The 122,883-nt window shown below is 38.6% G+C and overlaps 2 protein-coding genes and 1 pseudogene across 6 annotated transcripts in view; all 3 read right to left on the reverse strand.

Moving 5' to 3' along the window:
• The window catches only part of HDC (histidine decarboxylase), a 22,978-nt gene extending 16,370 nt beyond the window's left edge, over nt 1-6,608 (reverse strand). For both annotated transcript variants that reach the window (XM_060003589.1, XM_060003588.1), the window contains exons 1-3: nt 6,578-6,608; nt 3,910-4,082; nt 299-412 (exon numbers count right to left, since the gene is read on the reverse strand). In XM_060003589.1, the coding sequence (XP_059859572.1) occupies nt 299-412; nt 3,910-4,082; nt 6,578-6,608 (318 nt within the window). The remainder of the gene's footprint in view (nt 1-298; nt 413-3,909; nt 4,083-6,577) is intronic.
• A 15,840-nt stretch (nt 6,609-22,448) lies between these two features.
• On the reverse strand, nt 22,449-102,975 carry GABPB1 (GA binding protein transcription factor subunit beta 1). Of its 4 annotated transcripts, none has more exons than XM_060005226.1 (9): nt 102,267-102,975; nt 58,007-58,114; nt 51,892-52,059; nt 50,082-50,276; nt 48,732-48,843; nt 48,231-48,344; nt 32,307-32,489; nt 28,928-29,043; nt 22,449-23,955 (listed from the first exon to the last, which is right to left on the reverse strand). In XM_060005226.1, the coding sequence occupies exons 2-9, from the start codon at nt 58,112-58,114 to the stop codon at nt 23,803-23,805; spliced, it is 1,149 nt and encodes a 382-aa protein (XP_059861209.1). In that variant the 5' UTR covers nt 102,267-102,975; the 3' UTR covers nt 22,449-23,802. The 4 variants fall into 4 exon arrangements, with proteins under 4 accessions (XP_059861209.1, XP_059861208.1, XP_059861207.1 ...); XM_060005225.1 differs by having other exon boundaries at nt 32,307-32,492; XM_060005224.1 differs by having other exon boundaries at nt 48,696-48,843.
• Nucleotides 102,976-115,033: 12,058 nt separating this feature from the next.
• Nucleotides 115,034-116,150, reverse strand: LOC132420625 (peptidyl-prolyl cis-trans isomerase A pseudogene; annotated as a pseudogene).
• Between the last annotated feature and the right edge of the window lie 6,733 nt (nt 116,151-122,883).

Below are 122,883 nucleotides of genomic sequence, written 5' to 3' on the forward strand. Positions count from 1 at the left end.
GATCTTGGTCCAAATCTCATCTCTGTCTCATGAACTATGTGGTCTTGGAGAGATAAATTACTTAAGCCTTCATTTCTTAATTCGCCCCTACAAAATGGGGCCACTACTCATAATTTCACAGGGTTGAAGAATAAGATGAGATCATTTTTATAAAGCTTAAGCTCAAGTAATGTAGCCATTGTTAATATTTAACTTGAAACCCTGTTCAGAGATCCGGACAAAATATGTCTGCCCCAGGATTTCACTTCCTGCCATGTCCCCTTTTCCACTGGTTATAGCTGCAGCCATGGTTACTCACCCAGGTAAATCCCAAGCAGTTGATGGCATCAGCCAGCATGTCTCCCAGCAGTGATGGCCAAGAGGTGAGAGCTGGGTAGTAGGCGTGCATATGGGGGCTTTGCCAGTGTACCACCTGGAAGCAGAGCATGTACACAGGTGGCACCAGGGGCAGCTACCGGAGGCTTTCCTCTTCAAGAGACCCTCCCTGGCAAGGGGCAGCACCCACTCTAGAGACTGGCTGACACTTTTAAGACAACCAACAAGTGGCACAAATCCCTAAAAGTAAGGCATAGTCACAGTGTTCTTGCCACCCACGTTTCTCACATTCTGAACTAGTTCATCAGTGGAGCTTTGCACACACGCAGAGACCAGAAGGGAATATGCAAGATGAAAATTGCTATGGGAATTAGAGTTGTGGATTCTGGGTAGTGTTTGCATTAGTCTCCAAAGCTTACCCGCCGCACTGCTCCTACCCAGTAATAAGAGGAAGGGGAGACTGTGAGCTCTGGAAGAGCAGGTTGCTTGTCTCATCCAGTCTCTTGCAAAAAGTATCCAGAGTTCTTTGGGCATGCACTCTTGCAGAGGGACAGTGTGCCTGGGTTCAAAGCTGTCCTTAGCTTCCCAGTGGGGATGGGGAGAGGAGACTAGAAGACAGAAATACCAGCCCAAGGGCATGGGAAACTGCCTCCAGGTTAACCCTTGAGCCCACAGTTAGATTAACCGGATGAAAGGAGGGGCCCGTGGACAGGAAGGGCCTCCTACAACTGCTCTCAGAAACATTTTCGGTGGCTCATTGGCCTCACTGATTATCTAATCTGGCTTCATCTCACTGTTCTACAATCATACCCTGTTCGTATCTGTGTTCATGTCTTTGGGCAAAGCTGTGTCCCCTGACAGGAAGGCACTTCTCATACAGATGGGACCTTCCAAAATCTGCTAACTCTTAGAAAGCCACTAAATATTCATTTCCTCCATGAACCCTTCCCCAGGTCCCCATCTGCCTTTGATCCCTTCCCCCGAGCCCATGGAATGTTCTCATTCGAGATGTTTCACGCTACTGAGAACTCATGAGATAACATTTTAGTGTATGATCGAGTTATTTCGTGTACACAAATCCCTTTAACCCTTTAAGAGCAAGGACGGTGTCCTGGACAGTGTGTATGGTAGAAGGAGCATAAGATTTAAGCCCAAGGACACAGGTTCCAGTCCTACCCCTGCCGTAACCAGCTGTGTGACCCCGTAGACTTATTGTGAAGCTAATGAACTTATGCGTCAAGGTCCCATGTTTGCATCGGTCTCTTTCAAGATCCATTCTTAATTTTTTTTCTTAAGGGGGTGGGTCCCAAATTTTTCATCCAATCCCCACCTCATAAAACCAGGATCCTCTCCTGTACCTCTCTCAACCTCAGTTTCTCATCATAAAATAAATCCTGTCTCCTGGGGTTGTTGTGTGGATCAGCCTGGGAGGAAATTTGTAAAATGTAAAGCACTAATGTTAACGGTAAGCTAATCACATGGTGATGGACATATCACATATCCTGACTTGACTCTTAGATAATCAGACCTCGTCCTCCAACCTTCACCAGGCAGACGGCCTCATAGGTAATGACAATATCTTCCACTTTCTATGCTTTATCTTGTTTAATTCTCACAGCACTCCTATTAGGTAGGTTCTAACGTTATCCCTGTTTTACAGATAACAGTTGGGGCTGGTGGAGAGAGACAGCATCCCCATGATCACATATACCTCATAGGGACAGATGTCAGAAACCCAGGGCTGCCTGACTCTGCAGCCCAGCACCTAAGCAGGGTGGCACCCTGCCTTCTCCCCTTGCTCTACTCTCCCTCCCTCATTAAGAGTAGGTGGGGTTTCTCTAACCAGGGTTGGAATTAAAGCAAAAAGACAGTTTTTCTTCTCCTTGTGTCTAGGAGGTGGCATGGAGGGGAAAACTAATCCAGTTTTAAAGGAGGCGCTGACCCTAATGAGAAAGCAAAGGGCCAACGGCTTTCAGGCCAACTCTCAGAGGCTGTTGCAGCCTGAGAGATGAGATGAAAGATTGGGTCTTCATTACTGATGTGATTAGTGACAGTATTTTGGAAACCCCAGAGAAGGACTTCCACCTCCTGGTCCTATCAAGAGGCAATTGTCTGTTCTAATAAGATACATAAGATAAGATAAGCCAGAGGAATGCTTATCAAAACAGACAGACCTCCTGGTCCAGAAATGAGCCTCTTTAACTGCACCCCCAGCAACTGCTGGAATTTCTTTCAGTCAAATGAATCAGCTCATTTCCATCTCTTCTGACAGCTGCTTTCAGTCTCACTACCAAATTACGGTTGGCCCCTCCACAGATTACATTTTACAGAATGAAATCCATGAGATAATCTTATTGTGGAGCTAGCCTCCCTGGTAGAGTTTTACTGATACCGAAATTTTCAAAATATGCTTACAAAATAGGCTGAATGGTCAGAGAGATGAATATTTGGCTTTGTACAAACTTGCCATCACTTTCTGTCTGTGTTTGAAATAAAACAGAAATATCCCCCCCACCCCGGCCTCCAGGTGTATTTCTATCACATCTAAGTCCAAAGCTCTTTGGGGATGATGGGAGCAAATATCAAGTCATCCTGGGGAAGAGCTGCTGGACACACGTGGTTCATGACACCAGTGCCCCAAGCAGGGAGACCTGTGACTCTGGGAAGACAACTAACTTCTCTGAGCCTCAGTTTCTTCATAAAACATGGATCGTAAGGTCATTTGGGGATAAAACAAGCCAGTCCACCATGTGGCTAGTACAGTGCCTGGCACGTGGCATGGCGCACAATAAAAGGCAGCCCTTCCGTGAGAGGAGGATGGTGCACTTTCAGCAGGAGCGCCTGGCCCAGCTCCTGGTGGTCGGGGACATTGTCACAGCACACGGCAGCTTCAGCACAAGCCCCAGGCTTCAGCCAGCCTCTGTCTGTTCCCTGGCCCCACTAGCACTGTCACCAGGCTATGCCCCTTGTCACTGAGAGTATAGATGATTCAGGGAAAGCTCCTTCCTACTCCTGAAAAGCAGTTCAATCAGGAGACCTCCCTTGGTTAGGAAGGACAGGGTTCCCACTTCATGGAGGAGAAAGGAGGGGGCTGACCAGGACTCGCTCAGCTTCCCGGCCCACCCAACCTGACAACCGGGGTACCCTCGGAGAGGTGTGCTTTGGCTTCCCTCCTTCCCTTTGGCACATCTCAGGATTCTGTAGGAGAGTTCCTTGGCTCTGCCAACGGGGGCTTCAGGGACCATCTCCTACCTCCTCTCTCCATCTTGCTTCCCACATTCGTCCTTCCCCCTCGGGCCCAATCTTCACTACTCACCTCATCCCATCCGACTTCCACCCTTCTGTCAGACAGGCCCTGGGATGCAGTTCTTACTCCGTCTTGCTCCCTACCCAACTCTACAGGTCAGCCCTGGCACCAGAAACCTAACTTCAGTCAAAGTCCTGGCCCTCCATATGCCCAGAAGACAGTCTGGGATGTCGGTGGCCAAGGGGCTGAGGGCTTATCTTAGGGTTACCCAAGGCTTTCCAGGCCCATCGACCCCCCCCCACCTACACCCCGACATCCAGAATCACCCTGTGGTGACTGCATCTCACCCCGGGCATGATGATTCGCTCAATGTCCCCAAAGATGCTGTCCCAGCTGTCGGGCTCCTCAGGCGCACTCTCGGGCAGCTGGGCCCGCAGGTAGCCAGGCCTCACATCCGGAGTCACCCGCCGCTCCTGCACGCTGCTCAGGTACTGGCAGATGTAATCCACCATCTCCTTTCCTACAAGGGAGGCAGAGAAGCCAGGCTCATGTCCCCTGACTGGGCCTGGCCAATGTGTGCCCGTCGCCCTAGCATCGGGATCAGGAGACTGGGTGAAGAAGGAGAAGGATTCATGCGCTGAATGGTGGAGGGTCTGACCCCCAGCAGACAGCTTGTCTTCAATTAAAAAATTTAAAAGTGTGCAAAGGAGTGAATGAGTGATGGAGGGAGTGTGTGACTCTATATAAATGAATAAGAGGGAAAATCTCCAAGGCATCAAGCTCTAACAACAAAGTAAAGGATTTCTTTTTCCTCCCCTTCCGTTTGCCATATGAATCTTGATCAGCTCTCCCACCTTTCTTTTCTTCTCAAAAAACAGAGGGTCTATGCATTCATCACCTTACAGATTCAGTAGAAGCGCTGCGGCTCTTTCTATCCAGAAATTGCACACACACCCCCTATACTCCTTGTTGGCACAGATGGCAAGCTCCCACACTAGGTTCTGATAAAAGGTAAAAAATGTATTTGTTCACCATTCCCATTGGACCAGTAATTCCCCACATTTTTGGACCCATGAACTTCTTTGAGAATCTGACTAAAACGGTAGACTTGTATACACACAATTTTGTGTGTAATTTCTGAGGTTCATGGACTCCCCAAAGCACAACCACAGGCCCAGACTAAGAACCCTGCACTAGCCTGAAATCTTGGGGAAATGCAGGGCCATGTCTTAACCAATTTATCTCCCTCGCTCTGCCTCCACCAATACCTCAGTACCTAGAACAGTTTTCAGATGCTCAACAAATTTTATCAAATGAATGAATAAAAGAATAAGGAAGAAAGACAGCCAAGTCGAATACTTGAAGCCACTGCAAATTGTCTATTCTTTCTTCCCATTCATTTCTCCAGGAAAGGGTCTCTGTCTTCAGAGCCTCTGTCTCTTCATCTCTGTCTCTTTTTCTCTCTCTCTCATTGCTTCTCTTCCTCTCTGTGTCTGTGTCTGTGTGTTCATCTCCCCCTCTGTGTCTCTCTCAATATCTATCATTCCTCCCTAGTACTCACTAGCCTCCTTTTCCCCCTGCAAAAGAGCGAGAGAGACAAGGAAAGGGAAGCCGATGTCTTCCCAACTGCATCAGCTCATGCAAAATTCTTATAAGCAGGACCAGTCCCAGACAAAACTGTGAAAACTTCCAGCACCCTTCTCTCTTCTTTGTGCTCTCCTCCAACCCTCCAACGGCCCGATGCCTTTCATAACTGCAGCAGCATCCCTCCAGAGCTCTGAGAGCCCTGGACCTAGCCCTCCACTTACCCAGGGACCACATGGAATGTTTTTGTGTTCCACTCACAGGATAAACATCCACAGCCAATAAAACCAGCTCTCGGCTGAGTGCCTTTGGAAAGCAATGGAATAAGCTAATGTCCACTGAAGTGTAAAGACTGATAGTCATTCAGCCTGGATGGGAGGGGAGTTTGGGGGAGAATGGATACATGTATATGTATGGCTGAGTCACTTTGCTGTGCACCTGAAACTATCATAACATTGTTAGCCGGCTATACTCCAATATAAAATAAAAAGGTTTTTTTTTTTTTTTTAAAAAAGACTGATAGCCACTTAGTGAGTTATGTCTGGGTAGATGAAAGAGAGGAAAAGTTGGATTTTAACATGGGACCATGCCTTACAGCAAAGAAATTTTAGGCAAAATAACCTACTAGAGGGGATGAGGATATAAAACTTTATGGAGAGAGAAATTATAAGCAACTACTTACTTTCCCTCTTAGGACAGCCGTGCCTGAAGACAAGACAACCATTTGGTTTTGCTCATCACACAAGGCTTGAGACAGAGTAGGTGCTCTTTAAATATTTATGGAACGAATGACTAAATGAAAGAACTCTACAGACAGATTCACACATAGAGAAATGAAGAGGAAGGAAGATGAGATTTTGCATGACTGCAGAAGATTTAGGGAAATTCTTTTCTACTTCAGAACATGAATAATCCCCCTGTACCCATTTAGTATTTCAGAAACCCAAATCCCCTATTCCGTGGGAAAGAAGAAAGGAAAAGCCTGGCACAGTAGTGTGGACGCACATGAGAGTTGGTGTATGAGGGGGAGGATGAAAGAGAGGTTGAGAAAAGTTTTAAACTCTGATCCCACATTCCCTTCTCAGGAAAAATTTTGTGGAAGCCAACTCTCAGAAGGCAATTCTAACACTCCAGTCAAAAGGTACCCCAAAGGGCTTCCCTGGTGGCGCAGTGGTTGAGAGTCCGCCTGCCGATGCAGGGGACACAGGTTTGTGCCCCAGTCCGGGAGGATCCCACATGCCACGGAGCGGCTAGGCCCGTGAGCCATGGCCGCTGAGTCTGCGCGTCCAGAGCCTGTGCTCCGCAACGGGAGAGACCACAACAGTGAGAGGCCCGCGTACCGCAAAAAAAAAAAAAAGATACCCCAAAATCTAAGCAGCAGTTCCTACAAGAGTGGCAGCAGGGAAGAGGGCCAGGGATGCCCGTGCTCACCTCTCCTTCTGTACTCCTCAGGCTCCAACATCTCCCTGGGGCTTAGCTCCTTCTCACCGACAACACGGAGGAGGTGGAGGGTGTGCTCCTGGGCAGCCCATGTGCGCCCTTTATTTAAAGGGTTCTCCTCTCTTCCACCTTAGCTCCGCCCTTCAGTGGCCCTTCCTCTATGTTTAATTAATTCCACCCCTCCTCCCCCCAGTCCTTGCTGGGAACAGTGACCACAACTTTAGCTGGTCCAGAGATCTAGGATAAAAGGCACCTCTAAATTAAACAGTGCACTTAGCAGGCAGCCTCCAGGTGGATATGGTAAAGAGCCCTCATTTCTTTCTGGTCCCAGATTCATACAAGAGGTCCCGAGCCTCACACAAAGCTCCCAGCTCAGTAGCCCAGAACAAAGGCAAGGGTGTGCAGAATAAGTGGCAAGGATTATTATCATTCCTGCCACTGCGTCCCTGTCCATGGCAGGGAGGGAGAAACAGGCACTTACAGCGATGCTGCTTTTCTGGCCACGCTGTGCTCAGGAACAGACAGACGTTATCATCTAACACGATGGATTTTTGTTGTTGTTGTTACTACATAATACTTATTGCTGTAGAGAGATGAGAAGACGCAGATAAGCAAAAACCAAAAAAACAAAAATTGAAACATCACCCAGATTTAACACGGTTAGGACTTAAAAGGCTGTGTATGCGTGCTTGTAAAGGGATGTGCAGAAACTACTGTGGGGAAGGGAAACACTACTCTTGGAGCTTTATTTCTGAGTAAAAAGTGAGCGAATGCTTTCAGGTTGCCGAAGAGAACAGACTATTTGGTTTGTTTCCAATCTTCATCTTCCTTGTCCTCGGGGTGGAGTTTGGTGGTTACTCCTTCCAAGACATCGCCCCTCCTTCTCCTGCTGCCAGGTCTCTGGCTGTTTGTCTCCTCCATCTGGCCCTTAAATGTGGGCATGCTTCAGGGGATTGCCCTCCTCTCATCTTTCTTCCTCGGTGGCCATATCCATTTCTATGACTTTAAATGCTACCAGGTGATATTCTTATAAGTATAAACCCTGTGTCAAATTTATATCATGAGGCCCTGCCAGCCTTCTGAGCTCCAAAATCTTACATCCAACTGCCTACCTGACAAATAAGCTTGCATGGCTCTTAGGCACCTCAAACTTAACATGTTACAAAACCGAATTTTAGTCTTTCTCCAAAAATCTGCTTCCCGTTCAGTCTTCCCCATCTCAGTTTATTGTATCTCCATCCATCCAACCGTACAACAGAATATTATTCCATAATAAAAGGGAATGAAGTACTGACACAAGGTACAACATGGATAAACCTTGAAAACACTACGCTAAGTGAAAGAAGCCAGTCACAAAGGGCCACATATTATAGGATTCCATTTATATGAAATGCCCAGAATAGACAAATTTGTAGAGACAGAAGGTAGATTACTAGCTACCAGAGTTTGACAGCTAAGGGGAACAGGGTTTGGGTTTTTTTTGTTTTTTGTATGGGAGGAGGGGATGGTAGTGATTAAAATGTTTTAAAATTATTGTGATGGTTACCAACTATGAATATACTAAATGCATTGAATTGGACACTTTAAATGGTGGGATTTACTATGACAAAGGAGACAAGAATATACAAGGGAGAAAAGACAGCCTCTCCAATAACTGATCCTGGGAAAATTGGACAGCTACATGTAAAAGAATGAACTTAGAACATTCTCTTACACCATATATGAAAATAAACTCAGAATGCATTAAAGACCTACAAGACCAGAGACCATAAAACTCACAGAAGAAAACATAGGCAGGACACTCTCTGACATGAATTTTAGTCATATTTTTTTTGATCTGTCTCCTAAAGCAAAGGAAATAAAAGGAAAAATAAACAAATGGAACCTAATTAAACTTAAAAGCTTTTGCACAGTACAGGAAACCATCAACAACGTGAAAATACAACCTGATGAATGGGAGAAAATATTTGCAAATGATTTGACCAGTAATGGGTTAATATCCAAAATATATAAATCAACACCAAAAAAGCCAAAAAATGGGCAGAAGACCTGAATAGACATTTTTCAAAAGAAGATATACAGATGGCCAATAGGCACACGAAAAGATGTTCAACATCGTTAATTATCAGAGAAATGCAAATCAAAACCAAAATGCAATATCACCTCACACCAGTCAGAATGGCCATCATCAAAAAGTCTATAAGTTGGGCTTCCCTGGTGGCGCAGTGGTTAAGAATCTGCCTGTCAATGCAGGGAACATGGGTTCGAGCCCTGGTCCGAGAAGATCCCACGTGCCTCGGAGCAACTAAGCCCATGCGCCACACCTACTGAGCCTGCACTCTAGAGCCCATGCTCCACAACAAGAGGAGCCACTGCAATGAGAAGCCCACGCACAGCAAGGAAGAGTAGCCCCCGCTCGCCACAACTAGAGAAAGCCTGTGTGTGGAAACGAGGACCCAATGTAGCCAAAAATAAATAAAATTTTTAAAATAAAATAAAAAATAAAAGATTCAGATTTTTCTTAATAAAAAAAAAGTCTACAAATAATAAATGCTGGAGAAGGTGTGGAGAAAGGGAACCCTCCTGCACTATTGGTGGGAATGTAAATTGGTGCAGCCACTATGGAAAATCGTATGGAGGTTCCTTAAAAAACTAAAAGTAGAGCTACTGTATGATCCAGCAATCCCACTGCTGGGCATATATCCAGAAAAAAAGAAAACTCTAATTTAAAAAACTACATGTGCCCCAACGTTCATAGCAGCACTATTTGCAATAGCCAAGACATGGAAACAATCCAAAAGCCCATCAACAGATGACTGGTTTAAGAAAATGTGGTATATAGATACAATGGAATATTACTCAACCATAAAAAGAATGAAATATTGCCATTTGCAGCAACATGGATGGACCTAGAGAATATTATGCCTAGTGAAATAAGTCAGAGAAAGATAAATACTATATGACATCACTTACATGTAGAATCTAAAAAATAAAGCAAACTAGTAAATATAAAAAAAAGAAAAGAAATAAATGGGAGGGTTTAAAGTATGGCAATCTCAATAACGCTATTGACAAAGAAGGAGAAGAAGAAGGAGGAGGGGGGGAGGAGGGGGGAGGAGGGGGGAAGAAGGGGAGGAGGGGGAGGAGGAGGGGAGGAGGAGGGGGAGGAGGAAGGGAGGAGGGGGAGGGGGAGAAGGGGAGGGGGAGGGGAGGAGGGGGAGGGGAGGAGGGGGAGGGGGAGGGGGGGAGGGGGAGGGGGAGAAGGGGGAGGAGGAGGGGGAGGGGGAGGAGGAGGGGGTAGGGGGAGGAGGGGGTAGGGGGAGGAGGGGGTAGGGGGAGGAGGGGGTAGGGGGAGGAGAGGAATGCCCCTGGAACATAAGGTCTTTGGTGAAAAAATGTCCTAGTGGATTTGGACTCCACTGATATTGTCAATAGTATAAATCTTTCCTAGGAGCAAGAGTAGGAAAAATAGTAATATTGACAGTGATAATAGCTAACATTTATTGAGCACACGAAAACCAAGTTAGGAACTTTAGATGAAAAAGTATCAGTTATTTTCTCTTCAAGTGTTGCTTCTGCTCCATTTTCTCCCTTTTATTCTTCTGCAACTCCAATTATGCCTATGTTAAACTTTTTACCTTATCTCATATATATATATTATATTTCTGTATATATATTACATATTATATAATATGTTATATAAATTATATTTTTATATTCTTTTCTTTGATTTCCATCTTCTTTTCCCTCAGAGTTTCAGCTTGGAAATTATTCTCTGATGTATCTTTGATTTCTTTCTTCAGATGTTTCTAATATGATGATAAACCTGTTTATTGATTTCCTAATATCAGTTATATATTTTTCAGTTGTAGAATTTCCATTTGGTCTTTTTTTTTCACAATTCTTATCTTCAACAGAGGATACATCCAGATATATAAAGAACACCCATAAATCAATTTTAAAAGGCAGTATACCCAATAGAAAAATAGATAACAGATTTGAGTAGGTACTTCTTCAAAGAGGATATCTAAACAGTCAATAAATATGCAAAAGATGTTCAATCTCATTAGTCATCATGGATGCTACCACAAAACCCAGAATGGCTAAAATGAGAAAGACAGCAAATATCAAGAGCAATTGGCTCTCATACACTCTGGTGGGAGTATAAATTGAAATAACTATCCTGGAAAATATTATCTCGTATCTTCCAGAGCTGACCGTATTATATGTATATATATATATGCTATAACCCAGCAAGTTTACTTCTAGGTACTTAACCAACAAAAATACTTTTATATGATCAACATAAGACATGTAGAAGTATGCTCACAGAAGCAGTATTCCTAACAGGCAAACACTGGATTCAAATGTTCATCAATGCTATGGGTAAATACATCCAGAAAAAAAAAAAAAAGTTGCATCCAATCCTCATATGATGTACCCCGATAAATTAAAAAAAATTAGATTTAAATGTAAAAAATAAAAGCATAAAATTACATGAAACCATCACTATAATCATGGTAACAGACAGTTTCACAGGTGTATGCATATGTCCAAAGTCATCAAATATGCACATTTTTTGGTATATCAATTATACCTCAGTAAAGCTGTTTAAAAAATGACAATGAAAATTACATGAAGAAAACTTAGGTGCTTTTCTGGTTAACTTCAGAGTGAAGAACATCTTTCTAACTATGGCCCAAAAGCCAGAAACTATAAATTCAACCATATTTAAAAATAACCCAGGGACTTCCCTGGAGGTCCAGTGGTTAAGACTCCGCACTTCCAATGCAGGTGGCGCAGGTTCAATCCCTGGTCGGGGAACTAAGATCTTACATGCCGAGTGGCACAGCCAAAAAATTTTCAAAAAAAAAACATAAGGAAAGTCAAAAGACAATGACAAACTGAGGAAAAATATTTGCAAGTCACAGCACAAGGGCAAGAAGAAAAAGACCAGTACTCTGACATATAAAATGGGCGAAGAATGGTAAGAGAAATTAGCATAAAGGAAAACACAAAACCCATAACTAAGAAAATCAACTTAAATCTATACTCAACTACATATCAGAATAGCACACCCCCAGTTTGCTAATACAGCCTGTGGGCAAGGCTGTAGGGAAATGGGTGCTCACATGGAAAGAGAGGTGGCAGGGCAATCTGGAAATATCTACCAAAACTGCAAATGTATACTTGCCTTTGACCCAGCTATTCCACTTCAGGATATCCTTGTACATGTGCGAAATGACAAGCGTACGAGGTTATTCTTTGCAGCACAGTTTGTAGTAGCAAAAGATTGAAAACAACACAACTGTCCATGGCTAGGAAACTAATTAAACTAAGGCACATGCACACAGTGCAACTCTACAAAAAAAGGAGTCTGCTCCAAGGGATGAGGAAAACAGCACGGTGCAGAACACAGTGTACCACTTGTGAAAAATAAGCAGGGGAAAATGAGAATGCAGACTATATTTGCTTTTATGTGTCCCCACACCCCGTGCAAACAAACAAACAAACATTGGAATTATTAGTAAGCAAGTAATAACGGTAGTTACCTTGAACAGGAATTGAGCAGAGGGGCCCAGAGGTGGGAGGAGGACTTTTCACAGATGCCTTTTATAACTTTACTTTTTGCTGTATTTATTTATTTAATTTCTTATTTACTTACTCATTTAATGAGCATTTACTACCTATTAAAATTAAACTAATTTTTTTTAATTTATTTACCTTATTTATTTATTTTTGACTGCATTGGGTCTTCATTGCTGCGTGCAGGCTTTCTCTAGTTGTGGCGAGTGGGGGCTACTCTTCCTTGCAGTGCGTGGGTTTCTCATTGCGGTGGCTTCTCTTGTTGCGGAGCACGGGCTCCAGGCATGCGGGCTTCAGTAGTTGTAGCTCGCGGGCTCTAGAGCACAGGCTCAGTAGTTGTGGTGCACGGGCTTAGTTGCTCCGTGGCATGTGGGATCTTCCCGGACCAGGGCTTGAACCCGTGTCCCCTGCATTGGCAGACAGATTCTTAACCACTGCACCACCAGGGAAGCCCCAAACTAAATAATTTTTAAATAATGTAATTACAATAAAATTTAACCTTCTTAAAATGGCCTTCAAGACCTTGCATGACCTGCCTTTTTCCCCCGAGCTTCTCCCTCGTTCACACCCCCTACTCCCTTTTGCCACAGCCTCAGGATCTCCTTTTAGCTTCTCCAATAGCTCAATTTACTCTCAATTTATTTCCCACCTCATGGGCTGCTTGCCTAAAAGGTGCAACTCAAAATTCAGCTTAACAGCTCTCGTCAGAGGCAATAATGATGAGGCTGGGCACCAGGATCAGCTCTGTGGATCCCCCTGTGGGTTCCTTTTCTCAAAGAAAGAAGAAAACATTCCCAGAAGTTTGTTCAGAGGACACTTGGCAAAATCTGGAGACATTTATCATTTTTAAAGGGGAGGAGGGAGGTGTTATTGGCATCTACTGCGTAGAGGCCAGGGATGCTGCTAAACACCCTACAATGCACAGGACAGCCCACAACAAAGAACTACTCAGCCTAAAATGTCAATAGTGTCAAGGTTGAGAAACCCTTGTCTCTTTGGAAAAAAAAAGGAAAAGAGCTAGGGTTAATTTCTGACGCTCATTACTTGGGGAAGTTTTTTTATCTCCCTCATTTCCCTGTCCGTAATATAGGCACAATTAGCATTATTTCATTTTTTTTAAACTTCATCTAGAAAAATTAGGAGCTCTGATACACGAGGAGAATGTAAAACACCCCACCATCCAGAGAACCAGAGCTGATTCTCACCCATTCATTCAACAGGTATTTGTCAGGGACCTTCCTTGTGTCGGGCACTCTTGTGAATGCTGAGGACATCACGGTGAACTCCTCACGGAGCTTACAATCTGGTGGGACAGAGAGAAAATAAACAAAGGAAACACATAATATATCAGAAGTTATAAGTGCAGGGAGGAAAAAAAATAAAAAAGAAAGCCAGGGAAGGGGTAAAAACGGTGTAAGACAGGATAAGTCAGAAAAGATCTCCCAGAAAAGGAGACATTTGAGCAAAAGTCTGAAGGAGGTGAAAGAAGGGAACTTAGGTATATCTGGACAAAAAATGCTCTAGGTAGAGGGAATGGTACATGCAAGGTGGTATGATGAGAGTGAGCATCTTGTGTTTGAGGAACAGCTAGGAGGACACTTAGCTTGGAGTTCAGTGATGGAGCCAGAGACTGGGAGGAAATGGGGTCAGAAAAGTAATGGGAAGAGGTGGGTCAGATCAGGGAGGGCCTCTCTAGTCATTATAAGTACTTTACCGTTTACTTTGAGCAGGATAGGAAACCGTGAAAGTATCTGAGCAGAGGAGTGACATGAGCCAGCTTCATTCTTGAAAGAGTCACTGTGGCTGTTGTGTTGGGAGTTGATTTGGGGGAACAAGGAGTCAGGCAGACCAGATAGGAAGCGATTATAATTATCTAGAGAAGAGATGATGCTGGTACTAATGGACCAGTGTGACGTGATGTGACTCTAGATATATTTTGAAAGTAAGACAAACAAGATTTGCTAATGGTTTCACAGATGTGGGATATGAAAGAAAGAAAAGAGTCAAGGGTGACTTCAGTTTGGATCTGAGAAACTGGAAGGAGTAGAGAGGAGTTCAGTTTTGAGCACGTCAAGTTTGAGATGTGTATTAGAAGTGTCAGTGGGACTATCAAGGGAGTAGTTAGATGAGTCTGGAGTTCATGAAGAAAGCCTGGGCTGCAGATACAAATTTGGCAGTCATCAGCCTACAGATATTTAAAACCTTGAAACTGGATGAGATCATCAAGCAAGTGAATATTCAGATAGAAATACAAGGATGTTGTGTCACGTAGCCTTCCAAATACTTTTGTATTTAGAGTTCTCACACTTTATTCTCCACTCCTGCCCACTCATACTCCCAGTTTTCCTCCCCATCCCATCTCACCTGCCGTACAATACTCACATTGTACGCCTACTTGTAAGTCCCTCCTTGTAACTTGGTGTATAGACTCGTCACGCGTACACACCTCGCACTTAGACATGTAACATAAAATTTTTGAAAATTTAATCATACTGCATTCAAGGAAAAGAATCTGTTTAACAAGTTAATGGTTGTATAATATTCTATCATGTGTATATACTGCAATCTTCAACCAATCCTGTATTTGGACAATTAAGTTTTGGGGTTTTTGCTTGTTTGTTACTATTAATAAGAATGAGGTAGAACAATTTTGTCCCTTAGATATTTCCTTAAAATAAATTTCTAGAAGTAGAATTGCTGAGTAAAAGAGTTTTGGTCGGTTTTACAAAATGCCCTCCAGAAAGAGTAAGTGTATCAGTGTTTCCCCATCTCTCCACACGTAGGGACAGTGACTTCTGTTCTCTCTTTCTTTTAGATGTGAACAGATTATATAAAACTAAAAGTTGTAGTAACAATTCTTCTTTTATACAATTTGCTGTTTGGAATGTTTTATTAAATTCTGCTTAAGAGAGCTGAGATGTGAAGTCTTCCACATTTGGTCCATCCTTCCTGCTTATAGCTGAATTTAGCGAAAAAAAGACGTTAATAGCATGTGCCTTAAAGCCAGGCAACAACAGAAATAAAAGCCTGGAACTCCAACTTCACTGAGAAACTCCACAAAGAAGTATTATGCTTGTCTGATTAACGGGGGGAGTGTGAACTTAAATGAAGTGGTGCAACTGTCACTATTACTGGAAACAGAGGGATTACTAGGACTTAAGACAGGGAGCTGTGCTCTCCAAGGAACTGCTTAGAACTGAGGAATTGGTTTCATTTTCAACCATGTATTGAAAGGGGATTTTTGTGCCCATCGTAATGGTATTTTGCCCTCTGAAAAAGCACTGGGTACAGACGTGATACAGATGTAGGCTAGGGTTAGTCTACAAGAGGCTACATGATAGGAAGGAAAAGGAAGTCCAACTTCCTCCAGGGAGCAACCAGCTGTACAAAGAGCAATCAGGCTTAGCTGCTCACTTAGGAAGGTAGCATAAGGATGGAGTTGACAAATACTGCCTTAGGACAGCAGAAAATCACACCTTTTTGTCCAGAGGGAGAGGGTGGGGCTGGGATGATTGACAGTCCTTTATATACCTTCAATAGGTTCTATCTCTTCTACATATTTCTTCAAAATATACTTAGCAAATGTTTACTATGTACTGACCACTGTACCTTGCACTTTTAATACATATGATTAGATTCAATCTTCACAATCTAGTAAAAGCCATCTTCTGTCTCATTCTTGAGAAACTTAGTCTCAAGGAAATTGAAACAATTGGCTAAAATTACACAAAATAATAATTGAAGGGGCCAGGATTTGAACCCAGGATTATCTGATCCAATACCCATGTTCTTTACATCACACCAGGCTGCTTCCCTCAACTTTGGTATCTACAGACCTCTAGGATAAGGGGCTAGTGGAATTTTATTTTTTGGAGGCTCTGCTAAATGTTTCAGAACACTTTAGTGCACATCATGTGCAATAATCCAAACACTCATTGTCCTTTCAAATATAATTTAAAACACACAACTATAAATATCAAAAGAAAAACAGTGTAAAAATGGAAAAAAATTACATTAAGTAGTATATTACATCTTCTAAAAATGGTTTAAGTGTGAAAATTACATCTTTCCCTCACTAATTATCTGGAAAAGCATATATTATAAAAAGGAGACATTATTCAGCTAAAAGAGAAAAAGATTCAAGTTGTAAATTAAAATTCCATTCCACCTTTAATAGGCTCCTTGAGTATTAGACCGATATAACACTTGAAATTCTAACTCAGCCTGGTATTGAGAGTTGCACATAATAGATACTCAGTAAACATGTACTAACTAAGACAATTTAAAAAATTTTTAAGTCAGACAGTGGGAGAAGATATTTACAACTCATGCAACCAGCAAAAGATTAGTTTCCAGAAAAATATTAAACTTCAACAAATCAATAAGAAAAACTACCCAATAAAAAACAGGTCATGAACTAGCAATTCACAGAAGAATAAATGCTAACGGACCAGAAACAACAGGGAAAAAATGTTCAGCCTCACTAATAACAGGGAATTGCAAATAATGAGAACAATTTCATATCAATGGAGGCTGGCAAAAACAGTGTGACAATATCATGTGTTGGTGAGATGTGGGGAAATGAGAATTCTCATCACTATTCAGAGCCACTCTGGAAAGCAATTTGACAATGTCTATCTAGTAAAATTACCTAGCCTCAATCTAACAATTCCATTTTCTGGGGAAACCTAGCACATCCCTGCACATAAGAAGATAAACATACGAGGATGTTCATTACATCACTATTTATAATAGCCAAAAATAGGAAGTGACACATCTATACACAGAACAAAGGATAAATACATATGGTATATTTATTTAATTTTATAAGTCAAAATGAATGATTAGATACTCAGATATGAATGTCTAAAATATTGATGAACTGAAAAACTCAATATGCAGAATGACATATGTATAAAATGATAACTTTAACAAAGTTTAAGAACCACAGAAACCTTACCCTATATTTATGAAATTTGGTATGCAGAAAAAGCATGAAAATGTAGACAGAACAATACATTTCAACCTCAGGATAGTGGCTGTCTTTAGGAGAGAGGAATGAGATGAGAAAGGAGAAAAAAGGGACTTCAACTACATCTGTAACATTCAATTTCTTAACAGAAAAGATTTGAGGCAAAGAAGGTAATTTTAAGATTTATTAAATTTGTAGAACACTCCCTAACACCATACACAAAAATAAACTCAAAATGGATAAAAGACCTAAATGTATGGCCAGACACTATAAAACTCTTAGAGAAAACATAGGCAGAATACTCTATGACATCAATCACAGCAAGATTCTTTTTGACCCACCTCCTAGAGAAATGGAAATAAAAATGAAAATAAACAAATGGGACCTAATGAAACTTAAAAGCTTTTGCAAAGCAAAGGAAAACATAAACAAGATGAAAAGACAACCCTCAGAATGGGAGAAAATATTTGCAAATGAAGCAACTGACAAAGGATTAATCTCCAAAATTTACAAGCAGCTCATGCAGCTCAATATCAAAAAAACAAACAACCCAATCCAAAAATGGGCAGAAGACCTAAATAGACATTTCTCCAAAGAAGATAAACAGACTGCCAACAAACACATGAAAGGATGCTCAACATCACTAATCATTAGAGAAATGCAAATCAAAACTACAATAAAGGATCCTCACACCAGTCAGAATGGCCATCATCAAAAAATCTACAAACAATAAATGCTGGAGAGGGTGTGGAGAAAAGGGAACACTCTTGCACTGTTGGTGGGAATGTAAATTGATACTAAAAAACTAAAAATAGAACTACCATACGACCCAGCAATCCCACTACTGGGCATATACCCTGAGAAAACCATAATTCAAAAAGAGTCATGTACCACAATGTTCACTGCAGCTCTATCTACAACAGCCAGGACATGGAAGCAACCTAAGTGTCCATCGACAGATGAATGGATAAAGAAGATGTGGCACATATATACAATGGAATATTACTCAGCCATAAAAAGAAATGAAATTGAGTTATTTGTAGTGAGGTGGGTGGACCTAGGGTCTGTCATACAGAGTGAAGTATGTCAGAAAGAGAAAAACAAATACCGTATGCTAACACATATATATGGAATCTAAAAAAAAAAAAAAAAAGGTCATGAAGAACCTAGGGGCAAGACGGGAATAAAGACACAGACTTACTAGAGAATGGACTTGAGGACACGAGGAGGGGGAAAGGTAAGCTGGGACAAAGTGACTAGAGAATGGACTTGAGGACACGAGGAGGGGGAAGGGTAAGCTGGGACAAAGTGACAAATGTAAAACAGATAGCTAGTGGGAAGCAGCCGCATAGCGCAGGGAGATCAGCTCGGTGCTTTGTGACCACCTAGAGGGGTGGGGTACGGAGGGTGGGAGGGAGACACAAGAGGGAGGGGTTACGGGGATATGTGTATATGTATAGCTTCACTTTGTTATCAAGCAGAAACTAACACACCATTGTACAGCAATTATACTCCAATAAAGATGTTAAAAAATTTATTAAATTTGGGTGGTAGGTACATGGATGTTTGTTAAATTATTCTCTATGCCCTTCTATATGTTTTGAAGTTTTGATTAAAACAACTGAGTATTAAATCGTTTCTAACAAAAGTAGTAAACATTCTTAATTTGCTTCAGTGTTTGATGCTGAGAGTCTATTACTCTTCGCAGAAATGTTTGGAAGTAGAGTCAGTTCTCTGGCAGACCGATAGTTTTTTATAAAAAGAGACTACAGATTCATTTAAGTGTAAGCTTTCTTAATGTATGTTATTTTTGTATAGCAAAACATGCAAATGCAATTTAAACTTTAAATAATTCTTGAGAGTTATAAGGATGGCAGGCAAAGGATAATTATGAAAAATAGTAATACAAAAAATGAATGCTTTACTGACTTTTATCTGGCATGCAAGAAAAATATTTTCGGGCTTCTCTCGTGGCACAGTGGTTGAGAATCTGCCTGTTGATGCAGGGGACACGGGTTCGAGCCCTGGTCTGGGAAGATCCCACATGCCGCGGATCAACTAGGCCCGTGAGCCACAACTACTGAGCCTGCCCGTCTGGAGCCTGTGCTCCACAACAAGAGAGGCCGCGATAGTGAGAGGCCCGCGCACCGCGATGAAGAGTGGTCCCCGCTTGCCACAACTAGAGAAAGCCCTCGCACAGAAATGAAGACCCAACACAGCCATAAATAAATAAATAAATAAATAAATAAATAAGCCAAGCATTTGAAGCCCTTTAAAAAAAAATATTTTCTTACAGAAAAACCAAGGAGACATTAAAATAATTCATAAAATTCAAAATTATAATCCATGTAATTAATCAGTAGTAACACTGTAATTGCATATATTTATATATGTAGAAAACATTACGTATCAGCCATGCACATGAGATCTAAACTGTTCAAATGAAAATTTGAGTAAGCAATTAATAAAGTGCAGTGGATAGAATCACAGAGATCCGGTCAAAATTTTTCCAGGAAGAAAACAGTAGTTTTGGGGGGAATTACAATACTTATCTAAAAATGAAGAGCCCCAAGAACTATATCTAAATTATATTCACTACTTGATTATCATTAATGTGAAATATTTTTAAAGGATCTCAGGGTATCAAAATGATGTAAAAAACTATAAGACTATCTATATATTTGGAAAATACTTTTAATAAGTCACAAAAATAATGATATCAAAATTTTGACTTGGAACCAGAAGCGTATTTTCCATCACAAATTACACAAAGTAATCTGAGAATGAATTCAAAGAGCTTACGTCAAACTGAGTCCATGTGCATTGAGATGTTCTCACCTAACATAGAGAAAGCAAATAGCAAACATCATTCAAAACTACAAGAGACTAGTTATCTATAATGAAATCCAAGTACAGTAAATATGACTTAATAAAATAACAAATATATTAGTTAGTTCATTCCTAAGTTGATCTGACATGATGGAAGGAGATATTTACTCAATAGAAGCTAGGTGAATAGAATTTTTTTTTTTTCTATTTGCTATATAAGCCTGAGTCCTAATGCCTTGGGAACCCATCCATATGGATATAAAGGTTCCTACAATTGTTTTGTGATTTTATCTGAAAAGGGTCTTCTTCTTGATACATTTTGTCAGTTCTCAAGATCTTCCAGGTATTAAGACACAAAGAAACTTTATAGATTTCATCTGGAAGAAACTTTGTACAGAGTAAGACAAAAAATTAGTCATATCAGCATAAAGTATCCATGAATATCTATCAACTCATCAGTTCCTGTTATGGGCAAGGGTTTCTTCTGATTTTCAATAAATAGTATCATAAATGACCATGTTGAAGAAACATACTGGCATAGATTTTCATTAGCAATATGTTTTGGATAAACATTTTGTACACAGACCTTTTTGTTAAACACAAGTATAGTCCAAATTATATATTCACATTTATTTCCTTCTCTCCTTAGCTGTTATTTTGAACGTCACAGAAGAAAGCTCTCGAACTCCCAACCCTCCACCATCATAAACAAATAAAGCAATCCAGTGGTAGAGTGAAAGAAAAACTACCTGCTGTTGATATCAGGAAAGATTGACATAAAAAAGTAACTTCTAGGGCTTCCCTGGTGGTGCAGCGGTTGGGAGTCCGCCTGCCGATGCAGGGGACACGGGTTCGTGCCCCAGTCCGGGAGGATCCCACGTGCCGCGGAGTGGCTGGGCCCGTGAGCCATGGCCGCTGAGCCTGCGCGTCCGGAGCCTGTGCTCCGCAACGGGAGAGGCCACAGCAGTGAGAGGCCCGCGTACCGCCAAAAAAACAAAAACAAAACAAAACAAAAAAAATATAACTTCTAAAAGCCAGTAAAAATAAATGACAACACAAGCCCTTTGGGGAAGTAACTGAGACATAAATAAAGTAACAATAAATGAAAATTAGTTGAGAAGCACAGTCTCTGCAGATACCAGTTGTCAGATGAGGCTTTCTGAAATCATCACAGACCCAACCTAGAATTTGTAACCCCAGAGTTCTAGCGACTGTACACAGGGAAGTTTTAAAATCGTAAACGAGTAATTAGGCAATCAAGACATCTAGTGAACTCAGTGTCTAGAAAGTACATGACCAGTACTATTCCAGATGCACGGAACAGAAACTAATTCATTACAAGGAATTAATTCATTAGGCCCTAACATTTAGGGCATCAGAGCTTGATTCTCTCGCAGAACCCTGGTTGAGAAGGGCTGCTCAAGAAGGTGTTTGTTCATTTAAAATCAATATCTCATTCCCTTCATGAATATACAAAGAGAAACATCCTCAACCCATACGAAAATATCCCCATGCATTTTTGTTTACCACACAAATATTGAAATAAAGGAAACTGTGGACTGTTTTCTAAAAAAAATAAAATAAAGAAGGTGTTTGTTCACACATCAGTGGAAATAATTAGCCATCAATGTGGCAACCTGATGACCTTTAACTATGAATCCATCATTATGTACTGGAAACACATTAAGTGTGGATTTCTGAAAACTTTATTATTTTATTCTGTCAGTTCTCTTAATCTTCTGCTCATAACACCATTGAGAATAAGTAGAATGCAAAGCTTTCCCAGTCCACCTCAAAACGGGCTAAAAAGAAAAAGCAAATGCTTTTTTTAGTTATAAGTTCTTGTTTAAGTTCTGATTTCATAGTACAGTGAATCAGGTGTAGATGATTAAGTAATTACACAAGTCCAACATACAGACTCTGAAAAACATGGACTTCCCCCCAAGACATTTCAATGTCTACCTGATACTATCATACACTTATTCCTCTTAAGTATCAATTATTTTCTCCCATTTATGGCAAATGTTATTATAGATCAAAATTCTTTCGTGCACCAGGTAAAGTTTCTAGCAGAACAAAAGACTAGAAATCAAAGAAGGCATTAAATTCACTTTCAGAAGCTAGTTTCCAACACTTTCTCAAGGATCTTCAGGGCCAATCTGGTCTTGGAAGCAAAACTATACAGTGGGGTGAACACGCTGCCCCTGCTCTACTCTGACACTGCACACGTTAGGGTACCCTTCCTAACATAACAAATCCATAAATGCACTAACGTACTAAAAAACAGACACAGAAAAGCAGCTCCACGCAACTGAAAATATGACTTGGCATTTGTAAAACCCAGTTTTAGATACTTTTAAGACACAGTGTGAAGAATTTATAATATTTTCATACATGGAATATGGCCGTAATACACAGAACAAACTTTTTAATGTGTGAATAAAATGTGGTCAAAATATAAGTCTACACTGAACATATGTGGAAAAGATATTTAATTGTAAAATAGAAAAGTAGGGCAGAGTACAGTTTTAAGGGTAATTGCTTCTTTATACAGTATAGGTAATCTAGAAGGGTCTTAGGGTTAAACATTTTCATAAAGCAATAAAACATTTAAAAATGAAACAAGAAAAAGAACTTGAAGTTATGTTTACAAAAAAGAAAGAACACTATGTCAGAGTTTAATGTCCATACATTGTGGAATTGAACAATATTGTGATGAGAGCCAGTCACAGCACAGACATACAGCTTTCACAGGGAAAGTAAAAGTTATGTCAGACATATCTATAGCATCACCGTAGTATAAAAAGTTCCTGTTCTACCATACAAAAGCAATTTTTTTCATAAGAATAATTTCCTGGGGAGGAAATGAGTCCACGAAATATTTCAGAAAGCCATATGCTTTGAGTTTTCTGAAAACATTATATTAAAATCCAGTGCCTTAAAGTGCTTTCATGTGGAAATCATGATGGAAGGCACAGAATTGTTTCACATCCCCACTATGAAATTTTCAAAAAAGCATAGATGTTGCAGTTTGCAAATTCAAGGTATCTTGTAAGCTGCTCCTTCCAAGAACATTGTCATTCCAATAAAACCAGCTGCTAGCTTACTTAGTTTCAATGACCTATAGAATAAAAGGGTTTCTTTCTTTCCTAGTAACTTTCATCATCTTTGTGGGAAAAATACCTATGCAAGTGATGCATTTTGAAATTATAAAACATGCAGAATATGTACAAACAGAAAGTTTTAAAAATATCTGCTTCATATACATGTAAATCTACGTGGGTATAGCTGAAATTGAACAAATATAAAAATTTGCTTTCTAAAAAATGTTTTCAGAGAATCTGAGACAACTTAAAGCTGTACAAGATTTCCTGGGAGAAATCTTCTCTTCATATAGAAGTTTATACCTACAGGAGTAATTCCAGCATCAGTCCACCACATAATTATTACACAACATTTGGTCTAATCAACAACGATCACCCTTAAAACTGTTCTGTTTCTGAGAAATTAAGGTTTGTACTAAAATCAAAAAGAATTCACAAAAAACAGTGGCTTATTGTGTTTTGGGATCTCTTCAACAATCTTTATCAACACATTTGGAACTGTAAAAAAAAAAAAACTATTTACAGAATTCAGTTTTAAATACATTTCACAACTTCTAAAGTAAAGTTTTATGTTACAAGAATCCAGAGCTCATGGCTTAAGTCCAATTATCAAGCTGCAGTCTCTTTTATTATCCTGTCTTCCCATGACTGCACCTTACTGTGTACAGTTCAAGACTGTATTCTTTCTTGACCAAAAGTAAACTCAAACTATATGTTCATTTCAATTAAACAGCTTCTTTATTTGTCTGAAGACGAGTCATAGCTTCTAATTTCTGTCTGTAGGCCTCTGCTTCCTGTTCTTTCTTTAGAAGTTGCTGTCGATATTTTTGTGCTTCTCGATTAGCTTCATCCAGCTGTTTCTGAAGAGCTTCTCTCTCCTAATTTAAAAAAAAAGTTTTTTTTCAATTGTTGCACAAATACAATAACACATACAAGCATGCATCTTTCAAATAAAAAAATGTGGAGTTGCTAGAAGTAGCCATGTATTGGTATTTCTGAGACATCTTGCCTTTTTCACCAATTCCCTTATAATTAAAGCCCTAGTTTCGAGCTCCACACTACGAGATACAGATTAGTCTCTGACCTCAAGGAAATTATTTTCTAATTAGAAATAAGACTAACATAATGAACCCAAATTGGGTACCTGTATTTTTATACATACTACAAAAACTAGTGAACAACTTTAAGAGGGAAATATACCACCATACCTCTTCACATCTTTATCTGTGATGTTAAAAAGCTACTAATTATAAAAAACTTAATATTTAATGAGCACCCATTATATATATAAACAAGGTAATTTCCAATAACAAGTCTCTAAGACAGACATTATGCCCATTTTACAGATGAGGAAAATGATGCTCAGAGACAATGTAGCTTTCTCATGGTAACACAATAAGGAGTCAGGGTTATGAGGTTCTAATATTACTGCTTTTAAAACTATCTTTCCCGGGACTTCCGTGGTGGCACAGTGGTTAAGAATCCGCCTGCCAATGCAGAGGACACGGGTTCGAGCCCTGGTCCAGGAAGATCCCACATGCCGCGGAGCAACAAAGCCCGTGCACCACAACTACCGAGACTGCGCTCTAGAGCCCACGACCCACAACTACTGAGCCCTTGTGCCACAACGACTGAAGCCCGCGTGCCTAGAGCCTGTGCTCCACAACAAGAGAAGCCACCACAATGGGACGCCCGCGCACCGCACCGAGTAGCCCCCACTCGCCGCAACTAGAGAAAGCAGCCAACGCAGCCATAAATAAATAAATAAATTTTTATGAAAAAGTAAATAAATAAAACTATCTTTCCCTATGACAGCAAGCAAGATTCCTCATCTTTAAAATGAACAGTGCTGGTCTAGATTAGTGTTTCCTAAATTATACCATTTTACAAACCAATAAAATACTAATTTCTCTACTGTGATTCATTATATTATATGCTGTAAAATATATGTATCAAATTTCTGAACAAATTGAGAGGAAGAACACAAATCTGGTCCAATGTAAGTGGTATTCTTTCTCCTCTCCTCACTCTGTCCCTATACAGTTGCCTAAGGGAAAACACTTCAAAGATTCCTTTCCCATACCTCTAGTAAGCACATGGACAAAAACTCAACTTGCCCAGGTCCAAGCTCAACCTCATTACAGAAGCCCAGGCCTTCTGCTTGGGGTGGGGGCTGAGGGTAGGACTACTAATGGCAAAGAGAGGCCAGGTTCACACTGGACAAGACACTTAAAAGAGAGAACTGAAGGTAAAGGCGAGGGGTAAGAAGCTTGCTGGGAAAGAGGGCACTGTGGTCTCTTCCACTGCCTCCTAGACCCTTGTCCATTGTGAACACCGAAAGATTCCCTACCCTCCACTATTCACATGGTCCACAAGGAGGAACATGTAAAATACTCCTGCCTTCCTGTGATCCCACTGCCTTCTCCACACTGAGAATGAAGCTAGATCTAACATTTATTTTTCCCATGAGTCCACCAAATGTAAGAGTGATTGATTATATAAGTAGCCTCCAAATCTTCCAATTACACAAAATGTACAAGTAGAAGAAATGCCTACGCCCTACCCTGCTATCCTTTTCTCCTTACTTCAGGCAAGATGCCAGCCTCACGTAAGCAAATGACACCAGTCCCTGGCAGTGAACTATGCAGGAATTTGGGCACCAGTGGAAGGGTGGGAGTTAGACCCCTACCTCTGGCAGGAGTACAGCCTGTGAGTACAGCCATGCATAAGTGTTTTATACTTTTACATGTACTAAGAAATAAGATCCTTTGGCAGCCAAAGTTTTGAATATGGATAAAAACTTGCCCTGATTTGGTTGGAAATATTAGAAAAGATTAACTCTAAGGCATCTTCTAGTATTACCTATTTATTCACACTTAGAAACAGCAAGAGATTCACAATTATTTCAGGAGATGAAAGCAGTAAGGAAGATACCTTACACTTCAACGCCAAGCCCAAGCAATATATTATGATTACATTAGGCAACAGAATAATAGAACAAAGAAAGACTTCGAGTTTGCTTTTTAAATTCCAAACAAGATTCTTGAATTCTGCTTCAGCTATTAACAATTATCTTTTAATAGTTTATATGTAATTTTCTAATATTCAAATTTATTTTACTTTAGCTATTATAAAGCAAAAAAAAATCATTAAAGTGATTTATCTTCTACCATACCACAATATAAATTTTAGAAGATAATAATAATACAACTAACAGTTACTGAGCATTTACTATATGCTCACCACTGTACTAGTCCTTCACATGCATTCTCATTTAAACCTTACAACACTCTGATAATGTAGGTGCTATTATTTTCCCCTTTTTACTGATGGGGAAGCCAAGCCTTGAAAGGCTAAATAACTTGACCAATCACACTCAGAAAATTATCATTCAAACCTAAATCTGCTTCCAGACTCATATTCTTAACCATTAAATGTTTTTTTTAAAAAAGAGAGAAACTAGGCAGGGTGTATGAGCTCTCTCCTTGTCCATTGAGCTGGCCATTTTCTAACTGCCATGGGTCAAATATGATCCTGTTTTTATAAAGTTTTACTGAAATACAGCCATACCCACTCATTTCCAAATTGCCCGTGGCTGCTTTCCTACCACAACTGCAGAACTGAGCGGCAAAACACACATTGTAGGATGTGTGTAGTGTTTAGCAGCATCCCCAGCCTCTATCCACTAAATGTCAGTGGCATGTCCCTCATTGTGACAACCCGAAATGTATCCAGACATTGCCAAATGTCCCCTGGGGTCAAAATTGCTCCAGGTGAGAAGCACTGCTTTAGAGAAACTTTTTGGGTTAATGGCTAAGCAATCACTTAGAAAGGAATATAAAAGTATACCCCCAAGATAACTCTATTGGTCACCTCAGAAAATAAAATCAAAAGAACTCTTATGTACTATAAGGAAATGATTACCTGGTTTTAGAAAACATTGGAGGTCTCTCTTCATTCTGTATCCCCTGCCCACCTCTACCATCTCTTCTCACTGCATGCTTCAAAGTCTCTCTGTAATAGCTCTAACATCCTGCAACTTTGGCTTGAACATTTCCAGTGATGGAGAATAAGACTTCCATTACCAGAAAGCTCTAATTACTAAAATTAAGCTAAAACTAACTCGTGAAGTTCTTTATATCAAGCTAAAATTCCATCTCCCTGAAGTGCTAATCTCCTTGGTTCTAGTTAATTTATATACCTCAATTCACACTTTCTTGTTATTTGCGATTATTCTCCTTGGTCTCTGAAAGACTGTAAGAGTGGAATTAGGTTGATCTTTGATGAAAACAGAAATTCTCACTGGTTGTTAGGTAAATAAAAGTACAGCCTGCACATTCATTATTTTGAAAATGTTGAATTGACATAAATCTACTATACTTCAATTAAAAGAAATGTTGAATTGAGTCAGTTTATGTTCAATAAAAATTCAAGTAATTTAAAAATGTTTTATTAAATAGTTAAAGCAAAGTACATCACAAAATCTTTCTCACCTTATATGCCAGAAAACAAGATCAACTGATTTATCAGTAAAAGACATTAAAGATTTTAAAATAATAAGTATACTGATACCATTCAATGAAATAAATGGTTAGTTTATAAAAACTTCAGTGTACTGAATATCACTTTAAATTTTGAAGAAATGAAACAACTCACCCTCAATAATTAAAGTCACAAGTTTATCAAACATTCTGGTTAAACCATGAATCAAATTCTTCGTAACTCAATAATATGTCCTTTGAGATTGTGGCCAAAGATGTACCAGTCTTACATGTAAACGAATTTGGGCAAGGATATTTTCTAATTGTCCTCAGTCAGAATTATGTTGCCTTTAGATGGCATTTTTTTAAATCCTCTCTTTTCTATGATAACAAAGAATTCCTAAATAGTCACCAACATTTATTATTCACACATATTAGATATTATGAATGTGTATATAATGAGTATGCTGACTTTTTCAACTCTCATAGAAACCCCAAAATACAGATATTGTTATCTTAAATTCCAATTTGGGAGAAAATAAACAGGAACTCAGAAAGGTAAGATAACTTGCCTCAAAGCTAATAGGGAGGGGCAAGAGGTGGGATTCAAATCCAGCTCATGTAATTTCAAGTCCAATATTCTTTTCTTTACACTGCAGTTGCTCTTTCAAAGTTATTCAAGAATGATCTTATTTTCATTTGATATAAGTTAATATCAACTTTGGAAAACATAACTTTATTTACAGTCATGTGAGAAAAAAATCTGTGAGGTAATAACTATGGTTTGGTTACACTTACAAACTAGTTTACAATTACAAACTAGTTTGGCAGAGGGAAAAGAAGGTGAATCCTATCAACAGTCTAAATTTAATTTCCTTAAGGGACTTAATCGTGAAATAAACAGTTACCTATGGCTTTTTACAAAATAACTCAGCTGACAAACTTCAACATTCTTTAAGAGCATATTCCAGCCCAAATAGGCATTCGCCTTTCACTTTTGAAAGAAAAAAATTTTTTTAGTCAATATATAGTGACATTCCCTTTAGTGACTTGGGAGAATGATGTATGTAAATTTAATAGAAAATAAAGGATGCAGTACAAGAACAAAAGACATTCCAATGTTACCATGATGACAGACTTTGTTACAAACAAATTCTTTACTCATTCATTCATTCATTCAATATTTATTTATTGAAGGCTTGCTATATGGATAAGGCCAAAAAATTAGACAAAAAAGTACTCATGCTATATCAAAACAATACTGTCAGTAATAAATATAAAAGACAAAAAAAAAAAAGAAAGAAAGAAAAGCAAATGGAATTTATTTTGGATGACTGCAGCAAAACACACCGGGTAAAAGACTCCTTACTTCTATTTCTGCAGACTCCACCCGGTTTTCAATTATTTCAATACATTGTCTCTTGGCTGGTGGTTCTTCACTTATAACAGTTTCTTCAGCAATGTCTGTTGCTGGTACTGTTAATACTAAAATGAAAAAATGTACACATTACTTCATTTACAGATAGGTTTAGAAGAATTAAAACTAGTCTTGAGATTGTTGATGCAACTCATCTAAAATAAATATATTCCAAAAACAATAATTTCAAAACACTAATTTGCTGTTTATGAGAAATGTCCATATTTGTCTTCAACTTCTTGTCTATTTACTGAAAACTACTTACTGTTTAAGGTACCTACTTACGTTTTTTAATTTTATAGATAATATATTCATTGGCTCAAAATCAAAATAATACTTAACAAGCATATTTTGAGAGGTCTGACTTCACCCTTGCTAAAACAGATACTTTTACTGGTTGCTTATACATTGTTCTTGTGTTCATTTATGTAAAACCAAACATGAATATACATTCTCCTTTTTCTCTCTCTTACACGAAAGGTAGCATACATACAAAACATACATTCAAACATACATAAGATAGATATATCGTTCTGTGTCTGCTTTTTTCACTCCATATATCTAGGCTATCTTTCGCCAAGACACAGAGAGCTTTCTTTCATTTAGCTGCATTATATTCCACTGTGAGGATACACCATTATGAACAATGTCTGTTTATAAACTTTGCTTGTCTTTCCACTGGGTTGTTAGACTGTCCCAATTTTTAGTATCTCTTTACATAAATGTACATAAATATCTTTACATAAATATACAGAGAGCAAGAGGCTGTCCTTGCTTTGCATAACCAGTGTGGGAACATAAACATGACTGTGCAAGCTAAAACTATGCAAAACAATCTTAATCATCAATGGGAAAAATTACAACTGTCCTACAGCCTTTAAGGTTGTCAAAACATTAAAAACTCTCCTACTGTCATTTATAAATGTAAATAAATGAAAAAATAGTAAAACTATTATTTATTTAGTACAATGTAATTAAAACATTAGAAATATTGAGAATTAAAGTATTTCTTTTAACTCATACCATATTACATTACACTTATAAATTCACTCAAGAAGAACTGAGAATTATATCTGTTTCACTGGACTACCTACATAGTCTATATATTCATTTTCCAGTTATAATTTTTAAATTATGAAAGCTTTAAAAGTTTATTTTAATATTCAGTAGGCTCCTCTCATTGCTCTTCTTTTCTAGTTATCCTTATTCTTCTTCCCTCCTCCTCTATCAAAATAAACTTCAGAATCTGTTTGGCTAATTCCAGAAAAAGACCTATTGGTCTTTGTTATGGCTTGAATTGTGTCCCCCTCAAAATTCAAATGTTTTAAGTCCTAACCCCCAGTACCTCAAAATGTATTTGGAGATAGGGCCTTTAAAAAGGTTAAAAAGGTAAAATGAGATTTTGGTTTTATTTTTGGCTGCATTGGGTCTTCGTTGCTGTGCACAGACTTTCTCTAGCTGTGGCGAGCGGGGGCAACTGTTTGTTGCAGTGCACAGGCTTCTCATTGTGGTGGCTTCTCCTGCTGCAGAGCATGGGCTCTAGGCACGCAGGCTTTGGTAGTTGTGGCTCGCGGGCTCTAGAGCACGGGCTCGGTAGCTTTGGTGCACTGGCTTAGTTGCTCCGTGGCATGTGGGATCTTCCCCGACCAGGGCTCGAACCCACGTCCCCTGCATTGGCAAGCAGATTCTTAACCACTGCGCCACCAGAGAAGTCCAAAATGAAGTCATTTAAGTGGGTCCTAATCCAATATGACTGGTCTCCTTATAAGAGGTTAGGTCGCAGACAACACACACAGACTGAGGGCTGACTATATCAGGACACAGCAAGAAGGCAGCCATTTGCAAGCCAAGGAGAAAGGCCTCAGAAGAAACCAAACCTGCCAACACCTTGATCTTGGACTTCCACCTTCCAGCACTGTGAGAAGATAAACTTCTGTTAAGTCACCCAGTCTGTGGTAGTTTGTTATGGCAGCCCTAGCAAACTAATACAGTCTTTTTTTTCCTATCACATTACATTTATCAATTAACTCAGGAAGAATTGAGAGTTTTATAATAGTGAGTCATCCTATCCAAAAACATGAGTTTCTTTCCATTTGTTCATCAATGAGATTAGACTGTGTGTATAATGTCAGGTTTTGGAAACAATGTTATATCTGCTTAAAACAAATACTTTGAAAGTTTCTTCTTTTCTATATAATTAGAATTAGTTCTTTAAAGCTTTGTGAAAGTACCTGGGCTTGATCCAAATCTTGGACCACCAGCAGGAGATTTCTGCATAGCGGTGAGAAAAGCCTCCCAGGCTCCACAGGTCAAGGGTTTCCTCCTCCACTGCTATGGCAACAAAATCATTCCTTGAGACCTGGCCTCTCTGCAGGGCCATACCTCCACTATCACTCTAAACCAAACCTGGTTTAGGAGAACTTCTACCTCCAGCCCTTCCGTTCCCTAATTCCTTCACAGGCCATGAAGAGGCTTGGTCTCTGCAATCCTAGTCGTTTTCTAAAAGGTTATGTGTGCACATACTTTTTTTGGTGGGGGGTGGGGGAGTACAGAGTACTGGGTACTGGGATGCTTGTTCAGATAGGAACTTTCTGCACCTTCTCTTTCTGCTTCCTCCAGCTTTCATGCTCTAGTCTATCTTAATCCTACTTGCAGCACTTCCTACTCAGATTGGGCCCTGTCTTACTGGAAGTGTATATTTATTGCTGATTTCTGAGCTCAACCCCTTTTCTTGATGCACGACTGGGGGTTTCCCTGATACTGCCCTGGCTTAGATCTTAAGATGTTTTTGGCAAGCACTTAAAATATGGAATTTTGTGGTTTTCTCAGTCTTTTAGGTTCACTAAACATGAAACTGGGGCTTATGTTTCATCTATCTTATTACTACTCTCTTATTACTCAAAAGGAAAAAATTGGGACAATTATCAACAAAGCTGCTAAAAGTTGTCACTATGTTCCTACCATAACTCCTAAGTCCAACTTCTTTTTAAGTAGCTTTTTTTCACATGGTGTTTTTAAAAGCCCGTATGATATCTGAATTGCATTAAATGGCCTAGGAAAGTATTGTCCAATACTGATTTTGAATTATTTATTTAAGCTCATTTTCCAACCAGAATACTTTGGGGCCAATTCCTCTTTGTACCTAGTATACAACCAGAGAAAGCAAGCTAATTTTAACAGTAGCCTAAGCAAATAAAACTAGGCAATTAAGTCTGCTGCAAAAGGTTACAAAAACAAAATTTAAGGCAAAAATAAATGCTTTGAAAAACATGTCACAATTTCCTGAGGATTAAGAATAAATGCAAACTTTATGTAAATGCCTTCTACCAACCTTGTTGTCCATCTGGCATGGTCACAATGATGGGCTGACCTATTCCACTGGTTGGAATGGAGTGCAAATTTCCAAGCTGAATTCCATCTGTAACTATTGTGATGACTTGCTGACCCCCTGAACTAACTACTTGCTGAATTGCACCATCCACAGATTCTGCAGTAACTACTTCCTCCGTAGCCACTACTGGAAAAAAAAATATATATGTAAAGATCAGTGAACATATATAAAAGTATGAACAGAAGTTTATTTTTGCTCTGCTACCTTTGCTGTCCGTCCTTCTTTCTTACACAGAAAAGCTTTTACATGATTTTTAAATTCAGTCTCCATTGGTGTTGTAGATACCTATGTAAACAGTTGACTACAAGTCCCACAATTTACAATAAGTGAGTTCCAACTATCTATGCATGCACATGTTTAAATAAACTATCTTCATTTAGTTCTATGAGGTACGAAATTTAGAAGCTCTCCTAAGGTCACAGATATGACAAAGGTTATGCCAGCTTAATAAGATTCCACAATCCAAAAAATAAGATATTGTATGTGGTTATACTCCATTCAAATTTACATATATGAGTTGATATATATTTCCTATCCAACAAAACATGGAAATTTGTATTCTTCAAGCAGAGAGAATAAACAGTATTCCCTTTTTGGATTGTGTGAGCAAGGGTTGCCTTCATAATAAGTGGCAAATAGATCTGGTACTGTAGGCTATGAAAAAATATATTAACATTTACATAAATAAAATTCAAAACTATGTTCTCAATGTTTTATGAAAGGTTCAGAGAGGATTCTGGCAGCTGAACACAGCACTCCAGGTCTTGCCTAGGTAAAGAAATTGCCAAAATCCCTTCCCACAAGCTACGCCCAACTACTGATCCCAAAAGACTACACATAGCAGCTTTACTCATAATAGTCAAAAACTTGAAACAAATCAGATATCTGTCAAAAGTAGAATGAATAAACTGGTAGATTCATGCACTGGAATACTACACAGCAATTAAAGTGACTCCTGATGTGATGCAACAGGAGATTACAAAATATCCCTGTGTTCTTATTGGAAATGTTTGACCTGAATCTAATTATTAAGAAACAAATGAATCTAGAATGTGAGTGATCCTGCAGACAACTGGCTTAAACTCTACAAAGATTTCAGTGTCATAAAGAACAAGTGAGGCAGTAAGACTGTCCTAGATTGGGGGAGACTAAAGAGACATAATAATCGAATATAGTGTGTGAACTTTGATTGGATCCTGGGTGAAAACAAATAGTTATAAAGGACATTTTGGGGATAATTGAGGAAACTTGAATATGGACCATATGCCAGATAATATTACTAAATTAATATTGTTTTTAAGAAACATAATAGAACTGTGAATACATAGGAAGCTGTCCTTGTTCTTGGTAGATACATGCTGAAGAATTTAAGGATGAAGTGTCATGATGTCTTTAGCCTACTTTCAGATAATATGGCAAAATAAAAGCATGTGTCTGTGTTTGTGTGCGAACATGCAGGTGTGGCAAGATGTTAACAGGTGGTGAATACAGTTGCAAGGTATAAAGTTCATTCTCCAATTTTTCTATGGGTTTTAATAACTATCAACATTAAAAAACATTTTAATATAACTAATTCTGAAAAAAGAAATGACCAAAAAAACTATTTCTAAATGATATGGTTTTTTGAAATGTGTTATTTGAGGCAACACTTTACCAAAAGTGTAATGAAATAAAATCATTCTCTCCTGAAGTCACGCTACCCTTCAGATACACAGTTACTCTGAAACACGCCAAGTTGCTACCAAATTCCAGCAGAATGTCATGGATATTAACGACCAAGGGATTTACTAAATACAGAGATGCTCTAATTAAACAAACTTCTTTTTTAATAAAAGGCAAGATAAGTACTAGGACCCTAGTTTTCAAGGATGAACTCATGGTAACAGGCCTGGCTGCAACCCTGTTACTGTGTTATTTGGGTAATCAAGGGTCACAATGCAAACCACAGATGATATTCAAAATGCAAAAACCTTTATGTTTTGAGTTCTCTCATTTTTGTTTGTCTTAAACCATAATTAGGCTTTATCACCAAGCACTTAAGAAAATTTCAGGAAGATAATTATTAAAATGAAATGTAGGGCATAAAACAGTAATGTATTCAATAGAACAACTACTGAGGTTTTCAAAGACATTAACTATTGCTTTGATCTTGTAAAAAATATCCATATGAAAAACAAATGTTCACTATGGTTGAATGTTAACTATAAGTAGCAAGTATTTTTAAAAACATAATCATATGTAAGAAATTTCTGAGACCACATATGATCAAGGCACAACTCAAGAACTTTCATCTTTGCACTATTTGGAATGACTGTCATTAAGATAAGAGAGTTCTTGCCTTTCATCTAAAAAGCTTTCTTTTTAAGTTGTGCTATGGTAAGGAATTTAAGAAAAAATTATAAGGAAACCAATTATGTAAGAAAACAAAGAACCCCCTCAGTAATCCTAAAAACAACCCAGCAGTGAAATGTTGAAACATGTAAGAATAAAACAGAAAGCCTAAAAACTTTAAAAAGAATGTTATTTAAAAAAATATACACAGACAGATATATCCAAATATAAAACCCCCGGATAAAAAAATAACTAATAAATATTCATTGGTCTAATTTAAAAGTCAAGTTATAATATACAAAGACAGCCTAGATAATCTACAGCATCTCTGAAAATGTTTGAGACCTCTTGTTCAACATGACTTTTGAATTTTAATGCCATAAAAGTCAACTAAGACAAGGAAAAAACTGTCTTTCAGATGTTACTAGAAGATTGAAAATTCTATATGCATATAAATATTTCAATAAAATAGAAACTAGGCTTACTGAAGAAAAAAATAACATTTCAAAAGTAGGATTGCCTGCAATAGAACCTGACATTTTTTTTAAAAAGGCAAAAACAAGACAATCTTATGAAGCCCAGTAACATATACCTGAAAGCCAATTCACTTTTATTGATCTACTTTAGGAACAGACAAAAAAAAAACAACAACATGCAAAGGGGACCTGACTCAAATTTCACTATTAGGAGAAAGGAGGGAAACAGCCACCAGATGCATTATACCTTTGGAAAAAACCACCTTATTAACAATTAGCTTAAGTTGCTCTAAAGACAAAAAGAAGGGTAGTCACAGATGTCCATTTAATGGGATTATATAGCTGGGCCGCAAGAAAGAATAAGGCTAAGCAATGCAAAATCAATGTAAAACTGTAGGTTAGAGCCATAAAATATTGTTTTATAAGAGTTTCATAAGGACTAAACTACACTGCAGATGTAAGGCCTACATCCAACCAATTTTAACTTCTGATTCTACAACTAAATAACTCTCAAATCTATTCACTTCTTATCCCTTTGCCAAATCCTAATCCACGCTACCATTATTTCTTCCCCAGGTGACTGCATTAGACTCCTAACTAAACTCCCTTCCAGAGCCCACCAAAGAAATCATTTTAAAAGTCCTATATAATCTTACCTTCAATTACCATGACTTACTCTCCCACTTGCTGAGCTCAGCCACGCTGGTCTCTGAGTCCTCTGAAAGGACAAGCTTTCCTGCCTCAAAAGCTTCACATGTGTCCTCCTTCCTAAAATGTTCTTCCCCCAAGTTTTGCTCCACTAATTCCTATGTATATTTTTTAATATATGTAGGAATTAGTTTAAATGTAGTATAGTAAATATATATAGGAATTAGTTTAAATTTAGTTTAAATGTCTCTTCCTCTAGAAAGACTCACCAACTTGGTCAAAATCCTGTATTCTTTATATATACCACGAATCACAAGTATTTATCTGAGTGAATAACTTTAATATCTCATTCTACTGAAAGACTACGTGTTCCACAAAGGTTGGGACTGTATATGATTGTTTACCAGAACATAAGAGATATTCAACAACAATCTGTTCAATGAATGAATAAATATTTTTCTAATTGTAAATGAACAGCTATTTGTAAACCAATATATGGAAAACTTAGCTCAAGAACAGTTTTGAGTTATTCCTTTAACATAAGCATGATATATCCCTCCATGAATTTTTATTATTTGTACATTTTAATTTTGTCCTAAAGCAAGAAGTGAGAGTAAGGGTGAGAGCTTCCTGGAATTTTGATTTTCCAAATAGGAAACACCTGTAACAGACTGGTGTGTAAGCTTTGGTAGAAAAATAGGACAACATGATTGCCTCTGTTTAATAGTGTACCACCAGGGGTGGTTTTCTTATGAGGAAAAAGGCAGCTGCAATCCCCAAAAGAAAATATTTACTTTTTTGTATCTTCATTTTGGAATACATTCCAAAATGGAATAACTTGAAATGAGTTCTTATCTATCTAAATCCTTAAATCCCATTCATTCTTTAGGGTACAACTCAACCTCACCCCACTCCCCTAGCCCCATGCCCCAACTCCAGCTAAAAGTAATCTCTGTCCTCTGAAGAACTATAGTGCCGACCGGCACTCACCAGCCCGAGAGGCTTGTTTGCTCACACGCCGGGGCGGGCGGGACTGGGAGTTGAGCCTCGGGCTTCGGTCGGAGCGCAGGGAGAGGACCGGGGTTGGCGGCATGAACACAGCCTGCAGGGGTTTAGTGCGCCACGTATAGCCAGGAGGGAGTCCGGGGAAAAGTCTGGACCTGCCGAAGAGGCAAGAGACATTTTCTTCCCTCTTTGTTTCCTGGTGCGCCAGGAGAGGGGATTAAGAGCGCTGCTTAAAGGCGCTCCAGAGACGGGCGCGAGCCGCCGCTAAAAGCGCGGACCCCAGAGACGGGCATGAGACGCTAAGGCTGCTGCTGCTGCCGCCACCAAGAAGCCTGTGTGCGAGCACAGGTCACTATCCACAACCCCCTTCCGGGGAGCCTGTGCAGCCCGCCACTGCCGGGGTCCCGGGAACCAGGGACAACTCCCCCGGGAGAACGCACGGCGCGCCTCAGGCTGGTGCAACTTCATGCTGGCCACTGCCGCTGCAGGCTCGCCCCGCACTCCGTGCCCCTCCCTCCCCCTGGCCTGAGTGAGCCAGAGCCCCTGAATCAGCGGCTCCTTTATCCCTGTCCTGGCTGAGAGAAGAACAGACGCCCTCCAGCGACCTACACGCAGAGGTGGGGCCAAATCCAAAGCTGAGCCCCTGGGAGCTGTGAGAACAAAGAAGAGAAAGGGAAATCTCTCCCAGCAGCCTCAGAAGCAGTGGATTAAAGCTCCCCAATCAACTTGATGTACCCTGCATCTGTGGAATACATGAATAGATAACGAATCATCCCAAATTGAGGAGGTGGACTTTGAGAGCAAGATTTATGATTTGTTCCCCTTTTCCTCTTTTTGTGAAAAGTGTCTATGTGTATGCTTCTGTGTGAGATTTTGTCTGTATAGCTTTGCTTCCACCATTTGTCCTAGGGTTCTATAAGTCCGTTTTTTTTGTTTTTTTTTCTTTTTCTCTTAACAATTATTTTTTATTTTAATAACTTTATATTTTACCTTACTTTATTTTATTGTACTTTATCTTCTTTCTTTTTTTCCTTCCTTCCCTCCTTCCTCCCTCCCTCCCTCGCTCCTTCCTTTCTTTCTACTTCTACTAATTCTTTCTTTCTACTTTTTCTCCCTTTTATTCTGAGCCGTGTGGTTGAAAGGCTCTTGCTGCTGCAGCCAGGAGTCAGTGCTGTGCCTCTGAGGTGGGAGAGCCAACTTCAGGACACTGGTCCACAAGAGACCTCCCAGCTCCACATAATATCAAACGGCGAAAATCTCCCAGAGATCTCCATCTCAAAACCAGCACCCAGCTTCACTCAACGACCAGCAAGCTACAGTGCTGGATATCCTATGCCAAACAACTAGCAAGACAGGAACAAAACTCCACCCATTAGCAGAGAGGCTGCCTAAAATCATAATAAGTCCACAGACACCCACAAAACACACCACCAGACGTGGACCTGCCCACCAGAAAGACAAGATCCAGCCTCATCCACCAGAACACAGGCACTGGTCCCCTCCACCAGGAAGCCTACAAAACCCACTGAACCAACCTTAGTCACTGGGGATAGACACCAAAAACAACGGGAACTACGAAACTGCAGCCTGCAAAAAGGAGACCCCAAACACAGTAAGATAAGCAAAATGAGAAGACAGAAAAACACACCGCAGATGAAGGAGCAAGATAAAAACCCACCAGACCTAACAAATGAAGAGGAAATAGGCAGTCTACCTGAAAAAGCATTCAGAAAAATGATAGTAAAGATGATCCAAAATCTTGGAAATAGAATAGACAAAATGCAAGAAACATTTAACAAGGACCTAGAAGAACTAAAGATGAAACAAACAGCAATGAACAACACAATAAATGAAATGAAAAATACTCTAGATGGGATCAATAGCAGAAGAACGGATAAGTGACCTGGAAGATAAAATAGTGGAAATAACTACTGCAGAGCAGAATAAAGAAAATGAATGAAAAGAACTGAGGACAGTCTCAGAGACCTCTGGGACAACATTAAACGCACCAAGATTCGAATTATAGGGGTTCCAGAAGAAGAAGAGAAAAAGAAAGGGACTGAGAAAATATTTGAAGAGATTATAGTTGAAAACTTCCCAAACATGGGAAAGGAAATAGTTAATCAAGTCCAGGAAGCACAGAGAGTCCCATACAGGATAAATCCAAGGAGAAATACGCCAAGACACATATTAATCAAACTGTCAAAAATTAAATACAAAGAAGCATATTAAAAGCAGCAAGGGAAAAACAACAAATAACACACAAGGGAATCCCCATAAGGTTAACAGCTGATCTTTCAGCAGAAACCCTGCAAGCAAGAAGCCAGTGGCAAGACATATTTAAAGTGATGAAGGAGAAAAACCTGCAACCAAGATTACTCTACCCAGCAAGGATCTCATTCAGATTTGATGGAGAAATTAAAACCTTTACAGACAAGCAAAAGCTGAGAGAGTTCAGCACCACCAAACCAGCTTTACAACAAATGCTAAAGGAACTTCTCTAGGCAAGAAACACAAGAGAAGGAAAAGACCTACAATAACGAACCCAAAACAATTAAGAAAATGGGAATAGGAACATACATATCGATAATTACCTTAAATGTAAATGGACTAAATGCTCCCACCAAAAGACACAGATTGGCTGAATGGATACAAATACAAGACCCATATATATGCTGTCTACAAGAGACCCACTTCAGACCTAGAGAAACATACAGACTGAAAGTAAGGGGATGGAAAAAGATATTGCATGCAAATGGAAACCAAAAGAAAGCTGGAGTAGCAATTCTCATATCAGACAAAATAGACTTTAAAATAAAGACTATTAGAAGAGACAAAGAAGGACACTACATAATGATCAAGGGATCGATCCAAGAAGAAGATATAGCAATTGTAAATATTTATGCACCCAACATAGGAGCACCTCAATAAATAAGGCAAATACTAACAGCCATAAAAGGGGAAATCGACAGTAACACATTCATACTAGGGGACTTTAACACCCCACTTTCATCAATGGACAGATCATCCAAAATAAAAATAAATAAGGAAACACAAGCTTTAAATGATACATTAAAAAAGATGGGCTTAATTGATATTTATATGGCATTCCATCCAAAAACAACAGAATACACTTTCTTCTCAAGTGCTCATGGAACATTCTCCAGGATAGATCATATCTTGGGTCATAAAACAAGCCTTGGTAATTTTAAGAAAATTGTATCAAGTATCTTTTCCGACCACAATGCTATGAGACTAGATATCAATTACAGGAAAAGATCTGTAAAAAATACAAACACATGGAGGCTAAACAATATACTACTTAATAACGAAGTGATCACTGAAGAAATCAAAGAGGAAAGTAAAAAATACCTAGAAACAAATGACAATGGAGATACGACAACTCAAAGTCTATGGGATGCAGCAAAAGCAGTTCTAAGAGGGAAGTTTATAGCAATACAAGCCCACCTTAAGAAACAGGAAACATCTCGAATAAACAACCTAACCTTGCACCTAAAGCAATCAGAGAAGGAAGAAGAAAAAAACCCAAAGTTAGTAGAAGCAAAGAAATCATAAAGATCAGATCAGATATAAATGAAAAAGAAAGGAAGGAAATGATAGCAAAGATCAATAAAACTAGAACCTGGTTCTTTGAGAAGATAAAATTGATAAAGCATTAGCCAGACTCATCAAGAAAAAAAGGGAGAAGACTCAAATCAATAGAATTAGAAATGAAAAAAGGAGAAGTAACAACTGACACTGCAGAAATACAAAAGATCATGAGAGAATATTACAAGCAACTCTATGCCAATAAAATGGACAGTTTGGAAGAAATGGACAAATTCTTAGAAATGCACCACCTGCCAAGACTGAATCAGGAAGAAATAGAAAGTATGAGCAGACCAATCACAAGCACTGAAATTGAAACTGTGATTAAAAATCTTCCAACAAAGAAAAGCCCAGGACCAGATGGCCTCACAGGCAAATTCTATCAAACATTTAGAGAAGAGCTAACACCTATCCTTCTCAAACTCTTCCAAAACACAGCAGAGGGAGGAACACTTCCAAACTCATTCAACGAGGCCACCATCACCCTGAAACCAAAACCAAACAAGGATGTCACAAAGAAAGAAAACTACAGGCCAATATCACTGATGAACATAGATGCAAAAATCCTCAACAAAATACTAGCAAACAGAATCCAACAGCACATTAAAAGGATCATACGGGACTTCCCTGGTGGCGCAGAAGTTAAGAGTCCGCCTGCCGATGCAGGGGATACGGGTTCGAGCCCTGGTCCGAGAGGATCCCCCATGCCGCGGAGCAGCTGGGCCCGTGCGTCACAGCTACTGAGCCTGCGCTCTATAGCCAGTGCTCTACAGCAAGAGAAACCACTGCAATGGGGGGCCCGCACACCGCAAAAAAGAGTAGCCCCCACTCTGGCAACTAGAGAAAGCCCGCGTGCAGCAACGAAGACCCAACGCAGCCAAAAATAAAATAAATAAATTTAAAAAAAAAAAAAAAAAAAAGGATCATACACCATGATCAAGTTGGGTTTATTCCAGGAATGCAAGGATTCTTCAATATATGCAAATCAATGAACGTGACACAGCATATTAACAAATTGAAGGAGAAAAACCGTATGGTCATCTCAATAGATGCAGAGAAAGCTTTTGACAAAATTCAACACCCATTTATAATGAAAACCCTGCAGAAAGTAGGCATAGAGGGAACTTTCCTCAACATAATAAAGGCCATATGACAAACACACAGCCAATGGTGAAAAACTGAAAGCATTTCCACTAAGATCAGGAACAAGACAAGGTTGCCCACTCTCACCACTCTTACTCAACATAGTTTTGGAAGTTTTAGCCACAGCAATCAGAGAAGAAAAGGAAATAAAACGAATCCAAATCGGAAAGGAAGAAGTAAAGCTGTCACTGTTTGCAGATGACATGATACTATACATAGAGAATCCTAAAGATGCCACTAGAAAACTACTAGAGCTAATCAATGAATTTGGTAAAGTAGCAGGATACAAAATTAATGCACAGAAATCTCTGACATGCCTATACACTACTGATGAAAAATCTGAAAGTGAAATCAAGAAAACACTCCCATTTACCACTGCAACAAAAAGAATAAAATATCTAGGAATAAACCTACCTAAGGAGACAAAAGACCTGTATGCAGAAAATTATAAGACACTGATGAAAGAAACTAAAGATGATACATATAGATGGAGAGATATACCATGTTCTTGGATTGGAATAATCAACATTGTGAAAATGACTCTACTACCCAAAGCAATCTACAGATTCAATGCAATCCCTATCAAACTACCACTGGCATTTTTCACAGAACTGGAACAAAAAATTTCACAATTCGTATGGAAACACAAAAGACCCCGAATAGCCAAAGCAATCTTGAGAACGATAAACGGAGCTGGAGGAATCAGGCTCCCTGACTTCAGACTATACTACAAAGATACAGTAATCAAGACACTATGGTACTGGCACAAAAACAGAAAGACAGATCAATGGAACAGGATAGAAAGCGCAGAGATAAACCCACGCACATATGGTCACCTTATCTTTGATAAAGGAGGCAGGAATGTACAGTGGAGAAAGGACAGCCTCTGCAATAAGTGGTGCTGGGAAAACTGGACAGGTACATGTAAAAGTATGAGATTAGAGCACTCCCTAACACCATACACAAAAATAAGCTCAAAATGGATTAAAGACCTAAATGTAAGGCCAGAAACTATCAAACTCTTAGAGGAAAACATAGGCAGAATACTCTTTGACATAAATCACAGCAAGATCCTTTTTGACCCACCTCCTAGAGAAATGGAAATAAAAACAAAAATAAACAAATGGGACCTAATAAAACTTCAAAGCTTTTGAACAGCAAAGGAAACCATAAACAAGACCAAAAGACAACCCTCAGAATGGGAGAAAACATGTGCAAATGAAGCAACTGACAAAGGATTAATCTCCAAAATTTATAAGCAGCTCATGCAGCTCAATAACAAAAAAACAAACAACCTAATCCAAAAATGGGCAGAAGACCTAAATAGACATTTCTCCAAAGAAGATATACAGATGGTCAACAAACACATGAAAGAATGCTCAACATCCCTAATCATTAGAGAAATGCAAATCAAAACTACAATGAGATATCATCTCACAGCAGTCAGAATGGCCATCATCAAAAAATCTAGAAACAATAAATGCTGGAGAAGGTGTGGATAAAAGGGAAGACTCTTGCACTGTTGGTGGGAATGTAAATTGATACAACCACTGTGAAGAACAGTATGGAGGTTCCTTATAAAACTACAAATAGAACTACCATATGACCCAGCAATCCCACTACTGGGCATATACCCTGAGAAAACCATAATTCAAAAAGAGTCATGTACCAAAATGTTCATTGCAGCTCTATTTACAATAGCCTGGAGATGGAAACAACCTAAGTGTCCATCATCAGATGAATGGATAAAGAAGATGTGGCACATATATACAATGGACTATTACTCAGCCATAATAAGAAACAAAATTGAGCTATTTGTAATGAGGTGGATAGACCTAGAGTCTGTCATACAGAGTGAAGTAAGTCAGAAAGAGAAAGACAAATACCGTATGCTAACACATATATATGGAATTTAAGAAAAAAAAATGTCATGAAGAACCTAGGGGTAAGACAAGAATAAAGACACAGACCTACTGGAGAACGGACTTGAGGATATGGGGAGGGGGAAGGGTGAGCTGTGACAAAGCGAGAGAGAGGCATGGACATATATACACTACCAAACGTAAGGTAGATAGCTAGTGGGAAGCAGCCGCACAGCACAGGGAGATCAGCTTGGTGCTTTGTGACTGCCTGGAGGGGTGGGATAGGGAGGGTGGGAGGGAGGGAGACGGAAGAGGGAAGAGATATGGGAACATATGTATATGTATAACTGATTCACTTTGTTATAAAGCAGAAACTAACACACCATTGTAAAGCAATTATACTCCAATAAAGATGTAAAAATAAATTAATTAATTAAATAAAATAAAAAAAGAAAGCCATTCCTCTCTCCCACATCTTTTCCTTAGTAGAGATTCACCTATGCACCCCATAAACAGTTGAATAAATATTAAATTACACATAAAGATGAAATAAATAAGAAATATATATTATTCAAGCAAATCTTTGCTGTAGTACACTCACAATCTTTAGATATTTACTATACAGTCTATTAGTAGTAAGAAATAGAACTTTTAAAATTTGGGTCAAATTCTTAAATTTTGGTGTGCCATAGGATCACTTTTGAGAGCATGTTAAAAACATGGATGTCACGGTCCCACCCTAAAGTTACTGAATCAGAATCCACTAGGGTAGAATTGGGGCAAATGATTGTTGAGAAGGTGATTCTGATTCACACAAAATTTAAGAATGCTGCTCTTGTTGATATTACCATATTAATTCAAACTAACTGAGAGCAGTTCAAATTAGTAGAAAACTTGAATCACAGAATATTTAAAGTAACACAGCCTTCTAATCATTGGGTACATAAATTAACAAGATAATTTCCAACTATTTCCAAGCAAAAATTCTACTAGTTTGTTTGAAGAACCTAGGGGCAGGACAGGAATAAAGATGCAGACATAGAGAATGGACTTGAGGACATGGGGAGGGGGAAGGGTAAACTGGGACGAAGTGAGAGAGTGGCATGGACTTATATACACTACCAAATGTGAAATAGATAGCTAGTGGGAAGCAGTTGCATAGCACAGGGAGATCAGCTCCGTGCTTTGTGACCACCTACAGGGGTGGGATAGGGAGGGTAGGATAGGGAGGGTGGGAGGGAGGGAGACGCAAGAGGGAAGAGATATGGGAACATATGTATATGTATAATTGATTCACTTTGTTATAAAGCAGAAACTAACACACCACTGTAAAGCAATTATATTCCAATAAAGATGTTAAAAAATAATAATAATGTAAAAGAGGACAATTATTATATTAATGTTAGAGATGCCTGATACTTCTGAATTATTCCACTCCAAAATTATGAAGGATGTTTTAAACAAGTATCTTGAAAACTGTGTCTGCATACTTTTAAAGGCTGTAAATATTTTCACTGATTTGTTTCAAAATGAGTAAGGTAATTTCATGTATCAAAAGACAGTTGTATCCTCCCTTTAAAAGAAATTAAAAATAGATAACTTAGTATTTTGATTTATGTATCACTTTCTTATGAGTTTGCTGAGTGTGAGTAGTCCTTTATATTAACCCAGGATATATTAATAAAATATTTCTGAAACCTCAGAGCTGAAAACTAAACCTCAGTCAATGATCAATGATAATATCTTAATTCAGATGACTATTGCGAGATGAGATAGTACACGTAAAGCACTTAGCATAATAACAAGCTTATAGCAAGAACCCTATACATATTAATCATTATTTTTCTATATTTCATCATGCCAAGTTAAATTTATGACTTACATCAAGTGTTTCATCATGTTTTTCTGGCCTGGCCTGGACCTAGATAGACCTAATGATTATTTAATATAATTATGCACATTAGCATAGGCCTGTGGGCTCAGGAACTGAAATAAAAACTCCCAAAAAACCAATTTAATAAAAATGAACATTAGCAACAAACTCTTCAGGGTATACTGAGATTTATCAAATTTTTTTTTTGTACTTCTATCAAACAGACAAAGAATCATGAAAATTATGCATGAAGATTAAAAATTTAACAAGTTAAATGCTCAGAAAAATAAAGGTTTATGAGAAAAGAATAAAACTGGAAATATTTACATAAAAAATGCCAGTAAGGAAGCAATTCAATCATCAAACAGTGACAATCTGAAGTTATATTTGCTTGTAACATCAAGAAGACATTTCGTTTCACAATGAAAGCATTATACTAGACTGATTTCCTTTATGATGTTCCCATTGGACTAACATTAAGATTTGTTTTATATGTGAAAGATAGTCCTAATGTAAACATGAAAGAACTATTTAAAGCCATAGTTCAAATGAAACAGCATGGTATTCTAGACTATCATGAGTACCTCCCCTCTGTATATAGGACCATGTCAGCCAGCTAGCTTCCATTTCAAATGCAGTCCATTTGCTGCTACACTGGCTATTTATTATCAGAAGATGTATTTACTGTACTACTTAGCCTGTAAAAGAAAAGAATAAGAGCAGTACCAGTTAGTGTACTGATGGTTCTTATATTTTCTTTTCAATCATTTAAAAAGGGCAAACAGGAGAACATTTATTTCAAAAGACTGCTCCAAAAGATACACCTCAGAAGTAAAACTAGGAATAGCGATGCTTTTGTTTCATACAAGACAAAGTGATGATTACACAAATATTTATTCCTATCACAAACCAAATTATAAACATTCTAGAAGAGACTCGGCCACTGATCACCTGAAGAAACTGCGTAGAGGAAACAGTATATTTAGTGGTCACAGACACACAACTTGGGAATCAGTCAGACCTTGAGCACAAACTTCCTTTCACCACTTAATAGCCATGCTACATTAGACAAAACTATTTAACCTCCGCAAACCTCAATTTCATCATATATAAAATGGGAGTACTACTTCATTTCCCAGATCCTGAGATGTCCTTGAAAAAACATATAAACATTTCTAAATCAGGATGAGTCTGACAAATAATGTTAAAAGAAACTGGACGGCCAAGAGGCAGAGAAATAACTTGACTGAGCATGTGCAAACTGACCTGCGAGAAGATATTTCTTTATGTGATTACACAACTCAGCTGAGTTGTTTATACTGGCGGCAATGTACTCACCTGAATTTTAACTTAATTTAAGCTCTTAAAATACCTTCAGAAAGATTTCACTATGATGTAGTATTGAAATAAAAAAATTGTTGTGCTCACAGAAGACTGTAAGTCACATGCAATAAAAATCAACTAAAATTGTCAATTCTCTCACACTAGACCACACATAACATTTTCAAAGGTAGAAGTTAGAGAAGTTGGTATGACCAATTTGTGGAGTCAAACATCTAAATGTAAAAACTTCGAGCTGACTTTGAAGAAAAGATTAATTTTCAGAGATATGTACTTTAATAAAGGCAAAAATTTTACAAGTTTAATCAAATAGAAATCCACCAATGAAATTAATTTTCTTTGATATACTTATGCAATTACAAAGGTGCTGAAGAGATCCAGGCATAGGTCATAAAAGCAGCATGTCAATAGGATGATACACGTAGCTGTTAATGGCCAAAAGTGATTCAGAAAAATCTTAAGACTCCCAAATATAAAGGTTTAGATTCAAACATTGATTACAATGCTAAAGAAGCTGGAGAATGAATAAATGTTTACTATTACTAGTTGAGGGGCATAGGGGGAGAGAGGGGGGAGGGAGGGGGGAGGGGGGAGACGGAGGGAGAGAGGGAGAGAGAGAGGGGGAGAAAGGCGAGAGATAAGTAACCACCCCCCCACCACCAAAAAATACATCATCCAATCATCACCTTGAAGAGTCAAATCCAGTAATATCTACCTTCGATCTTTTTGGTGAGGATTAAATGAGACGTGTAAAACATCAGCCATAGTGCATAGCACACACAGTAAACATGCAGCGAACTGTTGCTGTTATTATTATTATTAGTCACAGTTTGAAAAAAAATTAAATAATGACAACAAATTATTCTTTACTTTCTTAAGCATTGGTCCAAATAAAATGGCTTAAACTACAGTAAGAAAAATAATTTTGTGGAGTCTTTTAAATTCCCTAATTAAAAAAATATTTTACTTACATAATTATAGCAAGAATTATTTTGGTTAAGTATAAAGGTAAACCTTATCAAACCAGCTATTAATACTGTTTGTAATCATTTAACCCCAAGTTATACTTTAATGGTGGTTGTTGGTGTGCTATTTCCTAGTTTTGTCAGTCACTAAGATTTTATGTCATTCTAATAGAGCTGCCAAAAATTAAAAGTTATGAAAAAGACAGCAGGTTCATATATACTTAGCTAATTTATTTATACAAAAAGTCAGAGTAGTAAAACAAAGCCAAATGGGGTACACAGACATGTTTTCTGTGAACCACACAAGTTTGTTTTTAATTTTAATTAATTTTCATCTTAATTTAATTTTAAATAATTGCCAAGATTTAATGTTCTTTTAAAATCCAGATTTTCAGCTTCCCTTGAAAAAGACAGAGTCTGGCAATACTAACTGAGCATTTTACTATAATCAGTTAGAGCTGAGTAGGAGATGCACCCTTGCCCCGCCCCACTCTCCTCAGATGGCCATAACCTCAACCCTGCCCCCTTTAGTCTTTTAAATTTCCTTCCTGGCCTGTGCAAATATTTGAATCTCCAACTTTCGATGTACACATTTGACTCGTTTTTCTAACCTGGAGTTTCTGAAGAATTGGACAATGGAGCAGATGCTTCAGCTAAGGCAGCTAATGTAGCTAATACTGATGTAGAGGAGTTTCCAAATTGAACAGCAGATACACCCGTTTCATCTACGATAAAGGAGAAAACATGTTTGAATTTTTAAGGAATTTAATCTAGTGAATTTTTCTGATCATCTGTTTTACTTTATTCAACTCTTAAATGAAGCTTAGATAATATTAGTTTTGTGAAAAACGAGCTTGGATAGCATTAACTTTTGAAAGGTAATACTGCAGTACATTTTGCAATATCACCTTTCTTTAGATTATTTTGCCTCATAAAAATTTTTTTGCCAATTATAACAAAGAAAACCAAGGTGGCTGATATAATCTTACCCTCATTCTCCAACAGTCCTTTCTTAAAAGGATGAATACCTACTAAAGCATAAAATCCCAACAGCTATCCTATATGCATCTCAATACCTGTTGCCTTGGATGAATTTTCTGAAGATACCAGACCTGTTAGGTTCACCACCCCTCCAGGTCCAATGATAAACTGTGGTGTTGCAGCGTGTATCGTCACAGTGTCGGGACTCTCTGGGTTTGTGTTGATTTGGTTCTGCATAGCAATCTAGAGGACAAATTACCACAGTGTTTTCAGAATTATAACCAGAACATATAGGACAGACTTTTAATGTAACATCCTGTAATCTAAGAATCATATAATACAAATGGAAATCTTTGTTTCTGGTCTACTGAAAGTATAGTGGTAAATCATAGATATGTATTTATATCCTGAGTTCCCCTATTAGGTAAAGCAGCAAAATCCCATGTGAGGTGAAGTAGGTATCTGAAAGGATTGTATAGAACTCAGTTGAGTGAATTCCCTGGTGGTCCAGCAGTTAGGACTCTGCGCTTTCACTGCCAAGGGCATAGGTTCAATCCCTGGTCAGGCAACTAAGATCCCGCGAGCCACGCGGTGGGGCCAAAAAAAAAAATCTGTGTTCTATATATAAATAGAACACAGTTGAAAGATATTCTGCTGCCCTGCAGCTACAGAAATTAAATTACTTAAATCAAATTATGTTCTCTACTATATTCAGCAATATATAACACTACCTATATAAAGCACATCCTTCTCAGTTAATTGTCCTCCATCCTCAACCCTAGGCTCCAAACTGCACCCTTGGGAGTAAAAGAATTGGAAGAAGCACAGCAAAATTTATTTTCCTGAACACATAACATCTTTTAAGTAACTAGATGAAGTTCAACAGACTCAGATAGTCTTAGAGAAGAGTTCTACTGGGAAGGAGAACAAGAAGATAGGCAAGAAGACGCAGTAAGTAAAGAAGAAAATTTACATCAATGTTGTCTAGCTAAAGAAAAGAGAAGTAATGTTGGTTAGTAGGAAAACTTGTCCAAAAACCATAAATAACTATGTTCACAAACAGATTTTTTTGAGGATGGTGAAAAAATAAAAGAAACCAATCAGAATGATGAAGACTGCATCACTCACTGAGGGGACATGATTATGATTCCTAAAAAAAAATGTTAGTGGAAGTATAACAGACTTGAAAAACCATAAGGTATCCAAACATGCATCAAAATAATTAATAGACTAAAATGTATAGAAGGGAATTCAGAACCTTACAAACACGGAAAGTAATCACTTTATCTAATCTTCTAATGTTACATGCAAAGACTGTGGTCTTACAATTAGGAAAATGAACAGCAATGAACAAAGAGGAAGTGAAAAAGGAATAGGACTGTCCAAAATAAGTCCAAAATGAAAAACTACAAGCTAAATAGTTCAAATCATCCATATGACAGAGATCCTTTTATTTTCTTAAATTAAAAGCCAAAAGTTACCTGTAGTATCTCTGCTAAATCTTCATTCCCATTGTCTATTGAAATATCAAACGCAGTTTTACAAAATTTACTTTGCGTGTGTACATCAGCACCATATTTGATTAAGAGTTCCACCACCTCTTGATGATTGTGTTCTGTGGCCCAGTGTAGAGCTGTCATCTTCAACATGTCCTTTGCATTGACATCAGCGCCATGCTATACAAATATTTCAAAATAAGAAATTTCTAAAATACGAAATATAAAGAAGTCCTGATATGAAAATACTAGCCACTGTGCTTTAAACCAAGACTTTGCTACTAATATGACCAACTCTTTATTTTTGTGTGTTGAATGATCTACATGTTCCAGGAATCACCACACATCTGTCACGTAATCAGTTTCCTATCATGTTGGCTTTCCTAACTGCATTCCTTCTAATTTCTTAGGCGTACAGCAATTATTTTTTCAGTCATCCAGCCATGAGTATGAAGGGCTAGAATGGCATAAGGTGCGAAAGAAAACTATGAACATTCCTCCAAAACCCTCCAGCTCCTTATTTACACAAAAATATCCCTTGCTTTCAAAACCAGTGCAATATAATGAATTAATAGGGAGCTATCAAGAGATACACTATCCATTACGGTTGTCACTAGACACGTGTAGCCGAATACAGTTATGCTGTGCATGTAAATACACACTGGAATTCAAAGACCTCACACCAAAAAAAGGATGTAAAACATCTCAATAATTTTTAAATTGATTTCATGTTGAAATTATAATATTTTATATATACCGAGTTAAATAAAATATAATATTAAAATTATTTTGTTTTTTCTTTTTTAATGTAGCTATACAAAATCTAGAATTACACATGACTTGTACTCGTGGCTTATATTGTATGTTTTTTGGATAAGTTGATCTAGAGGCCAGAATAAAAAGAATTAAGAATATCTAAATCTATCACTCTCTGTTTCAGAATTTTCTCTTTGGCATTTAGATGATTAAAGAAAAAGCCCTGCCTGTATTATTTGTTTGTTAATTATTCAAGCCTAACATTCCCTTCCATGTGCGTTTTAAATATGTTGAGTAAGACAAAGCTGTAGTCCCTCACCACAGCAAAGACCAAGATCTAAGAAGTCAATTGTCTGACTTAACTAAAAACATACAATGAGGAAGTTTTTCCCCCCACAAAATAACACTTTAAAATAATTTTCACTCAAATGAATGCTTACCCACAAAAAATGAGATAACATGGGGGAAAAAAGTAGACATTCAATAAAACAGAGACAGGCTCAGACCTGGGACCCTTTGCTGCAGTGCTTGCACCTGGACAAACATCTCCTCCAGCGACAGAATACAAAGAAACTAATATAAGGGACTAAAAATAACTGCGTGCATGTGCAGTTGGGGCAAATTATGAACAATTAAGATACAAAAGACCAAAAACCCAACTGCCACTTCTGCCAACTTCCAAACCCACTTGGGAGCAAAAGCAGGGCACTGCATACAGCACCACTAAGGGGGTGGGCAGACCACCCAAGCCACCCCTCCCATGTGACCCCTGGACTGGCCCCTACCCTCACTGCATTTAAGGGACCAGCTCCTCCCCTGTCAGGGAGCGAGCAAGGGAACCTGATACTTGTTTTCGCTCCCTAGTGCTACAGCACAAGTCCTAATAAAGCCTTGCCTGAATTACTTGTCTGGCCTTAAGGAGTCCAAGAACCCTGTCAGTAACAAAACTAGTTCCCTTCTCCCTCTTATAAAACCACTATGGTTTTATAGCCTTTGGGGTCTTACTTTCAAAAGCAAAGTGCAAAAAGAGAACACATACCTTAAGCAAAACCTCCACTATGCTGGCATGGCCCTCAGAAGCTGCCATATGCAGTGGCGTTCGGTCCACTTTGGTTCTGGCATCCCTACTTACACCGGCTCGGAGTAGTACTTCTGTGGTGGAATAATGTCCGTACTGTGCTGCCAGATGAAGTGGAGAAGTTCCAAGCTATACCACAAGAAAAAAAATCCACATCTATAGTCATTTTAAAATATACTTCTATCTTCTACTTTATATATTCTGTTTACAGAGCAAACAGATTCTCTTTATATCAAATGTTTACACAGTAACTCAAAACTGAAAAGGAATAATTTTTGCTGATCACAGTCTCTTCATAGGGGCCTTCAAGAATTCCCATTCATTTCTCAGTGAGGAAGAAATGACAATATTTCATTTAATTCAAACTTGCTTTATTTTGTTATCAGATAGTCTAAACAAAATTAATTTCATCAGGAATTAGATATAATTAGGGTCAGAAATTTTTGAGCATTAGAAAGTTTTCCTCACACCATTCACACAAAACTTTTCATCTATGAAATTCACATCAAATAATTGTAACAGTGTACATTTTTACATTAAACTGTTTCTAGGACTTAAAAATAAATTAATTAAAGCACCTCAGTGATCTTTTTAGAGGAGTTCACATAGTCATTTTTCAAGGAAAAAATCTGATGTGAGGTGCACTTGCCAAAGGTGAGTTAAGACGGAACCAAAACATGCAGCAGAAACTAACACAACATTGTAAATCAACTATTCTCCAATAAAAATTTTAAAAAAAGAATCAAAAGAGAGCCCAGTTCTCCTGAAATTGGTTCCACGTGGCCTAGTCATGCTACATTCAAAATATACAGAAGTACACACTAAAATGTGAAGAAGAGCCTTATCAGGGGTATAATTTTTTTGTGTGTGTGTGGTACGCGGGCCTCTCACTATTGTGGCCTCTCCTGTTGCGGAGCACAGGCTCCGGACACTCAGGCCCAGCGGCCATGGCTCACGGGCCCAGCCGCTCCGAGGCATGTGGGATCCTCCCGGACCGGGGCATGAACCCGTGTCCCCTGCATCGGCAGGCGGACTCCCAACCACTGCACCACCAGGGAAGCCCAGAGGTATAATTTTTAATAGGTGAAAACTAGAATTACATTATATCACATGCACTTAGAAGCACAAAAAGTCCCTACAACTCTCGGATTACCAAGGCACTCATGTTCTAAAGAACCAAGATAGTTCACTAGAACATGCAATTTGCTAAGACCACTGCTGTAATAATAGCAACTAAGGTTTTTATTTAAGCACTTTCCATAGCAAGCACTATTCTAAGACCTTTACACCTATTGTATCATTTAATCTCCTCAAAACACAGGTACTATTACTATCCTCATTTGGCACTAAAAGAAACTAAGGCATGACCAGGGGATAAGCGGGGGATAAACTGGGAGATTGGGATTGACATATACACACTACCATATATAAGACAGATAACTAATAAGAACCTGCTTTATAGCATAGGGAACTCTATTCAATAATCTGTAATGGCCTATATGGGAAGAGAATCTTAAAAAAAAAAAAAAGAGTGGATATATGTATAACTGATTAACTTTGCTGTTCACCTGAAACTAATACAGCAATGTAAATCAACTATAATAAAAAGTTTTAAAAATTTTAAGAAAATAAGTAAGGCACAAAGAGGTTACTAATTTGCCTGAAGTCACACAAGTAAGAGTCATAATACAAAGCTAGGTATGTGCTCTCAATATATGGTAAAAATGGAAATCATTTACCCTGGGAATAATTATTTTATTACTATTAAAAGCCTTGTATTTTTAAGGGAAGGTCATTCCTGCAGATTAAAGAAGATTTTTAAACAATCCTTTCTTCCTCCATGCTCTATCATACTTTTCTAAAACTGGCCCTTTCTATACTCTTAAATTCTAATATTTAATGAAATATCTCCATAGCCTATTTAGCAACCATGAGTTCTGCTCAGTGTGATAAAATGGTTTCTTTTGTAATTTTTTCTTCTCGAGACCTTACCTTTTTGGTTGATGATACAAAATATATATATACGTACATATACGTAGTTTGAAGGAGGAAAATAAGGTAAATACCATCACAGTCTATAAATAAAACATTAGCAGCAATTTAGAATCTTCCCACGTGCCACTCCCTAATAAGCCCCTCCCCCAACCCCTGAGGTAATTACTAGTCTGAATTTTGTAATAAAGATTGCTTTACTTTGCTTTTTTAAAAATTACTATGTATCCCTAAATAATATACTTTGGTTTTGCCTGCTCTGAACTTTATTTAAATAGAATCACATTGCATGTATTTCTCTGAGACTTGCTTTCTTTGGCTTAATATCATAAGATTCACCCACGTTGATGAATATAAGTATAGTTCACTAATTTTCTCTGCTCTATGATTTTCTACCAAATGAATAAGCCATAATCAATTTAACCAATCCACTGTTGAGCATTAAGGTTTCCAGTTTTTTATTATGAATAATGCTGCTACTAAAAACAGTCTTATACATGAATAAGAACTTCCCTTGGAAATATTCTTAGAAGTTCAATAGTTATGCCAGAGGGTATGTACACATTTAAATCTACTAGGTACTGCCAAACTGTTCTCCAAAATGTTTCTATCAATTTATGGATCTCCTCACCAACGGTTGGTGCTGAAAGACTTTTTTGTTTAGTTTTTGCTTATCTGATGGATAAGCAATAGTGTTTCATGATTTTACTTTGCATTTGCCCAATCATTAATGTAGCTGAGCATCTTTTCACGTTTATTGGTTATTCAAACATTCTCTTTAGTCAAGTACCATATCAAGTCATTTGCCCTATCTTCTTTGTCTTGTTTTTCATCACTGTCATGGGAATCCCTATGTATTATGGACACTAATCCTTCTTAAGATTTTTGTCTTTTTTTTTCAGGGTTTATAGATATTTTTTTAATTGAAGTATAACTGATTTACAATATTATATTAGTTTCAGGTGTACAGCATAGTGATTCAGTATTTTTATAGATTATACTCCATTAAAAGTCATTACAGGGGCTTCCCTGGTGGCGCAGTGGTTGAGAGTCAGCCTGCTGATGCAAGGGACACGGCTTCGTGCCCCGGTCCGGGAAGATCCCACATGCCGCGGAGCGGCTGGGCCCGTGAGCCATGGCCGCTGAGCCTGCGCGTCCGGAGCCTGTGCTCCACAACGGGAAAGGCTACAACATTGAGAGGCCCGCGTACCGCAAAAAAAAAAAACAAAAAACAAAAAACAGTCATTACAAGATAATGGCTACAATTCCCTGTGCTATACAATATATCCTTATTGCATATATATTTTATACATAGCAGTTTATATCTCTTAATCCTATACCCTATTTCGTCCTTCCCCACTTTACTCTCCCCACCAGTAACCACTAGTTTGTTTTCTGTATCTGTGAGTCCAGTTTGTTTTGCTATACACATTTGTTAATTTTTTAGATTCCACAAATAAATGGTATCATACAGTATTTGTCTTTCTCTGACTTATTTCATTAGGCATAATACTCTCCAGATCCATCCACATTGCTGCAAATGGCAGAATTTCTTTCTTTTTTATGGTTGAGTAATAGTCCACTGTATATGTACATACCACATCATCTTTATCCATTTGCCTGTTGATGGACACTTGGGTTGCTTTCATATCTTGACTATTGTAAACAGTACTTCTATGAACATTGGGGTGCACGTATCTCTTCGAATTAGAGTTTTCATTTTTTCCAGATATATACCCTGGAGTGGAATTGCTAGATCATATGGTAGTTCTATTTTTAGCTCTTTGTGGAACCTCCACACTGTTTTCCATAGGGGCTGCACCAATTTACATTCCCACCAACAGTGCACGAGGATTCCCTTTTCTCCATATCCTTGCCAACATTTATTTGTAGACCTTTTGATGATAGCCATTCTGACAGGTGTGACGTGATATCTCATTGGTATCTTGAAGGCTCTTTTTGTCTTGATGTACTACGGGATCACTATGATGTGTCTAGATATAGATTATTTTTATTGATTCTGCTGGAGATTTTCTGGGCTACTTGAATCTGTGAGCTGCCATCTTTCATCAGTCTTGGAAAAGCTAAACCATTATCTTTTAAAATTATTTCATCCCTATTTTCACTCTCCTTGTGGATTTATGATTAGATTTATGTTAGACTTTCTCATACACTAGCCTTCATGACTCCTGACATCTTTTATATTTTTTTGTTTTTCTCTGCACCGCATTCTGAATGATTTTTTTTTGTTTTTCAGTTTACTAATTTTCTCTTCAGCTATTCCTAATCTGCTATTAAAATCTTATCTAAAGTCCTTATAGGTCTGCTTATGTTGTCAGTTGTTCCAGTGGGTTATTGTCCAAGCTGCCTTGTGTCCTTGTGTGTTCAGTTTTTGTTGGGTTTTTTTTTTCGTTTGGCCACACGACGTGGCATGCGAGATCTTAATTACCCGACCACAGATCAAACCTGCACCCCCTGCAGTGGAAGCACGGAGTCTTAACCACTGGACTGCCAGGGAAGTCCCAGTGTTCAGTTATTTCTGACTGTTCATTTTCCTTGGAATTTCATTTGTAGATATGAAGCCTGGGAGGAAGGCAGCTTCCTCCAAAAAGGATATTCATTTGCTTGTGTCAAGAACCAAGGGTAACCTCTAGTCCAAAGATAATTTTAAATTCATTCTTCAGTTCAGAGTTTTGCAGAATACATAAGTATTTATGAGTTAAGGCCACAAATGTGTGCAAAGGATGGCTTTTGACTCCAAATTCTCATCAACAACATTTTTCCTCTCTCCATTTGGTACCTTAGTTCAAGCCAGTTCATTTGCAGGGGCAGGGGCAGGGGCAGGATCAAGTAGGAGGATGGAGGGGGTATTTCTGGTTTACCCTTACAACGAAGGTACATCTCTTTAGGATTCCAGTATTATGGGGAAAGGATCTCTAGGAGACTTCCCTCTATGAGCAGTCTCAGGTCTTTATCTTAAGTAACCTATGCCGGGGAGGTAGAACACCAACTGGCAAATTTACTGAGTTAGCAAATGTTCTAAGGGTGAAATTTCTCTGGGTTATGGTCTTTGCTTAGTTTTTCAGCTTGATAATCCCTTACTTTCTTTCTAACTCATCAGTGCCCTTAAGATTTTTTTTTTAATATACTCAGTCAAAAAATCTTTATCTTTTAAAGACAGATGCTGAAAGCTATGGATGAAACAAAATGGTTCCTGAAATTTACTTTAAAATAATACTAAACAAAGAAAGTAAATGGGGTTATAGAGGAAGTAAGATTCATTTGATTTGATAATTTTTGAAGGGTATACAGGGGTTGATTTATGTTTGAAATTTTCCATAATAAAAAAAATTGTTTTGAATGAAAAGTTAAAAAGAACATGGAACAAGTAAGCTAAAAACAACAAAATCAAAACTCTGGAGTTTTTAGTTGTTACCAGTGGGAGAGTTAATCCATATTCCTAACCCTCCACATTCCCAAGAATATCCCTTTTGATTTACCTGCAGAATTAAACAGAGTTATGGTTTCTGTCTTCTTCACAATTGCCTTCTGTAATTACTAAGAACTCCTTCTCATTCCTTTCTTCCTTCTGAGTGATGTTTGCAATAGTTTTACAAGTATCAATTGAAATGCACACATTTTTCCTTTTTTAGAATCAATTATAACATTAACACCAAATTTGCTTTTTCTGAATTGTAAATTCTACCTGTGCTATTTATAAGGCCTTTAAATTAAATCGCCAGCAGCTACATTTTACATTCATCCTACATTACTGAACTCCGTAATTTAAAGAAAAACCCATGTGTGGACAGAATATTTGGATAAGGTGGTCTATTATAAAAAAAAGTATATGAACCATTCTCTTTAAAAGCAAGCTATAATTCTAAAATTGCAAACAAATTTGCAAAAAAATTAAATTTTCACCACTTATAAACACAATACTGACTAAACTTTTAACTGGAAAAACTCAAAAATGAGAGGAAGAAGAAGAAGGAGAAGAAGGAGGAGGAGGAAGAGGAGGGGGAGGAGGAGGAGGAGAAAACAAAAAACAAAAAAACCCCACAACATTAAAACCATTCTTTACCCAGTCTGTAGTAAAAGGAGCTCCATTAGCCATCAAAATACGAACTTCATCATCTTGACCTGCTCGAGCCGCTTCTAAAAGCTTCTTTCCCAAATCTACCAGGGACATCTAAACAAAACATAGATGAATTTAACATCTCCATTTATACATTATGACATAATTTTTTTCCCTTCTATCTTCACTAATAAGTCAGTTCTCAATTAGACCTTCAAAAGGTTGTGATATAGTTCCTCTGAAACTACAGATCATATAAAAGCAATTTTTATTTGAATTTTGGGAACAGATTTTTCTTTCTTATCAAATTTTTAACTAGGATAATAAAATTAATTTGAATTCTCCGAACACAGCTGGTAAAAAATAGAAGAGGTAAGTGGCAAAGAAAGCTTGTCTAAAATTTAAAACTAGCAACAAACTGTTTTCACTGCAGGAGTTGCAGCAATAAAGTTTTCTCACAAATGTAAATAGAAATAAGGTAAATATATTATCCTCTTTAAGTGGTACAAAATTTAAAATAAATCTACCATAACTTTTTTTAGCAACAGTGAATGTGCTCAGAATTTGAAAATAAGTATTTTCAACCCTCATACAGGCAATGTGCATGTAAGTTCTTTCAGAAAAAGGCACAATTCAGGGCTTCCCTGGTGGTGCAGTGGTTAAGAATCCACCTGCCAATGCAGGGGACATGGGTTCGAGCCCTGGTCCAGGAAGACCCCACGTGCTACAGAGCAACTAAGCCCATGCACCACAAGTACTGAGCCTGCGCTCTAGAGCCCGCAAGCCACAACTACTGAGCCTGCGTGCTACAACTACTGAAGCCTCCGCAACAAGAGAAGCCACTGCAATGAGAAGCCCATGCACCGCAATGAAGACCCAATGCATGGGACTTCCCTGGCGGTGCAGTGGTTAAGAATCCGTTGCCAATGCAGGGAACACAGGTTCAAGCCCTGGCCCGGGAAGATCCCACATGCCGCGGAGCAACTAAGCCCGTGTGCCACAACTACTGAGCCTGCGCTCTGGAGCCTGTGAGCCACAACTACTGAAGCCCACGCACCGCAACAAAGAGTAGCCCCTGCTCACCGTAACTAGAGAAAGCTTGCACGCAGCAATGAAGACCCAATGCAGCCAAAAATAAGTAATAAATAAAATAAATAAATATAAAGAAAAAAAGACCCAATGCAGTCAAATAAATAAATAAAATTAATTTATTTTAAAAAAGGCACAATTCACATTCAATGAAAATAATGAAAAGAGAGTCTAACAGTATTATCAATAGAGTATGTGTCTCATTAAGAACCTATAAAGTAAGTATGCCCCACATCCTGAATACAAGATATCTGAAAATGTCACAGCCTAGGATGGGTGTGTGTGTGTGTGCATGTGTGTGTATGTGTGTTTGTGTCATCTTGAATAAGAAATATTGAAATATGTGTTAAGGAAAGATCATGTCAGGAGTACATAGGAGAAGAAAGATTTGAAAGTATCAGAAATGCTCAAATTCAAAAGATGACACTTCTAGAAGAAGAAAGTTCCCAAATCCAGAAAGACTATTCAATGATGTTATATGTATCTGGAAGAAAGGCAAACAAGTAGAATTTGAAGGTTGTGGGGATGGGAAGATATGGAACCCCTGAAATTTACACAAGAAAAAATGTGCCTCAGGTATGAATTTGTCTCAAAAAGTGAATACTCTTTGAGTTGAGGGGAAATAAATTATCAGAGAGGAATGTAAGGTTGATTAGTATATCCCAATCTGGTATGAACAGGAATTACTCAAGAAAAGAGGGGAAAGGAGTATGTGTGTGAGAAGAATGTTGACAGAGCTTGGAGAGGTTATTTATACCAGAAAGGAACAAAATGCATCACATAATTAGAGGTGTTAGGAAATCTAAAAGGGTTGATTAAAGGTTGATTAAAAAATGTCCCCAAAAGAACACAAGTTTGTGCTTAAATTATTGTATTTTTTAGTAGATTTCATAACATAGAAATAACCAAACACAAAAAGAGTGACCAGGAGCAGATGTTAATACTGGGAGGCTCACACAATGATTAGGTGAGATGTACACGTCCAAAACAGGCATTTGTCACCAAACAGGAAAGAATTTTTTATAGTTGTTCTCTTTGTAAGAATAGAAATAATTCATAATATATCCTATGGTGAAGAATAAGAAAAATAACCACATGCACTTGTGGGTTTTATGTGGGGGGTCTTTTATGCCTTTTTGTGACATTCACAACGTTTTCACCCTTGAATGTCTGATTTCCTTTCCTTTTTCCTCCCATTCTCTCATTCATACATTGGTGGAGTCACTGGAACCCAAAATATTCCTTAATCCCACTAAAAGCACTAAAATCAAGAGATTACTGTTCTTTAACGAAGGATTTTTCCTAGGGAATATGTACCAGCTGGATATAAATTAATAGCATGTTCAATAGGCAAAGAATCAGAAATAATAATGTCCTACTAAAGGCAGAATAAGGTAAAAAAAAACTGATCTCTCTTCTACAGAAATACAGTAAAATCTAAACTGGCCATACTAACAAAGACAGTGTTCTATAGTCTGGATGACCAAAATTTAATATTAACCTGGTTTTACAATGAAGTAAGTATTTCCCCCAAATACACATTTTTAAATATGTCTTACACAGTAATATAAAATCAATCTGCATTCATTCAGCATACATACTGCCAGATGGTTTAAATATCTGGATATCTTTTATGAAGTGGTGGTTTAGGGCTTTTCCTCATTCTTTAGAAATTGGATTGTCTGCCTTTTTCTTAATGATTTGTAAGCATTCTTATATACATTCTGGATATGAGTGCTTTGTCAGATATAATATGTATTATAAATATCTCCTTCCAGAACCCTGATTTCTTGACTCCACATCCCATGTTCTTTCCTTGATATCACATACTATCTTGTACAAGTAGATAACTGTCGTCTCATAAAAATACAAATAAAATAATCAAACTAAAATCAAAGATAGCATAAAAATGAATGTAAGAAACATTGAAATATTATTTAAAAGGTCTGATTCGAAAAGAGAAAACAAAAAAACAAAAAAAACCACCAAGCACCCAACAGATCAATAGTCAAAGGGCAGACCACACACTTTCTAAAAGAGAAAATAGAAATAATTCACTAAACATGTTCAGTATCACTGATGCTCAAAAAATGTGAAGTAAATAACTTTTAAAGTCAATTTGCAATTTTAAGAGAAGTTATAAAAAAATGTAACTTTTGTTAAATATTAGCCTAATCCTAATGACCTAATAAATGACCCCAGTTCTGAAGACCTATCCTAAAGGAAAAATGAAAATATACTGAAACAGATAAAAAATATATATGTTTTTATAATGTGAACAAACTAAAGGTAGGAAAATAGTTAAATTGTGGAACCTAACAGAATAGGATGCAGTAATTTAAAATAATATTTTTGAAGTTATATAATAATATTAAAAAGTTATGCCATGTTGAGTGAAAAGACACAAAACTAATTTTTGAATGTCAAAATATGCATATACAGAAAAAAATACTGAAAATATTAACAGTTGTTAGGGTGGTATGATTATGGGAAAATTTGCCTCCATTTCACAAAGTTTCTGTAATATCTTCCAAATTTAAACAATGGGGTTTTTTTAAGGGACAAATTGTGTGACTGTTAAATAAGTAAACAGTGACATTAAAGAAAGTTATATACTACTGACTTACTAAACAGAAAGAGTGGAAAAAATAAAGACTATGGAGGCTACTAGGGACCTAAAATAGCAAACATATTGATCTGCTTATAAGAACTGCAACAAAACAATGATGCATTTGAACAAATCAACTTCTTACATAATTCTGCAATTTTCTTAACTATTTAAAACATCATATTTAAGGACCTAGGATGCTTAAGTTACTTTGGTTTTGAAATTCCATGAGAAATACAGGTGTGTAGATTAATGTAGCTAGATACTTTTAAATTGGTGGTTCTCAATGTTAGCAGCACTGCCCCCTAGAGGATCCTCTGGATTTATATAAAGGCATTTTAGGGATTACTGGGAAGAGGGATGGGATGAATACTTTACCAGCAATTAAAAGGCAAGTGCCAGAGATACTAGAGGTCCAACAATGCAGGAAACAATCCGGTATGGCAAAGAATTGTCATATGTCTTGTTGACTTTCAAAGGTCCCACTGAATATATCTAAGACTAGAACTTAACTAATATGTAAACAAAATGAATTTTCCCACATATTAATGCACCCCAAATTTTCTAGACTGCAACAATGCATCTCTTTGTTTTATTCAGAACTTTACTAAGAGTTTTTCACCATTTTGGAAAATCATGTCACCAATGCCAATGCCACTTGGGTATCTGAATCACCAATAGGTATTATAATCAGCTTTCACAGCTATCCCATTCACAGTGATTCATAGTCATTCTATGTACAGGCGCAAGCATTTGACTACCTCTTGCTTCATCTAGTGTAGTCTGCTCCAGTACTTACATATTGAAATACACATTTTATTATAAATTGCTTTCCTTCTACTTCTCCTTTACATTAAAATTAGGGCATCATAATGATTTGTTGAAATTGTGCAGATAGATAATATTAACTATGATTTTCATTTCAAGTTAGTAAAATGGGCAATACAAAATATTTATTATAAAAGAGCAATAGAGGTAATAATATTGAAAATCAATGGAAGAAAATACATGTGAGATCAAGTAAGACCAAAATCAAAGATGTTCTAATTTTCTTGCCAAGAAATTTAGTGAAAGTTAAGATGACAAAAATACCAAACTGTAGCAATTTCACTCCTGATTCTCACTGGACAGGAACATGCACATCATAGTAGAATAATTCGGACCCTTAGAGGAACTCAATTGAGTTAGGACAACAAAATTGACCAAGGGGACCATAGTTCCATGTCGAGCCCTCAGTTTACTTAGTTTGTTACCTCTATATTAAATCCTCAGAGATAAAGTGTTGGATTTACATAAGATCAGTTAAAGGCTTAGCAGAAAAGGTTGCTTTTTTGGTGTGGCAAATAACTTTTCCACAAGCATATGGAGAAGTCTAATTAAATTCAATAAATTTTAATTAATGTTTAAAATACTTACTGAAAATATATTATGTGTATGGTACTGAATGTCATTTAGTTTAACACTCCGTTCTTCTTGAGAAGAAAACCAAAAAACTCCCACTAATAAATTCCACCTTGAATTTCTTTACTACTTCTAAAAAAGCTTATCATATAACCTGATATAAACCATTTTTAACTCCAATTAAAATGTCTTTTAATAAGATCTATAGAGGAAATTCAAACTGTCTATAAACTTGCTACTTTTGCTCAAAAGTACATGCTGAGAGGGCCATCTAGTGGTAACAGGAATTATTACCAATAATTACATTTGCAAAGTTTAAAGTCTATTTTCTTGTGATTTTCTATAATTCATAGTTCGAAGAGCTATTGTGAGAATTATAGCATCTATTGGACATGAAAAATCTCTCTAAGACTACAAAGTACTAGTTCTATGTGAATTGTTATTAGCACTCAAAAAAATAATATGAATAAAAACACTTAGAAAATTTAAGCCTACTATAACATTCTTAATGACAAACTTTGTCTCACTAAAAATTTTAGAATAGGACTTCCCTGGTGGCGCAGTGGTTAAGAATCGGCCTGCCGCAAAACCATAGAGGCGGACGAGGGGAAGATGGCGGAAGAGTAAGACGCAGAGATCACCTTCCTCCCCACAGATACACCAGAAGTACATCTACACGTGGAACAACTCCTACAGAACACCTACTGAACGCTAGCAGAAGACCTCAGACCTCCCAAAAGGCAAGAAACTCCCCACGTACCTGGGTAGGGCAAAAGAAAAAACAGAGAAAAAAGAATAGGGACCTGCACCAGTGGGAGGGAGCTGTGAAGGAGGCAAGGTTTCCACACACCAGGAAGCCCCTTCGCGGGCGGAGACTGCGAGTGGCGGAGGGGGGAGCTTCGGAGCCGCGGAAGAGAGCACAGCAACAGGGGTGCGGGGGGCAAAGCGGGGAGATTCCCGTACAGAGGATCGGTGCCGACCAGCACTCACCAGCCCGAGAGGCTTGTCTGCTCACACGCCGGGGCGGGCGGGGCTGCGAGCTGAGGCTCGGGCTTCAGTCAGAGCGCAGGGAGAGGACTGGGGTTGGCGGCATGAACACAGCCTGCAGGGGGTCAGTGCACCACAGCTAGCCGGGACGGAGTCCGGGGAAAAGTCTGGACCTGCCGAAGAGGCAAGAGACTTTTTCTTCCCTCTGTTTCCTGGTGCGCGAGGAGCGGGGATTAAGAGCGCTGCTTAAAGGAGCTCCAGAGACAGGCGCGAGCCGCGGCTAAAAGCGCGGACCCCAGAGACGGGCATGAGACGCTAAGGCTGCTGCTGCTGCCGCCACCAAGAAGCCTGTGTGCGAGCACAGGTCACTATCCACACCTACCTTCCGGGGAGCCTGTGCAGCCCACCGCTGCCAGGGTCCTGGGATCCAGGGACAACTTCCCCGAGAGAACGCACGGCGCGCCTCAGGCTGGTGCAAAGTCACGCCGGCCTCTGCCGCCGCAGGCCCGCCCCGCACGCAGTGCCCCTCCCTCCCCCCCGCCTGAGTGAGCCAGAGCCCCCAAATCAGCGGCTCCTTTAACCCCGTCCTGTCTGAGCGAGAAACAGACGCCCTCCGGCGACCTACACGCAGAGGCGGGGCCAAATCCAAAGCTGAACCCCCGGGAGCTGTGAGAACAAAGAAGAAAAACGGAAATCTCTCCCAGCAGCCTCAGAAGCAGTGGATTAAAGCTCCCCAATCAACTTGATGTACCCTGCATCTGTGGAATACATGAACAGACATCGAATCATCCCAAATTGAGGAGGTGGACTTTGAGAGCAAGATTTATGATTTTTTTCCCCTTTTCCTCTTTTTGTGAGAATGTGTATGCTTCTGTGTGAGATTTTGTCTGTATAGCTTTGCTTCCACCATTTGTCCAAGGGTTCTATCCGTCCGTTTTTTTTAAAATTTTTTTCTTACTAATTAATTTTAATAACTATTTTATTTTACTTTTCCTTCCTTCCTTCCTTCCTTTCTTCCTCCCTTCCTCCCTCCCTCCCTTCCCTCCTTTAGACAATGAATCATCCCAAACTGAGGAGGTGGACTTTGAGAGCAAGATTTATGATTTTTTCCCCTTTTCCTCTTTTTGTGAGAATGTGTATGCTTCTGTGTGAGATTTTGTCTGTATAGCTTTGCTTCCACCATTTGTCCAAGGGTTCTATCTGTCCGTTTTTTTAAAAAATTTTTTTCTTACTGATTAATTTTAATAACTTTATTTTATTTTACTATTCCTTCCTTCCTTCCTTCCTCCCTTCCTCCCTCCCTCCCTCCCTCCCTTCCCTCCTTTAGACAATGAATCATCCCAAACTGAGGAGGTGGACTTTGAGAGCAAGATTTATGATTTTTTCCCCTTTTCCCCTTTTTGTGAGTGTGTATGTGTATGCTTCTGTATGAGATTTTGTCTGTATAGCTTTGCTTCCAGCATTTGTCCTAAGGTTCTATCAATCCATTTTTTGTTTTTTTAAATTTTTTTCTTAATAATTATTTTTTAATTTAATAACTTTATTTTATTTTATCTTCCTTCTTTCTTTTATTCCTTACTTCCCTCCTTCCTTCTTTCCTTCCTCCCACCCTTCTTTCCTTCTTTCCTTCTTCCTTCCTTCCTTTTCTTTCTCTTTCTTTCTTTCTTTCTTTCTTCCTACTTCTACTAATTCTTTATCTCTACTTTTTCTCCCTTTTATTCTGAGCCGTGTGGATGAAAGGCTCTTGCTGCTGCAGCCAGGAGTCAGTGCTGTGCCTCTGAGGTGGGAGAGCCAACTTCAGGACACTGGTCCACAAGAGACCTCCCAGCTCCACATAATATCAAACGGCAAAAATCTCCCAGAGATCTCCATCTCAAAACCAGCACCCAGCTTCACTCAACGACCAGCAAGCTACAGTGCTGGACATCCTATGCCAAACAACTAGCAAGACAGGAACACAACCCCACCCATTAGCAGACAGGTTGCCTAAAATCATAATAAGTCCACAGACACCCCAAAACACACCACCAGACGTGGACCTGCCCATCAGAGAGACAAGATCCAGCCTCATCCACCAGAACACAGGCACTAGTCTCCTCCACCAGGAAGCCTACAAAACCCACTGAACCAACTTTAGCCACTGGGGACAGACACCAAAAACAACGGGAACTACGAACCTGCAGCCTGCAAAAAGGAGACCCCAAACACATTAAGATAAGCAAAATGAGAAGACAGAAAAACACACCGCAGATGAAGGAGCAAGATAAAAATGCACCAGACAAAACAAATGAAGAGGAAATAGGCAGTCTACCTGCAAAAGAATTCAGAATAACGATAATAAAGATGATCCAAAATCTTGGAAATAGAATAGACAAAATGCAAGAAACATTTAACAAGGACCTAGAAGAACTAAAGATAAAAGAAGCAGCGATGAACAACACAATAAATGAAATGAAAAATACTCTAGATGGGATCAATAGCAGAATAACTGAGGCAGAAGAACGGATGAGTGACCTGGAAGATAAAATAGTGGAAATAACTACTGCAGAGCAGAATAAAGAAAAAAAGAATGAAAAGAACGGAGGACAGTCTCAGAGACCTCTGAGACAACATTAAACGCACCAAGATTCGAATTATAGGGGTTCCAGAAGAAGAAGAGAAAAAGAAAGGGACTGAGAAAATATTTGAAGAGATTATAGTTGAAAACTTCCCTAATATGGGAAAGGAAATAGTTAATCAAGTCCAAGAAGCACAGAGAGTCCCATACAGGATAAATCCAAGGAGAAATACACCAAGACACATATTAATCAAACTGTCAAAAATTAGGGCTTCCCTGGTGGCGCAGTGGTTGGGAGTCCACCTGCCGATGCAGGGGACGCGGGATCGTGCCCCAGGCTGGGATAATCCCACGTGCCGCGGAGCGGCTGGGCCCCTGGGCCACGGCCACTGAGCTTGCGCGTCCGGAGCCTGTGCTCCACAACGAGAGAGGCCACAACAGTGGGAGGCCCACGTACCACAAAAAAAAAAAAAAAAACCTGTCAAAAATTAAATACAAAGAAAGCATATTAAAAGCAGCAAGGGAAAAACAACAAATAACACACAAGGGAATCCCCATAAGGTTAACAGCTGATCTTTCAGCAGAAACCCTGCAAGCAAGAAGGCAGTGGCAGGACATATTTAAAGTGATGAAGGAGAAAAGCCCGCAACCAGGATTAATCTACCCAGCAAGGATCTCATTCAGATTTGATGGAGAAATTAAAACCTTTACAGACAAGCAAAAGCTGAGAGAGTTCAGCACCACCAAACCAGCTTTACAACAAACGCTAAAGGAACTTCTCTAGGCAAGAAACACAAGAGAAGGAAAAGACCTACAATAACGAACCCAAAACAATTAAGAAAATGGGAATAGGAACATACATATTGATAATTACCTTAAATGTAAATGGACTAAATGCTCCCACCAAAAGACACAGATTGGCTGAATGGATACAAATACAAGACCCATATATATGCTGTCTACAAGAGACCCACTTCAGACCTAGAGAAACATACAGACTGAAAGTAAGGGGATGGAAAAAGATATTGCATGCAAATGGAAACCAAAAGAAAGCTGGAGTAGCAATTCTCATATCAGACAAAATAGAATTTAAAATAAAGACTATTAGAAGAGACAAAGAAGGACACTACATAATGATCAAGGGATCGATCCAAGAAGAAGATATAACAATTGTAAATATTCATGCACCCAACATAGGAGCACCTCAATACATAAGGCAAACACTAACAGCCATAAAAGAGGAAATCGACAGTAACTCATTCATAGTAGGGGACTTTAACACCCCACTTTCACCAATGGACAGATCATCCAAAATAAAAATAAATAAGGAAACACAAGCTTTAAATGATACATTAAACAAGATGGACTTACTTGATATTTATAGGACCCATCCAAAAACAACAGAATACACATGTTTCTCAAGTGCTCATGGAACATTCTCCAGGATAGATCATATCTTGGGTCACAAATCAAGCCTTAGTAAATTTAAGAAAATTGAAATTGTATCAAGTATCTTTTCTGACCACAAACATGAGACTAGATATCAATTACAGGAAAAGATCTGTAAAAAAATACAAACACATGGAGGCTAAACAATACACTACTTAATAACGAAGTGATCACTGAAGAAATCAAAGAGGAAATAAAAAAATACCTAGAAACAAGTGACAATGGAGACACGACGACCCAAAACATATGGGACGCAGCAAAAGCAGTTCTAAGAGGGAAGTTTATAGAAATACAAGCCCACCTTAAGAAACAGGAAACATCTCGAATAAACAACCTAACCTTGCACCTAAAGCAATTAGAGAAAGAAGAACGAAAAAAAACCCTAAATTAGCAGAAGGAAAGAAATCATAAAAATCAGATCAGAAATAAATGAAAATGAAATGAAGGAAACTATACCAAAGATCAATAAAACTAAAAGCTGGTTCTTTGAGAAGATAAACAAAATTGATAAACCATTAGCCAGACTCATCAAGAAAAAAAGGGAGAAGACTCAAATCAATAGAATTAGAAATGAAAAAGGAGAAGTAACAACTGACACTGCAGAAATACAAAAGATCATGAGAGATTACTACAAGCAACTCCATGCCAATAAAATGGACAGTCTGGAAGAAATGGACAAATTCTTAGAAATGCACAACCTGCCAAGACTGAATCAGGAAGAAATAGAAAATATGAACAGACCAATCACAAGCACTGAAATTGAAACTGTGATTAAAAATCTTCCAACAAACAAAAGCCCAGGACCAGATGGCTTCACAGGCGAATTCTATCAAACTTTTAGAGAAGAGCTAACACCTATCCTTCTCAAACTCTTCCAAAATTTAGCAGAGGGAGGAACACTCCCAAATTCATTCTACGAGGCCACCATCACCTTGATACCAAAACCAGACAAGGATGTCACAAAGAAAGAAAACTACAGGCCAATATCAGTGATGAACACAGATGCAAAAATCCTCAAGAAAATACTAGCAAACAGAATCCAACAGCACATTAAAAGGATCATACACCATGATCAAGTGGGGTTTATTCCAGGAATGCAAAGATTCTTCAATATATGCAAATCAATCAATGTGATAAACCATATTAAAAAACTGAAGGAGAAAAACCATATGATCATCTCAATAGATGCAGAGAAAGCTTTTGACAAAATTCAACACCCATTTATGATAAAAACCCTGCAGAAAGTAGGCATAGAGGGAACTTTCCTCAACATAATAAAGGCCATATGACAAACACACAGCCAACATCATCCTCAATGGTGAAAAACTGAAAGCATTTCCACTAAGATCAGGAACAAGACAAGGTTGCCCACTCTCACCACTCTTACTCAACATAGTTTTGGAAGTTTTAGCCACAGCAGTCAGAGAAGAAAAGGAAATAAAAGGAATCCAAATCGGAAAGGAAGAAGTAAAGCTGTCACTGCTTGCAGATGACATGATACTATACATAGAGAATCCTAAAGATGCTACCAGAAAACTACTGGAGCTAATCAATGAATCTGGTAAAGTTGCAGGATACAAAATTAATGCACAGAAATCTCTGGCGTGCCTATACACTAATGATGAAAAATCTGAAAGTGAAATCAAGAAAACACTCCCATTTACCACTGCAACAAAAAGAATACAATATCTAGGAATGAACCTACCTAAGGAGACAAAAGACCTGTATGCATAAAATTATAAGACACTGATAAAAGAAATTAAAGATGATACATATAGATGGAGATATATACCATGCTCTTGGATTGGAAGAATCAACATTGTGAAAATGACTCTACTACCCAAAGCAATCTACAGATTCAATGCAATCCCTATCAAACTACCACTGGCATTTTTCACAGAACTAGAATAAAAAATTTCACAATTCGTATGGAAACACAAAAGACCCCGAATAGCCAAAGCAATCTTGAGAATGAAAAACGGAGCTGGAGGCATCAGGCTCCCTGACTTCAGACTAAACTACAAAGCTACAGTAATCAAGACAGTATGGTACTGGCACAAAAACAGAAAGATAGATCAATGGAACAGTATAGAAAGCCCAGAGATAAACCCACACACATATGGTCACCTTATCTTTGATAAAGGTGGCAGGAATGTACAATGGAGAAAGGAGAGCCTCTTCAATAAGTGGTGCTGGGAAAACTGGACAGGTACATGTAAAAGTATGAGATTAGATCACTCCCTAACACCATACACAAAAATAAGCTCAAAATGGATTAAAGACCTAAATGTAAGGCCAGAAACTATCAAACTCTTAGAGGAAAACATAGGCAGAACACTTTATGACATAAATCACAGCAAGATCCTTTTTGACCCACCTCCTAGAGAAATGGAAATAAAAACAAAAATAAACAAATGGGGCCTAATGAAACTTCAAAGCTTTTGCATAGCAAAGGAAACCATAAACAAGACCAAAAGACAACCCTCAGAATGGGAGAAAATATTTGGAAATGAAGCAACTGACAAAGGATTAATTTCCAAAATTTACAAGCAGCTCATGCAGCTCAATAACAAAAAAACAAACAACCCAATCCAAAAATGGGCAGAAGACCTACATAGACATTTCTCCAAAGAAGATATACAGACTGCCAACAAACACATGAAAGAATGCTCAACATCACTAATCATTAGAGAAATGCAAATCAAAACTACAATGAAATATCATCTCACACCAGTCAGAATGGCCATCATCAAAAAATCTAAAAACAATAAATGCTGGAGAGGGTGTGGAGAAAAGGGAACACTCTTGCACTGCTGGTGGGAATGTGAATTGGTACAGCCACTATGGAGAACAGCATGGAGGTTCCTTAAAAAACTAAAATTAGAACTACCATATGACCCAGCAATCCCACTACTGGGCATATACCCTGAGAAAACCATAATTCAAAAAGAGTCATGTACCAAAATGTTCATTGCAGCTCTATTTACGATAGCCCGGAGATGGAAACAACCTAAGTGCGCATCATTGGATGATTGGAAAGAGAAGATGTGGCACATATATACAATGGAATATTACTCATAAATAGAATAAAAAGAAACGAAATTGAGCTATTTGTAATGAGGTGGATATACCTAGAGACTGTCATACAGAGTGAAGTAAGTCAGAAAGAGAAAGACAAATACCGTATGCTAACACATATATATGGAATTTAAGAAAAAAAAATGTCATGAAGAACCTAGGGGTAAGACAGGAATAAAGACACAGACCTACGAGAGAACGGACTTGAGGATATGGAGAGGGGGAAGGGTGAGCTGTGACAAAGCGAGAGAGAGGCATGGACATATATACACTACCAAACGTAAGGTAGATAGCTAGTGGGAAGCAGCCGCATAGCACAGGGAGATCAGCTCGGTGCTTTGTGACCGCCTGGAAGGGTGGGATAGGGAGGGTGGCAGGGAGAGAGACGCAAAAGGGAAGAGATATGGGAACATATGTATATGTATAACTGATTCACTTTGTTTTAAAGCAGAAACTGACACACCACTGTAAAGCAATTATACTCCAATGAAGATGTTAAAAAAAAAAAAAAAACCCATAGAGGCAAAATGTAGAATGGTGGCAGAGTGACAAAAAAAAAAAAAAAGAATCTGCCTGCCAACGCAGGAGACAGGGGTTCAGTCCCTGGTCCGGGAAGATCCGACATGCCGCAGAGCAACTAAGCACATGTGCCACGACTACTGAGCCTGCGCTCTAGACCCCACGAGCCACTACTACCATGCCTGCGTGCCACAACTACTGAGCCCATGCACCGCAGCTACTGAAGCTCGCATGCTCTAGGGCCCCGCGTGCCACAACTACTGAGCCCACGTGCTGCAACAACTGAAGCCCTCACACCCTAGAGCTCACACACCGCAACAAGAGAAGCCACTGCAATGAGAAGCCCACATACCACAACAAAGAGTAGACCCCGCTCGCTGCAACTAGAGAAAGCCCATGCGAGCAACGAAGACCCAACGCAGCCCAAAAAAAGGAAAAGTTAGAATAAAATTTGCAATATCACCCCTATGGTCAATGAGTACAATTATAAATCCAATAAAATTCTTCTAAAGTTTTGCATCAAGAAATTTAGCACTGTGTATGCATCTAAAGTTTTTATTTATTTTTTGTATAATTTTTTAAAATTTATTTATTTTATTTATTTATGTTTGAATGCATTGGGTCTTTGTTGCTGCACGCGGGCTTTCTCTAGCTGCAGCAAGTGGGGGGCTAGTCTTCGTTGTGGTGCGCCGGCTTCTAATTGTGGTGGCTTCTCTTGTTGCGGAGTACGGGCTCTAGGCACACGGGCTTCAGTAATTGTGGCACGTGGGCTCAGTAGTTGTGGCTTGTGGGCTCTAGAGTGCAGGCTCAGTAGTTGTGGCACACAGGCTTAGTTGCTCCGCAGCACTAAGCACTATGGGATCTTCCCGGACCAGGGCTCGAACCCGTGTCCCCTGCATTGGCCGGCGGGTTCTTAACCACCTAGCCACCAGGGAAGCCCTGCATCTAAAGTTTTTTTAAATGTTCATACTCTTTCACCTAGTAATTCCACTCATATAAATCATAAGAAAACTATTTAAAATATAAATATATTAACAGCAATGTTATTTAAAATAGGGAAAAAACTGAAATGCCCTACTACAAACAATAGTTAAATTAAGATAGATCATAATGGAATGTTGTAGTCTTTTATTTATATTTTTTACTTTTTATTATGGACAATTTTGAGCATATATAAAAATAGACACAGCAGTATAATGAAACTCCACATCGCCACCACCTAGCTCAAATATAGATTATGCCCAGCCCATTTCCCATCCACACTCACAACCTTGTAATAGAGGAGAACAAATCTGACTCCATATTGGATCTGTTTCTTTTACTTTAACCTTTGTATTCTATTGCTTTTGCTACAAGTTAAGAATGTTGTCTATAGACTGAAATGTACAGGATAGCCCATTCTCAAGGCTCTGACCTTTAAAGGTATAACACTTTTCCATTCACACAGAGATATAAAATTGCAGAACAGATCATAGCATTTGTCTTATTGGAGGTTTACAGGAGCATCAATGACCTGACCTACGTGGACAGATGCAAGAACAAAGGATTCCGACACAAAGAAGTTTGCAACAACCAACCACGCCCCCTCCCCTTTTAGTATAAAAGAAGCCTGAATTCTAACTAGGGTAAGATGGTTCTTTGGGTCACTAGTCCACCACCTTCTCAGTCTTCTGGCTTTCTGAATAAAGTCACTGTTCCTTGCCCCAACAACTAGTCTCTCAATTTACTGCCCTGTTGTGCAGTGAGCAGTACAAGCTTGGACTCAGTAACAACATCGTATCTTTTTTTTTTTTTTAATTTTTGGCTCTGTTGGGTCTTTGTTCCTGCGTGGGCTTTGTCCAGTTGCAGTGAGCGGGGGCTACTCTTCATTGTGGTGCACAGGCTTCTCATTGTGGTGGCTTCTCTTGTTGCGGAGCACGGGCTCTAGGCATGAGGGTTTCAGTAGTTGTGGCTCGCGGGCTCTAGAGCGCAAGTTTAGTAGTTGTGGCGCATGGGCTCAGTTGCTCCGCAGCAAGTGGGATCTTCCCGGACCAGGGCTTGAACCCATATCCCTGCACTGGCAGGTGGATTCTTAACCACTGCGCCACCAGGGAAGTCCCCATACCGTTTTATCTGTAAATATTTCAGTATGTCTGTCCAAATGATAAAGGTATCTTTTAAACAAAATAATGTAGTTATCTACAAAGTTATTTACAAAGAATATGTAACAGTATAAGAATCAGGACTCTAATTTGAATACATCATGATCTTAACTACGTAAAAAATCCATAGAAAAATACCTAGAAACAATATACCATGATAATGAAAATTATGGATTTTTTCTCCTTCTTTCTAGTCTTCCCTATTTCTTAAGTTTTCCATAACGTGCAGATATTGCTCATGTAATTAAAAATAAACTTTTAGGCCCTTCTCACCTTCTGAGATGGCCCACACCCTGTCTGTGGAGCGTGTTTCTCCCAAAGCTGCTCTCGCTTTCTGAGATGGCCCATACTCTGTCTGTAGAGCGTGTTTCTCTCTAAATAAATCCCCTTCAGGACTTCCTGAAGAGTAGCCCCTGCTTGCCACAACTAGAGAAAGCCTGTGCACAGCAATGAAGACCCAATGCAGCCCCAAAATTAATTAATTAATTTTCTAAATAAATAAATCCACTTTTACCTATCAAATAAACTTTTATTAAAAAGTTTTTCATCAAAATTAGATTACATATAAGCCTTTAATGTAGAAAATTAGATGTTGAAAGAACATTAATGGTAAAAAGATATAAAATGGGACTCCAAGTAAAATTAAGCATATTATTAACCATGTGTATAACTATATGTATGAAGATATTCTTGGGCATCAGATTTTACATTCTCATAAGCAAACAACTTCAGTAATAATAAAAGTAGTGCCTGGCATCTTGTTAAGTCTTAATCTGCATCTAACCTAGACAGTTATCGACTCCATTTTGCAAAAGAGGCAAGCGAAAAGTAAAAATTACCAAAGAGCACTGGTTTTGGTCAAAAGAGAAGATGCATATTATGACCTCCTTTCAATGTAGAAAACATTGGGAATCTGCTGGGATGTAAAATAGCATGTCCTCCACGGACTTAAGCTTAGTCTCTCCCTGTGTAATTCCTTTGAAGGGAAAAATCATCATAGGAACTCCAATATATTTGGATTTTTCTCCCATTCTCATTTTGTCTAGTGGAATTTTTCCCGCTTTTTAACCTTAAAAATAAAACGACGTTTTCAAATATACCTTAAAAAAATAATCTCCCATTTACTTTTTTTTCAGAAAACCACTAGAAGATATGCTCCACCAAAGCCAGGAGTAAACAAGAAAGAAGAATTAAGGGCTTCAGGAAACAAGGGATCCAATATAAACAGAGTGGAGGAAGATCCCACAGATGATGGTAAAGGGAGACCCCAACATCCTGCAGACTTGGAAAGCAAATCCAGGCTGGAGCCAGAGGACAGAGTTTCCAAGGAAGGAGGTTCCCAAGGAAAAGACATGCTGGTAAATCTCCTAAGAGTGAAGCTTTTCTCTTTTTTGAGATGTGTTAATCATGGGTCTAAGAAATCTCAGCAAAAGAAAAAGACTAGACAATTTCTTTTTCAGAGGGAAAAATAACTATACAAGAAAGGAATTGTAATCCCAATATATACATATATGACAGGGGTTAGCAAAGAATAATAGTTCTAGGGCTGTAGTAAACAGTGAAAACTAATCCAAGCAAAATTTTTGGTGTAATTCTATTGAGAGGATAAAGGGCAAGGAAAATATGCATAGAGATTGTTTGGTTTAAAAGAACTAAAACTTCATCTTCATAAGTAGGAAGTCAAAGATATCTAAAATAGAAAACTCAAGAAATAGCATACCCTTGTGATTTAGAAATATGAAGGGAAGGAAAAAAAAAAACTAAAACATAAGATAGATGCCTCTGGGAAAGAGCGTTCTGGAATGGAAAGGGATGACACAAGGGACTGCAGGTTTTTTACCATAAGCCTTGTATTTTTTACTTTTTCAACTATGGACATGTACACTTTCATAAAAATAAAATTACAATAATATGTGTTCACTGTATACAAGAAATGTATAGTTCAAAATCAAAGTCATCCCCACACCTCCTTGTGTTTTTACTCCTGAGAAGTAACCACTATTTAAATGTTTAGTGTGTATCCTTCCTGATCTCTTCTATGCATGTTGAAACACACATACACACAATGCCTAGTTCTTTTTAAATAAACAAACCAAAAAAACACACACAAAAAGGGAACATATTACATTGTTTCGCAGCTTGCTTTTTTTCACTTACCAGGGATTCCCTTTTTTATCAGTGACATCTTTCTCTGTCAGTATACACAGACCTAAACATCCTTTTTACTGGCTGCACAATATTACGGAGTGTGGTAGGTAGGCTGAATAATGCCTCCCCACCCCCAGACATCTAGATCCTAATTCCCAGAATCTGTGAATATGTTAGTTTACTCGGCAAAAGGGACTCTGCAGATGTGATTAACTTAAGGATCTTGAGATAGGAAGAGAATCCTGGATTGTCCAGGTGATCCTAATGTAATCACAAAGGTCTTCGTAAGAGGGAAGCAGGAAAGTCAGAGCCTGAGAGAAGGAAGCACAGATGAAAGAAAGGGAGATCTGAAGATGCTACAGATGCTAACCTTGAAGACAGAAAGAGGGGTCACCAGCCAAGAAATGTAGGCAGTTTACAAACTAGAAAAGGAAAGAAAATGGATACTCCCCTAGAGCCCCCAGAAGGAACACAGCACTGCTGAAATCTTAATTTTAGGTCTCCTGACCTCCAGAACTGTAAAGTAATACATTTGCATTGTTTTAAGGCACTAAGTCTGTGGTGATTTGTTACAGCAAATAGGAAACTATTACACTATAGACAGAGGAGACAAATACACAGAGTATGAGTCCATTAATTATTCTATCCTATTTTAAATTTTCATTTTTACAAATAGTGCTGCAACACTACATACATAAAACATTCACTTGTGTTTGCATTTTTATAGAAATTATTATGAAAAGTTTAGTTGCTAGATTTTTTTAAATCACATTTTAATTGTAACAGACACTGTCAAATTATCTACCAGAAGATTATACCAATTTACACTCCCACTATCAGTGTACAAGAGTGACTGTTTCTCCATAAGGTTCCTCACTCCCCTAAGAACTTGATCATGGGTCAAGATCTCCTCAAGTTAAGGCCAAGGATCCAGTGAAATCATATTGACAAAGCTGATGAAAAAACTTCCTTCCATAATAACTTTCTTCAGGAATCATGACCTGAAGAAATCTCACTACTACACCAGGAGAGCAAGACTTAAGTACAAGACACAACTCTTTACCATCTTTAAAGCCTCTATTAAAAGGACATTCTTTGCCCCCAGCTGGGAGTCAAGGAGAAAATACCCTTCTTGGATTCTCCCATGACATTTTTCACCCACTTTACCAGTGAAAGCCTGCTCAAAACCCTGTGTGTTCTCATTTGACCCACCAACTCACCAATTATTAAATGACAATAATTCCTGACATTTTACACATATTAACTCATTCAATCTCACATAATATAATAGTAGGAATTATTATCATCATGATTTTACAGATGAGGAAAGCAAGGCACAGTAGATTACACTGCCCAAGCTCAGTCTGCTAGTGGGGATCTGAACCAAGGCAATCTGGCTCCAGAGTGCAGACTCATAGTCACTATCCTCTACCCCTGGTCTGAGCCTCCTAGTAACCATAGGCCAGACGTCCCCACTGAATGCAGGCACTACCAGTGCTACTCCCTGGCCTAAACACTAACCACTATCTCTATCCACCTAATTTTATTTCACATTGAACATAGAGGTAAAACAAGAAAACTCGCCACCAAATTATACTCTGATTTGCATTGGTCACCAAATAGTTCATGTTTATGTGTCTTATCTAAATTACAAAATGCCTGGAGGCTAGGATGGTAGCTAATGTGTCTTTCCACAGGATTCCTTTTCTTTTCCCCTTAAATATTGGCAGTTCCTCAGTGTTTCATTTTTTAGCCCTTTTTTCCTTTCTCTACATTCTCTCCTCTAGCAGATTTTATCTTTCTTAGCCACGGTTACCTGATGACTTCCAACTCTATCTTCAGTCCAAGCCTCTCTCCAGAGCACTAGACCCAAGTATTCACCTGCATAGACACCTCCACCTGTACATCCCAAGGCACTTCAAAATTCAAATTGTCCAAGTACTGGCTTGTTCCCTAGGGTCAGAAACTTTGGAGTTGTTTTTGACTTCCGACTCCTCCCCCTCAATTCCAAACAATCATCAAGACCTGCCACTTTTACTCCTTAAATCTCAAATACTCTACCTCTGTCCACTGATACATAGTGGGCCTTCAATAAATATTTGTTGACTGGATTTTCTCCTCTGCCACAATCCTTGCCCATGCTTCCAACCTTCCTCTCTTAGAGCACATCTAAACTAGTGTCTATGCCTCAGTCTTGCCTTCCTCTAATTTATTCTCCACTCTGTTACCAAACTTCTTAATCATTCTTAAAGAGAAATCATGTCCCTCCTCAGTTAACTCAGATAAAGTCAAACTCTTTGCCATGAGATTCAAGGCCTTTCACATTTGGCATCTGCTGCTGTTGCCCCCCACTCACACTGAATTCTATACTCCAGACAATATGTTGCACTAGGCTCTTTTTCTCATCTTTGGGCATCTATACACAACATTCCCTCTGCCAAAAACAGTGTTCTTCTCTCCATACCCACTTTGCCATATTTATTCCTACTTTTTTTTCAGAGTTCAGTTTATCTCCTTGGAGAAGTCTTTCCTGATGGCCCCCAAATTAACTCAGTTATCTTTCCTGTGTGTTCTTCTAGCATCCTAAATTTATCTCTATCATGGCATTTATCAAACCACATTAAATGTGCCCATTTACTTGGCTACAACTTGTCACTGAGCCTGGGCTATGGTGCCTGGTAAATGCTCAATAAGTATTCTTTCACTGAATAAACAAACAATGTTTGGGCACTGTAGAAACTGCAGAAATACTTGGGATAACCAATAAAGTCACAACATTTGACTTTTTAAGTGTAAATTAGGCTGACAGCTTCACAAATTCTAGAAAATAGCAGAATCAGTAGAATGCTCAATGAATTCCTATCAACCTTGTAACTAAGTTCCTCATAACTGAATGAGGCTGGGACTTGCCTGGATATTCTCCTTTTACTGGCAGCAACTCAAATTGACAGATTTGATCCAAAATAATCTGAGGTCAATTCTATATTTGCTGAGTCAAAGGAGAAAATTGTGAACATAATCAGTAAGTATGGATAATGGCTTCGTCTGGGACCCTCAGAATCACTCTTGGACCTGCCAAGTTAGTAATCTGGACAGCAAGCCAGAACTTATCTAATAACCAGCAACAGGAGAGTGAAGCAAGATCAGCTCAGGGCCACTCTCAATGACAGTGGATCAAATCCGTACCAGACTGAGTTCAAAGGTTTCAACTCAGTATGTCCTAGAACTGAACCGTCCAATACAGCAGCCACTAGCCATATGAGGCTACTGAGCACTGAAATGTGGTTAGTCCAAACGTAAAATATCTCAATAATTTTTATACTGATTACATGTTGAAATATTTTGGATATATAGGGTTAAATAAAATATTTTAAAATTAATTTCACCTGTTTTTATTTTTAAATAAATTTTACTTTATTAAAATTTATTTTAAATAAATTTTTGTGGCCATAAAAAGTTTTAAATTAAACATGTGGCTCACATTATATTTCTATTGGACAGAGCTGTTCTAGAACCACTAGTCAAAAATTCTTACAGGCACCTACCTTAGAATTTGCAAAAAGTTGCAACATTTTAAAGTAAGATATGGGGCAGGGGTATGCTGTGGGGAATGAGAGAAATAAGTAAGGGACATTAAGATGCACAAACTTCTAGCTACAAAATAAGTGAGTTATGGGTATGAAATAGACAGTGGGGAATATAGTCAATAATAACATAATATCTTTGTATGGTGGTAGATGATAACTTGACTTATTGTAGTGATAATTTTTAATGTATAGAAATATCAAATCATGATGTTGTGCACCAAGAAACTACCACAGTGTTGTAGGTCAATTATACTTCAAAAACAAAACTCATAGAAAAAGAGATCAGATCTGTGGTTACCAGAGGCAGGGGGTGGGGGGAGGGGGAATTGGATGAAGGCAGTCAGAAGGTACACACTTCCAGTTAAAAGGTAAATAATTACTAGGGATGTAATGTACAACATGACATTAATGTTGTACAATATTAATGTAATGTACAACACTATATTAACATGGGTTAATATAATTAACACTGCTATATATCAATATAAAAGGTTTTTTTGAATTTTTTAATCTTATTTTATTTTTTCATACAGCAGGTTCTTATTAGTTATCCATTTTATACAGATCAGTGTATACATGTCAATCCCAATCTCCCAAGTCATTACACCACCACCACCCACCCCCCTTCTTCCCCCCCTTGGTGTCCATATGTTTGTTCTCTACAACTGTGTCTCTATTTTTGCCCTGCAAACTGGTTCATCTGTACCATTTTTCTAGGTTCCACATATATGCGTTAATATACGATATTTGTTTTTCTCTTTCTGACTTACTTCACTCTGTATGACTGACTCTAGGTCCATCCAGGTCTCTACAAATGACCCAATTTCATTCCTTTTTATGGCTGAGTAATATTCCACTGTATATATGTACCACTTCTTCTTTATCCATTCGTCTACCGATGGGCATTTAGGCTGCTTCCATGACCTGGCTATTGTAAATAGTGCTGCAATGAACATTGGGGTGCATGTGTCTTTTTGAATTACAGTTTTCTCTGGGTATATGCCCACTAGTGGGATTGCTGGGTCATATGGTAATTCTATTTTTAGTTTTTTAAGGAACCTCCATACTGTTCTCCATAGTGGCTATACCAATTTACATTGCCACCAACAGTGCAAGAAGGTTCCCTTTTCTCCACACCCTCTCCAGCATTTGTTGTTTGCAGATTTTCTGATGATGGCCATTCTAACTGGTGTGAGGTGATACCTCACTATAGTTTTTTTTGTTTGTTTGTTTGTGGTATGCGGGCCTCTCACTGTTGTGGCCTCTCCCGTTGCAGGGCACAGGCTCCGGACGCGCAGGCCCAGTGGCCATGGCTCACGGACATAGCTGCTCCGCGGCATGTGGGATCTTCCTGGACTGGGGCACGAACCCGTGTGCCCTGCATCGGCAGGCAGACTCTCAACCACTGTGCCACCAGGGAAGCCTCTCACTATAGTTTTGATTTGCATTTCTCTAACAGTTAGTGATGTTGAGGAGCTTTTCATGTGCTTCTTGGCCATCTGTATGTCTTCTTTGGAGAAATGTCTACTTAGGCCTTCTGCCCATTTTTGGATTGGGTTGTTTGTTTTTTTAATATTGAGATGCATGAGCTGTTTATATATTTTGGAAATTAATCCTTTGTCTGTTGCTTCATTTGCAAATATTTTCTCCCATTCTGAGTGTTGTCTTTTCGTCTTGTTTGTAGTTTCCTTTGCTTTGCAAAAGCTTTCAAGTTTCATTAGGTCCCATTTATTTTTGTTTTTATTTCCATTACTCTAGGCGGTGGATCAAAAAAGATCTTGCTGTGATTTATGTCAAAGAGTGTTCTTCCTATGTTTTCCTCTAAGAATTTTATAGTGTCCAGTCTTACATTTAGGCCTCTAATACATTTTGAGTTTATTTTTGTGTATGGTGTTAGGGAGTGTTCTAATTTCATTCTTTTACGTGTAGCTGTCCAGTTTTCCCAGCATCGCTTATTGAAGAAACTGTCTTTTCTCCATTGTATATCCTTGCCTCCTTTGTCATAGACTAGTTGACCATAGATGCATGGGTTTATCTCTGGGCTTTCTATCATGTTCCATTGATCTATATTTCTGTTTTTGTGCCAGTACCATATTGTCTTGATTACTGTTGCTTTGTAGTATTGTCTGAAGTTGGGAAGCCTGATTCCTCCAGCTCCGTTTTTTTCCTTCAAGACTGCTTTGGCTATTCGGGGTCTTTTGTGTCTCCATATAAAATTTAAGACTTTTTGTTGTAGTTCTGTAAAAAGTGCCATTGGTAATTTGATAGGGACTGCATTGAATCTGTTTTTAAGTTTTTAAAGGAATAAATCCTAAAAGTTCTCATCACAAGATTTTATAACTATATAAGATGATGGATGTTCACTAAATTTACTGTGGTAATCATTTCATGATGTATGTAAGTCAAATCATTATGCTGTATACCTTAAATTTCTACAATGCTGTATGCAATTATATCTCAGTAAAACCAGAAGAAATATATATATGGCATTCTTTTAGAAAAACTGCATCTGATAAATTTTCCCTGTTATGTTCCTGGATAGACTTTCCCTCTAAAAACTATAGGAGGATATAGCCTTTGCCCTTGTAAGACTTCACAAACTGATTTGGGGATGAAGGCATCCATAGATTCTACTAAATTCTCTTCATCTTTGCAACCCACTGTCCCTTTACCCCATTCAACTACTAGTCTCTTTTAAATCACATGTATTCACCCAAGGAAGAGACTGAGGCTTGAAAGGATTATGAGCAGAGAATGAAGATAAGGCTAGAATCCTATTAGACCTGGACCATTAGATGGTTTTGAATTAATCAGGAAAGCATACCTTACCTGTTTACTATAAAGTGAAACCAACAAACTGATAGATGTTGTAAGTCACAAGAGTGAACCATCAATATCCTGCCCAACGATAAGAATGCATACACTTTGATCTTTTCTCTCCAAGATTTCTCTCATAGTCATCCCTTCCTCTCCACTACCTCTAGTCTTACACACTCACTGCCTCATACTTTAAACAACACAGTAGCCTCTTAGCTGACCTAACTCTAGTTTCTCCATCCTGCTGCCAGGCAATCCCCCTAAAATACAATTTCATTCAATTTAAACATTTCTATATGGGTCTCTACACAGTACCTACCCTCAAAGAATTCACCATCTAGTAGAGAAGACATACGTTTCATGATCCCTTTGTCTAAAATTCTTAACAGTATAATCATTTTGAAGAACAATTCATTGATATCTAGTAAAGTTGAAGAAGCATCTACCCTTTGATCCAGGGATTCCACTGCTAGGAAGCTAGCCTATTTCCTTGTGTACTCTACAATACGCATACAAGGAGAGGAACATGTGTAAGAACGTCTATAGAAACATTATTTGTAATAGAAAAAAAGAAACTACAAGCAACTTAAGTGTCCATCAACAGAAAAACATTTTTAAAGTTTTTATTCTAAAAATTTTCAAATATAGAAAAGTATATGTATATGCATATATGTGTATATATGTGTGTATGTACACAAACACACATACCCATATGCCTATCACCCACATTCTAAATTAAAAGTTGGCCATCTTGCTTCATCCTACTCCTTTCTAAAAAAAGTACTTTACAGCTGACACACACTGCAGTTGGTTGTTACATCTCTAAATTAGTTTTATTCTAGGTAAATTTCCCTTTCCCCCATCTACCCCAATGTTTTTCTCCCCCGTGACATTAAATGACTAGTTCATCTGTATCTCACATTCTGGATTTTTCTAACTGCTTCCTCAAGGTAGTACTTAATTTCTTTCATCTTCCATATTTCTTTATAAACTGAAAGTCTTAAAAGTTTGACTAAACTCAGATTTTAAATTTTAGACAAAAATATTTCAGATGATGCTATATACTTGATATTGAATCACATCAGGAAGCATACATTTTTTGGTTCATTTTTAGTGATGCTACAATTAATAATTAGCCTGATCTTTCCACTGATCCAAAGTTTTATCGTCTTACTTTGAGACCAACCAGTACTCTGTGGAGTTGCTTTGGTTCCACGTGAATATCCAATTCCCAATGAACCTTTTGCCTAATGGTTTTAGCATCCATTAATGATCCTGGTCCAAGTCAATTATTTCATAACAGCTTGTAATAAATTGTGATTTCTAAATCTATAATTCCTTCTATATTTATTACCTGGCATTCCTCATTATTTGTAATATAGTTTCTACTAAAAGGGCAGTTCGAATGTTTAATTACCAATTTTCAGAGTAAAGAACAGGTATAAAGGCCATTTCCATTTGTTTTGTTTTGGTTTTTGTTTCAATAAATACTCTCCTTATTCTTTTTTGTTTTTTTGTTTTTTTGTTTGTTTTGCAGGCCTCTCACTGTTGTGGCCTCTCCCGTTGCGGAGCACAGGCTCCGGACGCGCAGGCTCAGTGGCCATGGCTCACGGGCCTAGCCGCTCCGCGGCATGTGGGATCTTCCCGGACCGGGGCACGAACCCGTGTCCCCTGCATCGGCAGGCAGATTCTCAACCACTGTGCCACCAGGGAAGCCCTGCTTATTCTTTTTGATATTCAACCTGTCCCAATTTTGGCCAACAAGAGGTTCTCTGGGTTGGCTTTTTGTTATCTTTGAAAGCTTTCTTGCTTCTGGCAAAACATGTTCCAGTTTCACTATGTATGCTCCCTGCCCCAGTCCTGGAATCAGTCATTTCTTTGAGGAGTGCTGGATTCTAAGTAGAAGTATTTAAAGACCAAAATTAGAGTGAGAGCAGTACGCATATCTACGAAAGGGACACACTGTTTCTAGGTCCTTTCAATGGACAGAGATAAGAAAGAAATATGTATTTGGATAGAATTAAGAAATAAATATTTTAAATCATGAATTCATATTGATATTTATAATTCAAGTTCAACATTGTCAGGTTTTTTGCTTAACTTCTTTGATTGTACACAAGTATCTCTACTGCCTCCTAATATATAAACATAAAAACTTATGGGCTTTATCCTAACAATACATAAAAAATGCTGTCAAAATAAAAATACCAATAATTCCTGAGCATATATCCAGAGAAAACCATAATTTGAAATGATACATACACCCCACTGTTCACTGCAGCACTATTTATAAGCCAGGACATGGAAGCAACCTAAATGTCCATCAACGGAGTAATGGATAAAGAAGATGTGGTACATATACACAGTGGAATATTACTCAGCCATTAAAAAAGAATGAAATAATGCCATTTGCAGCAACATGGATAGACCTAGAGATTGTCATACTAAGTGAAATAAGTCAGACAGGGAAAGACAAATATCATATGATATCGCTTATATGTGGAGTCTAAAAAAAGGGTACAAATGAACTTATTTACAAAACAAAAATAGAGTCACAGATGTAGAAAACAAACTTATAGTTACCGAGGGGAAGCAGGGGGCAGGGGAGGGATAAACTGGAAGACGGGGACTGACATACAAACTATTATATATAAAATAGACAACTAATAAGGACCTACTGTATAGCACAGGGAACTCTTCTCAAGACTCTGTAATGACCTATATGGGAAAAGAATCTAAAAAAGAGTGGATATATGTATACATATATTGATTCACTTTGCTGTATAGCAGAAACTAACACAACACTGTAAATCAACTATACTCCAATAAAAAAAATTTTTTTAGGGCTTCCCTAGTGGCGCAGTTGTTGAGAGTCCGCCTGCCGATGCAGGGGACATGGGTTCGTGTCCCGGTCCGGGAAGAGCCATGGCCGCTGAGCCTGCGCGTCCGGAGCCTGTGCTCCGCAGTGGGAGAGGCCACAACAGTGAGAGGCCCGCGTACCGCAAAAAAAAAAAAAAAAAAAAAAAAAAAAAAAAAATTTTAAATACCAATATTACAACTAGCAATAAAATGAATGAATAAGATTTCTTTGCAGTTCTTTTTGTCTTTAGCATATATGCCATTTAGTGTTGAGCTCAAAAGTCACTTGAGATACTGTTTTTCTTCATGTATTTAAATAACTATTTTGATATATACATTGGTTCATTTGTTCAAGTTCTCAATTTTAGGAATTGTTTTTCATCTACTTTGACTTAGTGTAATTTTTGAATATGTAAAATATTTCCACATTTCAAAAGTCAAAACTAAATAAAAAGGTAAACCCAGAAATCTCACTTCCATCTCTGTTTCCTTCATGTCATTCCCACCCACCCCACCACAGGGCAACAATTCTATTCTAGTTTGTCTTTTCGGTTTTTCTTTTTGCGACATAAGGAAATTAGTATATATATTCTTATTCCTCCCCCACACACACCTCTTAACACCAAAAGAGCATGGTACATACATTGTTCTGCACTTTGCCTTTTTCTACTTAATATATAACCTTGAAAATCTCCTTAGAGATTTTCGTCATTCTGTTTTACAGTAGCATAGTACTCAGCTATGTGAAAATACCAGTTTATTTTTAATTAAAAAAAAAAACCCTAGCAATCGTTTACTCTCCAGCAATCAAGTCAAGACTTCAACTTACAATTCAAGGTCCTGTATCAACTGCTTCAACCTCACACATTCACCTCATCCAGTTTTCTCACCTCCCACTTAATAACCCCCAACAGTCATCAGAATCTAAACAGTTTTTCCTCATCCCATACATGCCCACCTTATTCCAGACCCAGTGCCTCCCCTCATGCTATTTTCCCAGTTGGGAATGGCTTCATCCCTTTTCTCCAAATCCTAGACTCCAACCAAAACCCATTTCAAAAATTCCTCTTCCCCAATAAGCTTTCCTTAAATGAGCTAATCCTTCCTTTCCATTTTTTCTGAGCAATTTATGCCATAGTTCATGTATTTCCCTTTCATTCATTACACAAATGTTTACTAAGCATACACTATCTGCCAACAGAAAGGTGAACAATGACAGACAAATCCCTACCCTCATGGAGCTTGTGGTCTGCAAGGAGAGCCTGGAAATCAACCAATCAATCAGTAAAAGTAGTAGTAGTAGTAGTGATAAATGCTGTGAATAAAATCTAAGAGAGGGTAAGAAAATATAAGGCAGGGTAAGAAAATGGAGAGTACTGGATTAGGGACAGAGAACTGCCATTTTAGACAAAGTCTAAGGACAGGCCTCTTTGAGGAGGTGACATTTGAGTAGAAACACAAATGAAGGGAAGAAGCAAAGCAAGGAAGGATTCCAGAGAAAAGCATGATGGATATGTCACTCTTTTAGCTGCTCAACATCAGAACACCTTCATATATCTAGGGAATTCTCCTCTTGAGTCTTGAAAGGCAGAAATGGCCACCTATTGCTAAAGCTAGATATATACTTTCCCAGCTTTCCATGCAGCTAGGGCACAGTCATATGATCCCCTCTCAAACAGAGAAGTAACTATACTGGAATTTAACTTAGATGATAATGCATAAAAAAAGCAGGAAGTACACAGAATCCATTATGGCAAGAGTGGCAGCAGATTCCAACCACAGTAGTGGTAGCAGTTTCTTCCTCTGATAAATTCCTTTTCTGCGAAATTAACCAGAGGCAGTTTCTGGTGCTTAGAACTAAGAGTTCTGACTGTTCCTGGTGAACCAGGGAGATGCAACAGCAAGTATAAGGGCCCTGAGCTAGAGTGAAGAAGAAGAGCAGGATATGCAATCACAGAGATATGAATGGGCCACTTCACGTAGGGCCTTATAGGCACCACTAAAGCGTCTGGATTTTATTGAGTTTACTAGGAAGCTGTTGGAATATTTTAAACGTGTTGTGATGTAGTTGATCTAGTTTTTAAAAACTACTCTTGTTATTATGTGGGTAATACATAGAAGGTGGCAAGAATTGAGGCAGTAATACTAGTTAGGAAAATATTTTGGGCTGATGGTGCCTTGTGCTAGGATGATACCTGTGTGATCATTTTGACATTTTACCTTTAAGTACTATCTATCTAGGTTTAAATCTAGCATCTTATTTTGTGCTTTCCATTGTTCCCTGTTGGGTTTCTTTTCTCTCTTTCTTGCCTTCTTTTGGATTGATTCATTTTTTTTTTTAACATTCTATCTATTTCCTCTAGTGATTTGGAAGTTATACCCTCTCTTCTTTCAGTGGTTCCCTAGATATTATACCATGCATTAAAGTCTAAAGTTAATCAAAATCTTTAGTTCCCGCTTCCCCAAAGAGCCTATAGAGTTTAGAAAACCCAAGCAACACATCAACCAAATGCCATGTGTGGACTCTGGATTCAATTTGAAGAAACTAAGTGTACATTTTTAAAAGTCATTTTTTTAGGGCAGTGAAAAAATACTTGTATGAGACCATAATGATGGATACTTCTCATTATACATTTGTTCCAACCCATAGAATGTACAACACCAAGAATGAATCATAATGTAAACTATGGACTTTGGGTGATCATGATGTGTCAATGTAGGTTCACCAATTGTAACAAATGTACCACTCTGGTAGGGGATACTGACAATGGGGGAGGTTATGCATATATGGGGAAAGATGGTATATGGGAAATCTCTGTACTTTCCCCTCAATTTTGCTGTGAACCTAAAACCGCCCTAAAAAAATAAGTTAAAGAAATCATTTTGGAGATTACTGGGGAAATGTGATCACTGCTTAAATATGTACTGATATTAAGACATTATGTTGACTGTTTTTCTGGATCTGATAATGATACTGCAGTTTAAGTTTATATCTTTTTAGAGATTAAAAACAATATATTTACAGATTAAATGATGTGATACTTGGAATTTGTTTTAGAATAATTGGGGGATATATCAATATATGAAACCAGATTAGTCATGAGCTGATCACTGTTGAAGCTAGGTAATGAATGTGGGGTTCATTATACTCTTTCCTTTCCTTTTATATATTTAAAGTTTTCCACACAGTTTTTTTTGTTTGTTTTTGTTTTTGTTTTTTTTTGCAGTTTTTTTTTTTAAATTTACCCTCCTACTAGATAAGGACCCTAAAACCCCACTTATCCCCCTTCTCCTATTGCCTTGTTTTTTAATCCATTAGATATTTTTTACTGTTTTATGCAGTCCATATTCATTTTCATTTTCTAAATATACATCACTTTCTTTACTTTTCAGCCCTTCATACATTTTATTCCTCCCATATGAGATTCATTCTGCCTGATGTATATCCTTTAGAACTGCACTAATATGGTGCACGTGACCATTTAAATTTAAATTAATAAAACATTCAGTTCCGGGCTTCCCTGGTGACGCAGTGGTTGAGAGTCCACCTGCCAATGCAGGGGACACGGGTTCGCGCCCCAGTCTGGGAAGATCCCACATGCCGCGGAACAGCTGGGCCCGTGGGCCATGGCCACTGAGCCTGCGCGTCCGGAGCCTGTGCTCCGCAACAGGAGAGGCCACAACAGTGAGAGGCCCGTGTACCGCAAAAAACAAAACAAAACAAAACAAAAAATTCAGTTCCTCAATCACAATAACCACATTTCAAGTGCTCAATAGTCCTATGTAACTTATAACTACAATATTGAACAGCACAAAGAATATTCCTATCATCACAGAAACTTCTATTGAATGGTGCTGGTTTAAATTATTTATTTATTTATTTTGCAGTAGGCAGGCCTCTCACTGTTGTGGCCTCTCCCTCCCGTTGCGGAGCACAGGCTCCGGATGCACAGCCCCAGTGGCCATGGCTCACGGGCCCAGCCGCTCCGTGGCATGTGGGATCCTCCTGGACCAGGGCACGAACCCGTGTCCCCTGCATCGGCAGGCGGACTCTCAACCACTGCACCACCAGGGAAGCCCTTAAATTATCTTTAATAAATGTTGGTAACAATCTGTTTTAGTTTAAAATATCTTTATTTCACTGTCATTCTTCAATGATATTTTCACTGGGTATAAAATTCTAGGTTGGCAGAGTTTTTTTTCATTTCATATTGCAGACATCATTTCACTCTCTTTTGATTTCTTTGTTGTTGAGGAGTCATCTGTTAGCCTAATTCTTGCTACTTTGATGGTTATCTTCTTTTCCTCCAGCTACTTTTAGATTTTTATGGGACTGGTTTTCTGCAATTTCATTATGCTGTGTCTAGGTGTGGAATTATTTCCATCCTAATTAGGATTCATTGGGATTCTTGAACCCTGGTTTGGAATCTTTCACTGTTTCTGGAAAACATCAGCAATCACCTCTTTAAATGTCCTATTTTCTCTCTCCTCTTCTTCTGGAATTCCAATTAAGGCTTTCTTACTCTATCCTCCATATCTCTTACCCTGTCATCTATATTTTCCATCTTTTTGTCTTTAACCTACATCCTGGATAATACTGTCTGATCTATATTCCAGTTCAGTAATTTTCCTGATGTGTGTAATCTGCTGCAAATTATATCATTAAGTTTTAATTCAGTTACTCTATTTTTTATTTCCAGCAGTTGTATTTGGTGGTTTTTTTCAAATCCACAACACAACCTTTTTTTCCTGTTTCCTGTCTTCAAGTTTGTTATTTATTTCTATAAACACAGTAATCATGGTTGCTTTACCATGTATCTTCTAATTCTAATACTAATATATGATGCCTATGACAATCTTTTTCTGCTATTGCTTCCACTGGTTCTTGCCCATGTTTCCTTGTCTCCTTGTATGCTTGGTTATCTTTGACTATGTGCTGGTCATTGTCCTTCAAAAATTAATTGTGGGGAGGCATAAGATGAAGGAGCATTCCTTAAAGGAACATTTGCATTTGCTTCTGCCAAACACCTGAGGGATAATACCAGTCAGGGACCAATCTAAATTAAGTCGTGACTTAAGTTTCCCTTACATAGCTAGGCTGTGATCACAGTTTTGTAGAGAGTTTTGTTTCCTTTTTTTTCTCCTGTTCTGCTCAGTACCAAGACAACCTGCCCTGAAGTCCCTTCATATTTGACTGGGAGGTAGGCAATGAAAGGGGATCAGGAGTTAGTTCTGGTTCATCCTTCCCTCTCAGGTGTAGACATATGGAGTTCAAGCCTAACAAGGAAGGATCTCTTAAAAGACTTTACCTGTCCACATGTGGGTAGGCTCTGAGTCTTGATTTCTGTCCATCTCATCCCACAAGGCTGATAAAGAGAAACCTAAATTTCCTGGTATCAGCAAACATACTCAAGGCAAAAGTGGCTTTAGTTCTCTAGGTATTCTGCTAACCTCTCTTGGTTTAGGCTTTCTTCCAGAATTTGACTTACCAGATTCCACTATCTCCCCAGTTCTTCAAAGCTCTTAAGGTAGTGCTTTATATATCTTATCCAGCCTTTTCAGTTGTTTCCAAAAAGAGAACTGGTTTAAGTAATCTATCCCACCATTACCCAGATTCAAGGTATATTTCAAAGTAGAGTTAACAGGTCTTCCTGATGTATCAGATGTCAATGCACACAAAAAAAAGAGGAGTCAAAGATAATAACTAAGTTTTTAGTCTGAACAACTTGATGAAAAGTGGGATTATTTACTGAAATAAAGATGGCAAAGTGGGATAGGGTGGGTCATGTGTTAAAGAGTTTGGCCACAGACTTGTTAAGTTTGAGATGCTTTAGCTAGGTTTAAGTTCTTATGGGGAGAGACAAAACTTTCTTTTAGTGTCATTTGCACCCATAACTACTTTAGAGCAGTGCTACATACATAGTGGGTATTCAACTAGCAAGGCATTCTCCACATTTAGCAGCATCTCTGGTCTCTACCCTTAGATACCAGTAGCAACCCCCTCCCCATTTTATGACATCAAAAAAATGTTTCTTGATATTGCAAAATCACTCCAACTGAGAACCACTAACTAAATCCTTCTTGAATTAAAGTTAATTTCTATACACTGTGCTATCACCATCCTTTCCATCACCGTCCACTCAACTGGACATATCAAAGATATATAAGATATATATGAGTTGATCCAAGCCAAAACTGTAGCCAAGCCCAATTCAGCGTTTCCCAAAAGCTCCAGAGGACTGCAGTACTGAGAAAAACATAGGGTGAAGGAGTAAGTACAGGTTGGAGGCTACAAAACAGTTTCACCCTCACTCAAATAAGAACATCTCCAGGGACTTTCCTGGCTGTCCAGTGGTTAAGACTCCACGCTTCCACTACAGGGGGCATGGGTTTGATCCCTGGTCGGGGAACTAAGATCCCACATGCCACGCAGCGCAGACAAAAAAAAAATTTTTTTTTAAACAAAAACAAAAGAACAAGGCCATCTCCAATTGTTACATGATCCTATGTAACATTATTTGTAAATTTTAAAGCATTTTTAAAAGAAAACTATTGCCAGTTCAACATCTTTTCATCAGATATAAAATGGTTAAAATTTTAAATCTCAAGCAGGAATTACTTAACAGCTCTTTTTTGTTGCTACTCCACACCCAAATCCCTGTTAACATAAACCCAGAAAAGAACTACTAATTCATTTGCAAGTCCTGGCATGTATGTACTTTATCTGTGCTCCCCTTTTATTTTTTTCACTCTAGCCAAATAGAAATCAAAACTCATATGGATAAATTAGGGCCTCTAAAATCAGATTCTGAACTATAACTCATTCAAATAAAGTTTAAACCCAAAATTATACAGCAAGAGCTTGTTTTAGCAACATCCATGCATTTCATGATTCCTTTCCTTCATTAGGTTAAAACCTCTTTGTCTTACACAGTTACTCCCCAATGTACCATATAAAAAAAAAATACTTTTATGATCTCCTATAAAGTTCCTTAACTCAGCTTTAATATTGTTTTAAATATTATAATATAATCTCAAATACCTTAAAGATCACTTTGTTTTTCAAAAGCCATTTTTATTTCTTTGAATTTCAGGCATCAAAAGATGTAATTAATTTGGACCCATGCTAATAAATTCCTACTTCCCATATAAGCTATGTATTTGTCAGACATACATCCTTCTATCTACATTCTATCAGTATCTGTGCACACCAATGTCCCTATTTGACTGTAAAATTATGACATCATTACAAAGCTGTTCTCAAAAAAAAAAAGAATATGTCTGTAATCTAAGCATAAAAAATGTTTATTTATGACTGTTTACTATTCATGTTTAACCTCTAGTACCATATCTAAAGCACATAAATTATACACACACACATACACACAACAGAAAAGGAGTAAGCATTCGTCAATTGGCACGACCAGAACTTCTCATGCACATGTCAAAACCTAGTCTTCCTCTTGTATACCTGATGACACTACCACCATGTTTACCTCCCAAATTAGAAATCCAGGAGCTATCCTCAACTCCTTCCTCTCTCTCATGTCTCTGCATACAGTTGATCAAGTTCTACACAGGCTACTTCACTTCTCCTTTTCTGTTTTTTCAACAGTTCAAAAATCCAAAACACAGAAATGTATACATTGAAAAGTCTCAATGAAAGTATTTATGCTATTCCCATCTTCCTCCCAGCCACAATTATTCACCTTTACTAGTTTCTTGGGTATCCTTCCAGTATTTCTATAGTTACCAAAAGATTGCATTACTATATACACTGTTCTGCACTTGCTTTTCTTACTTAACACATCCTGAAGATCTTTTCCTATTAGTTCATAGAGAGCTTCCTCATTTTCTGTATAGCTGCTTAGTATGCTATTGTGTGGATATGCCTGTTTATTACAGGTGGACATTATTGCTATTATAAACAACACTGCAATTAATAAGTTTGTAGATGCATCATTTCACTTCATATAACTGTAGGATAAATTCCCTTAAGTAGGGTTGCTGAGACAAAGGTAAATACAACTGTAATTCTGATAGATACCAAACTGCCCTTATGTCATTTTTTTTTTTTTTTTTTTTTTTTTTTTTGCGGTACGCGGGCCTCTCACTGTTGTGGCCTCTCCCGTTGCGGAGCACAGGCTCTAGACATGCAGGCTCAGCGGCCATGGCTCACGGGCCCAGCTGCTCCGCGGCATGTGGGATCTTCCCAGACTGGGGCACGAACCCGTGTTCCCTGCATTGGCAGGAGGACTCTCAACCACTGCGCCACCAGGGAAGCCCTGGTTTGTTTTTTTAAGTGGGTATGTACCACACATCAGTGTTTTTCAAACTGTGGTCATAACCCATTAGCAGACTATGAAATAATTTTAATGGGTTAAAACCAACACTTTAAAAAATATCAGCATATATCAAATATAGTAAAGTCATGTTTCATGAATTTCTTCCAGCCATACGCATGTGCACACATACACACAATACACAAACAACAATACATTTGTATGCTAACAATGTTAAATACACTTCTTACCATGGGTCACAATAAAAAATAATTTGGAAGCTACTTCCATAGTTGCTAAATGGGTTTGGAGAAGCTTTAAATTAAGAAACAAAAGTATATAGTCAGGAAGGCTTCTTCAGTGAAAGACTTAACCATCTGAAGCATCATCTGGCTCCCTACTACCTCTCTAATCTCATCTATCACTTCCCCTTATTTATTCTGCTCTAGCCACACAGGTCTTAGTAACTATTCAAACAAGCCAAACATGTTCCCAGCTTAGGATCTTGGAGACGTTGTTTCCTCTGACTAGAAAGCACTTTACTTGGATAACTGCATGATTTACTCCCTCATTTCAGGACACCCAAAGAGAGAAGCTTTCTCTGACCATCTAAAATAGGAGTCACTTCCCACCATCCTATCCCCTTATCCAGTTTTACTCTTCATTGCACTCATTACCACCTGACATTTGTTTACTGTGCCCTCTCTCCCCCCACCCTGAATGACAGCTTCAAGAAAACAGACTTTGTCTTCTGTGTTGTTCATTACTGTAACACTAGAGATTAGAACAGTGCCTGGCACAGAGCACTGTTAAGCTGAATAGGTTTTGACAAGCAAGGAAAAGGAAAAGGAAGAGCACATAGAGTTATGCCTAAGCATGGTGTAGTACAGAGAGGAAATACTACCTTGGTAATGTTAAGGAGTAAAGAATAAGGCTGAAGAAGCAGACTGTAATATGAAAAGATCTGAAAGCCAGAAAGTAGAGTTTGGACTTTATCCTGCAGACAATTGGGAGTCGTTCTATGTTTTGAGCAAACGGTGATCCATTCAAACATTTATTCAGCACAAGTTCAATTCACTTTGCTTGGCACAATGCAGAGTGCAAAGGTCAACAGTACATGCTCTCTCTTCAGACTGCTTAGGTTTAGCAGCAATGGGTTCAGAAAAATTTTTAGGAAAATTATTCTGGCAGCCATATGAAGGATGGATTGGAGGAAGGTAACTCTAAAGTTAGAAAGGGCAAATAACAGGCAATGCAGAATCCCAAAAACAGAGATCCAGGAGAGAAATCTAAAGAATCATGCTGACTGATGGATATACAAAATAAAGGAGAAACATGTATCACAGACAACTTTAAGATTTAAGCATGGGGACTTCCCTGGTGGCACAGTGGTTAAGAATCCGTCTGCCAACGCAGGGGACACAGGTTCGATCCCTGGTCCGGAAAGATCCCACATGTCGCAGAGCAACTAAGGCTGCGCATCACAACTACTGAGCCTGCGCTCAGGAGCCCATGCTCCGCAACAAGAGAAGCCACTGCAATGAGAAGCCCGTGCACCGCAACAAAGAGTAGCCCCTGCTTGCTGCAACTAGAGAAAGCCCATGCGCAGCAACGAAGACCCAATGCCGCCAAAAATAAATAAAATAAATTAATTAAGCAAAAAAAAGATTTAAGTATGATGATAAAACAAAGAAAAACAGAGTAGGTGGCAAGTGGGTAATAATAAATCAAAAAGTGAAGGAAATTCCTTGAGCCTCTCAATGGAAGTATTCAGTAAACCACTGGAGATACAAACCTGGAGAGTACACACTGATGAACATATAAACATATAAAACATCCATGGAGAAGAGACAAAGAGAGGTGAGCAGAGGGCTAAGTACTGAGAAGAATAACGACCGTTGTTAAGAGGATCATGAAACAACAACCAAAAGAAAAAAAATAAACGTAGTAGCCAGAAAATCAGGATGCACACTAACATGAAAAGCAAGGAAAGAAAGTTAAGAAGCCTAGGTGGAAGTCAACAGTAACACATATACACTAACTGAATAAAATCAGGATGAAGCCAATACCATTGGAAAAAAGGATGTCCTTTGAAGCAGCAGTCTGAATACGTCACATTCACATGTAATGTCATTACAAAACTGCAGTAAGTTAGGGAAGAAGTAGTAAAAGGGCTGAGGGCAGCAAGAGCTGAGGGCAGAAATTTTAACTAAGATCTTAAAATTTTTGTAATAAAAAAGAGAAATGAGGAAGATAGCTAGAAAGAACAGTAGCAATAGTTAATCAAAGTTTATTTTTTTCTCCCAAAATACGGAAGTCTGTATATACTTGAAGGTAAGGAGGAAAAACCCCTGGAGATAACCATCGAAGTGATCAGAGGAAAAGTTAAGTATAGCAGCAAGATTCCTCTTCCATTCAGTTTACAAAATAAGGTGAAAGAATAGAGATTTGTCATGGTGAAAACAAAACAAAAAAAATGCAAGCTTGTATTCTATTTTCTTTTTCAATTAAGTAGAAGTCAATGGCACCTTCTGAAAGAGAGGAAGATATATGAGACAAAAGCAAAATATTAGACTAATAAAATGATTGCCAAGTAGCAAGCGTCCATTGGATCTGTCCAGCATAAATTTATAGTGGCCAAAAATTTTCATAATTACCCACCTTCCTCCACAAATACACTGTGACCTATGAGGAAGAACAGAGGAAATAGATGGGTAGGAAAATTTGACAACAGGAGCCCAGTAAAATATGAAAAAGTGACTGATGCAAGTTCAGGCTATATATAATGCACACAGGAATAAGCTAAGGGAGAGAAATTGAGGGTCCCTATGGAAAAAAAATAGATAAAGGAACATAGGTGGAGTAATCGCAAAGATCAGAGTTCACACGAGCCAGTTAGGATGTAAGAAATTTTTTAGATCATTCACTTACACACCATACTGTATGCTATGGTCTGAATATTTGTGTCTCCCCACCCCTCAATTTTATGTTGAACTCCTAATGCCCAAAGTGATGGTATTGGAAGTGAGGCCTTTGGAAGGTGATTAAGTCTTGAGGGCAGATCACGAATGAGATTAATGTTCTTATAAAAAGACCTGAGAGAAGTCCCTTTGCCCCTTCTACCATGTGAGGATGCAAGAGAAAAGTCTGCAACCCGGAAGAGGGTCCTCACCAGAGCCCAATGATGCCAGCACCTTGATCTTAGACCTCCTAGACATGCTTTAATATTAAAAATGTTTTAATATTAAAATAAAATAGGACTCAAAATTGAGTAAATTCCACAGGTTCCTTAACTGCAATTCCAAAACCAAAAAACAGCTCTGAAACCCAAAATAATGCATTTGGCAGTGAAACCTTACCGAAACTGACATGAAGCTATTTATAGTCTTTATTTACCCCATTTAGTGTAAACATTCATACATTTTGCTGCAGAAATAGTAACTTGTTTGAAGAAGGCTACTGCACTGGACTGTTGAAAGGTTACATAACACTACCTTAGCTATATCCAAAAAATTCTTAATTCCAAAACCTATTAGACCACAGAGTTTTAGTTGACTATGATCCTACAATAATTGCTAACATTTACTGAGCTATTAACCATGTGTCAGACACTGTTCTGATCACTTTATATGCAGTAACTCATTTAATCCTTCCAAGCACCATGAGGTAGTTATTATAATTATTCAAATTTTACAAAGGAGGAAAGTGCGGCACAGAGAGATTAAGCAAGTCACAGAGCCAGAGAGTGACTAAGCTGGGATGAATACAACATTTAAAATATTACACTTAAGGTGAAGAAAACATTAACAAAATATAGAACTGATTATAGTAGGGTGGTAGGAGTCAGTGATATTTTTCTCTATTCAATTAATGTATTACTTTTAGAATGGTAAAGATTCAAACACTTCATGTGTTCATTAAATACAGAACACTTCATGCACTTACAAATTCTCATTTATGTGCAATTCCTTAGTCAACTTGCATAAACTGCACAGTATAAAATCCAAACTCCTCAGCTTATGCTAATATTTTTAATTTTTTATTGAAATATAACACCTTAATATCTTTTTAATCACAAGCAATACACAATAATACATATTCATTGTAGAAGTAAGAAAATTTGTATAAGTAAAAAGAAAATAATCACCTATAAATTTACACTCAAAAATAACCACTTAACAGTTTGGCACATTTCCTTCCAGATGTCAATGTATGTTATTTAATCAAAATAAAATCATGTTTTTAAATTTACTTTTTTCACTTAACATACACCAAGACATAATTTCAAGTTTTTATTCTTCTAACCATCATTTTAATGGCTAGGCAGTACCCCACTTTAGGGATGTACCCTAACAATCACTGTGAAATATTTAAGTTGTTTATAATTCCACAGCATTGAGTCACCGGCTCTGGGAGTCAAACTGTTTGGAATCAAGTCCATGCTCTACATTACTAACTCTGCTACCTTGGGCAAGCTACCTAATTTCTCTATGCCTCAGTTTTCTCTTCTGAAAAATGGGGGATAATATAACCTACTACATTATTAATGTGGGGAGGAGGGTCAAATGTGTCAATATACAGCTTTTATTATCAACAATGCTGCAATTGGTATGTAAACAGCTACCAATTTATTGGCATATCTTTACTACCCCAAAATAAATTCATTTAAATAGGAATTTCCACATCAGAAGGTATGCCTATTTTTCAGGCTTTGAATCTGCCAAATCACAGCTGGGTTTAAAACCTTCATCAAATAGCTCTCTCACTTAATACTCATTTCTCTTTATCCAAGAAAATGAAAACTATGATCCAGTTAAGCTAACCAGCTTGTTTCAATTAGCTTTTGCTCTTCCACTTTTGTACATGCAAACCTAGACGGATTTCATAAAATCTGTTTGTAGGGAACTTAACGAAACCTGGCCCAAATCCTCATTCAGCACATCATTTCCTCTACCCTTGAATCCCTAACTTTAACACTGTCAGTGGGAGGGGACAGCCTGCCACCCAAAACAACACATTATATTTTTACTGTTTTGAGGAAATTTTTCTTGGAAGAATGCTGAAATCTGCCTCCTTCTAACTTCTACCCCTTGATCCTACTTCTTTCTAGTCAAATCAAACCTGATTTTTCTGTGTGACAGACCTCCAAATATTTAAATACTACTATCATTTCTTAGATGAGCTCCTTTTTTTGGGGCCAAACATCACAGTTTTTCAACTTTTCCTCCTTTCCATTTCCCCCATGATCAGAATTCTCTGGCTATGCTCTATAGTTCAGTGGTTTTTAAACCTGATTGTCTGTCACCTAAGGAATGTGAGAAAAACAGAGTGGCCCAGTTCCTATCTTACTTAAGCTTGGGCCCATGGTTTTCTTTAATTAGCTCTCCAGGTGATTCTGATACAAAGTTTGAGAACTGATTGATGCAAGGTCCCACTTACAATATGATATATCATATGCTACCTGAAAATCTGACATAATACCCCAGGTATAACACAACTAGTAAAAAGTAAAGTGGGGCTAACACCTTGCTCTTTCTATATGCTGTTCTACCAACTTCAAAATGACATTTACTTTTAAAAAAATTATAAGTGTTGATTCTTATTAAATGTACAGTTAAAATGATCAAGTCTTTTCCACACTATTTGTGCATTAGCATCTTGGGCCCTAACTGCCAACCTTTATAATCATTCCCATTAAAAGGTGAGAGAACTCGGGCTAAGAGTTTAGATTTCTATTTCTAGAAATCTAGATCAATGGCCCTGCATGTGGATTTACCTTCAGTGGAGAAATCACTTCATGCTTAAGCCTCTACACTTACATTATGGACATACTCAGCCCAAATAAAAGTGCACTAGCCCACCAACGACTGAAATGACAGTTGACTGCACCAAAGCATCTCCTCTGTGCAGAGCACTGTTGTCAACATTATGAGGTAACACATAGGCACTAATACTAATAAATTGACCTTCTAGAGAGCATGATGGAACAAACATCTTCAGAAAAAGTTAAGTATAATACTAATTATCGTTGTCCCAAGGTAGACACGTTAGTGCTGTAGAAACATATGATTACTAGTTGGAAAGCTCTGGAACCAAAGAAATGATTCATTAGAAAACTAAGTTGCCCTGAACGCTAAGGTTTTGTTTCAGTTTGTTTTTTAGCAATTGCAGAGAAGAGATGGAGCCCATCCACACTCAAGCTACTTGCAAAAGGGCACTGCACCCTCAAAATTAATTCATGAGTCAAAATTTCTTGCAATGACTTCTGAATCCCTAACGATTTGTTTGCTTTACTTGTTACTATTTCTAACTTGAGGTACTCAAGGGCCAAAAAAAAGTCCATTCTATGGACAATGAGGCCCATTATAAATATATCTTAGAGTTGAGGGTAGGGGGGACAAACCAAGATCCAATCTATTTATTTTCATTTGAATAGCAAACATCAAAAATATACCTGGCATTTTCTAACAATTACATGAAGAATGACCAGATGCTTCCTGTTGATGGAACAGAACTACAGACTGACAGAATCAGACTAAAGTTCACAAAACAACTAGAAGTGAATTTAGCTTCATTTCAAAACCATTAAACCAAAGTAAGTATGGCCTTAAATTTTCACACATCTACAATTTAATTGCCCCCCAACCTAGAAAACCCAGATTGATTCAAAGAGATAGACAATTCGAACTCTAAGTTACAGACAGTTAACTCTAAGTTTGTATACACACTACAATACAAAAGCACTGTTTCACCAAAGGTTTCACTGCAGGATTCCTTTTAAATCTGGCACTCCTATATTGCTTTGAAAGTGTCCTATCTTCAAAAATTACATTTACATACAAGTTTTCACAAGCAAATCTAACACGGAATTCATGGTTTACTTGTGTACATCATTAAAAGTAAGTTGTGGAATTAAAAATTAATTTTAATCACTTAAAATTTTTTCAAATGTTCTAAATCCCAAACTGAAAAAAAGTTGGAGTCCAAGAAAAAAGCACAGGAATCAACCTTCTTATCCATATTTTTAAAGTGTGTCTTGTATAATAACATCCTGATTTGACTTGTGAGACGATAGAAACGACACATTTTTTAGTTTTTTAAAAAAGGCATGAGCATACAGTGTTTTCCAGTGGTTACATGGTGTGACACCACATCACACTGAATGCAGAAGTAGGTTTAAGAATCTAGCTATCTTCTGTTAAACCTGACATTAAAGACTTGCAGAAATGCAAAACAATGTCACTCTTGCCTAAAAGGTCACTGATGTGAACATGCAATGGATTTTTCTTTTGTTATTTTTGGAAAAATAAATACTTCAAAAGAGAGAAAAGAAAAAACATAAAGCCGTCTTTAGTTTCCTTAAATTCAAAATCTGAGCCTGAAAGTGGAAGTGTCAAGGTCGATGGTTACAAGTCAATGAGAAGAAATTTAAAGTAAGCTGGCTGGGTCTATGTGTGAGATAAATATCTGCAAAAAGAACTTTTGACCACGAACTTCTGCATAATAAACTATGGTGCTTCTTTAATTCTGGGATGGCAAACTACTGTACAAGGATCATTTACTCACTACATCAAACCATTTTCCAAATAAAAACTACTTCAGAAAGTAACTTGCCTGAATCGAGACAGCAAATCAGTGTCCAGAGACAGCACTTAAAATATTTCCATATTACCAAGCCCCCTTCAGAAGTACTGTGGTCTCTGCCCCTCCTTTGAACAGATGTCTGTTCGCCAGAGTCCAATCAGCTTTAAAGCAACAGTCTGTGTACTGAAAACAGGCTTCAAGTGGGAAAACACACACAAAGCAGGCCTATATCGTTCCTTTGGTTTCAGTTTTCACGATGCACTCTTGAGGCTAGGCACGCTGGTTCAACACGGTAGGAGAGTTTCAACGAAACACACTAAATACACACTGATTAACTGTGCCCAGGCAGAAATGACCTGGCAAAATTCCCAACTTCTTCCCCGAGGCCCTGCACCCGCAGATCCCGGCGGCTAAGTCCCAAGAACAGAAGTGCCCCAGCATCCTGAGCGGCTGGCTTCGTCCCCTCAGAGACTCGAGTCCCCAAGGCTGAGGCAGTCGACGGCGCGGCCCAGCGCAGGACCGGCCGGGCGCTCCCGTTAACCCTGTCCGGGCCGGCCGCTCCCGCCGCGGCCCGTGCGCCACCCGGCCCCGCGGGCCCAGCAGCACAGCTCACCCGAAGCCGGCCGCCCCCGCCGTCCCTTCCCCGCTCCGGCGAGCCAGGCGGTGCGATCAGGCCGCCCAGACAAAGAGAGCGGCGGCTCCCGGGGCGGCGGGCGCCAAGGCCGTGCCGCGCCTGCCTGCCTGTCTCCCTCCCTCCCTCGCCCGCCTCCCGCAGAGCCCCCAAAGCCCCGGCCCGACCCCATTCCGCCCCGGGGCGGCCGCTCGGGACCGGCCGGGCTATGAGCCGCGGGGAGGCCGCAGCTCGCCAGGGCCGAGGAGGGGGCGGCGGCCGCCACCATGTCTGCCCGCCCCTCCCAGAAGCGGGGTGCGAGCGGACAAAGCGCGCCGGCGGCGCGGGCGGAGCGGGGGCCCAGGCCGACCCCGCCGACCCCCACGGAATAAGCGGGGCCAAGAGCCCCGGAAACCCGGCGCCTTAATGCAATAAACAGGAAATCGCGGGGATGATCTGGGTTCCGGGGGAAGTGGAATTATTTTTTACCAGCGAAGAGATCAACTTCCACATCCGGTGGTAACAGGGCCCTACACAGACCCGCACTGACCTGGAAAAGCTTCGGGAGCGGCGGCCGGGGAGCAGCAGGAGGTGGTTCGGGGACCCGAGGCGCCTCGTACCCGGCCGGGCTGACGCGGCCCAGCTAAACACAAAGCGCTTCAGCTGCACAAGGCGCTATTTTCCGAAAATGCCGCGTCTGGTCGGCGCCCAAAATCCCCACCGAAAAGTCCCCCGTGCTGCGCGCGGAGGGACACATGGTGTGCGAGTGAGTCAAAGCTCCCAGCATCCCTCCCGTACCCGGCCCTCGTCAGCCCCTCTTCTGAGCCTTTCCGCCCCTGCCCTGGTCAGCAGATCCCTCTCCCACCCACTCCCCGATCCCATTCCGGCGGGAGGAAGGGGGCGAGACGGCCTGGTTTTTCTTTTTAACAAAGGGGAGGAAAATATGCCATCTCTAGAACTTGAGCCACACAAAGAAAGCGGCGGAATGATCCGTTGTCGGCGACCGCAAGTCCCGGCTCGCCCGGCGCCTGCGCGGCACGGGGGTAGGAGCTGCGGCCGGCCATGTGCGCGGCGGGGCTGCAGGCCGGCCACCTAGCCTTCCCGCCACTTTCTGCGGGGCTAGTAGTGGGAGGCTGAAGTGCGTGTGCTAACGTTATGTCTTCGGCATGAAAGCTGAGAGATGGGGAATCCTGACTCCTTTCAGGTTAAGCTGAGACATCTAGCAGAGTCCTGGGAGACGGAAGGGCAGTGAAAAAGCTAGGATTTAACTTGAAGCCGCCCTAGATTCCACTAGGCTGACTGGGACAGGAGTCGCTGTTGAGGTACAAGGGGAGGAACTACGGATGTTATTTCTCCACTTCACCTAAACTGAGCAAGTCAAGTTCGTGACGAAAACGTACATATTCCTGTAGCCACCCCCGCCTTTTTTTTTTTTTTTCTTAAACATTCTTTTGATGCCTTATACTTCGTAGACCTTTCGTAACTGCTCGCCGAATTCCCTCGGATTACTGTCACCTCAGAGGTAGAAGTCTTGTTTTTCCGTGGCTGGAATGTCAAGATTTTTGTTGTGTTGTATTTTATTAAGAAAGCAGCAAAAGTTTATTTGTGGATGGTGATTTACAAAGTAAGAGTCTTAGGAGTTTAAATTACTTGTGATGATTTTACTAAAATACCCACCACACTGGTAATGTTTTTAACAGATGAGCCTGGGAATGACTTTTCCAACCTTCTAACCGTACAATTTTTGGCTTCCTATATTTAGGAATTGGGAATATGTGAGAGAGCGCCAAGATTTTAATCTAGAAGAGTTTACAAACAAATGAAATAACATGTTGTCTACAGATTTTGGGTGGCCTCAGATAAACAGTCTTTCTCCACTTACCCTTTTGTGTTATTGATGTAGAGATTTGTAAAGTCTTTGTGTAACTTATTAAAGCGTTGTGCCTAAAATAGAAACAAAGTGAATGGCATAGGAACCTGTATTCTATTTTTCTTTCAATTTAATATTTTCAGTGCTTCTTTCGATAGTCACATGCTTCTCTTTAACATTGAGTTTATCTGAGTAAGCATTCAGCTAATGGTTGTTGTAGAATCCTTGCCCTCATTAATCTTATGCTGTAGAATGCAGACAAGTAGGCATCATCAGTAGTATAATGAGGGTAAACTGCTGAATGCTGTGAAGTTTTATATAGGAGGAATCCCTTACTTGTCAGGGAGGCATGGAATGGGACTGGAGAAGCAATCAGCTTTAATAAGGGAGTCGGGGAAGAACCTTCCAGACAGGTGAAGCAACAAATGCAAAGGTTAAAAGGAAAACTCTGGAGAAATTGTTGGACAAAGAAGATGATGCTTTTTCAGGAATGCCTAAAGATGTGTCTGAAGAGGTCTAGTCATAAAGGCCTTGAATGCCATTTGCAGAAATTAGCTTTTGAGAGCTAAGAGGATGGCATTGAAAGATTTTAAGTAGAAGCATAATCAGATTGGATTTGTATTTTAGACAGATCACTGTCATGCAAAAGTCAGAGGCAAAGAAAACAGTTTGGAGAAAACAGCAATCTATGAGAGAGTAATGACTTGGACTGAGATAGTGGCAAACAGGAGTGAAGAATATGACCGAAGATGTTGAGAGCTTGGTGATTTGGTTGACTGGATACGGAATGACTGAAAAGATGTCAAAGATGACTCCCAAGTGTGTTGAGGGAGCATTTAGGAGGATGTCTTCACTGAGATTGTATGTCTAGTAGGCACTTAGGTATTCTTTCATGTGAGTTGTCTCGAGAGCAACTGTCACTGGCACTGTTCTACACATTAGAACAGATTAAGCAGGAACAAGACCAACAAGGTTCCTGCTCCTGTTTCCGTGGAGGGAACAGACTATAAACAAGTTTTATAAAAGAAGAGGAAAGGTAATACCACATAATATCCTTTATGAAGAGAATAAAAGGGTATTTGGATGAAGCATTTCTCTGGGAAGAGAGAGCAGGCATAATTTTGAAGATTGTTCAGAAATGGCCTCTCTGGGAGTTTCCTGGTTGCCTAATGGTTAGGATTCTGGGCTTTCACTGCTGTGACCCAGGTTCAGTCCCTGGTTGGGGAACTGAGATCTGGCAAGCCGTGTGGCACAGCCAGAAAAAAAAGTGGCCTCTCTGAGAAGGTATTCTTTGAGCTAAGACCTGAATGGGAATAAGTTGAGGGCAGTGTTCAAGACCAAAGGGAATAGTAAGGCAAAATCTTTGGTGAGAAAGCAAGAAAGGCAATGTGGCTAAAGTCTAGAGAGCAAAGAAAGGAAAGGTAGAAGATGAAGTCTGCAGCCTTGGTAAGTTTCAGAGCTCTAGAAGCCACTGAAGGGTTTTAAGGTATGGAGTAACATGGATAGTAACAGTAGAGATAAAGTGGATGCATTGAAGATATATTTTGTGATTAGACCCGACCTATATTGCTAATGAATCAAACAGGGAAAGGGAAAAATCAAGAGTGATTCCTAGGTTTGGGGCATGATTGTCTAGGCCAACACTGTCCAATATAAATATAACACAAGCCACATATGTAATTTTACAGTAGCCACATTAAAAAAGTGAAAGAAAACAAAAAGAAATTTAAAAAATCTTATTTGACCCGATATATCCAAAATAGTATCATTTCATATGTGATCAGTATTTAAAAGTATTAAATATTTTGCATTCTTTTTCTCATTACCAAGTAAGTGTTCAAAATCTGGTGGTTTTTTACATTTATAGCATATCACAATAATTGATTTCATAAAATTTACAGCTGAAAAAGTAGATTCACATACTCGAATCATTCCAAACATATTTCAAAAGTTTTGCAGTAATTGAATTATGTATAAGATTTTTTATTTTAAATTAAAGTTAAGATTAAAATTTTACTTACTAAATTAGCCACATTTCAACTGCTCCATGGCGACTTGTGGCTAGTTGCTACTATATTGGACAGTGCAGGTCTACTAGAATAAAGAATAGTGGAAAATCAGACCAAAAAAGTTGTGTGGAACCAGCCTGGAAGGCCTTTGATGCCATGTTAAAGGATTGGGATCTTACCCTTTAAGACAGAGGGAACAGTGGGTCGTTTTTAAGCTAAGGAGTGACACAGCGTTGTGCTTAAGGCTAGAAAAAGTCCAGTAGGTGACCAACTGATGACTCAGGTCCAAGACTAACCCTTCAGTAGAGTCTCCACACTCTAGGACCTACCTCAGCCCTTCAAATTCAGAAGTCTGATTTTTGTCAGTGCGCTAGAGCAGTGCTACCGAAAGTATGGGCCACGGGCCACCGCCGATCTGTAAACCCTTTGTTATTGGTCCAAGGCATTTACAGAAATCGAGAGTAAGAATTTAGAAACTTTTATAGCAATTAGTGCTACACTAATTTTATGTTTATGGTTCTAATAAAAATTGGGGGCTTGTATTGTTGTATCTTGTATATGCCTTTGTTTTATTTCCCTTCTCTAGTTAATTTATTTTTATATTTTATAGAAGTGTCTATGATCTTTCACCACATATTATTTTTGCTTTTGTTTTTGTTTTTGCGGTACACGGGCCTCCCACTGTTATGGCCTCTCCCGTTGCGGAGCGCAGGCTCAGCGGCCATGGCTCACGGGCCCAGCCGCTCCGCGGCATGTGGGATCTTCCCAGACCGGGGCACGAACCCATGTCCCCTGCATCGGCAGGCGGACTCTCAACCACTGCACCACCAGGGAAGCCCACCACAGATTATTTTTGGAGCACTGCTCTAGAGACACTCTGATGAAGGGAGTCAGAAGGACCAAGTTCCCAGAAGACTAATCTAAACCCAGTGCCTTTTTTTTTTTTTAACTTTATAGTGAGAACTATAATGGCTAAGAGGGGAATGGACATCTACTCAGTTTCTCCCACTATACCGAAATGGCAGGCTACATGGAAATAACCAAATTTATAATGGTTACCACTTATTAAATGTTCCTATTTGCCAGCCACTATGCAAAACCTGTTACATATTATTGTCTCATTTAACCCTCATAACAACTCTTAAAATAGGTATTATTAGCCCCATTTTTCCAAAGAGGATACTGAGGCTAAAACAGTTTAAATAACTTGCGTAAAGTCATCAAGCTGGTAAATGTTAGAGACAGGATTCCAATACAGGTCTCTTTTCAAAGCTGTTGTCCCTAATCACTTTTTTTGACATTATATTCCAAGTATCTGGCAGATTCCATGGCACAATAACTCTACATTGGTTTAGAGAGAATGCGCAAAGTTGACTGCATTACCTCCCAGAGGGTCATTAGTGAATTTGGGGTTCTGCAGAGTAAGAGGAGTTAGTGGTATTCTAATAGCATCCAACAAATGCATTCATTTCTACAATAGAAATATGTCTGTTTTGCTGCCATTCAGAATTTATAGACTCCCACAAATCAGTAAAAAATAGAGACAACCCAACAGAAAAATTGGTAAGATTTAAAGTCACTTCACAAAAGAGGATATCTAAATGGCCAATAAACACGTAAAGGTGCTCGACTTCTGTAATCATTAGGGAAATGCAAATTGACATCACAATGAGATACTGTGGCACACCCACAATAATGGCTAAAATGGAAAACAAAATGTCAAGTATTGGAACAAATGAAACTGTACACTGTTGGTGGGAATGTATATTGGTATAGCCATTTTGGAAAATTCACAGTTCAAGAAAACACATGAAACCAAACTAGATTTAGGGATACAGGTTTAGGTAGTAAAATCTATGAAGAAAAGAAAGGAAATGATTAGCTTTGGGTGGGGGAGTAATGCTTGGGAGGGTATGTAGGGGTGCTTCTGCAGTGCTAGCAGCGTTCTGTTTCTTGACGTGAGTGGGGGTTGCATAGATGTTCACTTTGTGATTCATTGAGCTGTCAGTTTTGAGGTGGATGACTTTTCAGTATATGTATTATATATTTCATGGTTTTAAAATTTTTGCTGAAGTTAACAAGTTAGAAAAAATATCCCATGCTGGATACAGACTACCAACTATTACCTTACTGAGCCAAGCGTTACGGATGTGAAAGATAAGGCAGGCTTGAATTCTGAGGTTGGCAGTGGTGAAGGAGAGGAGAGACAGATGCAAAAAAATGCTGCAAAACTTGAGGCAGTATGAGATGGTGAAAGAGCACAGCAATTGGAGTGAGGAGTCCCAAGTTCAGGACTTAACTGGTTTTTCATCTAGACTAACCACTCTCTAGCTAATGACCTGGGCGTATCTCCTAACTTGCCTTAATATCATTTTTCCCACCTGGGGCTCAGGGGAGTTTGATAAGACGTACATTTTTGTTTTGTTTATAACACTTCGTAAGCTATTAAAATGTCATATAAAATTTTTACTGATGTTCAATTGGATGTGATGGGAAAGGGGGAAGGAGTTAGGATGATTGATATTTTGAGTCTGAGTGATGGAGGTTACGGTGATAGCGTGAACTAAATGATTTGGAGAAAGATTTTATTTAAACTCTATTTTATACATGTTGAGTTTAAGATCATGCCAGAACATCAAGGTGGAATTTTCAAACAGATTTAGAACTTAAGTTTTGGTACTCTGAAAAAAGTGTCAGAATTGGTGATAGAAATTAGAAATTACCCACATAAGGGTAATAATTAAAGCCATGGGCGTGAATACGATCATTGGAAGAGAATATAGAAAAACAGTACTGAGGACAAAGAAGGAGAGAGGTAAAGGAAAAAGAGGAAATCCGCACTTACTGAGCACCTGTTGAACTGTGTGCCAGCTGTTCTCTATTTGTTATCTCGTTTATTCCCCTCAAATTCCAGGGTAGCCAGTTGAGCTTCATTTGGTAGACTGACTTTGTAGACTCACAGTAAGGTAAAGAACCAGCATTTAAAACCAGCTTGACTCCAGCTTGTATGGTGCAATACACCATGCCTGTAGAGCCAAGTATCTAAGTCCATGGGGAGAATTTGAGTCAAGGAAAGATATGCCCTGAGAAAAGACCATTGGATTTTTGTGATTTGCGACCAAGGGTTTCTGGAGCATAAAGCAGTGCCTGTACTGTCATATTTGTTGTGCTTCTGTGAGCATGGTTAATCCAGACAAACATTCGTGTTCTAGACCTCTGGCAATGAGAAAAAAGTCAAGGTGGTAACTGTGAAAACCAGTATAATGAAAACAAAGTCAGTTATTAAAGCCTAGCTAGATACTTTTTTGCCAAGTGCATTAAATCATGCCAAAGCATGAAAGAAACGGGAATAACTCATACGTGATTCATTGTTGTTTGCTGCTTTGTTCGCATACTGCCAAGAACCATCTCGCATATCATCAATGGTATGGGTCCTTCACATTGGAAAACGCTGAAATGTTATATAATAGTGTTCACTGTTCACAGGGCATTTTCAGTCACCTGAAATTTTAAGGGAAAAGATCAAGATGGCTTTGCCAGCCAAGGACATTATAACTTAGAATGAAAGATAATTTTGCTGGTGATAAACACTTGCCTTTTGGAAAGCAGCAATATCTCCTCAAAATTTAGAGTAATCCACTGTACCTACGAGGACGACTTTTCCCTACTAGGTTTACTAAAACTATTTACTCTTAGAATAGCATCTTAACATTAAAAAAAAGTAAAAGAAGAATGTTCCGCCACAATACAATTACCGGTTTCTTACTGTGTGTTTTTAGATTTACAGATGAATAATGTGTGCGTTTTTGGAAAACAGACTGTTGAGGAATTTTAACTTGATTGCAGGAGCATGATGTCTTCTGTCTTTATCTACTCCCTCTTTCCAAGTTCTAGAGAAGACCTCCAGTAAGCAAGTGAAACTCTTTGGCATAGTCACTGATCTCAGAATCGCTTAGGAGCACCGAGAACTTTGATTTCCAGGAATTGGTTAGGCACAGCCACTTCACTCAACCTTATATTTTACACCCCAGAGTAAAGGTTGCATTTGGGCAACCTGATTTTCTTTCTTTCTGTTTTAAGGCGGTGGGCAGTTAATAATTGTTGGTTGGTTACAGCCTCCAGCCAGATTTGTTAAAATAGATAATCCACCCACAGGTGCAAAAAACTTTTTAAACATCATCACTGTCTTCCATCTATACATTTCCCACCCCCAAGGTAACCTCTACTCTTACTTTCTTGTGTATTTTTCAAGAGTTTTTCTTCATGCTTATACGTGTAATTATTTTCATGCCTTTACATGTTATTTTTCCCCATTTTTATATAAAAGGGAGGATACCGTATACAATATTCTGCACTTTGCACTTAAGACATCTTGGGCTTTTCCGTATAAATGCATCCTTTTTTCTTACCCCTGCAGATTATTTAACCAGTCATTGTCCAATTGAAGAACATGAGTTTCTTTTTTCTTTTTTCTTTTTTTTTTTTGGCTGTGTTAGGTCTTCATTGCTGCATACAGGCTTTCTCTAGTTGCATTACGTGGGCTTCTCATTGCCGTGACTTCTCTTACTGTGGAGCACGGGCTCTAGGAGCACAGGCTTCAGTAGTTGTGGCCCGCAGGCTCAGTAGTTGTGGCGCATGGGCTTAGTTGCTCCATGGCATGTGGCATCTTCCCGGACCAGGGATCAAAGCCATGTCCCTGCATTGGCAGGTGGATTCTTAACCACTGCGCAACCAGGGAAGTCTAGAACGTGAGTTTCTAATCTTTTATATTCTAATTAGTGCTTGGATGGGTATCGTTGTACACAAATCTTTTCTTGTATATTTAAGCATGTCTCATCTCAGTTCCCAGACTGGAATTACTCTGCAAAAGGGCGTATGTGTATTTTTAATTTTAATAGGTACTGCCATATTGCCCTCCATGTACCAAATGTTTCTCCACAGCACTGCTGATAGACTAGAGTATTACCAAATTTTTGGATATTTCCCTGTGAACTTTTGAAGGGTAGATTATTTCAAGTCCTACCTAATATTTTCAGGACCAGTAACAGAATCATTTGGTTAAACTGGGGGAAATGAGATTTGGTTTACACAGTTTGTTCAGGACACAAATTATTTGCTGCAGATCCTGCAGCTACACACCCACGACTAGTAAAAACATGGCTGCTTATGCAGTGGAAGCAGCCAGCAAAAACCTGGAAAAGTGCCAAGAATGACTACAAACAGCTCCACCTACTCTTTTTGTGTGTGTGTGGCAAATTTGCAAGCTTAGCAGTATCTAAAAAGATCCTTCAGCCTTTGTTTGAATTACAGAGAATCAACCTGGTAAGAGGGAGGGAGTTACTCATTTCATGGAAAATTCCCCTGATATTATAGGAGCTGAAAATGATTTTTATTTAATTTTGCTTCAGTGCTGAAGTGACACAGGGAGGGAGAAAATAGAGCTGTTAGGCTGTGGGGTCCACCTGCACTGGGGTTTATGTTAGAGTGTGAAGAAAGATTTCCAGGAATGATAATCTCAGTTACTTGGAGCCAAGGTAATTTACAGAGGAAAAAACAGAGTTCAATGTGGTATGCTAGCTTACTGGCTTTTCAGACTTTTTTTGTTTTTGTAACATTTTTCTAAATTGAAGTATAGTTGATTTACAATGTGTCAGGTATACAGCAAAGTGATTCAGTTATATATATATATATATATATATATATATATATATATTCTTTTTCAGATTCTTTTCCATTATAGGTTATTATAAGATATTGAATATAGTTCCCTGTTCTATACATTAGGTCCTTGTTGGCACTTCTAAATCATTTTACAAATTTGTAGGCTTGTTATGGACTGAATGTTTGTGTCTCCCCCTCTCCCCCCAAAATATTCATAACTCCTAACCCTTAATGTGATAGTATTTGGAGATGGTGCCTTTGTAAGGTAATTGAGGTTAAATTAGATCATGATAGTGGGGCCCTTATAATGGGATTGTGGCCTTATAAGAAGAGGATGAGAGAGATCTTCTCCAGCTGGAGCTCAGAAGCACAGAGGAAAGGCCATGTGAGGACCCAGTGAGGAGGCCATCTGCAAGCCTGGAATAGAGCTTCCTACCAGGAACTGAAATGGCCAGCACCTTAGTTTTGGACTTCCCAGCCTCTAGAACTGTGAGGAATAAATTTCTGTTGTTTAAACCACCTACTCTATGGTAGTTTGTTATGGCAGCCGAAGTTGACTAAGTGTATTTTTAGTTTTCCACAGATTCATAAAGATCCATCCAAAAAAAATTGTGATGATTATTAATAGTGTCACGTCTTTCGTCAAATTAACTACAACCAACATATTGTCTGTGTAGTTCCTGCAAAATTTGGAAACTGTTACCTCTTTAGGCATGGCAGGTGACTATTGGGGAATCCTTCCATTTATTTAATATACCCAAATGTTAACTTGCATCTCAGGAGTGGCTTAGAATTTGGAATCCTTCTGTCTCTTGAGTTTGAATAAGAGGCATATAAATGCAGGCCTAAACTCATTCACTTGATGGGCTGTAAGTAGTGGTACACACTGGTGATTGATTGGATATTCGATGATACCAAGAAAACATATTACTTTTATTGAACTTTGGTGTTTTGTTATGATAATAGTATTATGATTAAGTTTTTTAATCCAGAGTCTTTTAGACATGATATCTGGGGTTTGTTTCAAAAGAATGTGGTGTTGCAACAGGGTGTAAACTGTTGGCAGTATCAAGGAAGTAATAGTGGTCTAGGGTATGATCATTGGAGAAGCTAAATGATGGATACTTGGGGGTTCTTTGTGTTGTTCTGTACTTCTGTATATGTTGACATTTTCTGTACTAAAAAATTGTTAAAGTAATTTATCATTGTGTATAACTAGTGACTCATAATTTTACCTGCTGAAATTAACATATAAAGAATCTTCAACTTAAATGTCTTCTTAAGCATGGAAATTTAAATGCTGGCCATGAACATGAATTGGACTTCACTTACCGTGCATTTATTTAGCAGCTACTAAATGCTTTCCTGTAGATTTTTCTCATTTAATCTCTGCAAAGGTAGGTGTCATCCCCATTTTACAAATGAGGGAAATGTAAACTCTAGATAACTAGTACACAGGTAGAAAATAGCATAATTGGAATCTTCCCCCCATTTGGTCTGTCTCCCAAAATTCATGTTTTATTTCTACCATACCATGCTGCTTCTCAGACCTACCTGACCACCTTTTCCTCCATGCTGTTTTCCTTTTAGTAGTGAAAGCTTGGCACAGCAGATGGACAAACATATATGAAAATGTGGAAGATTTCTGGGGTCTTTGTCCTCTCCTTTCCTCTTAGGGGGTCTTTGTCCTCTGGGGTCTTTGTCCTCTCCTTTCTGCTGGAGTCCTCTGGGGTCTTTGTCCTCTCCTTTCCGCTAGGGTCCCAAAGCAGGAGTTAAAGGTGTGTTGCACCTAAAGGAAACCATGAAGCAATGAATTGATAAAATTCTAGACCTAACTCACCAACCTTTGGTTCTGCAAGAATTCATTTGACCATTATTACATATATTTGTGTCAGTTACTGTTCAAGATACTGAACTGATACTCTCATCTCACTTTCAGAACATAAATTAAGAGGTCAACCTTGAGGACTTTATGCTAACCTTGAAGGCATTATGCTAAGTGAAGTAAGTCAGAGAAAGACAAATCCTGTATGATCTCACTTATATTTGAAATCTAAAAAAACCAAACTCTTAGAAACACTAGATTTGTGGTTGCCAGGCATAGAGTAAGGGGAGGGGATGTGATGAAAGAAGGAGGAATGGGTGAAGGTGGTCTAAGGGTACAGCCTTCAGTTATAAGCTAGATAAGTTCTGGCGATCTAATGTACAGAATAGTGACTATAGTTAATACTGTATTGCATAGTTGAAACTTACTAAGAGAATAGATCTTAAAAGTTCTCACCACAAAAAAAAAAATACAAGAAAAAATGGTGAGTGTGAGGTGATAGGTGTGTTAACTAAACTTATTGCAGTAGACATTTTGCAATATAAACCTATATCAAATCATCATGTTATGAGTCTTAAACTTAATGTTATGCATCAATTATATCTCAGTAAAGCTGGTGGGGGATGGTGGTGCTCAGTCCTAACACACTTACCTCTCTCCTCCTCCCGCCTATATCCCTACTCCACCCTCAGAAGCAACGGCAACACAGCTCAGGAAATGGACTAAGTGCAAGGTAGAAACGCTGAGCAGCCTGTCCAGTCACTCACTGCTTTCTCCTTTCTCTTCCCAAGAACATGCCAAGTTTGCAATATAAGGGAACTTGGGACAACCCACTACTTCCATGCCAGTTGTAACAATGGAGCTTTAAGAATACTTAATATATAGTGTGGCACAGCTTAACAAAAGTCCCATCCTGAAGTGTGTGGAGAGAAAATACCAGATTTTATAAGCACTTGTGGTTAAAGCAAGACTTGAATCCAAGAAAGGCTTTATGTGCAATCTAGATATTTACACTCCCTTTATTCTCCATCACCCACCCATCCCCAAATAAAAATCACCATACTTAGGCAAATCTAGACTTACCTGTGCTTAAAATAACCCCATGCTGATTAGCCTACAGAGTGGGTCATGTGGGATAGACTTTCAGCTCCATGGTGTACTTTCCCTGCCCCTGAATTTCCACATCTCTAGGCCAGAGAAACCTAACATGACGGAGTTAATAAGAGCACAAACTCCAGTTTTATCCACAGAGCTGTCCTTTGACCAAGCAAGAATGCTGAATTACTGGAGAAGCTATAGCATGTTTGATTCTTTAAAAAAAAAAAAAAGATTTGATGCTTGAGCCCAAAGAGTTGGAAAACTAAGAAATGAGAGATTGAGAGTTTCAAGTTAGAGTAAGAGAATACCTACAGGTTATTTAAGGGCATAAATTCAAAACTGCCCCTGCCCAGCCTCCTGAGAAGGCTTTCAGTAGGATGGAAAGCTGACAGCCGCCTTTCCCCCTGGCTAACCCACCTTTCGCTGGCCGCAGGCAATCAATAGGTGGAGTAATGTATTATTTAGTAAAGCACTGAAACCCATAGCTTGATTTAAATTTAGATGTTTAGTTTTTCACATGTACTAAAAACTGATTTGTCTGCCTTTCTGCCATCTGCACACATGTGTACAGGATCTAGAAGAAGGTACTTAGGTTTCGCTCTTCCCCTTAAACTCTTCAAATGAAACTTGTTTTGCTTTTCGCCTTCCCATCTTTTTTATCTTTACCAAGGTGCCACCTTTCTAAATAGGCCAGACTCAAAACTTTATCTTCATTTTTCTCATTTAGTTTTTATTTCATAATCATAAACTTAACTATGCAATCCAACTAGACTTGGAGGGGAATAAGGAAAATATAGAACCCAAAGAGCTGCAGCACATGAATAGATGTTGAGTATTTTCAGACAGCACAAAGATTATAGGATAGAGTGAGCAGATGAAGGTGGTGGGGTACACTCCTGAGCTATAGAAGGAATGGTGTGGAAGTTAAAACACAAGTCAAATTTATTGGAGTTGTCTGTAGTCAGCCTTAAAGAGCTACTTGGTGGTTCTGCCATTCCTGGACTGAAGCACTCCATAGCTTCCACAATATTCATGCCCTCTTCTACCTTGCCAAAGACCACAGGTCTGCCATCCGACCATTCCGTCTTGGCAGTGCAGGTGAAAAACTGGGAACAGTTTGTGTCGGCCCCAGCATTTCCCATGGACAAGATACTAGGACCCATATGCTTCAGGATGAAACTCTCATCATCAGATTTCACCCCGCACATGGACTTGCCACTAGTGCCATTATAGCCTGTGAAGTCACCACCCTGGCACATAAAACCCACAGTAATTCTGTGAAAGTAGGAACCTTTACAACGAAGTCCATTATCCCCAGTGTTCAGGGCATGAAAGTTTTCTGCTGTCTTTGCAACTTTGTCAGCAAACAGCTTGAAAGAGACGTGGTCCAAGGGCTCACCGTGGACAGTGATGTTGAAGAACACAGCAGGGTTGACTGTGGCTGGGTGATGGTGATGTCTGCAAAGCCAAACTTTCTTCATTCTTTAGTCCAAATTGCTTGTCCTCCTGGGAAGAAATCTCTTGTGTTTTTACCTGTATCTCCACAAGTAAGGACTTCACCCTAAATGAGTCTTTATCACTTTTCCTTAAGGTGACTGAGTCTTGTTGCCCTCTTTGAATTTAACCTTTCCTTCCTGCCCCCAGACTACCCTGCCTGACTACCATTGTGATTTTCTTCACATATTGCTTTCATCTTGAGACTCCTCTGAGCATTAGCCTACAGAGTATCTAGGCCCTATCCAGCCCTGGGTATGAGCAAACCTGCAGTCAAAGATGATAGGATGTGAAAACACCTAGCATCATTCCTGGCACATGGCAGGCACTGTTGACTTCTTTTTTCTCTTCTTATCAAGTTAGTTTCTTTACTGTCCCAAAGACTACCAATGGTTGTACCAGCCTCATAGATTACAGGCATACCTTGGAGATATTGCAGATTTGGTTCCAGACCACCACCATAAAGCGAATATCACAATAAAGTGAGTCACATGAATTTTTTGGTTTCTCAGTGCCTTTGAGTTATGTTTACACTGTTCTGTAGTCTGTTAAGTGTGCAAAGCATTATGTCTAAAAAAAGATCTTAATTAAAAAACACTGTATTAAAAAAATACTTTATTGCTAAAAAAAATGCTAACCATCATGTTTCTGCAGTGAGTTGTAGTAACATCACAGATCACCATAACAAATACAATAAAAGTTTGAAATATTACCAGGATTACCAGAATGTGACACAGAAACATGAAATGAGCAAATGCTCTTGCAGAAGTAGCGCCAGTGCACTTGTTTGATGCCACAAACCTTCAATTTGTAAAAAAACACAGTATTTGTGAAGTGCAATGAAGTGAAGCTCAAGCTTTTTGATAAAATGAAATATGCCTGTATTCTCCCTCCAAGAAATATATTCACTCCAATCTTTTGCCTCTCCAAATCTATCAAGCATGAACAAATACAAATTCTATGTTAAAACTTTAAAACAAGCTTGAAGGTCACAGAAGTAGAAACAAATGGAAAACCATACTACCTTGTTCTTGGCTAAGAAATTTAACATCATAAAAACAATGTTATTTAACATGTCAAAAATACTAATAAGGTTCTGGGGGGAACAGAGGAAATGGGAGGAGGGGAGCTAGCCAAGCTGATTCTAAAGCTCATATGGGAAAAATAAAGCAAAAATGGGCAGAAAATTTTGGCAAAGAAGAGCGATAAAGGGAGATGAGCATCTGTTAGATATTAGTCAGATTATAAAGCCTAAGTAAGGGCACTAATCTACCCTTATGACCTAAACACCTCCCAAACATGCCACCTCCAAATACCAATACATTGGGGATTAGGTTTCAACAGAATTTTGGGAGGACACATTCAGTCTGTAGCATCAAATGTCCATCGATAGGGAGCTAGAGGGAAAAAAAAAAGCACAAAGTATAATATAAACAATATACCATTAAGGGCTTCCCTGGTGGTGCAGTGGTTAAGAATCCACCTGCCAATACAGGGGACATGGATTCGAGCCCTGGGCTGAGAAGATCCCACATGCCACGGAGCAACTAAGCCCTTGCGCCACAATTACTGAGCCTGTGCTCTAGAGCCCGCAAGCCACAACTACTGAAACCCATGCACCGAGAGCCCGTGCTCCACAACAAGAGAAGCCACTGCAATTAGAAGCCTGCACACTGCAATAAAGAGTAGCCCCCACTCGCTGCAACTAGAGAAAGCCCGCGGGCAGCAATGAAGACCCAATGCAGCCAAAATAAATACGTTATTAAAAAAAAAGTACACGCACATTTTCTAAAAATATATATATCACTAAGTTAAAAAGTAAGGTGCATAAAGTATATATAGTGTGCTACCTTTTAATAAAAAGAGAAGATATAGATATATGCCCATGGGGACAGTAGTGGGAGCAGGACCTTTTAGTGTACCCCTTTTGATACTGTTTTGTTTTTGAACCATGTGAGTTAAATGTATTACCTTTAAAAGAGAAAAAAAAAAGATGCTTTCCCAACTATAAATAGAAATTTAAAAATTAAGAGTTGGGAAGGCCTTCAGAGATCACCTACAAGTTTCTTCATCTTAAAAGTGAGGAAAGAAAGAATATAAGAGGGAAATGTTCATGAGATAGCATAGCTAATTTGTTACAGAACTAGAATACAGGTCTCTTGAGTGCTTTTCTCTTAGGTTTCTTCATAAGTGCTATCTACTCTAGCCCGTGCTGATCTCCCTTTTTACTGACTCACTGATACCTTATTTGCTGATTTCATGGGTCTTAATTTTTTCTCATAAATGTTTACATCTTTGAAGGTATTCCCCTGTAGTTTCTATAGCACTGCACATGGTGTTTGGCCCATAACTACTTTGTTCATTTATTCAATATTTTATTGAGTGTTCACTGAAAATGCCAGACACACTGCTTGGTTTTATGGATAGCTGTCAATTGGGATACTGGAAGTAGAGGTAGAAGTTTTCATCCTTGTTCTAAGCATTGAACATAAAGTCAATAAAGCCTGTAATTCATTCACCTATTTATGTGAAGCCATATTTATGTTTACTTTCTTAATAATTCTTTTGGGTAGGGCCTAAGCAGCGAGTGATATACATCCTGCTGCTCATATGTAGGTGTTAGATGAATAAGATTACTGCTCATCAAGCCCAGAGTTAAGTAAACAGAGAAAACCTTTAGCCTGCTTGTGTTAGTCAGATTCCCCTTCCATCCTACTTCTGGGGACTGGATCACTCTGGGTTTTCAGACTCGTTTTAGAAAAGACTCTCTCCCCTGGTACCCAGTTTCCTATTTCTGTCAACAGACTGCCTATGCCAGACTTTCAGTGTCTTGAAAGCAGGAACTCTTTCTTTGTATTCCTAGTGCCCGTTAAAGTGCCCAGCACAATCATTGTTAGTTGAACTGAACCAAACCTCTAGGGCCATACACACCTATACTTAAAATATAAATGTGTCTCCTCCAATGTGTTTCCACAAGACTGAATTTCGTTTCATTTCCAATCTATTTTAATGTTTCAGATTCCCAGCTATAAAACCTGTAGCCTCCATTCCCTTTTCCCATAACCATAACTGCCATCTTTCCTCTGTCCCTTCTGGAAAGTGCTCTAACCGTAAGTGCCCTAGGACTACTGGGAAGCAGGTGTTTCCCTGGTGCTCAAGATAAAACTTGGCAAATAGCCAAAGTAATCTCGAGAAAGAAGAATGAAACTGGAGGTTTCACACTCTGTGATTTCAAACTATACTACAAAGCTACAGTAATCAAAACAGTATGGTACTGGCACAAAAACAAGACACATAGATTAATGGGACAGAATAGAAAGCCCCAAATGAATCCACACTTATTGACATATTTTGTTAGTTAATATATGTCAAAGGAAGCAAGAATATACAATGGGGAAAAGATTCCTCTTCAATAAATGGACTTGGGAAAACTGGACCACTTTCCCACACCATATACAAAAATAAACTCAAAATAGGTTAAAGACTTAAATGTAAGACCTGAAACCATAAAACTCCTAGAAGAAACCACAGGCAGTACACTCTTCGACAACATTCTCAGTAATATTTTTTTGGATATGTCTCCTCAGACGAGGGAAACAAAAGCAAAAATAAGCAAATGGGACTACACCAAACTGAAAAGCTTTTGTACAGCAAAGGAAACTCAACAAAAGGAAAAGGCAGCCTACTGAATGGGAGAAAATATTTGAAAATCATCTGATAAAGGGTTAATATCTAAAATGTACAAAGAACTTACACAATAGCAAAAAAAATTTTTTTTTAATGGGCAGAGAATCTGAATAGACATCCTTCTAAAGAAGACATACAGATGGCCAGCAGGCACATGAAAAAATGCTCAACATCATTCATCATCAGGGAAATGCAAATCAAAACCACGAGATATTACCTCACACCTGTTAAAATGGCTACTATCAAAAGACAACAAATAACAAGTGTTCACAAGGATGTAGAGAAAAGTAACTATTGTGCGCTATTAGTGGGAATGTAAATTGGTGCAGCCACTACCGAAAACAGTATGGAAGATCCTCAAAAAATTAAAAATAGAATTACCATATGATCCAGCAATTCCACTTCTGGGCATTTATCCAAAGAAAGTGAAAACACCTACTCGAAAAGATATATGTAACCTCATGTTCATTGTGGCATTATTTACAATAGCCAAGACATGGAAACATCTAGGTGTCCCTCAACAGATGAATGGATAAAGAAAAAGTGGTGTATATATATACAATGGAGCATTACTCAGCCATAAAATAAGAATGAAATTCTGACATTTGCAGCAATGTGGATGGACCTAGAGAGTATTACACTTAGTGAAATGTCAGACAGATAAAGACAAATAATGTATTACGCCACTTATATTTGGAAAAAATAATACAAGTGAATGTATATGCAAAACAGAAACAGACTCACAAATATAGAAAACCAACCAATGGTTGCCAAAGGGGAAAGGGGAGGAGAAAGGGGGAAATTAGGGTATGGAATAAAGAGATATAAACTACTATGTATAAATTAGATAGGCAACAAGGATATATTGTATAGCACAGGGAATCATATTCAATATCTTGTAATAATTTTAAATGGAATATAATCTGTAAAGATATTGAATCACTATGCTGATAGATCTGTAACTAATACTATAAATCAACTACACTTCAACAAAAACAAAACTTTTTAGAGAAAGACAAATATCATGTGATCTCTCCTATATGTGGAGTCTTAAAAAGAAAACTCAGATACAGAGAACAGATTGGTGGTTGTCAGAGGCAAGGAGTAAAGGGTGAGCAAAATGGATGAGGGGAGTCAAACAACTTGCAGTTATAAATAGGTAATGGGGATGTAATGCACAGGGTGGCAACTATAGTTAATACTGTATTGCATTTTGAAAGTTGCCAAGAGAGTAAATCTTAAAAGTTCTTACCACAAGAAAAAAATAGTCTTTAACTATGTATGGTGATGGATGTTAACTAGATTTATTTTAGTGATCATTTTGCAGTACATACAAATACCAAATCATGTTGCACACCTGAAGCTAATATAATATTGTATGTCAATTATACCACAATTTAAAAAAAGATAAAACTTGGCAAGTTTATTTTTTGTTCCTCAAGGATTTCCTCAATAAAAATTTCATAAAAGCCTGATTCTTGGTCCTGGCAGGTTATGCTACCCTAGATTCAAGTGTTTCTCTAGTGGTTTCTCCAAAAACCTTCTGAGTATATTACATGATAAAGTGAGAAAGAGCTTGTGCTTGACAGTCCCATATACTACCAGCCTTCAAATCTCCTTATTTGTAAATTTAGAAATAATAATGCTCATCTCATAATGTTATGGTGATGTAGAGATAAGGCATGTGAAAATCCCTGGCATATAGCAACTGCTCTAAACACATCCCACTTCTTATCCACAAAGTAGTTTACAAATTAATGAAGAAACAAATGAGCAGCTTTCCCAAGCAGTAATATTTACCTTATTTATAGAAACCTGTGCTACCAGTTCCTGAAGAAACCAGGTCTTCAGAAACCAGGTCTCTTAGTAGCTTGCCTTGGCCTGTCTCTAGCAGTTTAGTTTTGGAACATTGTGCTCTTGAGGTGTGTCATAGTATGTCCTGATCAAAGGACAAGCCTAGTTTTGTCAATGATATTGGTATGTAAGGATCCCTTTTACTAGGTTCCATGAGGTCCTCAGATATGACAAGGCAGAGTCTCTGCCCCTTAGGTGATAACCATCTATTAGAGAATATAAGGTATTTACATAAATAACAGTTACAAAGTAATGTATGTTTTAAGTATATAAGAGATATACAGATAAAAATGCTATCGCGATTTAATAAGGAAAAATTACTTACAGCTGGAGAAGATCAAAAATGGGTTCACTCTGGGACTTCCATGGTGGCGCAGTGGTTAAGAATCCGCCTGCCAATGCAGGGTACACGGGTTCAATCCCTGGTCCAGGAAGATGCCACATGCCGCAGAGCAACTAAGCCAGTGCGCCACAACTACTGAGGCTTCGCTCTAGAGCCCACGAGCCACAACTACTGAAGCCTGAGCGCCTAGAGCCTGTGCTCCACAACAAGAGAAGCCACCACAGTGAGAAACCCCTGCACTGCAATGAAGAGTAGCTCCCGCTCTCCACAACTAGAGAAGAAAGCCCACGCAACAATGAAGACCCAACACAGCCAAAAAAGTTAATTAATTTTTAAAAATGGGTTCACTCGGGCTTCCCTGGTGGCGCAGTGGTTGAGAGTCCGCCTGCCGATGCAGGGGACACGGGTTCGTGCCCCGGTCCAGGAAGATCCCACATGCCGCGGAGCAGCTAGGCCCGTAGCCATGGCCGCTGAGCCTGCGCGTCCGGAGCCTGTGCTCCGCAACGGGAGAGGCCACAACAGTGAGAGGCCCGCGTACCACAAAAAAAAAAAAAAAAAAAAGGATTCACTCAGTCATTCAATAGACATTTATCATAGATGTGTCTCTGCAAGGTATTAGACTAGACACTAGGGATGCGAGATTTAAATTATATCACACTTGTTCTGGGAGAGCTAAGAGCTTAGTAAGGGAGAAAGTCACAGAAAGAATAATTGCGGTACTATGTGGTAGGGACTGCTTTATAAGTGGGATGTTCAATGTGCTTTGGAAGTAGAGATCAAGAGTGATCAACTCAGTGTACAGAGACTGGGGAAGAAATGATGTTTGAGCTGGGTCTTGAAAGATAAAGAGGAGTTTCCCAGATAGAGAAGATTGGAAAGGGTATTTATTAAGAAGTTGCCTTTTTATCTTGAAAAATGGGAAGAATTTAGACATTCAGAAGTGGGGAGAATCCAGAATTGCATCAACAAAGATTGGAAAATCAGAAGAAAGCATGAAGTGAAATAGTTCTCATGGGTGAGTAGAAATGCATGAATTTGATCCAGTTTGTGGTGGGATTAAAGACAATGGAGAAAACTATTAAAGATCTTCAAACTGGGACAGGATAAGGTTAGAACTTTGGATTAAGAAGATTGAGCTTATAGTTTTGTACAGGAAAGTTTGGATAAGGCCACACTAGGAGCAAGGAGGGCAAGTAAGAGACTATTAAAATAACTAGGTAAGAGGTAACAAAATCATGTAGAAAGTGGCAGGAGGAATGGAAAGGAGAGGCCAAATGGCAGAAGTGTTGCAGACATGGGGTATGGTTATTGGCAACCTGAGTGCTT

This window comes from Delphinus delphis, chromosome 2 (assembly GCF_949987515.2).
Source record: "Delphinus delphis chromosome 2, mDelDel1.2, whole genome shotgun sequence".
Lineage (NCBI taxonomy): Eukaryota > Metazoa > Chordata > Mammalia > Artiodactyla > Delphinidae > Delphinus > Delphinus delphis.

Bases quoted from the DNA above. Each gene is read 5' to 3' on its own strand.
- GABPB1 (XM_060005223.1), bottom strand. From the start codon at position 58,114: ATGTCCCTGGTAGATTTGGGAAAGAAGCTTTTAGAAGCGGCTCGAGCA. The intron at 48,844-50,081 runs GTAACTTTTGGC...TTTGTCCTCTAG, and splicing joins ATTTAGCAGAGATACTACAG to ATTGCTATGCAGAACCAAAT. The intron at 29,044-32,306 runs GTTGGTAGAAGG...TTTTCATTTTAG, and splicing joins CATGCCAGATGGACAACAAG to TATTAACAGTACCAGCAACA.